We start from the raw sequence: 130,854 nt of genomic DNA on the forward strand, positions 1-130,854 counted from the left end.
AATTAGTCCAGCAGACGGCTTCTGCTTTGCTGCACCAGCTCTGCAGGAAACAGGGGAGCACAGAAAGCCAGATGCTAACTTAACTTACCTTGCCTGTGACAGATTATTTGAAATATTTCAGGAAGAAGAACGGATGAGGATCAGGTATCACATTATCGAACTCTGATTGTTGCAGAAAAGTGTGTTACACCTTGGTGTTACAGCTCAGTTGTGACAGCAACCTGGTTCTCAGCGAGAGATCAAGCAGCACTCGGAGAGTTAGAGAACTCAGGTTCATTACTCCAGCAACCCAAAAGAAGTTAACACTCCAAGCTCTAGACCCCGTTTGCAGGCTTACACAGGCTTTTATAGGCTGCCAGTTTACACTTCGCAACATCATATGCAAATAAGGTATAACAAAAGTTGACTAATTAGGAACAAGCTTTGTAGAAATGGACCAATCAGGAGGGAGAGAAATAACCAATCAGGAGTGAGCACCATGCAAATGGAGTACTACAAGTGGACCAATCAGAAGTTAGAGAAATGGACCAATCAGGAGTGAAGGAAATAACCAATCAGGAGTGAGCTCAGGGAACCAATAGAATTTTAGGGGTATGTTCCGCTTTCCTAGAAGTAAGCCGTTTCAGAGGCAAGAAGTGAGATAGAGCTTCTGGGTCAGGGAACCGGATGGTGCTGGCAGGAGAGTAGTGGCCTGCCTGGGGGTCCTGCCGGTCTTTTTTTATGGGGCTTCCCACCTCATGATGAAGTACCATGATATTTCAGGCAGTGTGAGAGAGAGAGAGGGGTCATCTCAGCCTTAGTCATCCCTGTACCACCTTCATGGTTTTTTGTGTACCTTTTATTGTAGTTTTTACTTAATATTTATCTTTGAATCTACTAAACTGATACTTTAATCTCACCCTAAGCAATAGCACCCATGAATTCAGGAGTTTGATATGCCAGCTGTTTTTTCCTATCTGTAGAAAAATAATCTACTGTAGCTATAGAAAAGTAATCCATTGTAAAATAAATATTGGAAGTCTGTTGAAATTAAAAAATGTGTTCTCATACCTCCCAAACTTATCTCAGGTACTTCCAGTGGTAGATGAGCCACGCCCTGGGACACACCAGAGGAGAAACGAGCCTGGATCTCACAGGGCGGCAGGAGAGTGTCAGCCACGGTGGGATTTGAGGGATTTTCCAATGTGTCCTTTAAAAGAGTCATATTTACATACGTGCATTACTATAGTACCATAATTGTAATTGACCCCCCTACCAAATTAATCGAATCAGCAAACACTTGTATATTGACTCATCTTTGTAACTGGATAATGGAAGTAGGACAGCTGGGCTTTCTTCTGCCTCAAGTATGAGTTACTTTCTTAGTAGCAATTTTGTTTCAGGTTGAATACCTTTCCTTTTGAGCTCCTCCCTTCTAAATCTTGTGAGTAAATGGGAATTAGGGAGCTCTGCAGAGATAAAGTGCTACTTTCACAGGATGTAGAATCACTAACATATGCAGATCTAGAAAAAAAAATTAGGCTTTGGAAAACCAAAATAATCACAAAGTAGGGACTAAACTTGGGCACCATTCCTGTTCCTGTTTTAAAGCTTCTTCTGGTAAAACTGAGTCTTTAAAACAAACGTGGCTTTTCCCCACTGGAGGAGTGCTGGGCCTGCAGCTCTGTGGCAAGACTCAGGCTCAGGTCTCTATTCCACAGGATGGGGTTTATTAAAGCTGTCAAAAATAAAACCTACTTCAAGAAGAACCAAGTGAAATTTAGAAGATGAGACGGTAAAACTGATTACTATGCTCAGAAACGACTGGTGATTCAAGATAAAAATGAGTACAACACACCCAAATCCAGGAGGATAGTTTGTGTAACCAACTATCATTTGTCGGATTGCTTATGTCCGTATAGAAGGAGATATGAGAGTTTGTGCAGCTTATGCTCACAAACCCCCAACATATGGTGTGAAGGTTGGCCTGACAACGTATGCTGCAGCATATTGTTCTGGCCTGCTGCTAGCCCACAGGCTTCTCAATAGGTTTGGTGTGGACAAGATTTATGAAGGCCGGGTGGAGGTGACTGGAGATGAATACAATGTGGAAAGCACCGATGGTCAACCCGGTGCCTTTGGCTGCCATTTGGATGCAGGGCTTGCCAGAAATAGTACTGGAAATAAAGTTTTGGGGGCACTGAAGAGAGCTGTAGATGGAGGCTTGTCTATCCCTCCCAGTACCAGATGATTCCCTGGTTATGATTCAGAAAGCAAAGAATTCAGTGCTGAGGTGCACCACAAGCCCACCATGGGCAAAACAACTTACATGCATTACCTGATTGAAGAACATGAGGATGCTTTCAAGAAACAGTTTTCTCACATAAAGAACAACGTAACTCTAGACATGATGGAGGAGATGTACAAGAAAGCTCTTGCAATACAAGACAATCCAGTCTACAAGAAGCCTGAGAAAGAAGTTTAAAAGGAGAGGTGGAACAGTCCCAAAATGTCACTTGCCCAGAAGAAAGATAGAGTAGCCCAGAAGAAAGCACACACCCTTTGAGTTCAGGAATGGGCTGATGAGAGTTAATAAGCCAAACCATCATTTTCTATGCTGATTTTTCGGATAAAGACAGAAATAAACTTATTGGCCAAGCAGCCAAAAAATAAAAATAAAATAAAATAAACGTGTGTACTGATACCAATAGTGCAGCATTTGTAATACCCTTTAGAAGCAATGCTGGCAGTTGTAATAAATTCTGTATTTTAGGGTTAGTACTTATTCAGTTTACCAAGAGCCAGTAAAAGAAAGCTTTGTTCATAAATATCAGCAAATGTTGTGACCTGAGGGAAGACTATATTTCAAAGTGGGCTGAGAGTTTCACTGGGAACCCCTGTGGAGTGAGACTGCTGATCGACAGGGGGAGAGATCCCATCAGAAAGGGGCTGGAAAGAGAATATCTGTGTTTTCTCTTCCTACTGGGCATGAGGGGAGAAGGAGGAGGAAGAAGACCTCTGCTGTAAGGACTGGAAAATAAGGTTGGTGGTGTTTTGTTATGGCACAACTGAAGAGGAGAAGACACAAGAGAAAAAAATCGGAAAAAAAATTTCCTGCAAGTTCAAGGAAAAGAAACCTTTTTCATCAGCAATAAAAGAAGGACAGGAAGAGTAACCAGGTATTAACTGTAGATCTGGACAGTGTTAGAGCTGAGTTCTAGGACTTCAAAACCGAGGCTAGTTCAGAGAGGTTTGTAAAGACACTTAAAAAACAAAAATCAGGCATCAGAAGCAGAAAGAATACACAACATTCTTCCCAGAGATGCTGCATTTAGTCAGCCAGTAATGCTGATTCATGGCTTCAGGGTGATGGGTTGGCAGGATGAGGGCATTGTGAGACAGGCAAGGCCATCATCACAAAGCCAGAGACCAAAGACAAGGGCTGAGAAGTCAGACATTGGTGTGAGGTCAATGTTACCTCTTTGAGAATGGAGATTGGAGGATTATAGGAGTGGCTGTTTTTGTAGCTTGGGTCATAGCAGCCCTTAGATGATGGTAAAAGAAGGGAAATTGGAAATCTTAAGGATTTAAAACAATTCTTGTGAACTGTTATGGTAGAAACAGAGGCTACAAGGCAGAATAGATAAGGAGAAAGATGCTTTCCCCACGACCTCCAGAGGACTCAGAGAAATTAGAAGGCAAGTGGGGTTTCCATAGAAATTTGAAGCTTTTTTTCTTCTAATTTTAGGGTAAACTTAAAAGAGCCCCTCTATTGATAGCTGGACTACATTCGGTAAACTGAAGACAATGAAGATGAAGTATAGACATTGTAGCCTCCAGGGGCCCCTTCCCCCTTCTCTTCCTCAAAGTGGTCACAGGAACATGCAATGTGACAAGTTGGTGGTGTGATAGAAAGCTCCTTAAAAGCACAATAAGCACAATTCAGCAGTCATGTGCTTGGTGAGTTTGGTGAAGAAAGAACTGTGTCAGGATGACTATGTATGTGGGTAGGCAAGGTCCAAGAAAGTGTATCCTGGCATTATTTGTGTTAATAAATTGCTGGAAAAACCCAAATGTCCATCAGCAAAAGAGAGGTTAAATAGTTTACAATACATTCATGCAATGGAATACTATGCAGCTGTTAAAAAGGATCAGATCTTTGTATCAGAGTTTGGCCAGGACATCAGAGGATGTCCTGTGTATTCCATGACTGGTTCAGGATGGGCACATAGCCTGATCAGAGCCAGTGAGGCTGTGGGAATTTTCTTGGGAACCCTGGGAATCTTTATTCTTCACTGAATCTCATAGAAGATGTAGAATCTGGAACTGCTACAGGAATGTTCTCAGATGAAAAGGGAACCTTACAAGAATTCTAACTGGTACTGAGACCTTAGTGAGGACAGTTACAGAGGAATGAGGAGTGGGAGGCAAATTGGAACAGGTGGAAGAGTGAGGTGAGACTGGGCAGGGGAAGGGCAGTGGTCAAGAGAAGCCAACATTTAGAGATGTGTGGCTGTTGCAGGGAGTAGAGAGGTAGAGCAGTGGCTGGAAGGTGAGATGGAGAGCATTTTGCATGTGTTCCCCCTCTCCCCCCCGCCCAGCAAGGAGATGCTACCATGTGTGCGACATTTATAGGAGACTCAGGGGAGGGGGAGAGTGGTAACGGGTGGTGTCGCATAGCATGTGTAAAGGGCTGGCCTTGGAGTGCAGAAGAGAATGACCAATGTCCTCTTGATGGCTTCTAATTCTCTGTGAAGTGTGAGGAGGGGTCATTTCTTCGTAGAGAAGCCAGATCAGGCGACAGCAGAGAAGATATAGAATAGCTTAGGTGGGAACAGGTGCAGAGCCCCCAGAGGAGCTGGATGGATTTCTGGGCAGTGTGGCTGAGATCGCAGGGCATGACTTCACAGGGCAGCTTTCTGTAGCAGCACTGCGTGCTGCAGGCATGCTGATCACAGGAGATGGCCTCCCAGGGTTTCACGTTGACCAGGCAAATGCCTGGAGGAAGGGAGTGTGGAGAAGTTTCAGTTACACATCTTCAAGAGTGACTGAGGAGAGGGTGAGGGTGGTTTATAGCTCAGTGGTAGAGTGTGTGCTTAGCATGCATGAGGTCCTATGTTCAACCCCCAGTACCTCCACTAACAACAACAACAACAACAAAAGAATAAAACTAAATTTAAGACATAAATACAATGAAAAAAATAATGAGTGATTGATGGTGGTGAGATCAAGAAGCATGTGAAGTTAGGAGGTTCCCCAATCATTTGAGGATAGCTCTCTCCTCCCTTATAGAGTTTCATTCTCCTCTCCCTTTGGCAGCTTTTACCCATTTCTCTCTCAGGTTTGGCTTGTTAGAAGTTGCTTGGCCAGTTAGAAACCTGGAACCTCTGCCCAGTTCTGCCCCCACTGGTGAGCTGCCGAAGGTGGTACTTTCTGCCAGTAAAGTGGGTTTTTTTCTTTCTGTTTGGATGAGATTCAGTCCTCTGTCAAACATTATAAAAACTGGTCTGCAGGGCAGAAGGCATTTTCAGAGCAGTTGAGAATCCTGTCTCAATCTCTGGTTTTGATGAAAAAAAAAAGAGCACCTAAGACCTGAAGAAACGTGCATGCAGTACTGGTCGAGGGACTCACTGGAAGGGACTTACGGAAACACTGCTTATGAAGCGTTCAGTCCTCGTGGCTCCTACTGTTGCATATATTCAGTAACAACAAACTCATCACCTACTCTCCTTTGAAATGTGAATAGGTTATGTCCTCTGTTTTCAGGACCTACATGGTGGGGAGGAAGGAGAGGGGAATGAATCACTAAGATATTTCAAAGAGTGAGCTAACCAACTCTATTAAATTAAAACTGTTCATGCTTTCATCTCAGCATCTTAACTTCTTACCAGACACTCTCACAATGTAAAGATATATGCTCTAGAATGTCCTGCTGAAGGATTGTTGGCACATAATAAGGGGTATGGTTGAGTAAATTAAGCAATGGACACATAAGGAAATACTACATGGCCTTTGAAAACAGCGAGGTAGGTCTATAAGTACTGACAACGAAGATTCGTCAAGACATTCTGTTAAGTGACAAGATGCAAAATAGTATCACAGCAGGGATAATGATATGACTATTAGAATGTGTATAAAGAATAAAAATTGAAGAAATGTACACAAAAATGTTAAAGACATTATTGGGAAAGTGGAGTATAATTTTCATTTTATGTTTTTCTATGTAATTTGATTTCTCTATAGTGAACAAACATTGTTTTTGCTTAATAATGGAACTATTGAACACAGTTTCTCTGCTAAGCATGTTACATTCATTCATTATTGGCTTACACAATCACTAGGTGGTGGATATTACCTATTCTATAGATAAGAAGATTAGAAAAGTTAACCAGCCCAAGTTCACCAGGTTAGTAAAGATTTTTTATCTAAAGAGATAGGCTTTTCAAAAGCTATGTAATGAAGTGAATAAATACAGCCTTCCCAGGCTCAGCTTCTCTCTATTTAGAAGGTCACTTCTGGCTATTTTGGCTCTCTTTCATTTCCTCTGGGAAGTTATTCTCGTGACTCCATTAACCTTACTCTGTAGCATTTTGATGTGCTCACTGCAGTGCCTTTGCCTAGGTGTTACCATTTGCACTTGTGTATGAGTCTATTTTTGTTCATCTGCATCTTTGATGATGAGCTCCTTGACAGACTTGACTCCTTGGAACTTCCATGAGGGCCTGTTTCCAAACCTGTTCAGTAGGTCTTAGGACTGAGTCCTCAGTGTAACATTTGCATTCGGTCAGTCCTTAATATTGCTGACCAACATTTCCAATGAATCAAGCAATTTTTTTCTTATGCAGGACTATATGTTTTCTCCACTGAATTATGTAAATGTCCCTCAGTCGAGTAGCTTCTGAATTAATAGATAATTCCAGTATAGTCATGTCTTCTCTTGATTTTTTTTCCCTCTTGATGTAGAAGAGATGTGAGTCATACAGAGTCACTAGAAGGCTTCTGAATGGAAAAGCTTGACAACCTTTGTGTTAAACATACTAGTGGCAGAGAATTCCTCTATTTCTCTGCTTCAATGCTGACAGGACTAAATGCTGTTTACATTATAAAGGACTAAAGAAACAAGACTAGACTTCCAGCTACTTGATGACATGTGGCTGAGAAAAGAGCTTCAAGGTAACTGGTTATCATATTGATTCCAGATTACCTTCTTTGGTTTAAGTAGAGAGACAAACACATACCCTTACCCAAACGAGTGAATCAAATATAATTTTCATCTTGCTTCACAAATACCTGACTGTGTACCTTTAACACCTTTATTAACAGCAAAAATAACATTGTCTACATCCACAGCCAGCTGTTCTTTTGAGTAGTTTTACTCCTTGTACCTCAGCACTTGAATGACAAACTTTATCAGAGTGGAATATTTAATTCAAAAGACTTGCATACAATTTGACTCACAGTGATACATACAATTGATTCACAGTGATCACTTTAGAAATCTAAAACCTACTTGATAATACACAATTTAGGGTGAGAAAGAAGGCATTCCTTTTTTTTTTTAAATTAAATCTTTAAAAATTTGTAAATTTATTTCAAGTACACAGAATAGAAAATAATACAATGAAGTAACTATGCACTCAGGTGGGTTCCACAGTGTAATGGTCAGCACTCTGGACTCTGAATAACTATGCACTCATCACCCACTCTATCAAAATTTATTATTGTCATATTGAGTTTAAACTTAAAAAAAAAAGCCACATATATAAAGCCCCCGTATGTGCCTCCTAAATCTCATTAATTTTTTCCCCTTCCTACATAAACTCTATTCTGAATTTGGTGTTTATTATTCTCATGTTGTTATTCCTTTGCTCTATTTATAAATCCATAAACAATATGTAACATTGTTTGGTACTTTCAGTGGTGTATCACACACATCATCCTGCACCTGCGCTGTTTCGGCTGTTTATACATATAATTTGAGTTGTTGTACAGATTATATCCCATTATACCAAAGTGTATCTGTTATCCTGTGGATGGACTTCTGGTTGTTTTCAATGTTTTGCTACTACAAACAGTACTATTTACAGTTTTATACCTGTCTCCTCTTTCCACCTGTATGTATGTAGTTCTTCATATGTTCATGTGCATACAATCATCTGGTAAATCTTGTTAAAATGCAGACTCAGACTCGGTAGGTTTGGGATAGGGCCTGAGATTCTGCATTTGTGTTAAGTTCCCAGATGGTGCTGATGCTGGTGGTCCTAGGACCACACTTAGAGGAGTAAGGGTCTTGCAGAGGAATGAAACTTCTGGGTTGTAGAGGATGTGCGTCTTCAATGTTACTTGATATAGCCAAACTGCTCTTTGAAGTGCTTATACCAACCGACACTCCTATCAAAAAACAACTCACAAGTCTTTACAATATTACATCTTTATTAACACCTGTTATTATAAGACTTAATTTTTGCCAATTCAATGGGCATGAAGTGGTGTTTCTTATTAATTTGCATTTGATGAGTATTATTGAAGCTGGACCTCTTGAGTTTCTTCTGCAATAATTCTTAACATAAGCTAATATTATGGCAAAGAAAAGGTCTTTATTTGTTTCATACTTTAAAGCATCCTTCTTAAAAGACTCCCTCACATTCTTAAGGCTTTTAATTGTTCTTTTTTAAAAGTGCTAAAGACAAAAGTAGAAAGGCAGAACCTGAAAGAATGGGGCTGGAAGGGAGTAAAGAGAAGCAAATACCATCAACTCAGCTGGAAGAATGTCATAGGCTATTTTGTACACTTTTCTCTGACTGAGGGTACGAGAAAAGGAATTGGAAGCTTATGGAGGGAGAGAGGGATAAGAGGTCTGTATCTTCTGAATAATTCATTTATCTTAAATCTTGGGTAATGAATTTCACTAAAGAAAATAATCTTGCTAAAATTAAGGCTTTGCCATCTAAAAACATTATGCTCCATCCCACTAATTACATGCCTATAAAGAAAAATAGAGATACATGTATTGCAAAAGTAATGCATGTGTATTGTAGAAAATGGTGATAACCAAAAAGAAAAAAATTCATAATCTAACTTAGCATAGGGTTAAAAGCATGGGCCTCTAAATCTTGTGTTTGAATTCCAATTTAACCATTTTCTGGGTGAGCACTCTTGAATAGGTCATTTAATATCTTTATATTAACATCCCTATCTATCTATCTATCTATCTATCTATCTATCTATCTATCTGCTTTCTCTCTTAGAAAATGAGGATTATAATAATATCACCTAGATCATAGGGGTGTGAGGATTAAATTAGCTAATAGATGTAAAGTACTTAGGACATCGGTTGACACCTAGGAAAAACTCATTAAACTAGAGCTACTCAAGGTGAGAGCAAGTTGGTAGAACAGGGAGCCCTCAACACTCCTTCCATCATGGAGACACGGATTTAACAGCAATACATGGACCAATTGCCTATGTGAAAAACCTAGAACCCAGTTAAGAGGTTCCTGTGCTCCAGGCAAGGAGCCAACCACATGAAAGCCTGGTAGGAAACTTTGTGGCATTCTCTCTCACCAGAGCCCCTCCACCGGCACAATGTGGAGCAATTAGAACACCTAATTCTCATAGAGTAGAATGCACGTCTAACATCCTGACTTTTAGCTGGCCTGCCCAAGGGACCGATTTCTATCTTGCCGGAATCCAGCATTGACAAGAACCAGGAGCTAGGTTGGGAGCTTGGCCTCTAAGAACAAAAGTGATCAAGTACCAGAGTCTGCAGTAACACAGACAGACACTAGGTGGCGCATACCACAGCACCAGAGAGGCCACAGTATCACAGACAGACATCAGGGGGAGCTCCTGGATAGAAATAGGCAAAACATTTAGATTACACACAAGCCCAGAGAGGACACATTTCCTAGAAAAGGCTTGAGAGGTCTCCAGAATCTTTAGCAGGGCTGAATGGAGAATGTCTTCCCCAGTATGAAATCATACTGAAAAATCTGGGAGAGAGAGCTTATTTTTCAAATGCCAAAATTCTAACAGAAGATAACAAGACATACAAAGAAAGAAGGAAACACAGCCCATTTAAAGAAACAAACTAAATCTTCTAAAACTGATCCTAAAGGAATGAAGACATATGAGTCACCAGACAAAAAATTCAAAATAACCATCATAAGGATGCTCAATGATTCAAAAAAAAAAAGCACATATAGACAACTAAATGAAATCAGGAAAAGGATGCATGGGAAAAATGAGAATATCAACAAAGACAGAAACTATGAAGAAGAATCAAACAGAAATTCTGGAAATGAAAATAATAATTGAACTAAAAAATTCACTAGAGGGACTCAACATTGGACTTGATTAGCCAGGAATCAGTGAATTCAAAGATAGCACTTTCAAAATTACTGAGACAGAGGAGCAAAAAGAAAAAGAAAAAAAAAAAAAAACACTGAAGAAAATGAAGAAAGCATAAGGGACTTATGGGATACCATCAAGCAGAACAACATATACATTATGGAAGTCAAAGAAAAGAAAAGAAGGGGAAGAAAGGAAGAAAGAAAGGAGGAAGGAAGGAAGGAAGGAAGGAAGGGAGGAAGGGAGGAAGGAAAGAAAAGGAAAGAAAATAAAGGGGCAGAGACCCTATTTAAAGAAATATTGGCCCCAAACTTCCCAAATCTGAGAATGGAAATGGAAATACAAATTTATGAAGACTCAAAAACCTCCAACTAAGGATAAATCTAAAGAGAATTACACCAAGACACATCATAATCAAACTGTCAAAAGCAACAAAGAGAATCTTGAAAGCAGAAAGAGAAAGTGACTTGTCATGTACAAGGGAGCTCCTACTAAATTACCAGAAGATTTTTCAGCAGAAATCTTGCAGGCTAGAAGGGAGTGGGAGGATATATTCAAAGTACTGAAAGAAAAAAGTGCCAACCCAAAATACTACATCCAGCCAAACCATCCTTTAAAAACAAAGGAGAAATTAAGACTTTCCCAGATAACCAAAAGCTGAGGGAATCTATTGCCACTAGACCTACCTTGTGAGAAATGCTGATGGGCTCTTTCCCTCAGGGCAGGTAGCAGAGGTGGCAGCTATTGCAGCCAAGGCCAAGATTAAGGCTTGAGCCCTTTAGGCAAGAAGAAGGAGGAGTTGCCATGATGACCTGAAGGTGGAGCTCTCCCAGCCACATGTCTCCAAAGTGATAGGTTGTGCAGCATCCAAACTCTCTAAGATCTGAGTTGTTTGCAAATCCATCGCCTGTGTTCTCACCACCATTAGCCAGACTCAGAAAGAGAACCTCAGGAAATTCTACAAGGGCAAGAAGCACAAGCCCCCAGAATTGCAGCCCAAGAAAATATGTGCTTTCCACTGCCAGCTCAACAAGCATAAGGGGAACCTGAAGGCCAAGAAGCAGCATTGGAAGGAATGGTTGTGCCCACTGTGGAAGCATGTGGTCAAGGCCTGAGCACCGTGGTGTCAAGAAAAAACAAACTGGCTGAAAAAAAAAAATACTGAAAGGAGTCCTTCAAGTTAAAGCAGAAGGATGAGAAATGGCAACCAAAACCATACAAAAATATAAAACTCCTTGATAAAGGTAAATACATAGACAAATATAAAATTATGTAGTGCTGTAACATAGGTGCAGAAATCACTTTTAAATCTAATATAGAATTTTTAAAAACAAAAGAATAAAAAGTAGTTATAAATCTGTATTAATAAATATGCAATATTAAAAGAGGTAATTTGAGTCTCAGTAACATAAAGTGGGGGAGGCAGAGCTGTAAACGAATAGAGTTTTTATATGTGATTGAGGTTACATTGTTATCAGTTTAAAATATATTATTACAACTTAAGACATTTTATGTAATTACAGTGGTAATCGCAGAGAAATTATAGAATATACACAAAGTGAAATGAGAAGGGAATCAAAATATGCCACTACAAAAAAATCAGCAAAACACAAAGCAAGGCATCACGAAGAAAAGAGGGACAAAAATGTTATAAAATATACAGAAAACAATGAACAAAATGGGCCATAGGAAGTCCTTCCCTGTCAGTAATTTCTTTATATGTAAATGGATTACATGTACCCATTAAAAGACACCAATTGGCTGAATGGATAAAAAACAAGATCCAACAAATATGCTGTCTATAACAGACATTCAGTAGATCTAGAGACACACTGTGATTAGGCTACACACGGTATCTGTTCTCTTGCTCTCTGTACATCCCCTGCTTGACTAATGTCTGCTTCACCTAGACCTACTCACACAACTGACCTTCCTCATACTTGTCCCAGGTCCCTAGCTAATGGCTGTTCTAGCTTTAGATCAGAACTTCTTCACTACGATAGCTTGCCAAAGGGCGGTGAGGGTTGTGTCCCTCTGCTAGTTTCCTGGTAATGGATGAGCCAACCTGATGCCAATCCCCCATATAACTGCTAACCTCCCCCTGCTCCTGGGTAAAATAAACTTTAAGACAAAAACTATCATACAAGACAAAGAAGGGCATTGTATAACAGGGTCAATTCACCAATTATAATGTACACGCACCTCACCCTAGAACTCCCAAATATATGAAGCAAACTGACAAAACTGAAGGGAGAAATGGACAGCAACACAATAATAGTAGGATACTTCAATACTCCACTTTCAGTTATGAATAAATAACCAAACAGGTCAATAAGGAAATAGAAGACTAAAACAACACTGCAGAAAAACTGAACCTAATGGACACATATAGACACTTCACCAAACAGTAGCAGAATATGTATTATTCTCAAGTGCACATGCATTTTCTCCAGGGTAGACCACCAGTTAGGCCACAGAACAAGTCTTATCAAATTTAAGATTGAAATCATACAAACTATCTTCTTTGACCACAATGGAATGAAACTAGAAATCAACAGCAGAAGGAAAACCCACAAATATAAAGAAGTTAAACAACATACTCTTAAACAACCAATGGATCAAAGAAGAAATTACAAGGGAATTTGGAAAATATCTAGAAACAAATGAAAATATACAACATACCAAAACTTACGGGATATAGCAAAAGCAGTGATAAGAGGCATTTTATAGAGATAAATGCTTGCATTAAAAAAGAACCATCTCAATAACCTAACTTTATACCCGAGGAAATAGAAAAAGAACAAACTAAACCCAAGTTTAGAAGAATGGAAGAAACAATAAAGATCAGAGCAGAGGTAAATGAAATAGAGAACAGAGAAACAATAGAAAAAAGTCAATAAAACCAACTGAATATTTGTGTCCCCTCACCCAAATTTTTATGTTGAAGCCCTAACAACCAATGTGATGGTATTTGGAGGTGGGGTCTTTGGGAGATAATTAGGTATAAATTAGGTCATGAGTGCGGGAAGGATGGTTCAACATATGAAAATCAATCAATATAATACACAACATTAATAAAATGAAGGACAGAAACTACATGATCATCTCAACTAATGCAGAATAAGCATTTGACAAAACCAACACTCTTTCATGATAAAAGCGATTAAAAAAACCAAGAATACATGGAAACTACCTCAACATAATAAAACTCATATATGAAAAGCTCACAGCTAACATCATATTCAACCATGAAAGGCTGAAAGGTTTTCCTTTAAGATCAGGAACCAAGCAAAGATGCCCCCTCTCTTCACTACTTTTCAACATAGCACTGGAAGTCCTAGCTAGAGCAGTGAGACAAGAAAAGGAAATAAAAGGCACCCAAATTGGAAAGGGAGAAGTAAAATTATCTCTGATTGCAGATTGCATGATCTTATATGTAGGAAACTGACTTCACACACACACACACACGCCACAAAATCTGTTACAATTAATAATTTCAGCAAAGTAGCAGGATATAAAATCAACACACAAAAATCAGTTACATTTCTATACACTAAAAATGGCTAATGTGAAAAGGGAATTAAGAAAACAATCCCATTTACTACAGCATCAAAATGGACAAAATACATAGGAATAAACTTAATCAAATAGGTGAAAGACTATAAATCATTGCTAAAAGAAATACAAATAAATGGAGACACTGCACTTATGGTTTGGGACACTTATATTGGTAAAATGTGCATACTGCCCAAAGCAATGTACAGATTCAATACAATCCATATCAAAATCCCAGTGGCAGGTTTTTTTTTTGGCAGAAGTAGAAAAAAATCATAAAATTCATATGGAATTTCAAGGTACTCCAAATAGCCAAACCAATTTTGAAAAAGAAGAATAAAGATAGAGGCCTCACATTTCCTGATTCCAAAGTCTACTAGAGTGTAACACTAATTAAGACAGTATGGTACTGGCATAAAGACAGATAAATAGAATAGTCAAATCGTAGAAACATAAAGTAGTAATCTGATTGCCAAATACTGCAGAAAGGAGGGAGGGAGAAGTAATGTTCAGTGGGTATAGAGTTTCAGGGTGACAAGATGAAACAGTTTCAGATCTGTTGCATAATAATGAGAATGTTATGCTACTGAATGCTATACACTTAAAAATGGTTAAAATGGTAAATTTTAAGTTTTTTTTTTCTTTAACCACAATTAAAAGAAAAACCCATCTGAGCCATTATAAACTTTTAGGCTTTTTTCTCCCATGAATATACACTTTCCCCTCAAATTGGACCACACTGTGCATGCTATTTTATAAGAAGCTTTTGCTCATTGACTACAAAATGCAAACCTTTCCAAGTTATTCTCTATTCTTCTAGGTCATTTAGAAAGGCTGTTTAGTATTCCAATAAATGAATCTACCACAATTAATCAATTTCCTGTTGGACACTGGATTGAATTATTTTACTCTTATGAATACTGTATAGCTAAATCATGTCATGCATTTTAAATAGTTTTAGTATCAGTTTGTTTTCTCTCTCCCCTTCTAATCAGCTTTCAGCTGTTACATTTCTCCCATTTTAATCTGTGATCAAATAATCAAGCCAGTTAAATCCATTTACTTGTCATAAAACTTTATGTGCAATTCTGTCCCTTGCTCATTAACCACATTGTGTGTGTGTGTGCAAGCGTAGAAAACAGACTTCCAATGATTATACAGAAACTTGCAAATTGCATATTACTAAGTTGCCTAAATGCAGCTGGATGGGCTCATTTCCAAAATTTGCCTGAAGGATCTCATGAAATGCTTGGTAGAAAACATATTCCCAGGCCTAGCCCAATGGATATATTATTCTGGATATATTATTTAATCAGTACTTCAAATGATTCTTATAATCAGGCAAATTTAGAAACACTGGGCCCTTAACCTGCATCCTCAGAGCTTCCAGGACATTGGGAAATCTATTTGGGACCCAAGGGAGGCTGATAAGTCTGTAACCAATTGACAGGTAGCACAGGGTTCATTCCATCAGGGTAGGAGGACTCTAGGAGTCAACTGTAAGTTGAAAAAAACAACACTGGAAAGTCTTTAGAGCTTGACACCAAAGCAGGAACTTACCTCTACAAGGATGGTTTCAGACATACACACCTTGGGTAGATTCTATTCCAAATGCTGGGGTTCCAGAACTGAGAGTCATTCAGTTTTTCAAAAAGTGTGACAATCCAGGTCCCCTGAGGACTGAATCCTTTGCATTTACACTAAAATCATGTGGAGTGCTTATCTTTTATTAGCTAAAGATTTACTTTTCACTTAAAATAAGTTCAATACCAGATCTATGTTAGGTAACTCTTCTCGTAGTGCTGTGTGATTTTTGAGGCTTGAGAAAGCAGCACACAACTCTGACACATATGCCTCAGTTCATGACAGCTCTTTGATTACTTGGATCAATCAGATACACAAGATATTACTCCCTCAATCTAAGGACACAGGGAGATCCAAGCACATCTGAGAATTCTAATAGAAACTCTACAAACAGCTGGTGAACCCTGACCCCTCTACATACACTATTTATTCACATGAGATCACAATTTCTATTCCTGTTACTAGCCATCCACTTGATGGGATACCGTGAGGAATAAAAAGAATTACATAAAAATTAGGCCAAGATAAAAATCAGCGTAAGATAAAAATTAGCCTAAAATTGTTGAAGAAAACTCATATGGTCCATGAAACAGCCAAAACTGAGGGGAAAAATTATGAGGGAAAAATGCCTCCAAGTTCCTGAAAAAATCAATTTTTCACCCTTTAAAAAATTTTATTTCTCTCTTTAAGAGAATCATCTTCAACATGAAGGGAAGTCATGTTACTGATGTTTATTCAATAAGTTGGCTAAGTATTTCCCTACTGGCTCTAGAAATTGTCTCCTTCCTTAAAAAAATGTTTAAAGGTAAAACTTTAAAGGGTAAGACAGTAAAGTGATGTAGAGTGAGAAGCGTACTTTATTCAGTGCACACTGATAGTTTTTCCAGTTCCACTCATAATTACAGTTTAAAAAAATCTGTTCCTGAGTACTTTTTGTTCTATTTTACTTAAATAGTTAGGCTCAAGAAAAAAAATGTTACATTAATGTTATTGCTGAAAGTTTACATTTCTTGTAAATATATATGTGTATATACTTGTATATATACACATATATACTTATGTGTGTATATGTATGTATTTGTTCTTTCATATGAACCACTTGAAGCAATTTTAAAAGCTGTTCTTGTCTGTATTTAACAGTGCCCTTTTAAATATTTAGAAGTTCCACAGGTGGTGGCTTTAATGGAATTTTTCCCAGAGTAAATTTCTTGGATTGAAATTGTTCCAGTTCTTCTGCTGTTAGTTGATCCTTGGGTGTGAATAATACATTATCTGTTGTGGTGCTACCATTTGAGACTGGGAGGGAGGTGGATATGCTGCTATTTCCAAAAGTGTCACCGGATGACTTGGAAAAAGCAGTAAGAGAATGTGAGCCTGGACTACCAAAACCAGCCACAGAACTGCCACTTCCAAAGGCTGGGGCCACTGGAGCTCCAACAGGGCCTGCTGCCATGGAAGCTGGAAGTCCTGAAAATCCAGATGATCCAAAACCAGAAGCTGCAGGGCTTTTAAATGAAAATGAAGCAGCAGACGTGATTTCGGGTTTACCACGCCCAAAAGTTGGAGCAGAAGTTGTGATGGCAGAACTGGCAGAGGGTGCGGCTCCAAATGCCGGAGCACTCCCGAACACAGAAGGGCTTCCAGCAAGGGCAGTGGCAAATCCAGAGCTTGGTTTAAAACTAAAATTCTGAGCATTATCACTGCTATTATTATTCATTGGAAAACCTATAAAAACCAGAGAAAGAAAAAAAGAATCTATTAATGTCAGAAACTGTAGCCATATTACTATCTCCTCCCCTCTTTTTGTCTTATTTCTGCCATGTTTTGATGATGAGAAACTTGTTGGAAGGAAGAAGAGAAGACAAAAGTGAAAACAAGAAGCTACAACCACTAACTCCTGCTGTCCTACCTTTCTGCTACACTGATCTCATTTGCGCTGTAATTTACCTTTACTCAAGGAGGTAGCTCTTGAGAAACCCCAGGTATTAGGGAGTGAATCTTCACTTCCAGCTTGTCCCCCCATCTTACTGGAGCTGTCACTGAAGAACAATACTATGCTATTATACACAGGGACAAGAAAGTCCTTAAAGGTGCTGGTACCATAGTTATGTATTCCTATGAAACTCTTGAAAAACTATTCCTAAAATACTACTTCTAAAGCCTGAGCCATAGGGTCTTTCTAAGAACATGCCCACTTCTAGCCCTCATTTCACAAATGCTCAAAGAGCCAAATTCTTTTTTTTTTTTTTTTTGTTGCTGTTGTTGTTTTGTTTTGTTTTTGGCCCTTCAGTCACCTTTTCTAAATTTCAAAAACCAGAATTTTATAACTGACATAAACATTTCCATTGCATCAAAAACAACAAAATACCTAGAAATAAATTTAACCAAGGAGGTTACCTACACTCTGAAAAGTGTAAAACATTGATGAAGGAAACTGAAGATGATACAAAGAATTGGAAAGATATCTTGTGCTCTTGGATTAGAAGAATCAACATTATCAAAATGGTTGTACTACACAAAGCAATCTGCAGATCTAATGCAACCCCTGTCAAAATACTCATGACATTTTTCACAGAGCTAGAACAAACAATTCCAAAATACTTATGGAACCATAAAAGACCCTGAATTGCCAAAGAAATATTTTGTAGTCTTTTTTTCCTCTTTCTTCTTTTTGTTCTTTTTTCTTATGATTTGATGACTAGAGAAGTTCCTGTAATATTTGTTGTAAAGCTGGTTTGGTGGTGCTGAATTCTTTTAGCTTTTGTTTATCTGTGAAACTTTTGGTTTCTCCATCAAATCTGAATGAGAGCCTTGCTGGATAGATTATTCTTGGCTGTAAGTTTTTCCCTTTCATCTCTTTAAATATATCTCGCCACTCCCTTCTGTCCTGTAGAGTTTCTGCTGAAAAACCAGCTGATAGCCGTATGAGAGTTCCCTTGTATGTTATTTGTTGCTTTTCTCTTGCTAATTTTAATATTTTCTCCTTATCCTTAATTTTTGTCAGGCTGATTACTATGTGCCTTGGTGTGTTCCTCTCTGGGTTGATCCTGTGTGGAACTCTGTGCTCCCTGGACTTGGGTCACTGTTTCCTTTCCCAAGTTAGGGAAGTTTTCGGTTATTATCTCTTCAAAAATTTTCTCAAATTCCTTCTCTCTCTCTCTTCTCCTTCTGGGACCCCTATAATGTGAATATTTGAAGAGCCAAATTCTTTGAAGCTCTATTATGGAAGATGGTATAATTTGTAAGGATGATTTAAAATAGCACTTAACAAGCCTTCAGGCTTTATGATGTGAAACCCATAAAATCTTATTTTTCTAAATCAGTAAAGTCTTGCATTACTTTATCATTTACCTGGTGACCCAAATGTCACTGCTTGCCTACTGCCAAATCCAAATGCAGGTGCTGTTTGATTTACTCCATCCTTTACATCAGAGAGCTATTAAAAAAAAAAGTAGGCAAATGAATAATTCTCAAGTACCTTTTGTATACACTTTATAGCCAAAATCAATTTTTAAAATGTGCACTGAAAAATGTGAAGTTAACTGTTTAAAATAGAAAAATGCTCAAAAATGAATATGCATAGAAAAAAAAGGACAAACCTCAATGAGTTGAGTGATTGACTCATAAACTATGAGTAATTTTAATTTTATTTATGCTTTTTAAACATGTTCTACATTTCTTCAATGATCATATGCAAAGAAAAATACTTTTAAATAACACATTTTAGTGTCTACAGGTTGATCTGCATTTACCAAGAAACCTAGATATTAGGTAAGGGACCTTTAAAGGCTACCCAGTCTACTTACAGTAACGCCTAAACTGAAGTTGATTCACAATTACATTATTGAAAGCATACTACTAAAATCTATTAAACATTTCTTATTATTCCCTGAAAATGTTTTATGCTCTTACTATCTCCTGCTCTAGAAATGTCTTTCATCTCTGCTTACGGAAATCTTGATTTCCTTTTCAAGGAACTTTTCCCTTTCTCCTGACCACCAAGAAACCTTTCCTAATCAACCCAAGCAGATATGATTTCTCTCATTTGGAAGCCTCAATCACATTTTTTAAAAAATCAATTTTACTGAGGTATAGTTTACATTCAATAAAATGCATCTATTAAAAAAAACTATCTATCTATATTTCAATGAGTTTCGACAAACTTATACCCACCATAATCAAGATTTAGAATATTTCCATCACTCATAAAAGTTCCCTTATGTCCCTTTCCAGTCAACCCTCTCCCAAACCCTGGCCACAGAAAACCACTCATCTACTTTATATTAACTATATATGAGGTTTGTCTTCTCTAGAATTTCATATAAATGGAATCATATAGTATGTATCCTTTTTTTTTTTTTAATCTAGCTTCTCTCCCTCAGTTTAGTATTCATTAACAGGTATGTGGATAAACAAATTACATAAAATCTATATAATGGATTAAAAGTATAAAGAATGAACTACTCAGCATAAAGAACAAAATACTGATACATGCTAAGCCAGTTGTAGGTGGGCTGTCCAAGATCCTCACCTACAGAGGGGTCCCTAGGAAACTAGCAAAGAACATGGAGCTTCCAAGCTTTGAAGGAAGCTCTGAAGTTCTTTCCACTCAATTATCCATTCTACGTCAGCTCTCAGCAATGGTGATGTGGACCACTTCTCATCTAAGGACAGAATACTTCCAAGAAGTCCTACTAAATTCAAATGGCATTACAACAACTGAAAGATGGGAGAAATTAGCTTGCACAACAGTCTAGTTACTTACAAGCACATATTTAAGAAAGGAATAGGGTGTTAGGACTTTCATGAAGTCACTAAGTTTAGGCAGCTACTACTCTCATAACCTTTTTTCAGAAAGTAGAAAGAAAAACCACCTAGGAAACTGGAAATATTAAATTCTAAATGTAAATATCTTAGAGTAATGTTCTTAAGAACTTTTTATGGGGTAGAAAGATCAACTTTATTGACAGAGATAATGAATATGCTACAGTAGAAGCATGTATTATTGGATATCTCCTAAAGGCATTTCTGTATAAGGCAAGGAGCATATGGTAAGTGTCCTTTAGTCACAAAAGTAAGCATTAGTCTAAATGTGCATTCATATCATTTTTTTGAGGGAATTTCTTTCTAAATGCTGATAACCTGGAACACTTGAATTTACGTATTATTTTCTAATTTTCAAAACTAGTACCACCAAAGGTTAAAATTTCATCCTAGAAATAGTTTTAGAAAAGCATAATTATCTGCGCTTTTCTGACTGAGGAAGAGAGAGAAAGCAATTCCAGAACCTTGACTCCAAATGATAATATAGTTCTTGAGAATGTGTGCATTATAATTCTTGACAGAGAATTTTAGCTTTGCTTTCCAAATCCAAAATGAAAATTCTCAGCAAAAAGCAATAAATAAGACACCTCCCTGTAGAAAATTCTCCAGTACTTACTCACCAAAGCTATTTTAGTTGATGTATTTAGACTTTTCAGTTCATTTACCCTGTTCCTCCATTGATTTATTAACTGTTGGATGGAATTTAGCTGAAGAGAGAAAACAGAAAAATAATGAGTCATTACCGAGTATTTTTAAGTTACTTTCTCCAACAACAACTTCATGTCTTTACGTCCAAAGTCACAAGTTTTGTAAAACATTTTTATGGACCATAACTTGTAAAATTTGCATTGACCTACCCCTACTTGCCAAAGATATTCCAGCTGTGGTCCCCTCACCCTGTTCTCCAACTCCTTGTATCATCTAATTAAGATCACAAGTACCTGGCAGCATAAAGTTAGTTATATTTGGATAGGAGATGAACATGTGTACTAGTTGAAATGCCTGACACTGACTGTAGACAATAGAAAATATAGTTTATGTCATTTCCTTTAGGCACCAAACTTATACAAGCCCAGCTTTTTAATTTTTTTGATATTTGATATGTGAGAATGTTAATCTGTATAACAGACTGCATCTTATTTAACTTTGTTTTTCTAGCATTCATCATGGTGTCTGCACCTAAGATATGCTTCATAAATGTTTGTCAAATGATGAAAGGGTTTGATTTCTGGGACTGATTGCTGGATAATTGGTAATAAAAATAATGACATTCCTAGTTACTACAGTCAAAGTATACTATTTAGATAACCAACCAAATTTCAAAGAAACTAATTTAGAAAATAAAATAGCCCTGTTCTGAAAAAAATTATGGACCTCAACCATTTTGCCAACATACAAGAAAGCTACTGCAGAAAAGATAATAATTAATGACTAATCTGTTAGATAGATGAATAGGAAAGAAACTTACATAACTCTGTAAGTTATTGCTGGTTAAGAAGTTATGGTACTCAAGTCTCAACTCCTCTGGTGAAATGTCTGTAAAACCTGAAGTGAGGAATCAATTGGAATCTTTAAAAACCAAAACTTTTGATAGTAGAGTAAAACGAGAGGTGCTAGATAGGAAAATATGCTAATGGTGATCATTAGAAAAATTTCAAAGCCTACACTCTATTCAATAAAGTATAAAATTAGAATAAAATACAGTTGGTTAGTTAATCTTGAAGGAGGAAAATTTTCTAATGATAAATGGCATGGAAGGAATAAAGAAAATAAAAAGAAGGAGTTGACTACATATACTTTCAAACTTCTAAAAAAAGATATTCTGTATGTCAGAAACTAAAATAAACAAAAACTGAAAAGCAAATAGCCTGGCTGCCTTTCTGGACTTATGTCATATCACTCTTTCTCTCGTTTATTCTCCTCCAGCAATGCAGGCCTCACTAGTCCTCAAACATGCCAACCCTGTTATCCCCAGGGCCTTTGCACTAGCTACTGTATTGCCAGGAATATTTTCCCCCAAATCTTCTCTTCATTCAGGACTCAGCTCCTATTCTGCTTCCTCAGAATGGATAATCACTCCAGGTAAAGAAACACTGTCTGTGTGGTTTCTCCTCCTTTCAGCTGTTACTCATCTGAACCACGAAGACAGAAAATGATTTGAGTGACTATTTCCTCAGTTCTCTCAAGGGTGGTGCAAAAGCAGAATCATTTAAGCAGGAAAGGATAAGTTAACTCATTATAAGGGATGCCTATGGACAGTGATTCTCCAACTTTTTGGTCTCAGGATCCATTACACATTCTTAAAAATTATTAAGGATCCCAGAGCTTTTGCTTACATGGGTTACATATATTGGTATTTACCATATTTGAAATGATAACTGAAAATGTAGAAAGTACTAATTCACTTAAAAATAAGAAATCAATTATATATCAACATAAATGAGAAAACTATTTTCCAAAACAAAAAATAAAAATGGAGAGATATGAGGGGGGAGAGTATTGCTCAAGTGGTAGAGCCCATGCTTAGCATGCACGAGGTCCTAGGTTCAAACCCCCAGTATCTCCATAAAAAAATACTACTAATAATAAAATAATTAAATAAATAAACCTAATTACCTTGCCCCCCACTAAAAAAAAACCTAAAAAAAAAAAAAAACTTAGTGATATGAGCGGTATTGTTTTATGTTTGTAAACCTCTTTAATGTTCAGCTTAATAGAAGACTGCTGGATTATTGTATCTCCTTCTGCTATTCAATCTGCTTCAATCTGTTGCAATACATTGCCTGGTTGAAGTGTATGTAGAAAATCTTATCTCACACAGATGTGTAGCTGGGAAAGGATGACTTTTATGCCCTTTTCAGATAATTGTGGATATTCTTCTTTGATACTATACCAAAACCTGACAGGTGGTAGTTTCTTAAAGGTTAGTTATAATGTGAAGTCAAATCACATTAATAACTTTGTATACTTTTACATTAAATGCAGTGGTTTATCTTGCACTTAGAATGGATTTTTCAACTATTCATAATTTCGTAACATCATACATTGGTTATCTGGAAAACACTGGTTCACTGAGTTATCCAGAACCTCTAAATGCTGGCATATGTCATCTTACAATATCAAAAAATGCATATTTGTTAATGTTACTTTATGTATCCTTCTCATTTTGTCACATAGAATATTTAAAAGGTGTGTACTTAAAGATCAAAATTTAATAAAATTAGTAATTTTTAAATTTTTACCTCCTTATCAAAAACATTTTTAAGTGAAAATGGCATTAGGAAATTTTTTTATAGACTACGGTCTGCTAGTACAGTTTGTTGTCTCTGCCTCATCACTGCTTTTGCATCAACAGTGCAAATGTCAACACAGTAAAAATGGCAATTAATGTCTTAGTATTATTGTGAAAATACTTCTGAACTCCTACAGCCCCTAAAAGGATCTCAGGGATAGGGTTGCCAGATTTAGCAAATACTACTAATGTACGCCCAGTTAAACCCGAATTTCCAACATACAACAAATACTTTTTAGTATAAGTATGTCCCAAATGCTACATGGAATATTCATATATTAAAAATATTACTCATTGTTTATCTGAAATTTAACTGAGTGTCCCATATTTTATCTGGCAACCCTGCTTAGGAATCTACATTCCAAATTGAGAATCATTGCTTTAGGATGTAAGGCATTAGGTTCAATTCTGAATTGATGAAAAAAAAAGGCTTAATAATTAGTTTCTTTAGAAAAAATCACTATCTAAAATTATCTTATTTATTTCTATTACTTATTGCCTCTCTCCCAAGAACATAAACTTCTTAAGGGAGGGATCGTCTGTCTTACTCATCACTATTTCCTAAGCACTTTAAATAGGGTCTGGAACAAAAGAAATTCAGTAAGTATTTGTTGAATGATTAAGAGAATAAACAACTAAGGAGTGGTGGACACAAATGCTCACAGATAATGAGCAGGTAGAGCTGAGACAGATAGATATTCCAGAGTTCTCAGGGACTGAAAGGGCTCTCATCTTCTAGGTTCCTGTTGTTCTCTTAACAGGGTCCAGGACCAGCCAGAATGGGCTTAGAAAACTGTGGTGATCTAGCTTTCAGCCCAAAAAGGGCTATGGATAAAAGAAAATGGGAAGGAAAGGGGTATTCTAAAGAAATGCTATCTCCATAGCCCAGCTAAGGCTCCTTACCTTCAAATATTATCTTTAGGACACTTCTCAACAAGTTTTATAAAAAATAACTAACATTAGAAAAAAAGATAGGGAAGAAAGAGAACAGAATCAGGCAGCTAAGGGATTCTGAAGTTCTATCTACAGGGAACCAAGAAAGCAGAGCCTATTCTTGCACTTCAGTATTGAAAATGTGTGTGTGTGTGTGGGGGGGGTTGATTTTACTATTTTCTCAAGGGATCTATATATCTTAAAAGAATTGTATCTTCCAACCTTAATCTCTGAATTATGAAGTTCTGCTTTAAACAATGTCCAAAATCTCCTACTGTAGCTAAGTTTGTGGTTAATTTCTTTATTTGACATAGTCTTGGTTTTAGAAAATAACAACTGTAAAACATATTTAAAAACACACACAATTTCTCAATTACCTGAAATATTAGGTTTCTTCTTCACTGGTGAATAAGCAGAAAACATCCACTGTCCTGATGATTCCCAAACCTCCATATCTTTTACAATTCCTTCCCTGAATTAAAAAAAAAAAAGGCATAAGATCTTTTTTTTTCTTGTAAAAATTTGTAATTTACAATGATTGAAATTTTAAATTGTAGTAAATATATAATTTTAGATTTTTCCATTTTACTTTCTGAAGAATGTTCTTTAGAGCAGAAGCTTATAGAAATGAGCTACATTTCATGATTATAAATATTACAATATCAAAAAAATTAATAATTTTGGTTTTCTAGTACAAGGGAATGTTAACCAATACTTTTTTTTCATTTATTAAAAAAAAATTTTTTTTTAAAATGAAGGTCCTGGGGATTGAACCCAGGACCTCATGCATGCCAAGTATGTACTCTATGACTGAGCTATACCCACGCTCCACCAACACCTTTATTAAGTGAGAACTATCATAGCATACATATCTTGAACTAAAATACAGGAAAACACACAACACGAATTTTAATCTTTCTTTGTTCATTATCATAAAAGCAGTAAGTAATAAAGAATCACAAAATATTTAAAGATATTTTGTCTAATTCTCACATTTTGCAAAAAGGGAAACAAATCCATGTCCATATAGTTGATTTGTTGGCAAAGTCATGGATAGATTCAGCTCTAAATTAAATATATCCTCCCATTCTAGAATGGTAAAATTAATAAAATAAGAATAATAATTGATAATAAGATCATAATAATAAAATTTAGGATTTTTACAACAATCTTGAATATAGGAAGGAGGGTTTTGTTTATTTTTAAATTTCATTTATTTATTTTAACCAATTGTATATGGTACATGGCTCAAAATATTTACAACTAGTTCTAATTTGGTTATGGGCTATAAAAGACTAATAAGTATATTTAAGTTCTGTCCTAGGAGCTGGGAGCTGAGGAATAGTTACAGACAGCCAGGCACTGTTTTGGCACCAGTCATAAATTCTACCACGAATGTTCTCAATAAATTATAAGAAATCTACTCCACAATAATGAAGAAAATCAAATGAAATCAGTTTGCATGAGGCAATTGAAGTAAAAGTTTAAGAAAGAAAAAGAAAAGATGCTGTAAGTGAACTCCAAGATCACAAGTTACCTTAAATCACCTCATACTTTGTTAAGAACTCATAATTTGCATCAAATTTGAGCAGGGCTGCCCTATAAAGATATTCACAATACGGTGTTATCAACAGAAAAATGGGATAAGCATAATTAGCCCTAAGAGGGCACTGTATTGATATAGAAAGATGACATTTTTAAGTGAAATAAAGTCTATTACATTACATGCAAAATAGTGGTCATCTCTGATCATGGATGCTTTGTCTTCTTTTTACTTATTCTGATTTTTTAAATAATTAAAATAATAATAATATTACTTCTTTTTTAAAGAAAATATTGTAGGTACTGTTGAAAAAATAAGCAAATAGGTAGTAATTTTTCTGAAGGTTTTCACTTACAGAAGTTTCTTTTCATCTTTCTGCTCATCAGAGCTAGGTGAAGCAAATGGGTTCTGAGACAATCCAAACCCCCTGTTCCTGCTAGTTGAAGCTCCAGAATCAAAAGAACCAAAAGATGGCTTTTCTTGATCTCTGCTGCCCCTCCATGGTGCAGATTTGGAGAAACTGGATGGCTGGATAACATTGGAATATCTCTGGCTGGTGTTATTCCATCCACGTCTGTTACTACCTGAAGGAAACAAAATAAATAATTTTACTACCAACTCCCTTTTTAAATCTTGAAAATTTTCATTTTTTTATCTTATTATTTCCAGACATTATGCAAGATTCAACAAGCACTACAATTCCACTCATTATAAGTTACAAAACTCTTCATTTTCAATTCATATAGTTAAGTGTATTATCAACAAATCACAGAATGGTCTAACTTAACAAGACTGAGAGAACTGTAAATACATAGAAAAATGACATATTACAAAATTTAGCTGACATTAACTTATTAAGTAAACAACTGTTTGATATTGAAGTGGATAGATGACATGTATCCTCCTCAGTCATGAGTTCCTTCAGAATAAAAATCTGTATCTTTATCATTCTCTGCTTCCCAACTGGGCCATATATAGTAGTAAAATCTGAAAAGTGTACAATGTATTAAGGCGTTTGTTGAATATTAAAGATTAGTTTCTACCCTCTGTTCTTGAATAGATGCTTAAATCTATTTGACTCAGTCTTCCCTCTAAGAAAACAATATCTACTTACCTGCCTTTTATAAGATTATAGAGGTAATTTACATGTGAACAAAGTGCGTTGAGTTCCTCTATTATGAGCTGATTTCTAGGATTTTATAACCATCAAAATGAGCCAACGGGACTCTCTTCTATCTCTATATTTAAAAAAAATCTTATCACTTCAGCTATCTTATTTACTCGTCACTTCTTAGTTGGGACTGAGATAATGGACCTTGTTTCTGACTGAATTAGGAGATATGCCATCGAATATGCATATTAAAAAATGGAGTGATAGGAGATATATTCCTCTATAAAAAATTCATCTCCCAATTCTAAAACTACTTAACAAAACCAAAGAGAAATGGGAGAAGACTGCTAGACCAGATTCTTCAAGTCAGAGTTAATGATATTTTATTTTTCTAGCAAAATCCTTTGCAGGGATGATACAACTGAAGAAATTAATTCGATCCTTCCTATATAGAGTTCAGCCTTCATACGTATTAATTCCTTAAGCATTCATTTGTTTCTGGGTGCTAAATACACTGTTCACTTGATGAGTTTTATTTACACTTTTAAAATTCTTCAATCTATCCATCCAACATTTATTTTCTAATGACTACATTAGAGTGAGTCTCCACAAAATGTCAACTATTACGTATTGTTGCTCCTGGAAATACACTCACATTTATCAGATCCTGAGTCCTAACTTTGGGTTTCGAATATTTCACAAGACCAATTGGGAGTGATGCAAGAAAACTATCTTCCAGAAGAGGGATCAGACATGAAATCACAATGCAACACAAGGTTTAAGGGTCAGATGAATAGCCCTAAGGAGGAAAGTGAGGGGAGACGTGGTCAGTATCTTGTGATACCTTTAAGGACTAAGTTCCAATCCTAAGAGAACCTAACTATTAATCTCACTTCTAAAACCTTGCACTTACAGTTTCATGTCAGACCCCTCCTCTCCTCAAAGACAGTCTTTTTACACCATCCACAATTGGTTTAGTGAAAGAGTCCAAAAGCCTCGACAATGCTTTAGACCCAGGGAGCAGGTCAACGTAGCCTTCCACCCCCTTTCCCTTATAGCCCAGAGTTCTTAATTGGGCATCTCACTCTCCTGATCTTACCCAAATTTTTAAGTATGTGCATTTATCTGAGGTATGGCTCTGTAGCTTTTATTAGATTTTCAAAGGAGTTCATGACTTCCCCAAAGAGTCCTGATTCTGAGCCCAGTTGACTCTCTCCCCAGAAAAGTTTAGAAAAAATTCTATTCAAAGGGTAAGGGGAAAAAAACAAGTACCCAGACGGGTAGTAAACAAGAGAGGGATTTCGGTTGATCTACGCTAATTCTCCGAACCAATGTCACCCAAGGACAAGGTAGTTTTGATAGGTAATTCCGACTTAAAAAGTCACTGTTTTGAATTAGTACCCAGGACCAAGCCCCTGTCCTCACCCGCTCAACAAAATCCGACCGAGAGCCCAATACACGGATTACAAACGTCGGAGGGCGGAGCGGGGCGGGGCGAGGGGATGACGCGGGCATGTCCGCATCACCTGACTTGTGCGGCGGGGCGCGGTACCCAGCGGCGGGCCCCACCAGAGACGCCCGTTTCTCGCTGGCCGGTCCCGACGCAGGCCTTCCCCAGTTCCGCTAGTGTCGAAGGATTCAGGATAACGTCACCTGAGGGCTGCTGCTGCTGCTGCCGTCCTCCGCCCGCACCCCCGGCGCGGGGATGTTCGTTCCAGCACCGGTCTCCAAAGCGGCATCGGCCTTGAAGGAAGAACTGACAAATGGTCATTGCGACGACGTCGCGGACGGAGCGGTCTTCATTCGGCACCCTGAGCAAGCGGAGAGCCCAAAGCGAGCGTAGATCACGGATCCGCTACTGTGACGTCATCTTCTCGCGCCTGGGAAAGGTCCTTTCTCTCTTGTCCCGCCTCCAGTGCGATGCGAGGCGTGGGGTTTACCCAATAGGATTTGAAGAGAGCGGAGCCGTCCCTTACGCGCTGAGCGTGGCCTGGGAAGGCGGGATGCTTGAACGGTTACGTGGAGGAAGTGGCTCCTTGAACCGTTGTGCAGGTCCTCGGACTTCAAGGAAGGCTTGAGGTCCAAAACGAGAGGAAAGCTGGTCAGCCAAACCCACAACTTCAGCGAGGTCCTGAGAGGAAGATTAGCTGTGGTTTGAGGGACCTAGTTGTATTTTTTATTTGTAATTTCTGAGAGTGAAAATCTGCCCAGCCACTGCTCAGGATGGATTAACAGTGTCAGATGAAGCCAGTTGTAACGATAATAGGAAAGTTTCTTTTAAGGACAAACTGTAAATAAAAAGTATCATATCTCGTCTTTGTATGACTACTACATTCTTATACAATGAAACCTTCACTTCGTTGAAGTACACGTAAATGTTGCTGTTTGAAATTGTATCAGTAAGAATGAAACATCCTACTCTTTCCTGGAGGATTTAGGACACCTCGTGACAGAGAAGCAGCTTCGGTTTCTAACAGCTCACAGAACTGCAGATAAGGGGGTCCTGAAAAGAACGTTTCACGTTTTCTTAACTTTGTAGTTTTCAAGGAAACATGACCCTACATCCTCTTCTCACTCCAGATCTGATGTTAATGCCTTTTTACACATATCTACTTTGCTTGAAGACTATCAAAACTATTTCATTTAAATTTTACCTAAACTCCAACCACCTTCCCCACAAGTCCACTTTTCCTTTGTGTGGTGAGACACCCTACAGTTCCTCTGGTTTGCAGTCTCTTGTTGCACCATAAATCTGAGTGTTGGTGGTTTGGGATGACTGGCAGTTGTTCTTGCTCATAAACTTTGGCTTTTGAGGACAGTGGAATCCACAAGAGCACTGGGAATAACTGGTGCAACCTAGTTTATTATTTTTCTACTCAGTTGAATTCATTTATTTTAAAAACAACTTATGGTTGAGTTACAAGTGTATAAAGTACAAAGAACTTTACCGAACCATTTGACACAAGAACAGCATGCTATATAAAAGAATAACCATAAAAAGGAAGTGCTCTTGGAAACTAAACATGGATAGTGGAAACAAATTCAGCAGAGGATTGGAAGATAAAGTCAGGGAAACCCCCTACAAGAATTGAATAAACCACACCTTGAACCCCATTTTACAGCTTTGTTATCAGAAAGAGTCTTACAGCTCTGGAAAGTAAAAAAACTTTCTAGTTAGTAAGAATAACATTTCAGACAGTTTCCCAGTATAGATTTTTATTTTTATTCCTCCCAAAATAGTCTGAGTCACCTGGGAAGGAGGAAAATTAGGAAGATGAAGGTAGATTCAAGCTTTTAATCTTTTGGGCAAATATAGAAAGGGTGTTATTTAAAGGAACAATTTATCATATGTTGACTGATGCTACCCGTGAAATATCCTTTCATATTACCAAATTATTAAGACTTTATGAGAACTGTGTTTTGTGCCATCATGGAGTGGATTCAATTTTCTTAAGTTGTTGGTGTGTTACAAGTACTACCCTTAAAAAGCAAAATTTCCTTCAAGTATCTCCTTAATCCTGGCCTATGGAGCAAATCCAAAATATTTGCTGTTAACAGTATATGAAGCAAAAGGAATAGACTGCTGCTTTTAAAAATGGCTTATTTTCATGACTCAAAAGTTTCCATGACACTGTGTTAGGTTTTTGAAAGCTAGGTCATATAATTAGCTTTTTGATAGCAACAATTTTTTTCAAGATATTAAAATTTCATGTTCACATTGTGATTTTCAAAAGTATAAATTGCTGTGCTTGCTAGAATTTCATTGAGGATTTTTTGCATCTATGTTCATCAGTGATAATGGCCTGTAATTTTCTTTCTCTGTGATATCTTTGGTTTTGGTATCAGGGTGATGCTAGCCTCATATGAGTTTGGAAGTGTTCCTTCCTCTGCAATTTTCTGAAATAGTTTCAAAAGGATAGGTGTCAACTCTTCTCTAAATGTTTGGTAGAATTCACCTGTGAAGCCATCTGGTCCTGGAGTTTTGTTTGTTGGATTTTTAAATTACTGATTCAATTTCATTACAGGTAATTGATCTGTTCATATTTTCTATTTCTTCCTGGTTCAGTCTTGGGAAGTTGTACCTTTATAAGAATTTGTCCATTTCTTCTAGGTTGTCCTTCTTATTGGCATATAGCTGATTGTAATAGTTTCTTATGATCCTTAGTTATTTCTGTAGTGTTTGTTGCAATTTCTCCTTTTTCATTTCTGATTTTTATTGATTTGGGACTTTTTCTTTTTTTTTCTTGATGAGTATGACTAAAGGTTTATCAATTTTGTTTATCTTTTCAAAGAACCAGCTTTTAGTTTCATCGATCTTTTCTTTCTTCCTTTTTTTTTTTTTTTAACTCTTTATTTCATTTATTTCTGCTCTGATCTTTATGATTTCTTTCCTTCTACTAACTTTGGTTTTGTTTGTTCTTCTTTCTCTAGTTCCTTTAGGTGTAAGGTTAGGCTGTTTGAGATTTTTCTTGTTTCCTGAGGTACGCCTATTATCAATATAAACTTCCCTCTTAGAACTACTTTTGCTGCGTCCAATAGGTTTTGGATCATTGTGTTTTCATTTCATTTGTCTCTAGGTATTTGATTTCTTCAGTGATCCATTGGTTGTTAGCAGCATATTATTTAGCCTCCACATGTTTGTGGTTTTTGCAGTTTTTTTCCCCCTTGTAGTTGATTTCTAGTCTCATAGCATTGTGATTGGAAAAGATGCTTGATATGATTTCATTTTCCTTAAATTTACTGAGGCTTGTTTTGTAGCTGAGCATGTGATCATGTACATTTACTCATTATCCTGGCATCGACAATACTGAATATTTCCAAGGCAGAATATAGACACTAATTATGAATTACTATAATTATTAATACACACACTTCATTATAATCTACATAAAACCTGCCTACATATGGTGTGTTCTAGTCAGCTGATACAGTCTGAAGAAAATGGTAGTTTTTAAAAAAATACCTTAAACAATGTGGCATATTCCATATGGGAAATTACTATATTAATAAAACAAAACTGTAATATGATACAGATATTCTACCCTCCAAAAAATTAGACATACATTTTTTAATGGAGTGCAAAATGCTAAACCCAACATAAAAATGTCCACAATAGGCAAATATAGAGACAGAAAGATTAATGGTTTTACCTAGGGATGAGATGTTTGGGAGATACAACTGGATTGAATAATATCCACCCTAAAATTTATGTGGTCATCATGTGACCTTATCTGGAGATAGGGTCTTTGCAGATGTCATTGGTTAAGATAAGGATATACTGGATTGTGGGGAGGGTGGGCTAAATCCAGACTGTTGTCCTTATAACACCACCTTAAGACACAGAGAGACACACAGGGAAGAAGGTCATGTGAAGTCAGAGGCAGTAACTGAAGTGACATAGTTATCAGCCAAGAAACACCAATGACTGCCAGCAACCACCAGAAAAACTGGGAGAGGCACAGGCAATTTCTGCCTCAGAGCCTCCAGAAGGAAGCACTGCTGCCAACACCTTGATTTAGGACTTCTAGCCTCCTGAACTGTGAAAGAATAAATTTCTGTTGCTTTAAGCCACCAAGTTTGTGGTAATTTGTTACAGGAGCCATAGGAAACTCATACAGGGAAAATGGAGAAACCCCATAACTGCTAATGAGTATGGGGTTTCTTGTTGTGGCAAAGAAAGAGATCCAAAATTATGGTGATGGCTGCATAACTCTGTGAATATATTAAAGACCATTGAATTGTAGACTTGGTGAATTGTATGATATGTGAATTATATCTCAATAAAGCTGTTACATACATAAAAAACCCTACATAAATAGAAATACATCTATCATTATGCTTTTTGTAATTCTTTTTTCACTTAAACACTTCTAAGGTTTAACATTATAACATATAAAGAAAACAATGAAAATTCAAATAGAAACATTGCTTCACAAGTTTCAATAACAACTATTACCAAACACATATAAAATGAAGAATGAATAAAACTAAGCAGTCTATTTTAAGTTTAAAAATATTTAATATTATCAGATAAAAACATTGATGGCGACAGCTTTGCATGGCTATACATACATTCCATAATGTAAAAGGGCAAAACATTACTAGGAAAGAAATTAGTAGCTGGCTTTGTAAAAGACTTACTGACCACATAAAAGCAATTAATACAAGATGACAAATATATCACTCAATTATAAAACTTTTAGAGACAATGGGTCAAATATTTCTGATATATTCTGCTAAGGAAAAGAAATCATGTACCTTTTTAATCCATAAGAAGTTCAAAGTCAATACTGACATTGTGTGACTATCAGTGCTATTCTAGTGATCTAGAAATTTGCTATAAATAGCTTTATCTTTTACTAGATAATTATTCTTATTATGATTGGATTTAATTTAACAGGGAGCACTAAAGAGGCATAATCCTTTTTTAACCACTGGTTAAATACAAGTGATATAAATTAGTGGTGGGTGCTAAGCTTGGCATTTTGCATTAAAAAGATGGAATTATTTAATTGGATTGAATGTATTTTATGAGGAGTTGGGTACCTTTTTAATTCCCAAAATGTGTTTATGAAGTTTTGTGAGAGATATGCTTTTGCCTTGACTCACTCTGGCTTGCTTTTAAAATGGAATACATCTGGCACTAAATGGAACATATGAAGACAAGCTAAATTATGTGAGACTAAGCTGCTACATCAGAGTTGCATATTGTGACTTACAGTTCCTACTATTTCTTAGTGCTTGACTGAACAGAAGCAACAGACCTAACTACATAGCACTTCTATGATGTATGAAAATAGAATATAGAGCTAAGATGAGACTGCTTCAATGATGAGTCAATCTCTCATTCTGTCATAATCATAGTTACAAATGTGAAGTTTATTTAAGAATTCATATTTTCACCAAGTGTTTATAATTTTTCAAGTTTTCTTACTAGATATGTTCTTGGTTATGAGGCCAGCTGAAATATGGTCTTTGAATTGAGTAAGGAAGTCCATATAAAAGAAACATCTATTTTATAGGACTCTTTACTTGAAACTTCCTTTAAAAAAACAAAACACCAAATTAAAACTTTGTAACCAAACTCTTTGGAACAAAGTACTCATGGCCATGATTTTGAGTCTCCATTGGGTCTTGAAGTTCACTCATTTTTCATGTTTCAAGGGTTTCTTCATTTGCTCCACAAGTATCAACAACACAAATTAAACAACTCGTTACCGGAAAAGCTCGGACTTTGGAATTGGCGACCCATTTGTCTGTTTCAGTGTTATATTCAAGGATGTGTCCTAATCGACCCACACCTTGAAAACCAGCCAAGACATAAACTATAGAGCCAACTGCTGCACACTTCACTGTTACACCTTTCCATGGCATTGGTGAGACCATCTTCCATTCATTTAATTTAATATCATAATATTCCACATTGTCCAGACCACCTTCAAAAGAGTAAAACAACATGAACAACTATATGAACAATTCTAAGATCTCTTAGTTAATTCTTTGCATCTTTTCAACATTTTATTATGAAAAATTTCAAACATGTAGAAAAGTTATAAGAATTTTATAATGAATGCCCACATATCTACCATCTAAATTCTTATTCTTACTTTAACACAATAGAAATTTAACTTAATTTTTATTTGCTTTTTTTAGAATCATAAATATTTACATTTATTCTACAAAATCAGAACTGTTCTATCTGTTCTGGAAAAATTAAAAAGTAGACCTAACAGTGAATTTTCCTTCTGATTAAGTTTATAGTTTATAATTATTCCAATGTCCTTCTTTTTCCTTCTGCCATTTATCTTTCAGCAGTTTATAGAAAATAGCGATGGGCAGAGACAGAAGGGAATGAAGTCATTTCTCTGTTATTACGTAAGTAATGATTAAAGGTACTGACTAAAATGAGCTTTGTGGACTATCTACAGACAATCAAGATTCTACATTATTAAAAGCAATTATTTAAGATTCTTCAGTACAACATTATTTACGAAAAATACAAAGGTCAAATTTACTCATTTTAAAAAGTAATATTGATATTTTCATGAAACGCTTAAAAATGTTTAGGAAATTTTGCCATTCAGAGCCTGGATACAAGTCCTAAAAGTTAAATTTAAAAGTTTTAAAAGTTGTTTTGAAGTTCAATGTTTTGAAGAACTCAATAGTTCTTAAGCTAGTGTGGTTCCATTCTCCAAGGGGTATCTGGAAATGCTGCAGAAGCCATCTGACTGTCACATGACTGGTAGCCATTACCCCATTTCATGGACAGGAATGTTAAATGTTATCACAAGATTTCATAAAATGTTAGTTCCCAGAAGCTACAAAAATAAGTATAACAATGTATGGGATTAATGCTTAGATCTTAAGAAATGTTTCAATAATTTCAGATAAGAAAATAGTAGCAAATTCATTGGGAAAGTTGAACAGTGAATGAACATCACATACCTAAGCTATTCTGACCACCCACAGCAAATATCTTATCTTTTACAAATACGAGTCCATGATTCTTCCTGGCCTCAATCATTGGACACAGCTCAGTCCATCTAAAAAAAAAATTAGAGAAAGTTTTTATTGCACTTGTTTGTTCACAGGAAGTAAAAGGACTCATACTAATTTACAATGAAAGTCTATTTTCCCAATTAAATCACTCACATGTGTACTACGAACACACACACACACACACGCACACACACACACACGCACACCCACATCTGGAAGACTAGAAAACAAAAGTTTAACGATGGTTTTGAACAATTTATTATTTATAGGTGAAGTAAACAGGGATTTTATTCTTTTCAACTCTGAGAGGATAGAGAAATAGAGGATATCTGGAGACTATTAACATGTCTTTGGAAGAAATCCATTTCCTGTAGTTCACAGTAACTTGTAAAACAGTAACAAAAAAGAAGGGGAAGATATGTAAGAAAATATAAAGGACTAATATTGTCACATCTGGTAGTAATTAGTATTTACATATGTGTAAGTAAACACAAATTTATCCTGGGCATCTAGTGATCAGCACATTAGCATATCTGTTACTAGCCATACATCCATCTTTATACACTTAGAACTTTAGGCAGCTCTAGTAACAGAAGTACTATTAGCATTCTGTCACATTTAATTACTTATTAGCATGTTGTGTTCACAGGCATGATCATAATAAAGAAAGAGATTGAGAATATAAATGTGGACACAAATGTTGAAGGATACTAATTCACAGGTAGCAGCATGAGACACACAGAGAGTTTTGTTTAGTTATTTTTTTCTATGCGGTTCAATCTCTTCTTTTGCATATGCTCCCATACACACAAATGCCATCTGTGACTCTAAAGGTGGTACTGGCACACAGGCTTGTGTTCCTAACAGCTGATTTAAACCATAAGACTCCAAACAACAACAAAAGGGAAATTTGGCATAAGGGTAACTCTCCAGGTTATTTATGGCTCTTCTTTTAAATAATTTAATAAATTTAACTTTTCAAAACATAATTGGAGCATAATGATGAACTCTGAAACATTATGAACTCTTATGTTGTCTTCTATTGACCATTTTTTCATTTGTTTGAAAAATGGCCTAACAGTCTCATTTTCAGAGCATTCTGTTAAGGTGTGGTGGGCAATAGTCCTCCTGTTTTCCAGGATAAATGCACATGCTCCTCCAGGTAAAAAGATCAGCATACAGCTCGGAAGTGGGAAAGCCAGACTTGGGCTCCACTGCCTCTCCACACAGTGAGCTTCAAAGTGCATTAAACAGAGTATCTGACTTGGAAAAACTCAATATACATACCACTTTCTTCTCTAAATATGTCTGTGATATAAAATAACATCAAATTTTTATGTATATCTAAGCCTCCTTAAGGTTTAGAATTAAGGAAATTCCTCAAAACACTCTTCCTTCCTCCTGTAATTCACATGCAAAGTGTGCACTAGGTCCTTGCTCTCTCCAACCTGAAGTTCAGTATTTAGTAGCTTTTCTTAAAATTCCGACTGTAAAAGTATGTCATGTTGTTTCCATAGGTTTCATTTTTTTTTTAGCTTCCAATCTAATATTCCGGTTAAAAAGCACTTAAAAATTTTTCAAAAGTGAAAAGAAACAGTCTTACAAAAATAAGCTGGATGGATGTCACATATTAGAAAGGAAAACACAGTAATGTATAACATTTCTTATTTTGAAACTTGGATAATTATATTCATACTAGCTTTTCACCTAGGAAAATTTAAGGGTATTGAAGAGAATAGAGAATTCAAATTTAATACATAAGCTCAATATATCCTAAAGAAATGCTAAAGTTGTGCAAGTTTTAAAATATTCCATAACAATATATTCAACTAGTTTCAAAAAAAAATTGAGGTTGTACAATTCCTTTATTCCTGCTATTACTAGCAAGATTATACTGATTTACACTAATAGTGCCTGAATAAAGATCTCAAAATTTAGAAGCCTGAAGTTTATATGGTATGATCTACTTTGAGACTTTTTTAGAAATGAAATTATGCAGCAGAATGAATGAGATTTTCCAACTAGTATGCTATAATACTTTTTTGAGTATAGTGTTTGTAGGTGATAGAGACTCATACAGGATGGAGGACGGTTGGTATACACACCCCTCCTATAGTTTGAGGCTAGATGGGGTGGCTACCTAGCTGAATGGATGGAAGATCAGATGAGGACACAGGGTATCCCCAGTGTGCCCTGGCAAGTACAAAGATACATTTTTGAAAAGTAGTAAATTTGATGATCTCAAGAGATTTCCTAGTCTTAACACTCCAGCAAAGGTAAGTTTAAGATAAGCTTTTTTCCAATTCTATTCCTAACATGGATGACTAGCTGAGCAAAAAATGAGGGGAAAACAATCGTAACTGCATTTTTTGTTTGGGAAAGGAGTTACTGAGTATGCTTCCTTGAATCCCTTAAAAACAAGTGGGAAGCAAAAATAATTAACTACAAATGACAATAGTATTTTATAATTAAATCTTTACTCTTAATTAAAAAAAGCAAAAGCTGGAGTGGAAGACCTCTATGTTTTGTAGTCCGCTATATATCCTAAATACAAAATTTAAGCACAAGAGTTTTGGTGGAGCTCTTTGGCAAAACATTTAAGTTGAACATATTTACCTAATAACTTGTTCTGATAAAGGAAGAACAATCCTTTTAAACAAGAAGATGACTTTTCCTATTGAAGTTTTTTGGATGTTCCTGAGTATCAACAAAAGGTCTGACTAGGATATCGTTGTATTCATTTCCTCATTAGTTTAATGCCACTATACTTACCACCACCCCCACTGTTCCATGACTAGCACATTTCATTTGGCTACACTGAATGAGTTCCATCATGAATTACAAGGTCAGAAAAACTGGCTAACCATTTATTGCTTTAGTATTTTACTTCTTAAAATTTACTTCCCACTCAATTTAAGAATAATTTTATTTAATAAATATGAATCTAAACATACTTTGGTAAGCACAAACTCAAAAAAAGACATACCTAGGGGTATGATTCAGTAATGACATTAAGCAATATATATTTCTAATTAAAGGCAAATTTACTACTAATCATAAATTACTTTTTCCCTCCTCCCCTACATTTTCTGATCTCTCAAATAAAAAGATTTTATGAGTTTGATCAGACTTGTCTCATTTATAGGCATTTATTGCACAAGCAGAAACAGAAAGAGAGGGGCTCCCATAGGTATAAGGGTCAAGCCATTTCTCAATGTGTAGAGGGAGGGTCTGGGCTGTAAACATGCCCCTGACCCTCACACATTCAAAAGTGTATGTATATCCTCAATGTAAGAAAAAAAGTCTTCTGTTTGGTTCCTTCTGCCTTTTGACATCTTCCACCGAGCTTATAGAATAAAATCAACTGTGAAATGAGTTTGAAATTGATACATACGTTTCTGTGGCAGGATCATAAACTTCACAGGAATTCAGCACTCGCCCAGAAACATTGTTCCCTAAACTTCCACCACAAACATAGATCAGGCCGTTGGCTTCCACCATCCCGTGGCTGCAGCGCTGAGTCAGCATGCTGGGTTTTGTGTGCCAGCTTTCAGTTCTCGTATCATAGCACTCAAATAAATACAGAGCTGAGTTTCCTGTAAAAGAAAAGAACCCCATCATGCTTAACTTAGTGTGTGTGTGGGCTTAGAGTGAGCTGACTGTAGAGCTGAGTCATTTAATTACTGGAGGGAAGAATTTAGGTTTGCAGAGTTTTTTTTATGCTCAAATCAACAACAACAAAATGCAGAGTTAGTTTAACAAAAAGCTAACCGTGTTTGTACAGACCTTGGAAAATATTCAGAAAAGGATCTGCTGGAGAGACTTATTCATTGGTAATTAAACTTCAAAAAAAGAAATTGGTTTGATTTCAAAAGAAAAACTGAAGGAGCATTATGTGTATCTTCCAGCCCAGTTATGCATGATGAGAATTAACTAAAGAGGAAAAGCACAGCTATTTACAGACAGTGAATCCATATCTTAAATTATGAAAACTACTATCTGATAGTATTCTAAGCTTTATCATTTAATGTTCTATAACAGCCACTGTATCATTAACAAAACTATTCTTCCTGACTACTCTCAGTGGTTGTGTGGGTAGGGCCTGAAGTCATGCTGGTCCATTCACTCCAGGTATCACTGCATGCTTCTAGTGTACTTTGATTATACATTTTAATGCCAAAACATAAATTCATCCTGTTTTGCAGCTTCTACACATTATAGGAGCTCAATAAAGAGTTTTAGAAATGATACTATTTAGAAATTATGCTATTAAAGATCAAGTGTTCTTTTTCCTTCCCAAGAAAAAAGAAGTTAGAACTTTACCAAAGTTATTTCTCATCTAGACCTTTCCAATACTTAAAAACAACACCCTTATAATTCTCTATCGAGATCAAAGTCTATGAAGAGCAAAGTTCAATGAGTAACAAAAGGAATAAGTAATGGTTAGGACTAACAACTTCTTTTTAACTTTTTAAAACATTTCCAACTTAGTACATTCAGTTGGTTGACACTAGGGGAAAATATACAGTATATAGCAAAAATAAAAAGCCACTATTTAAGTAAAAAACTGACTTAGTAGAGCAAATGCTGAAGAAATGACATTATCTACTATACTCTCTACAAAAAGTATATCTATAAAATACTACCTATTATCTTTAGGATTTATTATATTTGAAATATGCTGTATTAGAATTACTGTGAAGATGCTTTTAAAGAGGGGGTAAGGTTACCCTTTTTCTAATTTAAAACTTTAATTGCTTTTTAAAAATTCACATAACATTAAGTTAACCATTAACTTTTTTTTTCAATTGAAGTATAGTCATTTTACAATGTTATATTAATTTCTGGTGTACAGCACAGTTAATTCAGTTTCATATTTTCATTATAGGCCATTACAAGGTATTGAATATAGTCCCCTGTGCTATATAGAGGACCTGTTGTTTACCTGTTTTATATATAATAGTTAGTATCTGCAAATCCCAAACTCCCAATTTATCCCCCACCCCTCCCTTTCCCTGCTGATAACCATAAGCTTGTTTTCTATGTCTGTGAGTCTGCTTCTGTTTTGTAAATATGTTCATTTGTATTTTAGATTCCACATTAAGTGATATCATATGGTATTTTTCTTTCTCCTTCTGGCTTACTTCACTTAGTATGACAATTTCTAGGTCCATCCATATTGTTGCAAATGGCATTATTATTATTATTATTATTATTATTATTATTATTATTTTATATTATATATATATTTTATTGACATATAGTCAGTTTACAATGTGTCAACTTCTGGTGTACAGCATAATGCTTCAGTCATACATAAAATATTTTATTTCATGTATTTTATTATTTTTATGGCTGAGTAGTATTCCACTGTATAAACATACCACAACTTCTTTATCCAGTCATCTGTTGATGGACATTTAGTTTGCTTCCATGTCTTGGCTATTGTAAATAGTGCTGCTAAGAACATTGAGGTACATATATTGAAAAAGTTCTCTCTTAAGTCACACTTTGAAAATCATAATCTTCCTTGTATTCATTTGACATCTAGTTGGGGGGCAGTATGTGAAAACTTAAATAAATACATGGACCAAAAGTAAAACATTCTTTGAGCTAATATAAAAGTCATCAATAAAATAAAATAAAATAAAATAAAAATCATCAAAGAAAATAAAAAGACTTAACATTTAAATTCCATACCTTAGGTTTACTTGGTCTTCCTAGTTTTTTTTTATAAAGCCCATTATTTAGCTAAAGAAATTACTCGAAAAGATGAAAGCATATAAAAGCTATTATGTGTCTAGTCTGCACCTAGAATATTCATTTAGAAAAATTATTCATTTAGAAAAAGACCACTAGTGGACTAACAAATTATCTATCAATGAGATAGGCTTTTATGCCCATACCCACACCCCATTCTGATTAATAAGCATAAGATACCACTACCAGTTAGCTCATTAAAAAGCTAAAGAAAAAAGCAAATGAAAAATATTATTCCTAATTTTTTCTGATACAGAGAAAGAAAAAATAATACAGATTGTAAAAGCTTGAATGTAGTAAAGAGGTCTTAAAAGGTCTGAGTAAGCCAAACTCTGAAATCTTTAAAGCAAATAATATTTCATATATAAAACAACTAATCCAGATGGCATCAATGAAACTAAAATCCCAATGGCATCAATGAAACCTTTGTCATGACAAAAAAAATGGACAATTAACATAATCTTGGACATTGGAGCAGTAAGGTAAAACTTCAGGGAAATGAGCTCTAAAATATGACATATATATTTAAAGTATGTCAAAAAGTATCTGGATAAATAACGCCAACTGCATTTTTAAATATGAAAGCCAAGTTACTTGGCTTTAAAGCACTTCCCCAAACACAAATACTGAAGAAGTCCTTACCAACTTCAGAACCTCCAGATGTATAAATTTTGCCTTCTGCAGCACAGGCAGCAAGGCTGTCTCGAGGTGTTGGAGGGCCCAGTTTGGAATACCAGCTATCCTTAACGACATTATAGCAGTCCATTCGTTTTATGGGGAAAAGCTGAGAGCCACCCAAAATGTATACTACATTGTCCCAAAAGACGCATGCTGCATCTCTTCGTTTTTCAAAGGGGCAGCGGATGTCTGTCCAGCTATAATCCTGTAACAGGAAAGGACAGGAAGCTTTCAGTAATGGAAAAATATAATTGGAAAGGATGAAGCAAAGACACAGTTGAGAACATTTAAAAAAAAAAACATAAGAATATGTTAATTTACTGGAGTACATATAAAAATGTTTGGCTGGAATCTATTATCTAATTTCAATCCTGTGTGATTTCTTCTGAATGTTGGTTAGTTGTGGCAGAACATGAGTGGAAGACAGTGACTGCTTTGGGTCTTTTCTGGCTCTAAAAGAAACTTGAATAGAACTGGGTGTATCACCCCCCTACTCAAGTCTTCCATTCCTTCCATCACTGAGGATAGCAATACAAGGAAATTTCAAAGTAAGTAGTTTTGTTAAAGAAAGCTTTTTTCCAAATGTAAATATCCCCACCCGCTCCCTGCCAGATGTACAAAGTGATATAAAGAATAAACAGATAATATGAAGCTTTAACTGCTGTTATCCTACTGACGTCTAAAGCCAGAAGACTTTGTAGACTTCTGTGAGGTAGTAATTTTCTGTAAATACTCAGTTGAGCCAGTAGAGTCAGTAAGACTCTTAAAGCTGTGCTATTTATTATGAAATACTTAAATAATCTGTTCTGAGTAGTCTGGAAACTCATTATTTTTCTTTCCATTGATAAGAAATGAGCACCGATCAGTACTTCACAGGAATGGCTGTCCACAGCACCACTCTGTTTCCTATGTTTGATAACATCCAACGACACTAGTGCCCCTCTTCTATGTAAATGTACAAGGGAATGCTCCCAAAATTAAAGCTCATTGGATCCCACCTTTGTAAAGCAAGGAAGCTACAGTGTTCCTGAAACTTTCTTGAAATAATTAGGGTCAGACAGAAATCCAAACAATTCACAATCTCACCAAGCAAAAGCAGTGTGTGTGATTATTAATGGGGATTCCCCTTTGGGAAAATTTGACGTCTACTGTGCTAGTGCCCAGGATTTCAGGTATTCATCAAATTAGACCAAAGCAACACAAGAACATAAGGAATGGCCTCTTAGGAAAAAGAAGAGACCCTGGTGTAGAACAACTTGCTTCCTAGTGATGATAAACACTCTACTTTCTAGGTGACCAGAAAAAGAGCCTCAATCCCCTTTCTTACTCTCATATTAGGATCTATGAGTGGCCCTGGGTTACTCAGCAGTATGTTTACTGGTAGGCAAACAAAACTGCAGGGTGACAGAACATCTTCCTGAAGCTTCAGTTTTACTCAGTGGATCTGACAAAGTGAGAAAAACTTGTTTTCTTAGGGAAACAGCATACTACAGAATGAAAAAAGTAAGAGATAAAACACTACAGGGAGCATTCCTTCAAAAGTAAACTATTTTCTTATGTATTCTGAAAATCTACGCATAATTCCTACCTGACCAAGTTCATTAGAAGAGAAATACAATTTCATTAATAAGACACATTAGCTCAGTGAATCTCAAGTCTTGCACTCTCATACCCAATTTATTTGATATTATTAGAAAGCAATATGTAAACTTTATCTTACTTTCTAAAGATATCTTTAAGAAAATTATCTTCCCATGCTCTTCCTTAGTTAAGTTTAGGGTGAGAAAGTTGGTCAGATATTCTTTAAAATGGTCTCCAAGACCTGCTACTCTTCAAATTAAAAAGAACCGCTCATGTAGGAGCTGGGATTTATAAAACAAAATATTTCTTTTAGCTAGATGAGCTTAAACACTTAGACACTAGGAAAAGAGGTTCCAAAGAAGGAAGTAACCCCAAGTTTGGTTAACGGAATAATTCTAACTTTCTACCACCACTCAGGGGTCTGATAGGGAATGGGTGACCATATGTCATAAAAAGCCTGGCTATGCTTCATATTAAAGAATTAAAATAAATTGCTCTCTTGTAACTATAAGCCCAAGGGGAAAATGTTTAGCCTGTGTATATGCAGCACATATATGTCTGTGTACGTGTGTGTGTGTTCGTGTGCATGTGACAGAGGAATAGGTACATGCTTCTATCTCTTTGCAATTTGGGCTCTAATTTCTCTAGAAATCCTCACATTTTTAATTTTCCAACTCTCCCAATACTGTCATTAGTCACTGTACACATTAAACACTATGCTTGATAAATGTTAGCTATATATAATATACTGCCTAAATCTTCTAGGCAGATAAGTGAAATAATCTTTATTTGCAAGAATTTCTACCTAGAATGCAAAATAGACTTCATTTCAGATAAAATATAATGTTTCACATTTGGGCTCATTAAATATACCTGTCAGGTGTCAAATGTGCCTGTGTTTGAACATATCTGGCTTTGGTCTTATGTATGTAGAGGAGGAGGCGAGCTTACGATATACATTATTTTTTCTGTTGTGTACTTGGGCAGATCTCCCTCGGAAATCTACCCAATTCCCTCATCTACTCCTCATCCAAAGTAGAATGCTGAGAATGTGATTAAATCTTTGCCCTTTAATAACTTATTTTATTGCCTAGGAGATGTGTGTAATTGGAGCAGCAAGCAGAGAGGGGAAAAAAACAGATGGGAAGTCAAGCTTGTCAGCTCAGTGGGTATGAACACCAGGTCTTATACTCTAGTGATGGAACCACTTCCAACCTGGGGCCTGCAGGTGGAGGGAGGATTACTTATGGCTCCCTGCAATCCTAGGCTACAGGGCAAGCTAGAGCGACATGGAGCTTTCATGTTAGCAACAGGTGGATAAATAGTACCAGAGACACAGTGTATGAGTGTGGACAGGAAATTGTTACCCTAAAAATATAATTTAATTCAGTTAAGTTTTATTGAGTATCTATTCCAGGCAAAGTTCTATGTTTAGCTGCGAAGAAAATATGAAAACGGGAAAACTGGAAAGCCTGGAAAAGATACAAAAGGATTTTTAAAGTTTTGACACATCATCCACATATGCATCCACACATACAAATGCAGGCACACCCAAGTATATAAAGTCCTGTCTCTCCTGGTCCTAGTCAGCATTTCTTGCCTCTGCCATGATACACCACATTCTAGACTTTTTCAAGCTCAAGACTCCTTTCATTTTTGTAGCTTCCGTGATTTCCTTTTTCTGAATCCCTGCCAATTGGATTCTGGACCTGATGACTGAGCACTCCATTACACCCTGTCTCGTGTGATTTTCCGGCTGTATTGCACTGCTATCAGAAGTGAAAGGCTTCTTGAGTTGAGGGGCTGTAATTTTTTCTCTAAATGTCTCAAGGCAGAAACATCAGCTGCTATTTTCCTTGAGTAAGGATTGATTTTATATAATCTGTATTCTGAAAACATATGAATCCTCAAATAACAAAACACTACAGATGTAGATTTTAATAATCAAGACAACCAAAATGCAAAAAGAAAAAAGTAATTTTTATTTTAAGACTTGAGAAAACTTTATTTTGCATCATTTGGAGAAGAAATCAAGCAAAACTAAGGGAAACACAGTCTTTGAAAAAAAGGAAAACAAAATTAACAAAATGGTAAAACCTAAAATTTCTTGCAGAAACATCAAGGAGTCAATCTAATCTGAGTTCAAGATTACCAAATTATATGGTGACAATGTATATAGAAAGCAAGTGTACCGGGTGAGGGTATAGCTCAGTGATAGAGTGCATGCTTAGCATGCACCAGGTCCTGGGTTCAATCCCTAGTACCTCCTCTAAAAATAAATAAACCTAATTACCTTCCCCCTACCCTGGCCAAAATAAAATAAATAGCACAATAATAAATAAAAATATTTAAAAAAAAAAAAGAAAGAAAGTTTACACTAGAAGCCAGAACATTCCTAGAAGTAGTTTCATGAAAAATATATTGAAACACTTTTGGCTTCACTCATTCCACAAAGTCACAAAGAATATAGCTCTAAGGAGCTGGGAAACTTGAGCCCTGAGCTAGGCTCTGTTTGGAGGAGCTGTGAGTCTCATGTAAGTCACTGAACCTCTCAGGGATGTTAGTTTCCTTATCTGTAAAATAAAAAGACTGAAGCAGATGATCTTAGGGTCCTCACTATCTAAAACTCTAAAACCCAATGATCTTAGGGTCCAAATGATTTAGAATGTATCACTAAACAAACTATTATTAATTTATTCATTGTTGAGTATGTCCCGTTACAGGAACTATGCTGAAATATCTTTAAAAAATTATCTTATTTAATCTCTTCAATAACCCTATGAGGTAATATCCTCATTTAACAGGTTAAAAAAACAAAAACAAAAAACCTAAATCTTGGACATGTTAAGTACCCTGTCAAAGGTCACAGTGTTAGAAATTGGTGAATGCAAGATTTAAGTCTAAATCTATCAGATTCCAAAACTGTGCTTTTAAGCTTTACATGGCCCTGCTTCTGTAAAAATCTTCTGATATGGCCTTCTAGAAAGGACACTGGATTGAAAAGTGAAGATATCTGGGTTGTCGTTCCTACTGTGTTTCTAGTGAAGTGACTCTGAGCATTTGACTCGACAATGAAGGATCTCATAGCCTCATCCATAAAACCAGGATGTTGGCAGGATGGCCACTGAGGTCTTCACACGCCTCCACATCTTACTAATTATAAACACAATGCTTAGCCACTAAAACCACAGCTTCCCTGAAAACAGGGATTTTCCCATGTCTTTGTGTGGTATTAGGGCTTAGCATATTGAAGGGAACCACATTTGTAGAAAAGTACATCTCATCCAGCTAAGTAAGCCACCTTCATTTTTGAACTTTCAAAGGCAGATGGTGCACTTGGCTTCTAGTTTGGACCAGTTCCTCACCACAGCACTATCCCTAAATTACACGGACTCCAGTGAGCATCTTGTCACTATGGTTCCTGGTCCTGTGGTAGCTGCACCACAAGGAACAGAGAGACCTGAGACCAACCAACCAACAATACCCAGGGTTAGGAACTGGGCTCTCATCTACCTTTTTGGTAGATCTAAAAGAGCTTCCATTTTCATCCTTTGCTAGAACAATCCTTCTCCTAGGAATTTACCCTAAAGAAAAAACTGCACAGTGTACTAAGTTGGCACATACAAGGATATTTCACTGCAGGGGTATTTTAACAGGGGAAAACAGGAAATGGGCCAAATGCATATGAAGAAGACAGGTATTGTGCAAATTATGGTATATCCTTAGCATTAAGTAAATGATAGCATATCCTTATGAAGGAATACTCTGCAGCCCTTCAAAAGAATGGTATTTTGACTGACATGAAAATACCTTCTTAATAGAAGTGCTGGGAGAGTTTTAAAAGTTTTTGCAAAATGGCATGTATAGCATGATGTCATATATATAAAATGAGGGGAGGGAATGATGTTCACTAACTACTGATGCCTGTCTTTTATATTGGGAACACTTTGGCTTTCTCCTTTATGTCTTGCTATACTTGAATTTTCTACAATAAGCATGTATTATTTTTTTTAAAACAGAAAAAGTAAACATAACAACCAAGCAAGCAGTACCAAAAGTATGGTACAAGGAAAACAAATTCTCACATCAGATGCTTGTAACTGTGCTAAATGTTTTCACAGAAATATGAAATTAATTTAAGGCTTTAAGAATTTAAAAACTTAAATAGCTATTATACTATGGCGGTGAATTTCAACTACAGGATGGATTAGAAACCATCTCTGCCTTCCTTCCAAATAGCACACTATTAGGGTGCTCTAGTTTTTCAGAAGTAAACATTTGATTCAGCCAAGTAATTTCACAGGTTGTACCCATTTTGAAATGTACTCATTTTCAACAGGGTCACACAAATAATTCTGTAAGCATATGAACCTCCTAAAGTCCAAAAAGGGATTTAATATCTGCCATTAGGAGAAAATACCCTTGTAACTTAAGTACTTCATAAAACACAGCATCACAGTCAGAAAAAAAGGTTTCCACAGTTTGGGGGGTGGGGGTGGGCAGAGCACGACTGTACTATATTATAAGCTGTTAGATGAAAGTAGGAACAAAGAACATATAAATGGGCATTTCTCAGCTGTTGATGATTAGTTAAAATTAGCAAAGAGTCTGAAGTGAGACCAGAGAACAGCCCAAAGGGAATACTAAGAATCACAGCTTTCTTATAAAGTCACAGAATGTTCTTCCCCTCCACTCTCCACCATATCATCGAAACACAGAACTCAGACCTACTCAGAAATTTAAGTGAAATGAAACTCAGTACAAAAGTGAAACCTGATATGAACATTATGTTCAACAACAGCCCCTGTCTTTTCAGTAGAAAATAAATGAAATAGTAGGGAAGTAGCTCTGTGCTAGCACCCTGCCAGTGGCCTCAGTAACAAGCTTTGCCTGTAGAATTTTGACGTGTAATTTTTAACCTTGGCACAGGAAAGCATATTATGCTTGAAATGAATTATCTCAAATCTTAAAATGCAGTAACATACTCATTTAATAAAATGTTCTCACCGATGGGATAAACATCTGCTCTGTCTCAGATGTGCAGAGTATAGGAGATAACGCAGATGGCCAAGAGGTTAGGAAGAGTTAGGAAAGGGGAAGAGAAAAACAAAATGAAGAAGATGTGTAAGCCTTTTTACATTTAAATATGGGAAAATTAGAAAAATCTTACGGATGGCAGGGACAAAGGGACTGAGTGAATAAAGATCAAAGAAAAGAAAAAGAGGGAGTCAAATGAGCATAACTGATCCCTAAGAAGATTTAAATATTTTGTTAACAGACCAGAAAACTGAAGTTTAGAAAGGCTGGCTTGCCTAAACTTATATACCTAGACTTGAAATGCTCTTTCTACAAAACAGCTGCTTCCTTTAAAAAGGGAGGGAGGAAGAAAGGAAAGAAGGAAAGGGGGAAAAAGGGCTCACAAAAGAAAAAAGATCAATGGTTTAGTCCTTCAGTTCTTCCACCCATACCTAAACTCTTCTTTTAAAGCACAAAGCTAGACTCCATTCACTTAAATAATCCTTTGAAAGCTTTCTATGAACATTTTAATAATCATACTTAAACCAAAAAGATACATTCATACTTAGGATTCAATATATTTTTATCTTTCTCTTTCTTCCTGTCTAAATTCTTTCATTAAGTTTCCCTCAAGAAAACCTCCGTGAAGCTTCAATGGGCAATTCCAACCCAGGGAAATCTCTGCAGACCACCAAGGCCACTGTTACCCCACACCAGGACTTCTGGTCACGGTCAGCGGCCACCTCACCGACCTCAGCCCCTGTGCTCTCTAACTGCTTCAAGCACGTGTACATCTCACACACTTTGAGTTTGAGGGACGGGACCGTAATATATGGGTCTTTCATAATCCCTGCTGCCCAATCCACAAATTTCAAATTCTAGGTGAACTGTGATACAGGTAATATATGACAAAATATTATTTGTTTAAGCTACACTTTACAGCCAGCTAACTGTACAATTTGCTGTTGTACAATGTGCTGTTGTTTATAACAGCTAAGGATAGTCATCTCTTACACTAATCATGAATTTTCAAAGAAAATCAGTTTAACATGTAAAGAACACGATTTAATACTTCTAGGATAACAGATCCTTCTTTGCCTCTGCATCATCATATGAACAATTATGAAAGGCAGCTGACAGTAATTTTCAAGTGACATGGTGCAGAGGAAATAGTGATAGTTTATTTCACTCTGTTGGTTACGCACAGCCTGACTCTTACCCCTCTAACCTGCATTCAGGTACACACTACCCTCTAGCTAGTTCCAGGATGACTAGAATCCTTTAAAACACCACCACACGGAGATACCATTCCTAGTCTCCTTATCCCTTCCCACCTACAGCCCTTGAACGAATACCTACAGCTTTATTTCTGCTCTCTTCTAGCTTTTTTAGGGGACTGATCTGCCAACTTATGGTAATTATGGCTGGCTGTAGCTAGCAGAGAGTCTGATGTCCTCCCTCTCATGGTGAGTCGTATTTTCACTGGGGCTTCTTGCACATGCAGTGAGTAATCACAAAAGGAAGCAGATCCCTGAAGGTCGGAACTTCAGGTGCTGTACCTATGTAGGGTACAAAGGCTGTGAGGCTGATTTTAGAAGAAAACTACAAAACAGTGTATTATGAGATGCTTGAAAAGAAAAAAAATGGAGTCTCTCAATAGTGCTATTTTGGAAGACATTCTAAGAAGGCACTCTACTGAGAATTTACCTCAGCTTGTGTTCCAATCTCTTCTACATGAATGTGAGGACCACGTGTCTAACCAAACTGCCTGCAAACAATCAGGCATGAAGAATACTTACTGTACACAAACTGCAAAGAACACTCATTTTTACCACCACACGCCCGTTGTACTGGTAACTAAGGAAGCTTAAGGGATACTCATGTTCACCCACATTTGCATTCCAGCAATGTCCTTGGGCACACAGCTATAGGTCCAATCCACCTGGGATAACTGCTGTCCGTTTGGGGTACTTTATTCTTATAGATGCTCCTGATCATTTTAGCAGTGCTCACCCTTTTACTTCATACACTGCTTTCAAAACACTCTTTTGCTGGTGGCCAACACTACTGGATGCACTTCTTATAAAGGCCTCATTAATTTGTTAATATAACACCATTTTCCTTTAAAGTCTACACTTCTTTTTAAATCATATGTGGGGGGAGGGTATAGCTCAGTGGTAGAGCACGTGCTTAGCATGCATGAGGTCCTGGGTTCAATCCCCAGTACCTCCATTAAAAAAAAGAAAAAACATATGCAAGGCATAACTGTCAATTTCCACCCTGATGACAGAGTAGAACTGTCTCCTTAGTGAAGGCCTGTTTAAGAGGGGAGGTGGCTATGATACTGAGAAAAGGCACTGTGATACCTTTAATAAACACACAACAGGGAAATGTTTTGAGTTGAAGGTAACTTCATTTCTTTTGATTTAGAGCCTATCTAAATTTAAATCCAGTCCTATAAAACCAACTGACAAAACTGTCTGTGAAATATTACATAAAGTTAAACGGGTTCATTCATCTTCACAAACTTGAGTACACATGCTGGGCCAGACACCAAACTCAGTGATGAGTCTACTTCAGAGTTCTGAGTAAGAAAAGGAATGCAAGGTAAACCTTTTGAACCTGATGGTTCCATGTAATATGGCACCATATGGTTTTCTGCCTTTGTGATTTACAGGATCTGGCCCTCACCCTGCTGGTCTTACCCCTTGTTAGTTTTTGGCAGGGAATATGCAGAATCCCCTTTGCTCAAGGGCATAGTCTCCTATTTCTCCACCCTATGAGAGTGGTCATCCAAGACCTTTACAAAGTTCTAAGCTCTCAAAGCTCATCATTTCACTGACAGGAAGAGTCCAAATAAACTGGGTCAATTAAGTCAATTTTTATTTAGGCACCAGTATCATAAGACATTCCCATGCTACAATTTTAGAATACTAATACTAAGAGAATAGACCACTGGACTCAGATAAATAACTCTTCTAGTAATCATTAAGCGCTTGAAAACTTTAAAAACAGTCCAGGTAGGGAAAGGGAGACTCAGCAGGCTTCATGGAAGGACCATGACAAGAACCATATCATTTCAATTCAGTACAGCAACCTGAGATTTCTTTATCTACAACTTTACTTGTCTACTAGAAAAAAATGTTGAGATCTTATTATTTTGAGTCAGCAATTGATACAAATATTTATCTCCTCTCACCAGTAATATCCGAGTATCTGAAGATAATAGTTTGTAGCAAAACTGGCTTAATTCTAGATAATTCGATTAATACTGCTTAAACTGTCCTCTCTGAAGGAGATCAATTCAATGAAAATGACCATTTGGGGCTGGTCTAGGACACACACAAGTGGGTCTGATTTAATGACAGTTAAAACCATTTTAACAGCTCTGAGAATATTAACCTTAAGAATTGTAAAACAATTCCTATGCAGTACTTCTTATTAGGCAGTCCACTTGAATAATGAAATAATGTTCACTTCAGGAGAGTCAAGGTAAATAGTAATTTAAAATGAAATCAGCCCCCTAATTGTTTTAATATTAGAAATAATAAAGACTAACCAACTTATATTAAAATACTATATACAAATAATAGTACATAGTGAAAAATTTTCAAGATGAAGGTTTTAGCATAAATAAAAGAGAGGCTGGTACTTCTAATAGAAACATTTAATTAATACTGTAATGAGATTCTAATGGTGTTAGATTTAGGAAATAATATTGATGGAATGAGAATATTTTGATTGGTAGTTACTTTCTCAATTGTTTAATTTCTTCTACTAGAAGTCTAAAAACTTGTGGCTGAGTATACAAAAGAGCATTAAGTATGGGCCATTTATGAGAGCAGAGTAAGACATCAAATGAGAATTCTGAAGTTACAGTCTCACTTCCAGGCTCGTGTAGAATATGCATCTCTTTTCAACTGTCCAATTTAAAAAAAAAAGAAATCAAGGAAAGTGTTAGAACTACAGATCAAAATCAAAGTGCTAGTAGTCATTCCACATTTGCCTTATTCTAGAAACAAGCTGTCTCCCAAATGAAAGTAGAATTCTCTTTGTCCCTCTGTACTTCAAAACAGAATCTACTTTAAGGTAAAATATTTTCTACCAAAATATAGTTCAATTACTTTTTAATTGTCAAGGTCAACACCATAACTAGGTTCTGGGAAACGAGGGGTATAACTATTATTGACACCTGAAAGCTATAGTTCATAGCTTTACAATTTAAACTCCCATGATTTCAGTTTTTGCTTGGAAAATGGTATTTATAAATTTCCTGCTCTTGACTCAAAAGGATCCTGAAAAATTAAAAAACACTGAAATTAAATAGCCACTGAAATATCAATGGTCTTAACCTTACCTTGTGTGAAATAGGTGTACAGGTGTATCAGCCTTTTAAGCACACTTAACATTGTGCTTATTGGATTGTATTCTACAGGCCACGAAGCCTCAAGGCACCAGTCTGACATCAAGGCCTCTTGACTCTGTGCCATATTCCCAGCTGCAGGAGCCCTGATCTATTGCGCCTTCCCAGAGGCTGTCATGCACAGGCCTCCTATATTGATGTCTATCATACTCATCAGTTCTGTCTTGGTAAGACAAGTGCTTGACAGGGGAGGAGTTATCCTGGAGTACAGCGTTGGTCACTTCCAAGTCCCTAGATGTCCACAGGTCTGCAGCAGGAGTTGGCAAACAATGGCCTGCAGGCTAAATGCAACCCACTACCTGTCTCTGTAAACAAAGTGTGACTGGAATATAGCCATGACCACTTGTTTATGTCCTATATTCATAGCTGCTTTCCTGCCACAGCATCAGGGTTGAGCAGTTATGGCAGAGACTGTGTAACTTAAAAAGCTGAAAAAAATTATTATTTGGGCTTTTACAGAAAAGATTCGGCAAGCCCATGTTGGTATAATCCCTTCGGAATGAAGGATAGCTTGCTGTCTCAAGCATCTTCTAACATTTTACAGATGACACATATCCTGTATTTGGGTGTCCTACATTTATACTTTTATTGGGTAAGTCAAAAAGCTGCCAGTTGTGAGTAAGACCTAGAGCAGGAGAAAGCTTTCTAAGTGGGACAGGGTACATAGCATGGCTCCGCTGCTAAGGCTGTCCTGTGATCATGCGGCATCAGGGTGCTGACTGAAATGCTGCACATAGCTTGAGGGATATCCCAACATGATCACAGTGCACACCCCTGGGATTCTGGAGCAAGGCCAGCCTACTTTAAGCAGGTATCATTTTTTTCAGTAAATAGTTCCTGGCTAGCCACTAGGTTCTGACAGAGAGCCAATGTCTGACACCAAGGTAAACCAGGTGACTGTATCATTAACCCATTTTCCACAGCTTTACCTGACGTATCAAATCATAAACAGCATGCTTTCAACCAATGATCTAGTATGTAAACATAAGACTGGGCTTGTGGAAGTCCCATAGGCACAGAATACCCAAATAGGCTAATCACCACCTTACTCAGTGGGCCTTCTCCCTCAACCTGGGTTGGGTCATCATGGAGGTGGTCCCTATACATCAGCTGACAAATTTGAGAGAACTGAGCCTGGCTCATGTGTGATGGAACTAGCCCAAAGTGGACGGCTTAAGCACTCTAGTCCCTTCAGAAATGGTGTTGAAGGAAAATACAGAAGAAACATTTTCTGGTTTGGCAGAATTTCAAGCAGTTCCTTTTACTGTCCATTATACCTTTCAGGAGGGAAAAGCTCAAGGCAGTTTTTATCAATTCTTGGATAGTGGCTAATGGTTTACTCAGATGGACAGACTTGAAATAAGCAAGAATGGAAGACTGCTCACAAGGAGATTTGTTTGAGGAAGGATAATGTGGATGGCCCTCCAGAAAGGACACAAATTTGTATCCTATATGAATTCTTACCAGAGTACTCACAACTGCAGCAAAGTCTCTTAATAATCTTGTGAGCAGGACTGCCTCAATGTCTTCCCTCCCCAATCTGATGCTTGCTCATTGGGCTTGTGAGTGACCACAATGGCAGTGATAGATATGCATATAGTAACTGCATAAGTCAGTGGCTTTAAGAGCTAATGGACTTTCCTTCCCTAATGTCAATGTGGCTTTCCACTACTGGCCAGCACTCATTTTGTTAGCAATACTGACCAATCCTGTTATCATACCTTGAGGGAACTAGTTGGTTACCTAATACCAGGCTAACTACACTGGGATCCTTCCATTGTTCAAGGGACAAATCTCTGCCCTCATTTGAATTGATACTTATTCTGCTTTTAGATTGGCCTTTGCCATCTTTGCACTCCTGACAATACCACCATACATGCTTTTATAAATGTTTTCATAAATACACTCTTGACAATACCACCATACACTACACAGAAAGCTTCCACGGACTCACTTCTCAGAGAAAGGCATGTCAGAAGTATTCTGATTTCAACAGGATGCTCTGGACTCATCAGGTTATCTATCATCAACAAAAACTGGGCCAACAAAATGATCAAAGAGACCACTACATGCTGAGATTCAACATCATTCATGGGTAACACCTTGCAAGGTTGGGGTGCTATCTTTCAGGATTATGGTATGTGCTCTACCTTAGCATTACATGTAGTAACAGCAAAATATGGTATTATCTTTCCCATAACCAAAAAACACAGGTCGAAGAAACAAGGGGTAGACATATGAGTGGACTTTCTCATAATCTAACAATCTGTTTTTTTAAAATTGCGAGACCTATGACTCAAGCTCTGCTGCCCAATTAGGCATAACACAAAATGAAAAACACATTAAAACTGGTGATCATTTCCAGATGGTTAGATTAAAGGTAATTTTACACTTTGTGATGGTCTAGATTTCCAAATTTTCCAGAATGACTATGTATTATTTTATATTAAAACATAAGTTCTAAACAACCCCCTGACACACACACAAATAGCTCCAGAAGCATATTTTCATTGAAAATGGCACATAAGGAATGCGAGGAATTGCAATGAATGAAACTGAGAAAAGATGGAAGAACTTGTTTTCCATGTTCCTTGATAGTGGTTACTAGGCAGCACTCCAGAGCAATTATGGAAACATGTGAAATCTGACTGAGCCTCAGTTTCCTTACTTGTAAAATGAGGGTGATACTGAGGGATCTCGTAAGGTCTCTGAAAGAACACCACAAACTGTAACATCTCTAATATGAGTTATTATTACAGGTGGTAGGTACGTGTCTATGTGCTCAGAACTTTTAAAAACAGAAACAGGAATAAAAATTAGTTACCTTTGGGTTAAAATATCTACAAGACTGTGGTTGGGAGCCTCCAAACAGGGCTATGCGGTAGTCGTGTTTCTTTCTTCTGGGCCTTGTGCCTTCTACCAACTCTTCTCGATCCTCTGGAGACAGGAGATGATACCTCATTCCACCTGGAGAAAAATACATGGCAACTCTTTAAGAACTTCAGCACTTTAATCCTTTGAAAGGAAATATCCAAACAAAATAGTGTTTTTATTTCTGTAACTGTTTTTCTATCATCCTTCTATAGCATCTAAGGAAAGAGTGAGGGGGAAGAGGCAGGAGAAATGTGTAATAATTGGAGAACTAACCAAGCTATTATTCTCAGCAATCACCATTATGCTAAGATTGCTCCCACGCACTCACTAAGTACCAGTGAATCATCTGGCTTTTCAAGCAACAACTTCCATAATAATTACTGGAATGCAGATCTCCTAACCCAGTGGTTCTTGATCTTAATTGTACATTATAATCACCCAGGAAATCTCATAAACTATCTATACCTAGGCCTTATCACAGAGCAGTTAAATCAAAATCTCTGGTGGTAGGACTGAAGCACTGGTATTGCTACTTAACATGTAGTTCAAAGACCAGCAGTTTTAGCATCTGGGAGTTTCACAGAAATACTGAATCCCAGAACCTACCCTAGACCCACTGAATCATAATCTGCATATTTAACAAAACCCTAAGGTAACTCAGATGCACATAAAATTTTGAGAAGTACTTAACTGCCTTAGATGATTCTGAAATGCAAGGAGGATTCAGAACTATTGTGATCTAACATGACCCTTTTCCTTCAGCAATTCCTTAATTTTGTCAAGGACTACTCAACAATTAAAAAATTTTAAGATATATTTTCAAATCAGTGTGCGAAAGGTGGATTGCTAAATAAATGATGTTAGACAATAATATGGAAAAAATATTTGTATCCATACCTCATATTTTACTCTAAGGTAATTCCAAATCAATACAATATTTAAATATGAAAAAAAACTTCATTAAAAAAAAAAAACCTCATAGATGTACTAAAAGAGAAAGTTAAAAAAAGAAGGCCCAGAATGAGGACGCCTAAGACAAAAAACACCATGAAAAGAAGCCCTGAAAAAAAAAATTCAGAACTACATAAAATTTTAAGTATTTCATGGCAAAAAGAAAAAGTAAAAAGATAATGACAAAATAGGAAAATATTTATAAATCATATAAAAGACAAATATAAGGAAACATTTTACTAATTACTAAGATTAAGACCAGCAACTAACAGAAAATTAAGTATCTAAACACAGTTCACAGAAAAAGAACTAACTACAAACAACTCTTAAACATACGAAAAGATGCTCAAGTGCTCTAGTTAGAGAAATACAAATGAAAATCATGCTTTCTCACTTATTACACTGCACAAGATCAAACTGTCTGGAACACAGGGTATGACAAAGGAAACAGTACCTTTCTACATCTCTGGTAGGGGTGTGGACAGGTACAAATTGTCTGGAGGGCAACACAGTGTGACCCGAGAAAATTACAAATGTACACACCCTTTAGCCAGTAATTCCCTTTCTAGGAGTTTATCCACCTAACATTCACTGTCAGGGGAAGTTGTTAAAAATTATGGTATATCCACAGAATTAACTATTATACATGGTTGTTAAGAAGAATGAGGAAGCGTAATATGTACACATGGAATGAGCTCCAGGAAATAACGTAGAATAAAAAAAGTAAGACGTAAAAGAGTATGCACTGTGTGATGTATTTTAAAATTTATATCTTTATTCATTTTTATACATAATTTATACAAGCATGTCAGTAAATGACCGTGTATGCAGAGACTCAAGACTACCTTGGAAGGATATGCAAGATAATAACGGTTAACTCCAGTGAGGCTTACATTTCACCTTTTACACTTTTTGAATTATGTATGATATGCAGTATTATTGATAAAAAAATAAAATAATGTAAGCAATTCTCAACACATGCAAAAAACACTTCTGTTCATGAGGCTGTGTTGGACCCTTACCAGAGGGATACAGAGAGAACACAGGTTTGGAGAACAGGTTGTGAGTGAATGATAATCACTATCAATACTCTTAGCACTTCCTTCCATTTCAGAGTTTGAGTAGAAGCACTTTGCATGAGAACATCTAGAAACCTCAGCAGCCAAGGCTTGGGTGAATGCTTAGGTCAGGGGTCAGCAACCTTTCTCTCTAAAGGGCCAGACAGCCAATATTTTAGGCTTTGCAGGTCACACACAGTTTCTGTAATATATTCCTCATTTGTTTGTTTGTTTTAAACAATCCTTTACAAATGTAAAAACCACTTTTAGCTCCAGGCTGGCTTTGGTCTGTGGAGTATAGTTTGTGACCCCTCTCTGTCCCCTCCCACTCTAGGTCTAGTTTAGTACAGTGGTCCTTAAACTGTAGTTCCCTGACCAGCAGCAGCAGCACCACCTAGAAACCTGTTAGAAATCCAAATTACTGCACACTACCCGAGAACAGATCTTCTGTGGGGTCTGAGAGCCACTGCTTTAGGAGGGTTCTGCACAGGGCACAGTGTACGTGGAATCTACGAACACAGTAATTCCCAATGAGAGAAGACAGCTAGCAGGAAAGGAGAGGAACAGGAGGGAACTGTCCCAGGCAACAGGCCACTGAGTAGTGGCTGACTGTGGCCAACTGTGTTGACCCCCAGAGGAAGCAAAAACTGGCTCTTTTACTCATAAGCTTTCTCTCTCTAAGGACACGGCTGGGGACAGACACTCTGGCCCTCTTCCCTTAGGAGCGCCTTGCTCCTTAGGCTGATTCCTTTGGGAGTTACTCCTTTGAGAGTCAAGTATTGTCATTTGCAAATTTTGAATAAGAACTTGGCCTGGCCCCTTGTGGAGGCTTTGACTGTGTTCTTCATTTCTATTTTATGACTTGTTTTCTTTTAGTTGTAAATTATTTTAGTTTAATTTTTAGTCTATATGCTTATCTTTTTGTTTTTCTTCCACTCTCAAAAGGCAATCCTAAGACAGATGGTAGGAAGGTTAACTGATGATCTGAAAAAGGGAGGCCTTCTTTCTTCCCCTGAGCTCTGCCCAGACTTCCAAGCCTTGAAGAGTCTCAGCTGCTTGTGCCTAGTCAAGGAATATTAGAACTCCCTGTTCTTTATTAGAAGAAAAACAAAAGGTGGGCATGGAACATAACAAATAACAAAGATTTCTGCTCAAGAGCCTGATCCCTATACTTTGCTGGACTTCTGGAATAATTCTGCTCTCCTGTTTCCATATCAGTAAGAACTAAACACTATACTTCACAGAGACCAGCTAATTATCTTCAACACCTCAAATCCTGCATGAAGAAATAGGTATAGCTCTCTACCCAATGAAAGCAGAAATGTAACACACAGTTTGCGAATAAAACAAAAAATCTGTTACTAACATGTATGAAATCCAAAAGATGAAAGTCCTAATCTAAAGGCATCTTCTTGGTCCTTCATCTCCCTGTACTTAGAGAAACTAGTGGCGACCTATGCTCCACTTCTTAAAACCCTTTACACGTTGGTTTTCAAAACACCAGCCTTTGGTTCAAGTAGCTTAGTGAATTCTCCTTTCTTGGTTCTTTTCCTCCTACCACCCCTTAAACGCAAGAATTCACAGGGATATGTCCTTAATTCATACCCTCTTCTTTTTCCCTTGACACCTTAACTGGATTCAAATACTCCTACTAGTCTTTAAAAATTTTTTTTATTTCCATTTAACCAAAAGGTGTGATACCATATACTGTTTTATGCTTTCGCCACTCATGAAAAATTTGTGTATTATTAGATATTCATTAAAATATTTTTATTAAATATATAAATATAGGGCATTCCATTGTGTGGATATATCATAATGCTTTTTCAATCCAGGGTACAGTATTGGGTCAACTTACTTAAAACCACAACAATATTATTAAGTAGTAGCTGGGTGACAAGTCTAACAGAAATTTTACTTAACTTTCAAATTAAGGAGCAAGTGATAGTATTTAATAATCAGGACACTTAAGCTTAGTACCGTTCTTGAGAAGGACATCTTAGGCAAAAGTGAAAGTGCTCATTTCTCTTTTATTTATTTATTTATCCTTAACTTTGTGCCTGAAACCAGCTACACTTCAAATGAAAGGTGCAGCTGAAGTACCAAAAGCAAGTTAAGAGTTAAAAGTAGATTTCTAAATTCATTCTAGGGAGGCTTTCTTGCTCATCACATATTAATTGAAATCTATACTGCAATCCCACGTGTGGATACTGCCCTGTCGTTTCTGGTTTGATCAAGATGAATGGGAATCCAAGAAGAGCCTAAGAGAGCTAGCAGGAGTGTACCTCTCTCAGCATATCAGTTATTACACTACACAGTTCATGCCTGTTTAAAGAACAAGCTAAACTTCTACTTACAACAGTGTAACAGCTGAGATTTTCAGAAATAACTTCCTATTACAAAATTACTGTAGCGCTGGAAAGAATAAAACAAACATTCTTTTAAATGTACAGCTAAAAGCAGAGGGCCAAAAATGAAGAGGGGACTAAACACCAGAATGGCAAGCATTAAGAGAGCTTGGAGCTTACTCTGAGGGCTTCTGATAATACTAGAAACCTAGAAATTGATATTATTGGCTGTATGAGGGAAAGAAGATTAGGTCTCAAATTAGCACAAGTGTTGGGATAGAGAGCTCTCCCTAAAGCTGGATCACTTGGATTGGTTACACTTTTAATGAAGATAGGCTAAAAGAACCACCTGATGGCAAAGGGAAAGACCATAATCTGTCTATTTCAGTTTCACCCCAAGGTAGAGGTAAAGTCTCCTTCCTTTGAGAATGTATAATGACACCTGTGCCCTTGTACAGGTTTGAGGTTTGAATTTACCCACCTGCAAATCTAGAAAGCCATAAACTGAGAAAAATTTAAAGCAGTCCTGGACTGTTGTGCCCCAAAGGCATTTGGAAAAAGCAAGCACTATTCAACTCTTGAGGAAAACAGGGAAGACCCACAGGAATACAACCCAGACCTCCCAGGACTCCTGGAGATTGAGTTCAATCAAACATAAACTCAAAGTCCAAAATTACAAAATATATGAGGAATTAAGTCAACGAACAAATAGCAGCATTTGGTCTTCAGAGACTTCAGATATTGATATTGTCAAACAGAGAACATAAAATAACTATATTTTAAATGTTTCCAGAAATAAAAACTGAAAACATCAGCAAGGAAAAAAGATAATAAAAAATGACTAGCTGCTTGGGGAAAAATGAAATATTTAATTAATATTCAAAACGCAAAAGATGAGTTTAACAATGGATTAGAAAAGAAACAGATAAAAGAAGAAAAGAAAATAGATAAAATACGGATTTGAAGAAACTATCCCAAATGCAACACAAAGAGACAAAGACGAACGAAAAGCTTAGAAATCATTGAGGGAAAATTTGACAACTTTTCTAATTAAAATTCCTGAAGGAGTGGCACGATTTGAAGAGAAAATGGCTGAGAACTTTCCAAACTTGATGAAAAACACAGATTCCCCAGACTCATTCCCCAGGAAACTAAACAAATACCAAGCAGGACAAACACAAAGAAACAAATGCACAGACACATTTGATACTAAACAACAAAAGCAAAGAAAAGCTCTTTTAAAAAGCCACAGAAAAAAATTCAGGTTATCTACAAAGAATGACAACTAGACTGACAACAGACATCAATAGCAATGATGAAGTCAGGGTGAAATATCTTCAAAGTATTGAGATCAAATATATTCTAGAATTATATGTCCAGTTCACCTTTCATTTAAGAATAGGGTTTTTAAAAAAAAAGACATTTTCAGATAACCAAAACAGTTTAAAATCAATAGATACTGTAAATGTATGAACTTTGAAAAGGATGCTCATTAGGAATATGGAAAAAAATCTCAGTAAAAAGGTCTAAGATACAAGAAGAAATGGTGGGCAAAGAAATTGGCAAACATGGATAAATCTAAACACTCACTGTATTAAAAAAAAAAAAAAGTCCTATTTGAAAAGTTAAAGAAGGAACATAAAATGCAGAACAACAAAAATACATTTAGACATAAACTGGTGTCCTAAGATTGTTGTTTCCTTTAGAAGGAGAGTAAAAAAATATTAATGCCTAAGGTACATATGTTAAAAAATAAAGGACAACCATTAAAATAACTTAATAGAGTACAAAACTTCTCAAACAGAGGGAAACCATGGATTTAAAAAATCTCAATCCAAGAGAAGAGAGAAGCAGAGAAAAATTATGATGAACAAAAAGCACAAAATAAGATGTTAGAAATAAAGATACAATGGTATTTACAATAAATTTAAACTATTCACCAGTTAAAAGATAGAAAGGATTAAAAAAAAACAAACAAACAAGCTATATGCTGTTTTCAAGAGATCCACCTAAAATATAAGGACACATGGTGTTTGAAAAGAAATGAGTGGATAAAGATAAACCAGGCAAACATTAACCAGATAAAAGGTGGTTTAGTTATATTAACATCTGACAAAACAGACAAAGGCAACAATCACTATTAGGGAAAAAGAAGATCACTACAGATAAAAGATTATATCCCTAAAAAAAAAAACAACAGAAATCAACTGAAGAAGTTTTAAAAAGTGATCAATAATGACTAACAAAAGGAAAAAGATAACAATTCACAATAGCAATGACAAAAATACCTTTAAAATTTTTTTAAAGAAATGGAGAAATTATAAAAAGAAAATTACTAATTCTCTAGGGACACATGACAATTTAAAACAATAAAAATAAACAATAATTATAAGTAAGGCACTTGAATGAATTGGAAGAGAAACTGATTGTGTATAAATATTTAGGAATTTAGTTTCAAATCAGTGGGAAAGATGAATTATTCAATAATGACATTGGGTCATCTTGTCAGACATTTAGATAAGATCAGGTGTGTTCAGGGTGGTAGACCCTCTTGTCAGACATTTAGAAGGGAAAAAAACTAAGTTCTTATTTTTTCTGTGTAGCGTGAAATTATTTCAGTTAGATATTAAGATTTAGGAGTTAAAGAAAAGAAAGAAAAGAAGAAATCCATAAATGCACAAATGGAAAATTTAGGGGAAAAAAATCATCTTAGAACAGAGAAGAGCCTTCCAACCATATCCTTGAAGTCATACATTAAGGAAAAAACTTATTAAGATTTATCAATATAAAAACAATTTGAGATTAGATTTGCCATTTTAAGATCTTTCCCTCCCTCTTTTCTTGAAAGCCACTATAGAAGAAAAAAAAAAAAAAAAAACAGAAAAACAAGAAACAAACACAAATTCTGCTTTGATAATACTAGATGATCTATAACCCTAAAACACAGTTAATGAAGACAGCTAGTAGATAGAGAGGATGTTAAATGGCTGTGGAAGGAGACACCAATGAGAAGCAAATTATCCTGCAGAACCCTGGAATGATACCAAGTACCCCAGAAGTGGGGTGGGAATGAAAACAAGAGAACTCTAAAATTCTAAATAAACAACTGAACTGCCAGGCCTCCTTTCCCTACTGCAGTCAGATACCTGCCAGGCCTCCCCGACCATAAGAGATAGAAGAGTTGGTCTTTGGAGATACTGAATCAGAGATGTTCTAGACTCAGGGAATCACACAGAGAAGGAATTCAGACTGAAAACAGGAATTAAGTAAGCCTTCAAATCAAAATGTTCCCTCACCCAGCTCCCAAATGCCTCTACTCAGCTACCTGAGAAAATATCTACAGACACTGGCATCTGGGGTCCCCACCTTAAAAACTGTCTGCTACATGGATTATCCTACAGTTTAGTCTAAGAACTGAGAAGACCACTCACATATACAGCCTGATCTATTGGTTTTAATAATAATGCTCTCATAAACAAGATTCACAGATGAAATCAAACATTTTTTAAAAAACTCCCAATAAAAACAAAAACAGAAAAAAAAATGAAGGCAACACAGAAAATGCAGGAAGATAAGAAAACATTAAAGGAACTATAATGCTACTTTAGAATAATATTACAGCCATGAAATAAGAAATTAGAGAATAAAAGCTCACAGAAATAAAAAAATAATTAGCTGAAATAAAAGCGTTCAAAGACAAATTAATGCCATCTCCCAGAAAACAGAACAAAGAGGCAAAGATGGGTCACAAGAGAAACAAAGAAAGATTAGAGACTCCATACCTAAAGAACCACCATATCAATAATAAAGAACTGAGAAATCTGCGGCTGAAAAGATAATGACGAACATAACTTAAAAGAAAAAGGTACATACCAAGGTACGTTATTGTGAACTTTCAAAACATCAGAGATTAAAAGAAAAAAAAAGATTTTAAATGCTTACAGGGAGGAATAATAAATAAACTAGCTTCAGATTCCTCAAAAGTTAATACTGGACACTAATAAATAATGGAGCAATGTCTTCAAAATTCTAACTGAAAACGATTTTCAACATAATTCTATACCCAGTTTAACTATTCTTCAACAATTTATGATAAAATAAAGATAAGAGATTGGCAAGTCTCCAAGTATTTACTGATTATATATACTCTTTCTCAGGAACCCTTTTAAGGATACATTCAATCAAGTAGAAATAAGGAAAGGAAAGACCTGGGGTTGAGGAAGACAGTGAATCTAACTCAGGAGAGGAGTGAAAGGACATCCCAGGATGGCAGAGAAGGGAAGCCCCAGGACAAGAACCGTGCCTTAGGCCTAAGGAGCAGACAGTCCATATTGGAAAGGCAGAAGGAAGGCTCTATGAACGCTGTTTCCAAGAAATAAAAGCAACAGAATATTCAACTGTACTGACAATTTTACTAAGTGGCATTTTGCAGAGGGTTTCGAACTTAGCCTGCAAGTCAAGAAAAACTAAGTAAATGAGAAAATGTGGCAAAAAATGTTGTGCTCCAGGCACAACAAACAAACAAAACAAAACAAAACAAACAAAACTTGTTCTTTAATTAAGAAAATGTGATCACAGCACAGTATTTGGCTAAATTATTTATAAAAGGAAACATAAAAAAAGTTATTGTACACACATGCATGAAAGTTATCATACAAAGAGACAAAGCATAAGTAATTTTTACCTTCTATCACACACGTCCCTATAAAATAAGGGCTGGGGCTAAGTTCCCTTTAAATAGACAGCTGAGAACCCCAACAGATTAATTATCTGGAAGAGCAAAGTCTTGAGTGTTTCTCCCTGGCTACTGAGTATGATCCATTTTAAAAGGGTTTAAGCCCATGAGAAACTGGCCACATGATCAGGTTATAAATGGATATTAAGACAACTTACTTATCACCATCTTAAGGCATTCAGGATTGTCTTGAATAAGTGGTTCAGCTTGTACTGTTTTACTTAAGAAATTCTTTGATATAAGAGGAAACCTGACTTTAGCAAGGATGTCAACCATAAATGGCTGGCGATTAGGTTCATCATATTTCAACCACCTGACTGCAGCATCATAAACCTAAGGGGAGAAAAACAGCATAGTAAAGTTCTTAGACGGCAGCAACACTTCCAGTTACCCATGTTTACTATCACTTTGAAGGGGGAGAATCTCAGGAAGACACAACGGCTTACTCCCAGTATCTTAGACAGATTTTTGCTTTCATCCCCAAACTTCACAATGGTTTACACAATAGTCTCCTGATTCCTCTAGGTAATATGCTTCTAGAACTAATCACTGTTACATAATGTAATAACAAGGAAGATACTGAATCTTTTTTTAAACGAAATTTAACTTCCTTTTTGAAAGGAGATATGATGCACATCTCTACTAAAAAAAAAAAAAAATCTACTGGTCTATGATAGTTTCAATATATGCTCATACGGTACCAGGAAAACAGCTTCATTTCTTAAGAGGCCTTCCATCCCAAGAGATTTCAAGCTTATCTATGATTTTACTTCAACCAAATAGTCCTGAATTGTGAATTGATAGACTAATCTGCTTTCAAGAAACTTGGTGGTATAAAAATTCCATATTTAAAAAATAAATTACAGGCTATTTATATAAGTGCTTTCCAAAATAATACTGTAGCATTCATTTAACTGCACCAAACAAGTTCAAGTTTACAAAAATAATTTGATTTATAAATTATTAGTTTAAACACACTAAAAACAAACCTACTATTTCATATCATACACATCTACTACACATGTATGAGCTAGTTATTTTGGGCTGGTGTTAATAAGGCCTAAGTCTGATCTCCTAAGAGTTAGTTAATTTTTTATGAGAATTGGTCTATTTTTTTAAATAAACTTTTTATTTATTTTATTTTGGAATAGTTTTAGGTTTACAGAAAAGTTGCAAAGATAGTGCCATTTCCATACATACTGCACCCAGCTGTTGAAACATTATGTTAGTATGAAACTCTTAGCATAAGTAGTGAACCAACATTGATACATTATTATTAACTGAGGTCTATACTTAAAAAAAATTATTTAGTTTTTAGCTAATGTCTTTTTCTATTCCACAATCCCCATAAAAAAATACGTTACATTTAGTCATTATGTCACCTTAGGCTCTTCTAAACTATGACAGTTTCTCAGACCTTCCTTGTTTTTGATGACTTTGACAGCCTTGAGTTCTGATCAGGTATTCTGTAGACTATCCCTCAATTTGGGTGTGTCTGATGTTTTTCTTATGATTAGACTGGGGTTATAGTTTTTTGGGAGGAAGACCACAGAGGCGACATGCCATCCTCATTACATTGTATCAGCGGTATATGCTATCAACATGGTATCACTGATGATACTGAACTGTAGGTAGTACTCATCAGGTTTGTCAGGTTTCTTCAGTCTAAAATTACTTATTCTTCCCTTTCTAAGCTGCATATGAGTCAGTCAATTTTGATTACATGGCTGAGTTTCTTCCTTATGCCTAGTCGGGTCCTCCAGGTCTAACCTGTCAACTTACAAACTAATACATTGGTCTGTGAAGAGACTAGACAAAAGATATGTCTCAGTGCAAACCTTTCATCTCTAGAACAAAAGTAACTCAAAGCATATGATTTTACAGTACTTCTATTAGCTTCCTATTGCTGTTGTAACATATTACAAACATACAGTCTTAAAATACAGAGGATACGGGACTGAAAACCGGGATTAAGTGAATGAGTGAATGTCTGCATATCAAAATGTTACCCCATCCAGCTCCCAAATGCCTGCACCCAGCTTAGCTTACACCTCTGACAGTTTATTGCAGAGGGTTTCGAACTTAGCCTGCAAGTCAAGAAAAACTAAGTAAATGAGAAAATGTGGCAAAAAATGTTGTGGAGGACAGTTCTGGAGGTCAGAGTCCAAAATGGGTCACACACTGGGTAAAAAGCAATGTGTCAGCAAGACTGCTTGAAGGATCTGGAGGAGAAACCATTTCTTTGCGTTTTCCAACATCTAGAAGCCACCTGCACTTCTTGGTTTATGGCCCCTTCCTCTATCTTCAAAGCCAGCAAGGGCCAGCCAAGTCTACCTCACCTCGCATCATTCTGACACTGACTCTTTTGTGTCCGTCTTCCACACTTAAGGACCCTATGATTACACTGAGCCCACCCAATGTCTCAAGATCCCAAAACACATCTGCCAGGACCCATTTGCCATGTAAGGTAACATATTCACAGGTTCCAGGGATTAGGATGTGGACATATTTGGGGGAGGCACCATTCTGCCTATCCAATCAACTTATCTCTATCAAGTGGCCTATCTCTCAAACAGCCAGCCCTTACAAGCACCCAAGACTTATTTTTCCTACGAAACAGACTTCAGAATACTCTGTTTAGTTTAAAGAATGTATTCTCTCCTAATAGGATTCTCTTCCTTGTCAGTTATCCAAATATAATGCTTAAGAAATCAACAGGGACATTTTCACTAAGAAAACTTTTAGAAGGCAATTTAGTTACCTGATCCTCTGCTCTCACAGTCAGAGTGTCCTGGTTGAGGAGATGTGTAACTCGCTTGACATCAAGTTGTAAAAATTCATCAGTTTTGTAAACCTCAGTAAAATGCTGATGAATAAAGTCATCTGCAGTTGCTTTCAATTCAGGACAGTCTAGACACTCTGCTAGCACACTTATACCTAAACACAGAAAGAAAATAAATGAATAAAGAATCACCTAAAAAAATTTACACTGAAGATGAAACATGGAAAATGAGATAATATATTTCATGAATCTGGATCCTTTTCTATTCCATTGATTTGTCTGTTCTTACACCAATACTCTGCCATTTATGTGTGGCTGATTTTGATAGTTTGTAGGACAACCCCTTCAATGCTTTTTCAAACTCTTCTTGGCTACTGGTATAACATTTTCTCTTGCAAATAAATTTTAAAAGAAGCTTATAACATTCTCCTTTTTAAAAACCCTGACATGATTTCAACTGGGATTGCTGAAGTTTTTGGATTACTTTGGGAACAGATGGCTGTCCTGCAACATGGAGGAGCTCAACACTTAGAAACACAACACAGATGTCCACTTACGTAGATGTTTTGTGATCTTCAATGAAATTAACAATTTTCTTCATAGAAACCCTACACATTTTCCATTCAGCTGTTTTATTTTTTGTTTGGGAAGGAAGTTCCCCCCAACTAAATGATTATTAATGTTCTGTATCAGGAGTCTGCAAAGTACTGTCCATGGGCCAAATCCAGCCCACACCTAGTTGTAGCATCAGCAGCTAAGAATGTTTTTCATTTTTAAAGGGTTGTGGGAAAAGGCAGGGAGAGGGAGAAAAAAAAGGGGGGGGGGAGGGAAAAGAGAAGAGGAAGGAGAGGGAGAAGAAGAAAGAGGACCAAATGTGACACGTGGCCCACAAAGTCTAAAATAGTTGCTATCTGGCCCTTATGGAAAAAGTTTGCCAACCCCTCTCCTAAATACAATCATTGAAATGGTATATGATATCATATGCTCTTGTGGCAGAGCCTCCCTTCAAAGTCATCAGTTAAGTTTTTCTCAGTTCATTACCTTTGATTTTCCATGTTTCAACTTTGTTGTCTTCAAATAATGAGTGTTGATGCTTTTATATTTATACCACTAAGGTTCTCGTAACTGATGCCTGCTAATGAATGTATCAGAGTAGTTGCCATTTTCTGAATGTACTGACCGATGCCATGGCATGCTACGTGCTCCCTGCTCCCGGTGAGCAGCCTGTGACATCTGCACATTTATACTCCCATCAGGGAGATAATATTTTCACCAAGAACCAGTATTTGTTTATGAGCTAATTTTGGGGAGTTGAATTTGTTGTAATTATGCAACCTAGTTAAATGTCTTGCAGATCAATAAAATATGAATGTGAAAAGAAAATAGCGGCTTCTATAAAAACTAATTTTAAAAGTTTAAGATAGATGTGAAAACAGCTCAAATTAGGCATGATCAAGGCAAGTGATAAAATCTGGGAAAACACTGCAAAATTCTAGAGGGATTCTGTAATCAGACAGTCTTGCTCAATTCATTTTAAGGAAATTAAATATAAAAAATATACATGAGTGCTCTACAATGGAATTTGACACAACATTGTAAAATGACTATAACTCAATAAAAAATGTTAAAAAATAATAATGTAAAAAACATATATACATGATATATTATTGGTATGATTTAGGTAAGACAGACAATGGATCAGTATTCAAATAATAGACATGGCCTTACAGTCAAAGATTAGTATTTCTATATACTACATTAAGGTAACACCTTTAAACAAGATAATATCTTGTTTAACCACTCACTGCTTTAATGAAATTTTAAATTAGCCTACCAACTGCTATTCTGATAAACTTTTACTGTTAACTTTATTTTTTCTTTTTTAACCCATTAGGAATGGATACTGAAAACACAAAAGTGCCTTCAGCATCTGCTGCTATGATTTAAGTATGTTTTCCTCTATAGCTTGTTAGTATAGTAAAGTCTGTTAGATTTTTTAACACTGAATCATTGTGGCATTTCTGAAGTAAATCCTTACTCCCTGTCCTAAATACACAAAAATTAATTATTGAGGCTATTTTATATTTTGGAAAATGTCGATATAGTATTTAATGGCTTGTTTCTGCACAGGTTAATATGCACCTCCCTAACCTTCTCTTAAAATATATTACTAGAAAATTTTGTGGTGGACCATGTCTTTACGATTAAATGAGGATCCAGCAATCCCACTCCTAGGCATATATCTGGAGAAAACTATAATTTGATAAGACAGATGTACCCCAATGTTCATAGCAGCACTATTTATAATAGCCAAGACATGGAAGCAATAAGTGTCCACCAACAAATAAATGGATAAAGAAGATGTAGTCATTGTAAATTGACTAAACTTCAATTAAATACAAGAATTTTTAAAAATGATACAGTACATATATACAATGGAATATTACTCAGCCATAAAAAGAATGAAATAATGCCATTTGTAGCAACATGAATGGACCTAGAGATTATCATACTAAGTGAAGTAAGTCAGACAGAGAAAGACAAATATTATATGCTATCACTTACATGTGGAATCTAAAAAAAAATTAAAACTTTATTTACAAACCAGAAAAAGACTCACAGACACAGAAAGCAAACTATGGTTACCAAAGGGGGAAGGGGGGGGGTGCAGGATAAATTAGCAGTTTGGGATTAACAGATACACACTATTATATATAAAATAGGTAAACAACAAGGACTTACTGTACAGCACAGGGTACTATATTAAACTACCTGTAATAAGCTATAATGGAAAAGAATCTGAAAATAAGTCTACAAATGTATGTATATATATATAACTGAATCACTTTGCTGTACACCTGAAACTAACATTGTAAATCAACTACACTTCAATAAAAAATAAGATTAAAAAGTAAAAAAGTATCATTAAAATTTTTCAATCACACACACAAAAAGATTAAATGAGGGTACTTATAACCATGCTTTTTTTTTTCTTTATTAAAACATGCATTAAAGGTTTTTTGTTTTGTTTTGTTTTTTTAAATAGCAATCTGATTTCTTACCAAGGCAATTTGAAGCATCAACTTGTTCTTTCAAAAAATCCACACACATTTTCTTCACAGGTTCAATCTGGTACTGGTTTGCTGCATCTAACAAAGACTGAACATTGTTGCTATTCACAGAAATTCTGTAAATAAGTTAAAGTGAATATTAATTTCCTACAATGTTTTTAATTATTTAAATAATGCTACGGTAGGATGCACCCTACTAGCCCCTGAAATTAAACAAAAAATTAAACTCTTCAGTCCTTGAATTAATATGGCATAGAAACCCCACCCCACCCTCACCCGCCACCACCCTTGCAGTTTCTCATTCTGAAGAATCTGGAGCACACCGATTTGTTATGTAAGCACACCAACTGCTTTGCCATGGCAGATCTCAATCTTACTACTCCACAACAGAAATGATCCTCCTTAACTCACCTGGCAGTATAAGCGAATTCTACAAGTTGTTCAATAATGTCAGGTTCAGCATCTTTGAGTTCCACTTCAAAGGACTTTGATTCAAGCATGTTGGCTGATAGGAAGAGAAGTAAGATAAATGGCATGAGTTTAACTGAGGAACCAGATATTCCCTAGGCTGTGTTAAATGTTGGAGAAATAAAACAGGACAGAGGCCTCTCTGAAAGAAAATACCCCAGAAAGCCCAGCATTCCTATAACAAATGCAAATTAATTCTCCATAATTAAGATGTGCCTAAAATCAAAATAATCTAATAAACTAGTGAATTAGTGGACTTCTTAAAAAAAAAAAAGTCCAAGTGAACAGAGACACAAAACTAGATTTAGTATTTCCCCAACTCCTAAAGTAATTTAGTAATATTCTTTTAAGTTGCTATGAGCAAAATGCCTCTGGTGTAGCTGGAACAAACGTACAAGAACAATGACCATTATATACATAGTCAGCTTTAGCTAGCAAAGCTCTCTCTCATCCTTCCCCTAGACCCTGGTAGGCAGCCGGAGCACTAAAGAGATCACCTGGGATATGTACGCTGTATAACCCGACCAAGCTCATATACGGTATTAAGTAGAGGAACCAGGACTTGGACCCAGTTCTCAACTTCAAATCTAGGGTTCTTTCTAGTATATGTTATATTTCATTTTTCATCTTTATTTAGTTTAACTTGCTAGATAAAATGCCATAAGGTTTATCTTCTCCTTTGCCTTTCCACTCGAGGTTAAGGGGAAAACCATGGGTATTCAAGTGGAGGCTATACCTCCACTGATAAAGACAGTCTGGTCTCTAGAACTAACAAAAGAACAGTTTTCCTTTGATTAATTATCAATCACCATGATCACTTTTCAACCTCTTCACTGTAGCCTTGAGTGCTTTTAAAACTAGGAAAGATGGCATATTTTCAATCAGACCTCACCTAATTCTCAGAAAAAATACGATTTATCTTAAGATACTTACTTGTGAACATTAGGTTAAAAAAATGACTGGCTGCAGCAAGGACAACACGATGAGCAGGTATTTTTCTTTCCTGGACCATAAGGATCACATCACACAATGTCTTCTAATCAAGAGAGAAATAAATAAAATTAAAAGAGGCTCATTGGGCCTGGCTTAACAAACATATAAAACAGGTGCTTGCCATTTTGTCTCTATTTTCTATTTAAATCCAGTCTTTCCCCAGCATAGAATTTGTTTATAATAAAGACTTATTTAGGAAGGACTTACAGAGTTGCTGTCATGAGTTTGCTGTATCAAATTTTGGCACTGAGCTTCCCAATAGTCAAGGGGAAAAAAAAGACCTTTATAATCAGAAAAGAAATAGTCTACTAATCTTTTAAGGAAGCCAAATTCCTTTTCTGACACAAATCCCAAGATGTCTCATAGTGAGACTTTATGGGGACATTAAATGACATAAAGACAATGTCCTTGATGGTTTTTCAAACAACTGTCCTTGATAAAATGCACAGTACATGTGGCATTTCCCAAGAAAGTTGCCTTCATAGATCTAAGGATACAGAAATAACTCAGAATGTACAGAGCAGATGAACCAAATGTTCACTCAGCACTCTTTCCTTAAATAACACTTCTCTAAAATGCACTTCTGATAGGATCTGGATAGCAGCCACTTTTAAATTGTGTCTTCTGAGCAAGGCCAAAATGTGTCACTCTAGGTTGCTGAAAGAAGGCAGATATAGATTAAATACTTAAAATCTTGGGAAAATGTAATATTTCAAAAAGTTTAAGGTTTACTGGAACCCTTAAAGATGAATTTCAAGGAAAAAGAAATGTCCTTTTTAGCAAATAAAATTTCAATTTCTTAATGAAGTTAAAGATATAATGTACAGGTTAGGCTCAGAGAAAATTATGTAAAGTACTCTCCCAAGCACTGGGAATATGAGGCAAATAATATTTTCAGAGTAAAAAAATCTATCACTCACAAATCTACATAATGACTCAGCAGCTCAGAGGATATGGCATTTTGCAAATTTTAGACATTTTACTGAAACTGATGGAGTTTCTAGTTGATAAATCACTGCTATTTCCTACCCTATTACTCCATGAATAAAAATCCAGATAAGATGGTAATGCTTAGAATGAGAAAAGAAATGGTCCTCAATTAGTGGGCTAAGAGATGAACAAAATTTCACTTTTACAGCTTATTCGAATATTTTTAATAAAGTCTATATTGTTTATAAATTACATGCAGATTATAGTTAAAGCTAACTGGTATTCCAATAGTGTCTTGAAACTTTAAATTTTTATTCCCTTTTATTTGGGGAGGGGGTACAGAATAGGGATGGCTCTCAGGTGATTTTGCCACACCAAAAAAATATCACGTAGCAAAACCAAGCCAGCTACATGGTTATTACCCAAAATAAGTTGATCAAGTTGCTTACAAGAAAGAGAAAAAGAAAGGCAGAGGGAGGGAAGGAAGGAAGGAAAAAAGGAGAGAGGGAAAGAAAAAGAATACTGACAGTATAGCAAGCAAATGAGACAGGGAGGGATCTATGGTCGCTGATGGGATGTTCCAGAAAATGTAAAACGAAACTGAAATGTAGCAAAAAACCTTTTCAGGGCATACTCAGCAATAGGAAATATTAGTCTAGTGAATTTACAGGCACTGAAGGAAGTTAGAGAAATCAAAGACATCTCTGAATAACAATAGTCTTAGTCTAAGATTAATCTCTAGCTGGATATTAGTGTTGTGGAGGCGGGGTGGTGGGAGGAGGTGAAATGGGAGCAATCTTTTGTATCTAATTAGCGCATTTATTTCTCTGTACTAAAATAGATTAATGGGTCCTATTCAAGAAATGAGACTGATCTAAAGGGAGAGGTCTCTCCTAACAATCCCCTAGGGAAGAGGTGTATCCAGAGACAGGAAATGGGAAGAGACAGAGACTCAGGTAAATTGGGCACTATGAGAAGTAACCAGTCCCTAGGTGAACTGAAGAGAAACTTAAAACAAAAACTACCTTTTGAACAAAACATGTTCACCAGATTAAACAAACCAAAAAAATCTTGCAATTTCTGTTATGTCCTCCCATATTTGTTATATCTTTGTACTTATTTTCAACTTTTCAATATTTAGTCTCTTATAAGCAGCATAGATTTCTGTGTAAATTAGTCTGAATTTCTCACCATCTAAGATTATTTTTAGTAGGGTTTAGTTGAATCTCTCCCATTTGTTACTGATAACTTATGTTTCATCTTACATGTGCCATCTTTTTAAGTGCTATTTATTATGCTTCCTTGCTGTCTTCATTTTTTTTTTTAATTGTCAGCTACTATTTTGGTCACATTTTCTTTGCACTTTTTTCTTCCTGTAGGGACTTACTTATAGATTTGTCAAGTATTTGCAAACTGAATCCAGCAGGGTAGAATTGTCCTAGGAATGCAAGGAGGGTTCAAGAACAATAATTCTATTAATGTAATTCATCATATTGACAGGTTAAAAGAGAAACTTCTCATGTAGAAAAACTTCAATATATGGTAAAAGGGTATTTGATAAAATTAAAAATTCATTTCCTGAGATTCTTTAATAAAGAAAGTGATATGTCCGTTGAATGAAGGTCATTTATCAGAAGCCAACAGCAAACACATTTAATAGTGAAACAGGAGAGGCATTCTCATTCAAGTTTGAAACAAACTTGTTTGTCACTACTATTATTCAACATTGTTCTGGAATTTTTAAACAAATCAGTAAGAAAACAAAGATAAATCAACTTAACACTTGCAGAACTGATATGAAAAGTCAGTAAGACAGCTAGACAAATCAGATAAATATGAAAAAGCAATTAGCTAAACAATATGTAATAAACCATTACAAAACACAAATAAGAAGAAAATCCCAGTCATAGCAGCAACAAAATAAATGTTGAGAAATAAACCAAAGAAATGTGAGTAAGCTACATTAATGGGAATATGGTATACGATAAAGACACTACCTCAAATATGTATAAGAAGGTGGAGCACAAATGATATTTAAGGCAGTGAAACTATTTTGTATGATACTCTCTAACAGTGGATACACGTCTCTATACATTTGTCAAAATCCATAGAATGTACAACATAAAGAGTGAACCCTAGTGTAAACTATGGTAATAATAATGTAACAATAGTGGCTCATCCACTGTAACAAATGTACCGCTTAGGGAAAATGTTAATAACGGGGGAAAACTGTATGGGGGGAGTTAAGGGGGTAAATGAAAACTCTACACTTTCTGTTCAATTTTTCTGTAAAACTAAAACTGCTCAAAAAATTTAATTGTAAGTGTGATGAGATGATAACTGAAAAAAATGGTATTGGGATAACTGTTACCAATTTATGGGAAAAAAACAGATTTCTCTCTCAAAGTAGTCTCTCTTCCTCTGGGTAAGGAAAGGACTGGAAAGGAAGTTTCAGTTCTTTCCTCTATTCATCACTTGGGGAAGAATGATTTTAGGATGGGCAAGAGTGTGGCAGAGGTCACTGACCACACAGACCTGGGCCTCCTGGCTCTGTCTTCTTCTATCAGTCTGGCCCCAAAGTGGAACATAATTCATTGGGACAGGCTTGCTCCTATTATGGCAGGACAGGACTATTCCTATTCCTCAGCTGCTCTGCCTCAGTTGGGGTGGATGAGTCCTTAGTTAAAAGGAGAAAGAAAGAGGAAGCCAATTTTATGCTCAGGTTAAAGCCATGTTCTCCCATTTGTCAGCACCTTTAATTAACCTGTCTCCTTTGTCTACTTCTCAAATATTTAGAACAAGAAGTGGAAGAGGGCCCCTCAAATCTGTATTCATAGACACTCATAGAATTCAAACATAGGGAAACTAAACAGTGCTGCTTTAGTGCTTGCAATTATTAGGGACTTTTCTGGGAAGAGCCCTTAGGTTTGAAACACTCACCTCAGAACAGACAAGCATTTTAGGCAAGTGTTGGTGGAATGACTTTTTTGCTCTATGTATTTGCTAGACAAGCCTGCAAAAGGCAGCTAGGTTCCTGTAAGCTCCACAGCATTGTATCAGGTTCTAGCTTTCAACAACATGTGCTGGTATAAGTAGAAGGCATGCAAGCAGCTGTCCCAAATTCTATTCTTCATTATATCCCAAGGAGAGCACTGAGGAATGACTAACCTTTGGATTTATGTAGCTTGTCAACAAGGTTCTGCAATCAGTCCCTCCCAGCGTGATTTCAAGTTGACCCTGGGTTAAATTCCCAGGGCAGACTGCAGATTCAACTATAGTTGGGTGGTGGATTTAAATCACTGAAAAAATAAAGGGAAATGGAGCCCTTATTATATAGGAGTAAATCACCTTCTTGGATTGAGATACTAGAAAAGTCTCAATGCCACAATAAACCCAAAGGCTAAGAGAAAAAATTTAAAGGCCTCTTTAGAAATCCTGTTTGTTCAGAAAAGCAAGAAAAACAGCACTGAACTTAAACACATGTATGATATCACAATAAGGCAAGTGGGAAAGTGAAAGAAAAGCAAAGGAAGACATTTAGATTAATAAAGGAAAAAGGGAAACATATGACAAGTTAGGCCAAACAACTTTGAAAGGGAAAGGAGATAAACTTTGATATAATTGCTCTTTAAGGGATATTAGGGGGGGAAAGGTGTTATTCTTGTTATTTATTAAAGGAAGGTGATATGGATCAAGGAGATATAATGAAGGAAGAGAAGAAAGAATTCAGAAGCAGGCTAAAACGTTTCCCTCAGAAAGAAGCTCTATCTAGGAAGCTACCTATTAAAGCTAAAGGTAAGAAATCAAACACATAATTAAAGGATTGCCCTCAAAGACTGAAATAGTTATAATAGGTGATCACAGTAAGTTCAAATAGATTTGAAAGGGAAAAGGAAGATCAGCAATAGAGTATTTCGTGCATTATTAAGTAATCTGCAAGGTGACCTGGCGGGAAGGCAGGAACGGTACATGCTCAGAGGGACATATCTGGGAAGTTAGTGGAGATAAGACTCTAAGGGAGAGTACTAGGTCACATTAAGGGAAGCCAAGTAACTCATAGTCCAGGCCTACGTTAGACACTGGGTTCCCCATAATTGGAATTACCTCAGGGTGAAAAGGGTTGGCAGTAACTGAATCAATCCTGAACACACAGACTTCTTATCTTCCACTATGGCAAGGTCTATGGTCTTTGAAAGGCACCAGTAGAAGGACGTTAGCCAAACAAACATCTGGGCCCAAAATGAAAAGGAAGTGGAAGAGAGGCGTCTGATCTAAGCAATTTGAGCTCTACAGGATAGGAGAGTATTCAACTTAAACAAGTTAACAACTCAATTGGGGCTGCCTGATAGGAACAAAGGCACACAAAGACACAGCCCATTTTTGACACAAAAAGGGTAACAGGAAGTATCTGCCACCACCAAGGCCTGGAAAACAAATAATGAAGAAAGGCAAGGTTTTGAGGAGGACACTAAAGGACGACAGGCCTTAGAGGAATCTGTTAAAGATCACTATTCAGCTGAGACAAATGGAAAGGGAAAAAAGAAAAGGATCCTTCACAAGGCAGAATGAATATATATAAGGAATTTCACAGCAGGATAGGCTTGTAATGAGGACACACAGGTGCAGAACAACCAGGAGGATCACAGCTGTAGAGAATGCAAGGCCACAAACTGTGCTCTGCACAACTGCCTATTACATATGTGGATCATGCTTCTTCCAAAAGGGAGGGAAGACTGTCACTAGACAAAACAATCGTTTCGGCACTGGGTAGCCAGGATCACAAGGTTCAAAAAAGAAATGAAAGTTGAGGTATTAAAAAAAGGAGAAAATAAGAAAATTAAGCTTTAAATATGCAAGATGAACAACAGGGGGAAAAGGGAACCTCTAGGAGACCCAGAGCAGAGAAATCTCTCTGACAAATTTCTAACATTTTGCTCAAGAAAAAAGTGTGTCCTCTCCCAATGAAGTATTATGCGTAGATGAAATTCCTTCCCTATAGGGTAAACACAATGCCCCATTAGCCTCTTGATAAGTGATTCCTCCCAGCCAAGTTTAGTCTTAGAGTCTATCAGTTACAGGCAGCTGACACAGACTGGCAACCTGTCAAAAACAAAAGCCAAAGTTTTCTTTGAAAATCCTGTTCCCCCAGAAGCCCAAGTTTCTGTTCTGCTTTTGGTGGGAAGCAATAATGTGGGTTAGGACTGCATAATAATGTGTCAACATTTGTTCTATTTACTGTAGAGACAGGAGATATGCTTGTATCTTTTCAGATTCGTGGGGGTGAGAGTGGGGGTGATGCTGTGCTAATCTTAAAAGTCTTAGAGACCCTTCAACATACTAAAAACATGTGACACCAACTACCTTGAAACTGGATAAATTTAGCTCTGGAGGTACCAAATTAACTTCATCTATTCCAGTGAAAGACAGCCTACACTGCAGCTGCTGAAGAAGTTGCCCTGATTCGGCCCAAACACTAAGGCGAATGCAGCAGAGCAAGAAACCAGAGACAGCAGACTTCTGCATTTCAATTGCTTTACTTTTAATTTACAGGGAGATAACAGATGTGAAAATTTAACAAGAGGGTTCATAACTGACAAATTTGGGGGATTTTCTGTTGCTAGATGGAGTGCTTCAAATTGTCGTTCAGTTCACTGCATACAGCCTACAGAGCTATGAATGACATCTTGGCTGAGAAAAATTTGAGATGAGAAATGGAAGTGAACTTCCAGTCTAGAGTTAACTTAATAGATATCTACCCATTTCAAAGCTTTCTGGAGTAAAAACTTAAATAACCTCCTAAACTGGTCTTCAGAGGACACACAAAAGAACAGTTATTGATAGAGGATGCTTCATCCAGCATTTTAGATAGAACAAAGCACTCCCTGTGCCAGTAAGAAAACAGAAAACCCAAGACAAAGCAAACCTGGGAATACGAACTCACAGTACTTTGCCCAGCTAACCTCTGTTAGGAGTTGGGGTGGGGATTTGGTGCCCGAAATTTACCATTCAGCCCTCTGAGATTCTTAACTCAGGGAGTTTATATAGAGATCAATAGTCAAGTGAGACATAATAAGACACCCTATTAACAAGTGGGCAAGTACTTAGTAACCCCGCATATGCACTGCTTCTCTAGGAAAATAAGATTGGAAGATGAGGCTTTGCTTGAGAAGCCCACGTAGGCCTTTCTACTCACCCTTGCATCCCCAATAACATCTAAATTCTGGAATTTGCATATTCATATGTCTTGCAAGGAAAAAAAAAAAAGATGGCTGGGTCCAAGTCCAGCATATAGAATCCACTGTAAGACACACATTACCTGTCCTGCTTAGCAGATAGAGGACCTTAAGCAGAAATACGTGATTCTCAACAGAGTAATCTCACCATTAATAAAACAGCAATGTCTAACTTAATTTTTTAAAGCAACTGCTCTGTCATTTGGCAAAATTAGGAAGAGAGAGATAAGTTCAAGATACCTCATGCCTTTACTTTGAGTGAAGAGAAGGTCACAAATGCTCTCTTCTAATTCTCTTAGCCCCTTTGCGCTGTTTCCAACACCACACATAGAAAGACAGACAATTTAATCTCTTTTCAAGGAAAAGCCTTAGATCAGTCGTTTTCAAACTTTTTCCTTTAAGCAGCAGAATCCATTTTCAAATAATCTGATTTCATTTTATTTATAGACAGAATGGTTTTTCTGTAGCCAGAACTAGTCTGGCAACCAAGGCATGGAAGAGGATCCCCTCATTAATATGTTTAATGATTCATTTATAAAAATTTTGTTTCTGACCTCAGCAATTAGTCTCCCTGGAGGTGGGTTCTGCTAGTTTAGATATTTGGGGGCTCAAAAGAAGAATGATTTAATCAACTGACAATATCTCCATAGAACTGAAAGTTAAGACCGTGACCTGGCCATTGTGGCCTCCTCCCACCACTGGGTATAGAGCAAAAGTTATTACATTTGGCTAGGTGTCTGACTGTGCCATCAAGAAAAAAATTTTGCTGTTCTCCATGAGGCAGAAGATGGCTGGAACTCAGGGGATCCCCTTGGGTACCTTCTGGTTGTTGGGAGAGACAGTCCTCTATGGGTCTCTTGAGTTCCTGCATATCCAAGAATGCAATGGCCTACCACTTTTTACCCAGGCCACTGTTTCTCAGAGTTTTCTTGGCAGCAAGTGATCATAATGGATGAGATAATGTCTCCCCTCCAGGATAAAGAGTAAGCTTGCCTACGGCCTCTATAAAAATGACAGATTCCTTATACTCAGTGTTCATTCCTTAGCTACAACACAAACCCACTAAGTGTATAACATCCATCTGGGCCCCACTACATCACCCTTATAATACTTATGGGGCAAGGGGAACTGATGCTACGCTCACAATGCTGTACTGTGAATAATCAAGTTTCTGACCTAAGAGTTTCATGTCTTCTGCCAGCATCCGTTAAACAGCAACAGGCTAACTAATTAGCTTTTAAGTAGCATAAAATCAAATTCCAGACCCAAAAACTGTACTGCCAAATCTAGTGGTAAGTGTTAATAAAGTAACCCTATACAGACAAGAACAAAGGCTCAAGATACACAGGAATAAAAGATTACGTTACTCCATGAGATAAAGAACCTTAAGGGTTTGGCTAAAGACAAAGAATAGGAACAGGCAGTGAAGTAAGAAGTCATAAATATTTATTCATTCAGCAATGAATAAATAATAATAAACAATGAATGTGGCTTCTACTTTAATTTTCATCTTTGCTCTTCTATTTACATAAGTTTTAACTAGTATCCTTTCCCCTCCATGATTATATAAAGAATCTATTATTAACATACAGCCTGTAGGATTGTAAAATGACTATAGAAGGAAAGGATATCACACCAAATGATCTTGGGGTTAGATACGGTAAGTGAAAAAACTTGACTGATGAGAAATATATATATTTATAGGAATTGGAATAAGAGCATGCATGTTTGTATTGAACATCCAATTTCCTCTGCCTATTAGAACACCAAACTCTCATATCTAGAAAAAAACCCTTATTATGAACTATCTTGATGAGAGGGCAATTCTCAGAGCCTGCCTCTTGTTATGGAAGCCTAAAGTCAGATAATTCTTCTATTCACTCTTTAGCAGAGATCTAACTGGCAAACAATCCTAGGCCAGCCCATGAGACACCTACTTTCAGAATTTTGACACTTGAGTTAAAGACAAAAAGACTGGAGGGCTGGGTGGATGTGGAGATGAGATACACATTTTTATGGCAGCACCAGTAAATGTCAAGACTGCTCCTGCACTGTAGCCTTGACTGCAGGGTTTCTGTAGCCTGGTTACCAAAGAATCCCTGGTTCCTGCTTGTTTTCCATGCCTGCTCATTTTCTGGCCAGTGGTAGATGCTATAAAAGCTCCCAAAATCCTTGCAATAAATTATTTTTACTTAAGACAGAATAGGTTTCTGTTGCTGGTAACCAAGAATTCCAACAGATTCACTGTGATAATAACAATATAAACAATATTACACAATAATAATAAATAAATAATAAAAACACAAACAATACAAACTTACACAATTAGTAGACAGAGCAGAATTCAACCCCAGATCTGTTTGATTCCAAAGTTCATGTTATTTCCTCTAAAGCACGCTACTTACTAAAGCGATGAGCGACTAAAGACATTACTAAAAAGTTTTTTTTTTAACATTTTTTATTGATTTATAATCATTTTACAATGTTGTGTCAAATTCCAGTGTTCAGCACAATTTTTCAGTTATACATGAACATATATATATATTCATTGTCACATGTTTTCTCTGTGAGCTACCATAAGACCTTGTGTATATTTCCCTGTGCTATACAGTATAATCTTGTTTATCTATTCTACAATTTTGAAATCCTGTCTATCCCTTCCCACCCTCCGCCCCCTTGGCAACCACAAGTTTGTATTCTGTCTATGAGTCTGTTTCTGTTTTGTATTTATGCTTTGTTTGTTTTTAGATTCCACATATGAGCGATCTCATATGGTATTTTTCTTTCTCTTTCTGGCTTACTTCACTTAGAATGACATTCTCCAGGAGCATCCATGTTACTGCAAATGGCGTTATGTTGTCAGTTTTTATGGCTGAGCAGTATTCCATTGTATAAATATACCACCTCTTTATCCAGTCATCTGTTGATGGACATTTGGGCTGTTTCCATGTCTTGGCTATTGTAAATAGTGCTGCTATGAACATTGGGGTGCAGGTGTCATCCTGAAGTAGGGTTCCTTCTGGATATATGCCCAGGAGCGAGATTCCTGGGTCATATGTTAAGTCTATTCCTAGTCTTTTGAGGAATCTCCATACTGTTTTCCACACTGGCTGCACCAAACTGCATTCCCACCAGCAGTGTAGGAGTGTTCCCTTTTCTCCACAGCCTCTCCAGCATTTGTCATTTATGGATTTTTGAATGATGGCCATTCTGACTGGTGTGAGGTGATACCTCACTGTAGTTTTGATTTGCATTTCTCTGATAATTAGTGATATTGAGCATTTTTTCATGTGCCTATTGATCATTTGTATGTCTTCCTTGGAGAATTGCTTGTTTAGGTCTTTTGCCCATTTTTGGATTGGGTTGTACAAGTTTTATAGAAGACACAAAACCATTTTCCAGTAAGCTAACCTGAAATAAGATGGCATATTCTTAAGACTGTCTCTCTTAAATGTTAATTAATCAACCCCAGTTTGACAGCTCAACAGGGTGTAACTAAATTATATGCTGTATTATTAGGTACCAGAATATATGTCAGCTATTTCACTGATATGAATTTTTGTAGTAGATGCCAATTGGAGTAACTACCTGACTTACAACTCCTCCTTCTTGGAAAATGGCCTCAATACATAAAATGGGCCTTTCAAGATCATGTTTGTACTGCATGGCCCTCCTCTGCTTAGCACAGATAATTTATTCAAAGAATTAACATTTAATCAAAACTGTGTCTATCAGATTCCCTGTCTTCAGGATTTGAAATTCTAGAAGAGAAACAGACTGTGAGTAGCCTAAGCTGATGTGCAGTGAAGGCAGTGTCCTCGAAAAAGGCTAGAGGCCTTTACCCTGATTATTAAATCTCCCAAATCTTTTCTCTTCTCAAAAGGGAATTTTAACACAATCACGTCTTCCTTTAAGATGTGCCTCTGTACTCTTCCATTCAACACACATGTGGTGTCATGATGACAGTATGCACTAGTCATATTACTGAAGTTTAGCAGAAGAACATTAATCCCATCCCGGAAACCTTGGGCCACACAGGCGGCACCAACCTCTCCACGTACATGTACTCACCACTCTGTCCCTACTTTGTCTTCTACAATTTGCTTTTTTTCTCCAGCATTCCATTAAAATGTTACTTGCCAAAACCACCGATTTTCAAATCCATCAGACATTTTATCTTTTTTGACCTCCTGTACCATTTGGTACTCCTGACTGTCTCTTCTTCTTTGTAACTTATACCTTGGTTTTGGTGATATTATTCCCTGCTTTCTTCCTCCCACTCCTTAACTTCCAATGCATTTTTCTTCCTACTCTTTAAAATGTTGATGCTCCCCGAGTTTCATCCAATGTCCACGTCTTATTGTGCCCTCATCCTCTGGGTGTTATCAACCATACCTATGACATCAACTATTAACAAATCTCTGAGCACCTATGTGGTACATGTTGGCAACACAGCTGAATAAGCCAAACACAATTCTGGCCCTCAAAGGGCTTAGCGCCTAATAGCAAAGACACACATTAAACTAAAAAATGTTTATTGCTTTTACAGAGTCAATAAATGCATGAAGGAATGGAATAGAGTACTGTAAGAGTATATGCAATAGAGGGCTTAGGCATAATCTAGGGTAGTCAGGGAGGAAGTGGCTTTTACAGTAAGAACTGAAGCATGAGTAGGAAGGGAAGAGTGACAGTGGTAGGTAGAAGAACATGATGCAGACAGATGGCTGGAGTGAAATGGCTAAGAGAAAAGTGGTAGGAGATCTTACTGGAGAAGGAGGTTGGGACCAGATCAGACACAGCTTTGAAGGCCAGGTTAAGGATAAATATTCACCGTAAGTTCATGATAATTAACCTCAAAAATCACAGCCAGCCATCACACCATTCCTATTCTTCACAAAAACTGCTTTTTTTCAACCTCCAGCTTCATCCTCCTTTATTTTAGCAGATTGTCTCATCTCCTACTTTCCAGAGAAAACAAAAGCCTCTGTAAAGAAACTCCTTCATTCTCTTGATTCCAAACACACCCACCCACACACCTACCAACTCTTTCCTCCTTCCCACTCGTTTGGAAGAGGAACTGTCCTCTCCCCATATGAGACTGATCACCTTTAATTAGGATTTCATCTCAGGAATCATCTATCAACTACTCATTTTGTCTCACATATTTTCAACCTTTCCACCTGAAATGAACACTTCCCACTAGTTTTTAAACATACATGTACCTCCCATTTAAACAAACAAAACCAAAAGCCTTCAAATGATTCCTTCACTCTCTTCAGGGCCAAATTTCTCAAATAAGCTGTCTCAATTTTCTCATACTCCACTCATGCTAATCTGACTTCCATCTCTGTCTCCCCATCAAGACAACTCTCACTACAGTCAATCAACTCCTCTTTGTTGCTACTTCCTAGAAGCACTCTTTTAGTTCTAATCTTACTCTGCCTTCTCTTAGGCTTCAAAACTTGCCGTCTTCCTTCTGAAACAATTTCTTCTCTGATTCTCAAAACTCTCCTTTTCCTCCTACTCTTTAGCCATTCCTTTTTTTTTTTTTGTCTCCTTTACAGGCTCATTCCTGACCTAGACTTTATCCTAGACTTTTCTCTCCACAGCTTCAATAAAGAAGTTCTATTTGCAGATAATTCAAAAATTTACACTTTTAACCCACAACTCTCCAGACCTGTCAACTCATCATATACCTCAGTGTCTCATGGGCAGTGCAAACTAAACACATGTAAAACAAATTATAATCCTTTCCTCAAAGCCTTGATCCATTTCCAGTATCTCCTCTCTCAGTGAATAGTGTCATCATCCACCTAAGTTATGCATTCTAGAGCCCCAGAGGTCATAAATGACACCCTGTACTGAACCCCTCAGCATCCAATCAACTACTACCATTACAACAGCAACAAAAATAGCCAACATTTATTGAGAACTTACTCATTAGCAGGACCTGTTTTAAGTTATCTTAATTAGTTGTCACAACCACATATGATTGTTACTATCTTCACCAAGTCCTGGTGATCTGACCTCCTAAATCTCAAATATATCATCTTTTCTTCATTGATATTGCTGTTGCTGCTATCACCTCAGTGCAGGGGAGCATCTCACAGGGCTACTGCAACAACTTCCTGTCTGGTCGGCCGGCAACCACTCTGAGAGCTCTCTAACTCACTCACCACAGAGTAGTTACATCTTTTTCAAAAGAAAAACAGATAATACCTATTCTTCCTCTCACACACACATATTTGAAAGGGTTTTAGAATAAAGGCACCCCCCCACCAAATTGATTTATAAGGCTATACGTGGGCACATCTCTAGCTACTTCTCCAGTTTCATCTTGCACCATCTACTCCCTGTGTTCTGTGCTCTAGTCACATGGTCTTTTACCAATCTCTTATACCTGCCATTCTATGGTAAGTAGGTCTCCAACTCAGGGCCTCTGCCTATGTTGTTCCTTCTGCCTAAGAGGCTCTTTCTTAAGGTGCCTAGTTTAAACACCTACTCTTATTTCAGCTGTCAGTTCAATTACCACTCCCTTAGGGAAATCTTCCTGATGGTCAGGTCATCCATCTGTAGCGCTCTTTGTATCATGTTCTTCTCAATAATACCACTGTCACAATTTTACATTTTTGTATGTGACTGCTTGACTAAAATCTCATTCTCCTACTAGACTATAAACTGCATGAGGACAAGGACTGTTGGATTTTGCTCATATTGCCAACTCCAGAATGCAGCAAAATGCCTAGCAGCATACAGTGGGTTCTCAACAAGTATTCATCTGAATGGATGAATTAGAAAACCAAACTGAAATAAATAAACAGTGAGCAAAAAGGGGCAATGAATCTACCCACTTTTTGGTTTTAACAAGGGGGAGAGAGGTATTATTTACAGGTGAATATTGAGACTAGGAATGATTGGATTGGTTTGTTGGTTGGTTTAAAAGCTGGAGAGGTTAAAACATGCTTAAATGCTGATGGCTAGAATCCAGCAGAGAACGAAGAAGTTAAAGATGCTCAAAAAAGACAGAATAACCAACTTTGTAACTTTTCTGACCAGGCTAGTACTGAGGGAGAGTCAAAGCCCAGGTGAAAGTACTAGCTTTACAAGGAAAAAAGGCAGCTTCTCCATTGTAGTAGAATAAAAAGGGGAAAAAGAAAGTGCCAAAATAGTTTTATAGATTTGGCAGTGGAAAGTTAAAAGTTAGATAGTTTCAAACTAATGACTTTTATTTGTTTGTGATATCAAAAAAGGAAAGATCTACTGAAAGTGACAATACAGAGAAAGGACTCAGGTTAGAGAAAAATAGTAAAATAAATGGAAAGTAGGATTGCTCACCAGTAGTACTGCCAGCCCAGTTGAAGTAAGGACTCACCTGGCAGAGGACTGCCCAGTAATGAGATATTCTCCAGCTGTGCTTGGAAGCCTTGCACAATGAAGGTGAATATCATCAATGCTTTCTGTCCAACAGATGTGAAAAAAGGACAGAGGGCCAAGAAAACTCGGGACATTGTAAAGAGAATGAAGAGAGATGATATCTCCTAAGCTGGACAGACAAAGAAAAAAAAAAAAAGACAGAAGACAGTTAAGAATAGGAAGGTCTGACTAATAGGAGTTGTCAATGGGAGTTGTTATGAAAATTAGATGAGACAAAGCATGTAAAACACTTTGCTGAATGGCTGGTAGAGAACAAGTGCTCAAGAAGTGTTTCTACTATTAAGGATTTAATGCAGAAGGTTTATTCACAAGAGATCCTAAAGATTAATCACGTAGTAATTTACAGTGTTGGAGAGGTGAGTGAGCATACAGAAGCTGAGTCATTTTAGTTAGTGAGTGAGCCCAGGTGACTACCTAGCATCCAATCCTCAAAGCAGGTTTGTGGTTCTCCTGCATAATTCCCAGTTATGCTTTAATTCATTTAACCTGAGGAAACTGTAAATTATAATGGTACTCAGGAAGGTCTCAAAATCTCTCAATTGTTAAGGGTCTTCTGGATTTCATTAACACAATAGCAACAGCATTGGATACATGCAGTAGTCACTATGACCCTGCCCTGCTTTGTAGAGCCCCATTCTAGTGTTAACAGGTAATAACATTATTCTAAAATGAATCAAAAGGTGCTGACCCTAATTAAATAAGATGCCACTATGCACCCATTTGGATGGCTAACATTGCAAAGATTGACAATATCAAGTGTTGGCAAGGATGTAGAGCAAACGCCTTTCTCATACAGAGCTGGTGGAAGTATAAACAGGCACAACTTCAGAAATTGTACAACACTATCTACTAAAGCTGAATGTAGACTAACCTATGACACAACAACTCCACTCTCGGGTATTTCCCAATAGAAATGCATCCATGTGCACATCAATAGGTATGTACAGGGGGTGGAGGGAATAGCTCAAGTGGTAGAGTGCATACTTAGCATGCATGAGGTCCTAGGTTCAATCCCCAGTACCTCCTCTAAAAAATAAACAAGTAAACCTAATTACTTTCACCCCCCAACCCAAAAAATTAAAAATTAAAAAAAAAGGCATGTACAAAAATGTTCAAATTACTACTATTTTTAATAGTCTCAAATAACCCAAATGACCATAATGACAGAATGGATAAATTGTGGTGTATTCATATAATGGGATACTACATACAATGAGGATGGATTAAAGTGATACACAATATAGATAAATCTCACAAACAAAATGCTGGCTTTAAGAAACCAAGACACAAGAGTATATACTGTATGATTCCAAGTATATATAAGTTCAAAAACAGGAAAAACTAATCTATGGTGAGAGAAGTTAGAATAGTGGTTACCTTTGAGTGCAGTTACTGAGAAGGGCGTAAGGTAAGGTCTTCTGGCGTATTAGTTTTACTTTCCTCGGTGATGGTGTGTTCATTTTATAATAATTCATTTAGCTACCCTCTTACAATTTGTATCCTTTTACATGAGTCCTATACTTCATTGGAAAGTTTACTTAAAAACAAAAGGCTAGAAATGACTGAAAGGATGATGGAGCAAAAGGCTCTTCCTCAGGAAGCTGAGGCTGCTGGCTCTGCAGAAATCCCTTTCACCACTAAGTATAGGATTGACTTCAATGCTCCAGAGGGATGAAATGACCTAAATCATATTTTCTAAGATTACAGAACTAATTAATGGCAGAGTAGGAATTGGGATTCAGGAATTCTAATTTCACAGTGCTCTTAAATTCTTGTAGGAATGTTTCTGGGTGCGTATAGAGGAGCTCTTGTCATCCAGGTTCTCATTATCCTGACCCCCAAACCAATGAGGTAATAAGGGGAAGCACAAAAATTATAATAACACAAAAATTCACCATGGCACAAGAACACTTTTAAAATTGGTCTTCAAACTGTCCTCCTCTGGCTCAAACCAGCTTCTATTTCTGCCATTACCCATCAACTGTCCTTGTCAGTCCTTGGTGAGTCTCTCCTGTGTCACGATGTTACACAGAACAAAACAAGTATAATGTGAATCAACTGCAAAGTGAAACTGCGCATCTTACATAGGATGCAGGATTCCATTAAGTTGGGTAAAGAGCTACTGAAGAACTGTCTCAATAACAAGCAAAGCCATTGACAAAAGGAGAATCTGGCAGATTAAGTTCAGTTAACCACTGTGGCTGAGATCCCTGATGGCTCACCCAGCATCCATTTTCCCCTTCGTACTCAGTAACAGAATCCTGATATTTCAGTAACTGTGTTTCTATTTTAACAATAAATAAATAGATGCTAATATTGTTTAAAGCTAAGTCTAAGAAATGGGTATGAATCAATTTTTAAACCCAAAAAAGCTAAACACACAGTCTTAGACAATCCCCTCCTCCTGTAGTATACATTTGATGCTGCAACCTAATTGCACCTATCGACATAAGGAATGAGGCAATGGTTTGCAGTGCTATAGTCTGCAGATGTAAACACATATCTGGGGGAGTGGGAGGGTTGTTGGAAACAAATTTGGGCACTGGTGAACTGTGCTCAGTTTCCTTTTAGAGGCAGACACTAGTTAAATACACTAGTAATTTTAAGTCAGTGGTGTTGTAAATATAAAAAAAGTTCACATGAAAGGAACATGAATGTATCTATGAAAATAAATACATGAAAATAAGTTACATAAAATACTGAATTCAGGCATTCACAACTACTTCAGCACAAAGGCTGGGAAAGATCTATAGGCACTCCCAGAAATATCTGCTGCATTCAGGCACAATGTCAGGAGATGGAGAACAAAGATCCCAGCAGTCAGTTTGCTTAAAGAAAGCAGAAGTTAGTATCTTCATAAAAATCTTAAATTCCTCTGCCGTTGTCCATATTTCTATCAGAACCACTAGACGAGCAAACTAGATTTTGCAGTTACTTATCCTAACATCCTGCTTTTGTCTGGAAAAAACAGAACCTCAGTCACAAAACTGAAACATTCCCACAAATCTCCTTGGATGTTCAGAAATAAAGCTTACAGAATCAAAAAATAAACAAAAAACCCAAGTGACTCTCCTATGCTTATTGGTATAAGATGTTATGAAATTTAAAAACAAAAAAACCTCTCTGGTCTACATTATCTGACGCTGAAAATCCATTCTTTTCATAACCCACCTTTCGCCGACGTGCTGAAGTCTCTCACTAACGCGCCACTCATCAAAGACAGAACAAAGAACTCCTCTTAGTAACAGAGGCGCACAATGCCCTTAAAAGACGGCACGGTATTTAGCCATGACTGTTTCTGCTCTAAATTAACACGTACTGGAGGATTTGTCTTCCACCAGCTCCAACCGGGTAACACAGAAGGGGCGCGAGGATCCTTATTTAAGAGTAGCTCATTTCAGGCCAGCAATGCTTCTCCCTTCCTCGGGGGCTTCGGTTTGGGCTGTGCCAATGGGCTTCTTCGCACAAGATCTCATGACACCTTAAAACGACTGGCCAATGGAGGGATCCTCCTCTCACAAAGAGATAACTAGGGCACAGCTGTTACACAACCGATCCCCGACGGCGAATGCCAGCCCGAGGAGTCCCCCAGGAGTCTGACTTGGGAGCCACAGCCTCGGCGGGCGACGAGGCACTTTTGCTCCAGAACTGTTTAACGCGACCCTCTGCGACCAGCGGCTTCGCCGGCGTGTGAAAATGGAAAGATGGGCGAGGACAGAGGAGGAAGGGGGTCGCGATCCACAGGGCGCGGGTTTCGGCCCCGCGTCCCGGACCTCCCCACCCCCTCCCCCAGCCGGCAGTCACTCCCGAAGAGGCAGTACCTGTTTCCGCATGTTATTCATGACGCCCATGAAACCCGCCAGCAATTTAGCTTCTTCTCGAGCAGCAAGTTTCTTCTCGGTCTTCTTCTTGCTGCTCTTCTCCACCCCGGAGGCTGCCATCCTCCGTCAGCGCGGCTCACGCCCTGGGCTCGCCGGGCCGGGCGAGGGGTTGCAGGCTCCCGGCACGCTGGGGCTTCTGTTTAGCAAACGCCGAGGCCGGGACTGCGACTGCAGCGCCACACTCCGAAACGGGCGGGCGGAGGCGGCGCGGCCACTGCAGAAGGACGAGGCCCAGCGGCCCCTCAGAGGCTCGCGGGCAGGCGACGTCCAGCGCTCGGCGGCGTCTCCCGCAGACCCGAGGCCTGGAGGAGGAGCCTGAGCACTTCGCTCAAGGGGGCGGGGGCGCTATGAAGCGAGCAGGGGGCGGGGCTCAGCGTCGGCCGCGCGCCTCCGGGTTCCGAGCTCTGCCCGGCTAGGGCGCTGCTGCCCTGTTGGGTGTCGTACACCCTCCCAGTGCAGGCTGTTTGGATTTGGAGCTGATCCAAGGTCGCGCGTGCCCTTTCCTCTGCTGAAGACAGATTTTACAAACTTCGATTACGTGGCGAGAATATCTTTTTTTGGGTAATTGGGTGGTAGAACACATTAAAGTGTCTCCCACAAGTGTAAGCGCCATAGGAGCAGGGTTGGTAATTTCTTCGCCGCTCTATCGGAGACTGGCATATTGTAGGCTCTCAATAAATATTTATTAAAGACGGAAAGACTATCACATACTACAAGTGAAAGGTTTATTACATGGAGTAAAAGATTTATTTGCTTGGGCTTCATCAAGCAAGAACACACAGTCCCTATTAGTGTCTCCTTAATGTGGGATGCCTGCCTGCTTAGGCTGGTTTATCCTTTAATGTTTGAAACTGAGATCAGGTGTCAGCTCCAGAAATTTTCAGTTAGGCTTCCCCAGGTGTTCTACAGGAACGCGAAACTCAGTCACAAAACTCCTCAGCATCTTTTTTTTTTTTTTTTTAAAGCTATAATAACCTATTTTCTCTAGTGTATGGTAAGATTATTTAAAATTATATATTATTTTACATTCTGAAAACAACATATCCCTTTAATTTTCTACCTAGATCTATATAGGAATATATAGAGACATATTTTAAGTAAAGTAATTTATACTCTTGGTGCATTATGCTTTCTCTGGATAAGAGCAAAATAATATAGTATAACTCAAATGAAAGAGCAAGTGGCATACAAGTCTTCATATTTATGAAAGAATAAGACGTTTCTGCCTCTGTGTGCTTTTTACCTTTTTTTTTTTAATCTAAAGTTTCTCAGATATTCTATTTTAACTGCTTGAGCAGATAGCTAGATAATGAGCAGAGAAAAGGGGCACTGGCCAAATGGCAGGAAACCATACATTTTGTGAACAATGAAGAGGGGGTCTTTGGGCAGACCAAGAAAAGCAGGAACCTCCAGACTGATAAGAAATAACACATTTTGGGTTGACAAATATCCTGGAGGCAGACAAAGAAAGGGAGGAAAGGGCAGAAATCTCTGACATTCAAACCTTTTGCTTATTATGCCCTTATTACAAGAAAATTAGCCTTGCAGATAATACGCATCATGCACCAACACCATGACACTTCAGATCAAGACTAAATAAGGACAAAAATCCCTCCTCCCCTCAGGAAGGTGGAGCTGGCATGAAAATCAGGAAATATGACCCCAAACACTTCCCTCCCCAATGAATATTATGTCTATTCATTTTTTCACACTGTAAAACCAGCTTGCCAAAGAAAATCAGCACAGCTACTCACTTGAGTCTGCTCACTCTCCCCTTGAGAGCATACTATCACTTAATAAATCACTTTACTTTCTTGAACTCCATGTCTCATCTCTGAATTTTTCCTGCCATGGGACAGGAACCTACTCTCAGGGAACATAACTAGTCAATTCAGTCATCCCTCAGTATTTGCCAGAGGTTGGTTCCAGGACCTGCTGGTGTTACCAAAATCCAGGGATGCTCAAGTCTCATGATGGTCCCTCTATATCGAAGTTCTGCATCAGGGGATTCAACCAATAGTGGATTGTGTAGTACTGCATGAATTTATTGAAAGAAAAAATCCATGTATAAGTGGTCCTGACCAGTGTTGTTTAAAGGTCAACTGTAATTTGGGGTTTTAGAGTGGACCCTTGCAATAGGAACCATTTATTCCTAATGAAATGAGAAATGAAGAAAATTTTGTTTACTTTATTAAATGACCTAGGACACTGAAAAATAAGAGTATATTTAAACATTCTTTAATTGAAAGGAAGTGGAAACCTGTCTTCTAATTCTAAGGGACACAGTAAGGATCCATGATGCAAAGGCAGAAATGTAGGTGATGAGACTGAGTGCTATAGGCAAAGAAATAAGGAAGGGCATACTTCTTACCTGATGTTGCTATAGTCCTTTCACATATTGCAGAATATAGAACACCAAGGTTATGGAAGAGCCGTAGGATTCAGAGTCTAAGGAGAATACACAGATTACATAGTACAGAGGTTACACACAAGATTTTGCCCTGATGCAGTCAAGTATGTCACTCTCTAGTTGTTTAACCTTGGACAACTTGCTTAACTTCTCTTGTGTCTCAGTCTATCTATAAAAATAGAACCTACCACAGAACTGTTAAAATGCTTAGATTGGTGCCAGCACAAGACAAACAGTATTACTTTCCTGAGTTAATAATATTACCTATCATTATTTAATCCAGCATTTCCCAAAATGTGTTCCTCAGAATACTGGTGCTATGAATCATTTCCCCACCCTCCCCCCCGGAATAGGATCCCTGGGACTACAACTTTGGAAAGTAAGCAACATATCATTCTTGGAGAAAATTCCAAATATATTTGCATATTAAGTGTTTGGAGAAGATTTGCTATACATACTGCCTGAGCCTAATCAACTTTGCTGTAGTGTACTGCCTTTTGAGATTTCTTAACATCTCTAAATATTGGAAGACTTCCTTTGTTCCTTTTGTGAAGGTGACTGATAAATGGAGGGATCATTCACCTGGCAGGGAAAGTCCCAATAGACAAAGGAAGTTGGCTACAAGTTCGGAGACACTGGGATCACTTTTTTAAAAAAGAGCATTAAATCTGGATTATGACAGGGGAACCCTAGGTTTTGGAAACCTTTGTCAATATGACAGGCAAAAGAGCATTTTTGGATGTTAGTTTTTAAATTGCAAATAAGATTGAACATCTTTTCATGTTTATTAGCCATTTGTGTCTTTTTTCATGAACTGTCTGTATTGCCTATGTCCTTTGTTCATTTTTCATTTGTTTTTGTTTTTGTTTTGCTTATTGGTTTGTAAGCATTCTTTGTTGAGGTGGGTTTCAGGCAAATTGAGTTTAAGATAACGTGTGTAAAATATCCAGTAAGTCGTTAAAGATGCGGGATGAGGTCTCCAAGAAAAGAATACAAATGAGCAAAAGTAGATTACTGATTCAGAGCTCAAGGAGGAAAAGAATCCAGCAGAGGCAAAAAAGAAGTATTTAGAGTGACCTGGAAAAACATGTCCTCATATGATCCTTACCAGTCATACTTTCTTTTATTGTACAATTTAGCGTGGCATGCATGACTGAAGAAAGTCTAGTCTTTTTTGAGTTTTCCTCTCCAAGTATATCCAAGAAGCCCCAGGGGTGCTGATTCATGTCCAAATGTTTGTCCTTCTAGCTATTATTTTTTTCTATGCAAATGCAAACCTCAGTGTGCCCCCTTGAGGCTAGAGCATTCCAGAGTTGCCCTGCAGCTGTAACTCCAGAATGTCCTGCCAATGTAGTGTTGACTAAAATGCCTGGTCCACTGCCTTCTGAAACTCGAGCAGTCTGAAGACACTGACCATAAACCTACAATTGTATTAACTTTGGCTTTACATAAGATTGTGAGATACATTTAGTTCCTAAGCAAATGTGTGAGCAATTATCAAAGTAATTGGAATACAGTCTGAAGCTGTGTCTTGGGTCAGCTATCTACCCTAGATGTCTTCTTCTCGTCCTGGCCTGGTAGCTTTTTCTCCATTTGAGCATTGTTTTAAGGTGCAGCAGTCCTCTCTATAGACCAGTCCAGTGCAGGGGCTCTTTCTAAGTGGAAATTAATCCAAGAGTCAACTTCCTTCAGTTTCACTGTGCATGAGCTAGTTAAGAGTACCTGATAAAGGGTTCTTCCATCTAGGTTGGAGATAGTTCTTTAAATCATGTCTGTTCCAGTATATATAATCCCCTGGTTGCAGGTCATGGGACATCTGAACTTCATCCAAGGATAGATTCCTGAGCTTCAGAAATGAACCTAGCCAGAAAGAGAAAGAAAAATGCCATATGATATGCTTATATGTGGAATCTAAAAAAAAGGACACAAATGAACTTACCTACAAAAAAGAAACAGAATCACAGACATAGAGAACAAACTTATGGATATAAGGGGGTAAAGGGAGTGGGAAGGGATAAACTGGGAATTTGAAAATTGCACTTCTTGAGGAATGCTGGAAATGTTAGCTATCTTAATTGTGGTAGTGGTTTCATTGGTGTATATATCTATCAAAATTCATCAAATTCTACATTTGAAATGTGTGTAGTTTACTGTACAGGAAACATACCACAATAAAGGTGTTTTAATATATATATATATATATATATATATATATATAGTATAGCTCAAGTAGTAGAATGCATGCTTAGCACGCATGAGGTCCTGGGTTCAATCCCCAGTACTTCCTCTAAGAATAAATAAATAAATAAGTAAACCTAATTACCTCACCCCACCAAAAAAAGAAGAAAAAGAAAAAAAGAAAAAATATATATAAAGAAACCAACCTAGAGTGTCCTTTAGTAATTGAATTAAACTTTGCAATAATATAACAACAAGGAATGGTCTGGGAAGTAAGTCTTAGTAAATACAGACCTCAATTAACAAAACTAGAATTTAATATCCACTGAAACATAATCTTTTTCTTTCTATAATTATTCTCATTTTAAATCAAATATAACCAAACAAAGATTAACTGATTTTATAGGCTCTTTTAAGTTACCTGTGTTGGAATTCTTTAGAAGGAATCTCAGACTGAATTCCTGAAAAGCCTCTCATGGCCAAGTAAGTCATATCAAGGACCTGTAATAGATTTTGCTTTACAGATTTAGGTGAATGCTTCCCTTTCTGAGGTCCCCAAAATACCTTGAGATTTTTGCACTGGTTAGGAGGTGGCCTTCCTAATTTACCTGCTAAAGTTGCTGGAAACCTAAGAGTTTCCAGCCTCTGGAGCGACCAGAGCCTCTGGAGCATGTTTCAATTCTGCTTTCAAAGGTATGGTTTACCAGACTACTATAAGTTAATTAGCTTGAGAAGGATTTCTTTATATCTGGAGAACACAGATTAAATTTCAGTAATATTTCAGACAAAACCAAAAATTATAACCATGTTCATCAGTTTACTCAATCCATGTTACTAATCCTTTTTTGTTAACACTTTCATGAAATCAGAGTTTCCATCAGACTTTTAAAATTTCTTACCCAGTTCAGTGTTATAATATGAAATTTATCAGAAACTTGTCAAAAGGTCGTTTCTAGTAAGCCAGAAAGAGAAAGAAAGAAAGAAAGAAAGAAAGAAAGAAAGAAAGAAAGAAAGAAAGAAAGAAAGAAAGAAAGAAACCCATATGATATCACTCGTATGTGAAATCTTAAAAAGAAAAAAGAAAAAACAGGACACTAATGAACTCACCTACAAAAGAAACAAACTTGCAGACATAGTAAACAATCTTATGGTTACTGGGGAAAGGGGGTGGGAAGGGACAAATTTAGGAGTTTGAGATTTGCAAGTGTTAACCACTATATATAAGAATAGATAAAAATCAGATTTCTTCTGTATGGCACAGGGAACTATATTCAATCTCTTATAATAACATTTAATGAAAAGAAATGTGAAAATGAATATATGTATATATATGTATAACTGAAACGTGCTGTACACCAGAAATCGATGCATTATAACTGACTATACTTTATTTAAAAAAAGAAAGTCCTTTCTATAAATCTTCCTAAAGAGAAAGCATTTTCCAAAGGCATCAGAGTAAAACAATAACTGTCTATACATGACAAAAGGCTTAAAAACATGGTTAAACACCTGGTTACATTGTAATTGATAAAGAAACCTGGTTACAATAACGAGAATTATGACTGGTTACATTCAGACATACCAGACTTTTAGAAACTTTTAGAAAGGAAAGAAGGAAGGGTAGAAGAAGCCAGAGCTGTGTTCTTACAGACGTCTCTTGCCACACCAGATGCCCAGTCATTATAAAACCTGCCCCTGGGCACCTGAAAGAGGGGTGCAAACTCAATCAGAACAGAATTACCAGAATAGAACAAGTTCTTTTCCCACCAGGGGGAAAGATCAGACCCCTGGTTCCTCGGCTCAGCAAGGACCTTCACCTGATGTCCTGCATCCAGGATCCTGAGAAAAAAGGCAAGGGGGAGCAAAGGAGAGTGATGAAAGAGTCTCCAGAGATCAGAGCTTTTGGGAAGAGACAAGGAGGAAATACAGAGGAGTGGCAGAACTATGAAGATCTAGAAGAGAGCAAATAAAGCAGCCAGTGCTTACCTAGTTGGGTATCCACAATCAGCATGTTGCATTGGAGGAAATGAACAGGATGAGATAGAATCCTAGAGGTGGCTGCACTATTCAATTCTGCTGCAAAATCCAATTCTGGGGAACCCAAAGCAAAGCAGCATCCACAAATATTCCTTCATGGTTGCCATTTGTTAGCGGATAGAGGGACCCTTAAATTAGGAAGCCCATCAAAGTGTGGGTTCTTGCCACTGGCTGTGAAAGAATTCACACAGCAGAGGCAGAGGGACAAAGTTAACAGTCATTTTATTGCTCAGAAGGGGAAATGGAAGGAAAGTGCTTGAGCAGGGAGAAGGGAAGAAAAGCACTTGAGTGAGAAAGAGGTGATGAGAGGGGAGCCCTCAGCCAAGATGGGTGGTTGGGATAGCTCTGGCCCAGGTCGGGCTGAAATAGGAGGGGAGAGGGCAGGGCACAACCACTGAAGGAATGACACAATAATTGAGGACAGGACAAACTGGTTAGAACCATGATGGCAGAAGTAGACCTTGAGCCTCGAGGCACACACACAGGTGCCGTGACAGTTCCTAGGCTGACCATAAAAGGTCAAAAAGTAGGCAGTATTGGGTGTTTCTGGAAATCCTTGCCCCTTCCCCAAAGTAGTTGGAATAATCCTCCTACTCATTAGCATATAAAATTACCAAGCCCATAAAACCTAACTTCTCTGCACCTCGAGGTCACTCTCTCTTGCATTCTGAGATGGCCCAAATTCTGTCTATGGAGTGTGTATCTCCTAAGCCATTTACTTTAAACTAAATACTCCACATCTCTTGGTGTCTCTCCCTCTCACCTTTCTGAGATGGCCCACATTCTGCCTGTGGGGTGTGTATCTCCTAAGCCATTTTCTCTCTAAGTGAGACAGACCACACTGCGTCTATGGAGTATGTATCTCTCTAAATAAACTTGAACTCTTTCCTGCACAAGGCAAGAAACTATTCTCCCACAACAGGGCCACATGGACTTTTATGAGAGGCTTCCACCACAGAAAGAGTAGAAAACTAACAAGATGGCTCTTGGGTTGTTGAGGCCTGTACTTCTAGTTAAACTGAGCTTTAAGACTAAAAGGCTCCTCTCTCTGTGCAGTCTTTTCTTAGAATAAATTAATAATTTTTTTTACCCTAGAGGTCTTGAAAGAAGGTCATGGACCAAACCTTCTAAATTCCTCCATAACAACAGCAAGTTCTTATCAAGATGAGAATGTAACACCCTGTAAAATACCCTGATTGTTCTCACCTTTCTGTTCCATCCAGTTTTTCTATAAAACCTCAAGACCCCAACCCCAAGATGGGCTCTCAGTCTTTAAGGCATTAGCCTGCTGTGACTCCCTTTGCCTGGGAAAGTAATAAAGCTGTTCTTTTCTATCCTCCCAAAACTCGGCCTCCGACTCTCAATTCAGCTATCCGGGTACAGAGGCTGGTTTTTCAGCAACACCATCATGTCTTCATTCTGGGTGTGATGGAGCCAATCAGTCCTTGTAGGAGTTTTTCAGTCCTTGTGTGGATTTTTCTGGTTGTTGTCACAACAATCGTCAACTGTCATGGTGCTGGTGGGTGTGTCATGTAGCATGCTAATACACTACAATGAGTGTCCACCGGAAGTCAAACCCTCCTCCATCTTGGATTGAATTTTAACCAGTTCTTGTTTCTTCTCTGCAGCTGCCTCCTGAGACTTAGATAAGAGTAATTGGTTTCTGGTCAAGGGAGGGGTAGGGGTATGATCCTGGGGGCAAGAGCCTTGGTAACAAAAAGGAAATTTGCTTTTAACCAGAACGCAGTCTGGTGGACCCAGAATCCTCCCCCCCAGAAAAAACTATTTCCAAAGATTCTGTTCAGCCTAGTTTTAAAGGGAAATGAAGGAATAATCTCAGTTAGTCATTGAGGTAGGTGCGCAGAGTCCTTGCCGTCCCCCAGTGCCTACAGTCTTGTCCTAATCAACTGCCTGAGCCTGCTCTTCTATGACTCAGGGAGGCGGGGGGGGGGGGGCTTCAGCTTTTCTATAAATAAGAGGCAAGTATTGGGGGTGGGGGAGCCATAAAGTCCTGTTCCCTTTCAGTACCTTATACATATTTCTTGAAATTTTCAGATGCTAAAAACCACCACCAAATGAAAGAAACTGACTACTTGATGATCATGAACACATAAGCCCCAGACCTTCTGGAACCTCAGGGTTGATAGTATTGACTGCCCTTTACCTCAACATCATCCAATCAGAAAATGTGCACAAGCTTATCACATACCCTGCCAATCCCTTACCTGGCCTTTAAATATGCTTTGCTAACCCCCTTTGGAAAGTTTGGGGTTTTCTTGGGCCTAAGCCACTTGGTCCTCCTGATGCAGGAAAAATGGACATTGGGTGTGAGAAGGGCTGTGTCCCAGGCCTCGGATGAGCCCCTGGGACATGCCCCACCAAGTGTAGATCCTTGGCTTTGCACAGGAAAGAATTCAAGAGACAGCCACAGTTGTGCAAAGGCAGATTTATTTAGAGAGATACATACTTCATACAGCGTAAGCTGTTTCAAAAGGTTAGAGGAAAGGCCACAAGGTGTGAGGGTTGGGTGCTCAGATTAGAGTAAAAGTAGGTACACACTCCATTGACAGAGTGTGGGTCACCTCTGAAGAGGAGGGAGAGAGAGATGTCAGCGGCTGCGAAGTGCTGTGTTGCCAGTTTTTATGGGCTCGGTAGCTTCATATGCTAGTAAGAGGAAGGACCAGTCTAAGTAGCCTGAGGAAGGGGCTGGGATTCCCAGGAAGTTGGCCATTTCCCACTCTTTGACCTTCCATGGCTAGAGTGGGGCTGTCATGGCGCCTGTGGGCATATTATTCGCCATGCTAATATATTACAATTAGCATATAATGAAGCTCAACGTCTTCTGGAAGTCAAATCTCCCACTGTCTTGAGCCTCAAGGCCTACTGGGGGTTGAATCTTTCACTATTCTGGTGTTAATTGCTGTGTTATTTCTTAAGTGGCTGTGTCCTGCCCTTTTCCTGTCTCACTCCTGCCTTGGCCCTGCAATAAACCTTTGTCTGGTCCAGATTCTGACATTTTAATTTGTTTGGTCTCAAGCTGTGTTGGGCACACAAATTTCAGTTCAGTATCACTTCTTTATCCCATAAGTATCCCATGCCCCTCACTTTAGGGAAGGCAGATCTGAGACGTTCTCCAGTCTCCTTGCTTGGCTGCTTTGTGAATAAACTCTCTACTACAAATGGCAAAAGAAGATACATCAAATATAACCCAATCTTACTGCATTCCAAGGTTTATAATTCAGACAAGTACTTTCCTGGGGTCCAAGCATGCCTCCAGTGGCTGTGTGACTTAGGATTCACTTTTCCTAGCTGATTGCTTCACCTATCTATCCCCATTCTTGTGATGAATTATCTCCTAGGGAATCCTGTACTTTCTTGAGGTTGGGCCACCCCAAGTCCATTGAAAAATTTTGATTCATTTGAACTTGAAAGGGAAAGAGACAAGTTATCAATTCCAGTCCTCCTAAGAGAACCATCAGATGTTGAGGGCTTTGACCAACACACCCCCTTTCAACAGCAGTAGATCTGTTTGGGGGTGGGAGGGTGCTATCCACAAGTCCTGTTGCATCACAAAAGCACCTTCTCTTACTCTCTCAATTGGGCAAAGTTAACCTGAAATGTTGAATTCCCAGCAGAACTGGACTTTCTATGATGTTAATGAAGCTTAAGTGTCACTTGCCCAGGGCCCCTTCCAAGTTACAGGGAGGACCTCACAATGTATTCACATAGATTTTTATAAAGTTTGTAAAAGTAAGAAATTTCTGTATTCTTTTTCTTTTTTCTATCTATCTTTTTTTTTTTTTGGAGGGGGGAGGTAATTAGGTTTTTTATTTATTTTTAATGGAGATATTGGGGATTGCACCTAGGACTTCATGCATGCTAAACACACACTCTATCACTGAGCTATACACCCCTGTGCCCCGCTGTATTCTTTTTCTTAAAGAAGTTCTCTCTGCCCAACTATATAAACTTTAGGTTTAAAAAAAAACATGGTCCCATCCCTGATCTCAGGCAAAACTTTGTGAAACCATTTTATTGTTTTAACTTGTCGACTGAAACAAATTGCACAACCTAAAATTTGAGAATTATGTTTTATTCAGTGGACCTCCTAAGGACTTCAAGCCCAGGAGGCAGCCTCGCAGGTAGCTCCGAGAGACTAATCCGAAGAGGTTAGGGAGGAGCCAGGATACATAGGAGTTTGTGACAAAAACCAGGTATTCAGAACATCAAAAGATAATTTGAGAAAACCAGACATCTCAAATTAAGGAAGTTAGTGCTTTTGTCTGTATGGGAGAATGGTAGTCTGGGCTCACTGAAATCATTCTTTTAATATGCACCTTAGCTATCTACGGCCAGTATCCTTTTCTTTCCCATCCTGAGTCCCCTCAGGGTGCACAGTTGGAGGTGGCTGCTGTGGCTGAGGGCTTGGCAGTTTGTCTCCATCCTGAGTTTCCGCTCACCATCTGGATAGGGTTGGGGAGGGAGGGTGGCTGTAGGGGCTGAGAGTTTGATGGCCGAATCATCCTTTGTTTGCTGGTATGACAGGCAACATTTTTCATTTACAAAATTTTAAGAGGCAGAGTGGCATAAAAGAATCAAGCCAACCTGTTTCCCTTCCTGTTTTCATTTCTTATTAGCTGTGTAATTCTAGGCATGTTACCTAACCTCTCTGAACCTGAGGTTCCTCAGTTGGAAAACGGAGATAATAATCCATGTCTTGCAGGTTAATTGTGGGAATTAAAGTACCTAGTATGGTATTTGACACATGGTAGGTAATCAGAAAGCATTGTGTCATGTTGTGGTTATTATTATTATTACTTTGTTAACTGCAAAAAGATCTTTCTTGGAGGAGTGGTAACTTACTTCTGATATTTTCTGCGTATCTATTTATTCTCACTTCTCACCTAGACCTGATCAAAAGAGCCTTGAGCATGAAAGTGTTAGAGCAGGCAGATAGCTAGATATAAGCGGAGGAGGGGGAACGCGGACCAAATGGCGGGAGTTGGGCGGAAAGGAGGGGCACAGGCCAAATGCAGGAAGCCGCACATCGTGTAAGCAGCAGGGATCCTTGGGCAGAGAAAGAAAAGCAGGAAACTTGGAGCTGATAAGGGATCAGGCTTTTTGGGGCCTGGAGAGGAACAAGGAGAGGTGTGAAAGGGCGGGAATTTCTAGTGTCCGAGTGTAATCTTTTGCTCATTATGCTCTCATTTCAATAAAATTAGCCTTGCAGATTAGAAGTACCCATCATGCACCAACGCCATGACACTTCCGATCCAGACTAAATGAGGACAGAAGTCCCTCCTCCCTTTGGATGGGATGATAATCAGGGAATATGACCTCAGGCCCTTCCCTCCCCAGTGAGTATCCCGCCCATTCATTTTTGCACCCTCTGTGGCTAACTTGCCAAGGAAGCTCAGGGCAGCTGCTCACCTGAGCCTGCCCACTCTCCCCTGAAAGTGTACTATCCATTCTTTAATAAACCCTCACTTTAACTTTTTAACCACTACGTCTTGTCTCTGAATTCTTTCTGGGACGGGACAAGAACCTGGAATACCAGTTGCATCTATCAGCAACAAAAGAAGCCTGAATGGCTTTCTGCTTTGAACTCTTAACTGAGTAATTCAATTGCCAAGGACAATTTTCTTCTTTCATATCTCAATTTGAGGATTTCTGGGTGACAATTTTTGGGCCACCTGATGTCCTTCAAAATCCAAGGACCCCCATTTCTGGGTTCTCAGATGTCTGCCTGTGATTCCTCAACAGATAAAGTAAATTCTTTACTGAGTGTGTTTGCCCTAAAAAACTTAATAGCCCTAGGTAATGCCTAAGCTCACAATAGCTCAAACTGGCTTATTTCAGACTCCTTATCAGAGCCATAAACCCCATCATCCTTCACAGATCTTAAACCTCCTACCTCACCTATAACCAATCAGAGACTTGTGCACAAGCTGATCAGGCACCTTGTGACCCTATCTTACTAAAGATCCCAATAACTGGCCCTCGGCGCTCATGCAGGCACCCTTCGCCAGTGTGGCCTGCTGTTGTCTATGGCAGTGTACCCCTAATAAACTCTTTGTCTATTCTCATACTTTATCTCTGGTAAATTCTTTTACCAACCCATGTGCCACCGTGTCACCAACCGGCTACCCCACTATGTCCCACAACAACTATGAAAGTGTATCCCCCTAAAACCAAGTTCACCTGCCAAGTTTATGATGAGCCTCTCAGTCCAAAACTTTATTTCCCTTCTTGTCTCACACCTGTTCCCCTCAAGATTGAGGAATATGAAACAAAAGCGGGGGGTGGGGTGGGGTGGGGTGGGGGTTGTTGAGGGGACAGGGGTAGGGGAGGAAAAAAAGAAAGGGGGGATTGAAACCAAGCAGGACTTTTGGGGGCCCTTCTGGGTACAAAAGCCCCCTCTATAACCCCTGTTTTTTTTTTTATCTGTTTGTTTTTATTTTGGTGAGGGGCAGTTTATAATAAATAATTTGGTTTATTTATTCTTGGTATAGGTACTGGGGATCAAACCTGTTGCTGGTGGATCCAACCAGTGTTTCAGGTTCTTGTCCCGTCCCAGAAAGAATTCAGAGACAAGATTTAGAGGTTAAAAAAGTAAAGTGAGGATTTATTAAAGGATGGATAGTACACCCTCAAATGGAGAGCAGGCAGGCTCAGGTGAGCGGCTGCCCTGAGTTTCCTTGGCAAGTTAGTTATACAGGGTGAAATAATGAATGGGCAGAATATTCATTGAGGAGGGAAGGGCTTGGGGTCTTACTCCTTGATTATCATCCCAACTCCACCTTCCCAAAGGGAGGAGGGATTTTTGTCCTTACTTAGTCTAGATCGGAAGTGTCATGGCATTGGTGTATGATGGGTACTTCTGATCTGCAAGACTAATTTTATTGAAATGAGGGCATAATAAGCAAAATGTTTCTGCCTTTTTTGACCTGTCTTTGCTGGTCTCCAGGCCAAAAGGTGTGGCCCCTTATCAGCCCAAAGATTCCTGCTTTTCTTTCTCTGCCCAGGGACCCCCTGGTGCTTACATGATGTATGTTTTCCTGCATTTGGCTTGTGCCCCTCCTTTCTGCCCAATTCCTGCCATTTGGTCTGTGTCCCCCTTTCTCTGCTCATATCTAGCTATCTGCCTGCTCTAACAAACCCAGGACCTCATGCATGATTAACCATGTGCTATACCACTTGAGCTATACCATGCCCTCTCCCCATTTCTTGATTGTAGAAAAAGGATTTAGTCTCCTAGGTCTTCCCTGAATTCCAAAGAGCAGGCACAAGCAGTTACTAATTAAGGGAGTGAGGGAATGCAGAAACAAAGAAAAGCAGTTAAACAAGAAAAGTGATGGCAATAGTTCAGTGATAAAACAGAGCCCTAGTTCCTTCTCAAGGGATACACATAACCATCTGACACACATCTCTGAGTTGTTCTGCAAGAACTAAGACCCCCAACCCAGGTGGATGAGGGTGGTTAGTGCTGGCAGATCCCAGATTGGCTGGAACCAGAAGGTTGATGATTAAGATTCCTGAAACATTGCAGAAGAAAGTCATTCACCTACAGCCCTCACCCCAAATGTTACCTTTAATAACCTTCCCTGCAAGTCATCGAGGAGTTTGGGTCTTTTGAGCATGAGCCACTCATACTGCTTGCTGGGCACCCTGCAAATAAACCCTGCACTTTCCTTCACCATAACCTGGAGTCTGTGAATTGGCTTTGCTGCATGGCAGGCTAGCAGACTCAAGTTCGGTTCAGTAACAACCAGCTTGTCTTGATTTTCCCAATGTTATATTACAAAATTAATTCATATCCAGGCAAGAAGGCTAGAAAATGTCTTTCCAAACCATTCACTTTTGGTATAAATCTCAAAAGGAAAATTTGATAGTAGAAGTATAATATAAAGCATCAACATTCTTTCAAATGAGATAGAAAAGGGACAGGGTGGTGGTCTTCAGGCGATATGCCAACATGTTAGTTCAAGTACTATGACTAGAAATGTTGTGGGTTTTTTCTTTCCTCTTCTAATTAAAGTGTCAAACATATTTAGTCTTCCAAACTCATGTGAGTCTTAAGTGGGAGGAAAAAAAAATGTATAATTTAGTCACATCCTCGGTTTAAAAGATATGAACTATATACATAGGCGCTTTGGTGAAAAAGACTTAGGAATGAATGACAATATCTCAAATACCCTCAAGGAATTATTTGGAACAGATAATTCAAGATATCAGAGGAAACCCAAGGAGATTTGTACATTTCATATAATTGCCTGATTGACTGTTTTGCCCGGAGGTCATACACTAATTCTCTGTAACTGTAGATTGTATTTAGTGAAGACAATATGACAACGAATCCTTCTATGAAAGGATTTCCGTCCAAGGCATTTCATTCTGCCTCAGAATTCAGGTCAAGTTGGTTGGAGAAAGCATATGCTTTTTCTGAATTCCTTCCCATTGAGCTTTGTTGACATGAAAGAAATAGAATGCCAAATGTTTCTCCAGCAAACATAGAATCAGTAGAGAATTGCAGTTTGGGGCCTGCAATCATGGTGAGCCGCGTGCAAGTCCCTGCCTGCCAAAGGAAGGAGAAGGCTTTTATGGAGAGGAAAAAGTAGTGCAGAGGGCTATAGTAAACAACCCAAGTTATGGCTTTTCACTGGCTGAGTTCCTGCCAGAAAAGAAGAGGAATTTTTCTTCTTCCTGTTGGGTTCTATCATTGCAGGCATGAGAGCTGCCCAGTCTGGTCTCCTTACTTTATTTAATTGAGTTTTCTATTTATTTATTTATTTATTTATTTATTTATTTATTTATTTATTTATTTATTTATTTATTTTACAGCTTCAACATCTTTGTCTAGCTTATTTTGAATATCCCTCTGCAGCCCTTGTCTCTCAGTGCAGCCGGCGTCACCATTTTAAGGACAGTTGTGTTCTCCTGTGCTTGTATTTCTCTTCATTCTTCCTCATTGCCCTCTCCTCTATCCCACAAACACACACATCAGAGTGAGCCTGTAGAGTCAATGGGAAGTCTACTCCCCCACTCACTTCTCACTGAGAACTTACAGACCAGCCTTTCTAGGTAACTCTTTCCAGCTTCTCTAAGCTTCTTTTTTATTCTCTTCCCCTCCACATTTCCACTTACCTTTCCCCATACTCCACAAGTGTTTCCAACAATAGACAAAGCAAACAGAAAAATTACAGTGATTTTTCTAAATCCCCAAATATGTTGAGCACAATTTCCAAGTATTCCATTGCTGTACCAACACCCAAATCTGTTGGGAAAATTTTTCATAAATGTGAGGAAATGGTTCAAAAAGACAGCCTTTGACATAGAAAGATAGCAGAATATATTGAAAATACATAGAAAAACTATCTGGAAGCCAAATTATAAACCAAGTCACTAACAGTGCTTTTATATAGGGGATAGAGATATTTGAACAAAAATAAAAGGAAAAAACTATTCTCTCCTCATTTAGTAAGTTGTCTAATTAAAAAAAGAATTATTCTCATAGCCCCTCACCAGAGGCTCTTTTTATTTATTTATTTTTAAATGGAGGTACTGGGGATTGAACCTAGGACCTTGTACATGCTAAGCATGTGCTCTACCACTGAGCTATACCTACCCCACAACATAGGCTTTTCTTATTTTAAGTTTTGCCACTTATTTTAGGGAAACAAATAAAGAGTAACAGAAATAGCAAATATTGTAAATCAACTCTATTTCAATAAAAACATTTTATATATGTAAAATACATATATATAAGGAAAGAGCAAATATAAGGAAGTTACAAATACTACAAGATTCTTTAAGAAAAGTCCCCTGGGCCCATTTCTTTTGGTACAGAGCTTTGATATTTTATTACAGTCAGTTGGTTACATTGATGTATCTAAAAATCCAGGTCAGATCCTTCACAGTGGCAGTCAGCTGATAAGAGGCTGGGCAGGAGAGGTCTGGGGAGCTGCTGTAAGCTAAGAATCTCTCTCTCTTGGTCACAAGCACAGAGCCATCGAAGCTATCAAGAAAGCATACTCTAGGGTGGATGTTAAGATGGTGCCCTCCTTCTGTGGACAGGGTAGGAGCTAAGAGGAAAGTGACATTAATGAGGTACCTGTGAACTTTTGACAGTCTTTGAAGGGCAGGCAAGTATCTCAGATAATGTATGGAAAAATACAGAGCTTTGAAAGCAAAATTCTTGAACAAAGTTATTTGTTAGAATGTATCTAATTTTTATTAGTGAGGGAATCTGTAATTAGACAGTTAGACAAAAGAGCTGGCTTCCTTAAATGCTTTCACACACATACATACAAATGTGTATACAGTTAGTAAAAGAAAAACTTTTAATTGAGATATGAAACTGGGAAACATTCTACAGGGCAATAAAATCATAACATCTTCTGGGTTAATTTCTCTAAAGGCTATAAAATCATAACACCTTATCAAATCCTTCAGGTAACCTCCAACTTTATAGGGCGGTGGCACCGTTTGCCCTTTTATCAGTTGTGGGTTGTTAGTCAAATATACTTTGAAAACAAAGTTAATGGAGTCAGATGAGGGTAAATCAGGACTGCCTGATTTCACTCTGCCTTCCCACTGGAGAGTCTCCTTCCAGTATTAACTTCGAAAGTTCTCAAAATATATTTTTGTAAGGGGAGCCAGTGTTTTCTTATACCACCATGGCTAGAATTGTGTATAATTGTGTCTAAAGTAGGAATAAAGGCTCCAGGAGGCATGTCTAGGGATTCAACCCATGATCTTCAGTATTTGGAATGTGTGAAATTGGTTTTGATGGCTCAGAAACCCCTATTACCCACCAGCTAATTCCTCACTGAGTTCTCTTTAGGCAAAGTGACTGTTCATTTCTAGCTTCCTTCACAACCAATGCTACTTCTCTTAAATATGAGAGTCAGAGAGCTGCTTGTAAATCCAGGACCAAGAAGAATTTTGGTGGCAGGGATTTATGTTTCCTCTTACCTTTGTACCCTTAGTCCTAATAACATAGGGCCTGGCATGTAGTAGACATTGAGTAAATGAAATAAGCATATATAAACTTAACTAGCCTGTAAGTACGTCTTGCCCATAAACTTTATCTGGGACTGGAATAATGAGATTGATTAAATGGAGTTTGGGAATTGCCTGTTCATATTTCAGTATCTTTTCAGAAAGTAGGACAATCAGGTTTCCTGTTAACCTCACCCTTATACCTTTGATCATGGAAGATCTTTCGTACATTTCTTCATCCTCCTCCACTTGCAAGGCTAAGTACCCTGAATTTTGTCTCTTATAAGTGCTTCAGAGAGATAGTAACTTATATGTTTCCCCAAATTTGGTTCATTTGTGACTTTTAAAAGATAGCTTCTCTTCTTTGGGGGCAATATTAACTTCTCAGAGATCAGAAATGAACAGAGCACTTTTTGGCTCCATACTCACTTGTCATTAACTGCTACCTGCTTCAGACAAGCAGGGAGGAAGTCGTTTGCAAGACTGAATTACAATAATACTAGTTGACAGATCCTATAGTATTCCCACAAAGTGTATAAAAATCATTCAAATATATTCTTTACCTGGTAACTTGCGTTGTAGTTTTAGGAAGGATCTTACTGTAATACAACAGCATTTAACTATTTTGTGTACACATTCTTGTGTGTGTGTGTATGTGTGTGTGAGACAGAGAGAGAGAGAAAAATGAGCTAGCTTAACTGTTGATTTGATCGTCTTCGAGAAACAATCTAGATTTTTAGAGAAAGGGTGGCCCCAGTCTCAAGAGCTCTGTGATAAGGCACAACGGATCCATGGGGTAAGAGCTGTACTCTGTCTCTGCCATCTGTCTGCCTTACAAGGGGACTGAGAGGATGCCTGTACCCTCTAACTCAGATGAGGCTGTATTCAATGCTTAAATCCAAGAATCTGACATTAGTTATGGTTTCAGTCCTCTGGGTCGGGCAGGATGCAGTTTGTTCCAAAGAAAACTGCAACTGAGGGAAGGAAACTCAGTGGGGAATTAACTTGTAGGATGAAAACTCTTTAGAATCAAGTGAAAGTGATCACAGTCAAAGTGAAAAACCTGACAGTGGAAAAAAAATGTATTTTCTGCTTTAAAGGAAGCTCCAGGGGATTACAAACCACAGTCACTGTGTCCTTGGCGAACCTTGACTTCTCTGTCACTTCCAAGGGAGAGGTTAAAATGAATACTTTACTTCATCTAATTTGGGAACCTAGTTTGAACCCAGAGGAATGGAGATTGTCTGAGATAGAATATTTGATTTCTTGTTCATGGTTCATATCTTGTCCTCATTCTGTCTCTAAAGTGATTTTCCCAAATCTTTGTGGTTTCCCACCCTCTTCCCTTCTCTGGTCATACGTAAATAACTATCCAAACAAGATTAGAGTAAGGGAATAAGTTAGAATTAAGATACAAACCTTTGTTCTGCAACTCTCTCCCCACCCCCCAGCCTTCTTTGCATCTGGAAACCTATGTCTCTGTGATTTTCTAGGGGTTTAGCATGTTTTCTTTGCCAGAAGCATGGTAGAAAGTCTCAGAGGCCAGTAAAACCCCAGCCTATAAGAAAAATAGGATATAGCAGTTCAATATACTTGGGAAAATCAGTATGAACTCAAGACTTCAGCAAGACATGTATTTTCCAGCTCTGTGACTTCAAGGCATTGGATCATTGGAGCAGCAGTAGCATTCACTCACTGTCAACTCTCATGTGTACTTATAGTCCCCATATTTGGGTCTTTGATACTTTTATCCACTAGAAGAGCCTAGATTTCCTTGACTAGAGCAGTTTCCAAGATTAGAGATAGGAAAAAAGCTGAGATGGGTCAGGAAATATCCTTCTATTGCCAGAAAACAAAGATTTTTAAAAATACATTAGTCAGTACTGAGAAGGGATAGGTGTCAAATTAAAAGCGTTCCCATTGGCTAAATTTTGAAAAATTAAGAATCAAATGATTATTTTTATTTTTTAAGTTCATAATAATACTCAAAAGGAAAAAGTTAAAGTATAAGAAGAAAGGTGGATATAAGACAAAAGAGGGGTGAAGATGAATAGACTTGTTCAATTTTTACTTATTAATGATATTAAATAGTAAATAAGGCAGTAGATAGTTTTTTCTTTTCAGTTTACATGTTTTGCTAAAGGATACTTTTAAAAAGAGGTCATGATTTATATATGTCTCTCTTATGTTGATATAAAATAAATCCATGTGACTCATTAATTAATGAGGTAACCAGCCCTATATTACCACTTAGTCAAAGATAACCCGTTCAATTAAAAAAGAAAGGAGAATTCAAAGAACCACATATATAAATATGTGTGTATATATATATATATACGTATATACAGACAATAAGAAACGCTGAAATGAATTTACAAACAGATGAAAACAGGCCTATCCACAGGCAGTAATAAGCTGCATTCAACAGTTATTTGCATTTCTATGGATAAGAATCCTCTGTACTATTATTAGTTCACTACAACTTTACAGAGTTATAAAATAGTTTCTAGTGAAGGAAGAATACGGTTTTCTTCTACCTTTCTAAGTTCTCAGCTGGAGCTACTGTAACAAAAGACAGATTCCCAAAGGAAAAACATACAAATTTGTGACATGGGAGACTTCATAAGAAAATGAAGACCTACAGTGGTTATATTCTGAGTGTTTTGTTTTGTTTTGCTTTAATACATTAATTTTATTGCTGTTGTTGTGTTTGCCTTGTTGATGTAAATTCAGGACTAATCAGATGTTTGAGTGTTTTAATACCAGGTTTGATGAAGAGTAGAGCATAGTAGAAAAATGTGATGGAACAAAAAAAGGGTGTGAGCTAAGCATAGAAAACCGGGATAAACTGTGAGGCTTCTTTGTTCAGATTCCTCTCAGAGCCTTGGAGATAAGGCTGTTCCTTTCCTCCAGCTATAGGGAGGGCACCCCTCACATGAGGGTTTTATAAGTTGCTTCAGAGTAAGGTCAGAAAGTCCTTCTTACACACAGAGTTTCTTAAATTTCTTCAGCTTAGTATATTCAATATGCCAAAGTGCCATATTTTGGGTAGTGTGTCCTGAATCCCATCCATGAACCCTGGAAAATTGTGTTAGGATAGCTAATAATTTTTTTTCCAATGTCAAAATCTTTCACAATTTTTCCTCACAGTCTGTTTATAAAGTATATAAATGCACTTATTTCTATGTCTGTATACAGGAAAGAATATACACAGGGAAAAACATAAGAAGTAAATATTTTTCCAAGAAAGAGAAAAACTGATCAACACCAGCGACCACATGAAATAACCAGGAGAATGGAGGTTTGACAATTATTCAGCACACAATAGCCATGCAGGAAGATAATGTATTACATGAAAATGAAAGAGCCAGTTATTCCACAGAAGAGAATTGGCCACATAGGCTCCATCCCTAACCATCCAGGAGGAGACATCTTTACATCCTTGCTATGCAAAGTATGGTTCAAGGACTAGCATCATTAGCATCTTTTAGGAGCATGCCAGAAATGCAGAATCTTAGGTCCTATTCCAAACCTACTAAACCAAAGTCTGTATTTTAACAAGATTCGCAGGTAATTTAAATGTACCTTAAAGTCTGCAAAACCCTGATCCAGATATTCTGCAAATTATAATACTCATGAAACAGAAGTCTTCAACTAAACCTTTAGACTGGAGTATTATGTCAGAGCGATAAGCTATTTAGTTATATACTACCAGACAAAGAAAACTTGAAAGAACGTATCATTTTGTAGAGAGAAACTATGTCTCAAAATATTAAACTCTATAGGAAAGGCAATTAATTAACAGTAAAAGTGAGTTTTAACTGTAATAGAGGTTTAATTTAATAACCAGTGGTTTGGGATAGAATCAATTTGAGCTATGTGACTGGATTCCAAATCCAATTGAGAATGCAATCATTTCTCTACCCAAGCCCTTCAGTGCTAGTAATCAGTAAAGTATTGTGTGGTGTCTGTTTTGTCTTTTTTGTAAGTTGTTTAAAACATTTATAAGAACCTGATATGTTAATTTGTGATTCTAAGTAATTATTTAGAGCATATAATTAAATAAGTTTATAATCAATGTATGAATATCTGGGAAATTTTGACTTGTTAAATCTGATTTGGTTTATCAGGAGTATGAATGTTGTATGAATAATCATGATAGTGTTGACTGTTTAGTATTAAAGAAATGCTAATTGCTTAATGCATCAGTCAGGTTTCTGTTGCAATATTTATGTATAAAATGCAACCCCCAAATGACTTATTTCATGTTCGTAGGTGGGCTGGTGAGGTGCTCCTACAGACTGTGCATTGAGTTTGGGTTCCATGTGTGTCCACTGTGGGACCAGTGGCTACTCAAGGATCTTCTCGAAGCAGGTGGCAGAAGGGGAAGAGAAGAGAGTGGAAACAACTGACTACCTTAATTCCTTGGCTCAAAACTGGTAGGCTCTCTTTTCCATTCACATTTCATTGTCTAAAGCAAGTCACACGGCCAAGGCTAACATCAAAGAGGTAAGGGAGAATGTTCTACCTGCAGTGAACCGTGGTGAAAGAGCAGAGGGAAGGGAGAATTACAAGCAAATAATGTAATCTATTACACTTCGTACATCCATGAGATTAAAATACTGGATATTAACCAAAGCACAAATAGTAATGATCTTTCTCTATGCACAAAAGCCTCTCATAAATAAAAACCTTTATAGCAAAGTTCTGAGTGATAAAATGTGGGAATAATGTTGAGGTCACATCATTATTTGATCTGAATGTTTCTGTAGCAAGATTGCACAATTACTCATGACACAGAAATTTAGAAGAGATTTTATTTCTTTATTTTGTCTATTTTGTATTTGGTCTTGTGACCTGGTAGTAGTGGGAAAGAACAAAACAGAGCAAAACTGACTTGATTTGATCTGGTCTCAGTGTACTCTGATCCAGTCATTTAAGCTACCTCATTAGGTAATTCTCAGGTTCCTAGAATTCCCACATTTTCACTTCTCACTGCCCTCTTATCTGAAAGTACTCAGGGCAAGGGTATGGTTTATTGTATTCTTATGGTATGGAGTAGGGAGAGGGGTGTATATGGCTTTGTCCTGGTTCTTGATTGTGTCCTGGTCACTTCCTCCAAGTTTTGGCTACAGATTTCAGAGGCTGCTAAAGTTTTTTTTTTTTTCTTTCTGGTTCACCTTTCACCTTTCCTTGTTGACTTGGCCCTCCTTCAGCTCTCTCTAGCTGCAGACCCTTCTGAGTCTCTCCCTCAACCAGCCCCTGACCAGGCTGTCCATCCTAAATACTTCCACTGTGGGACCTTCTCTCCCCTTGCCACAACAGGTCCCATGGCAAGCATCTGGTTGCCAACTTTGTGTCCATGTTACATGGGTACCAATATAGGCTTTGTGGTACAAATTCAGTTCTCTCTCTCTCATTTTCTCTCTCTTTCTCTCAAGGAGGAACCTCAGCACTCCAGTCTTCTAATCATGCTGGGGTATCACATGTTGAGGTGAAAGCACTCAGTGTAGCTCTCCCAGAATCCCACGTGGTCAAGATGACCACCTTGAAGTATGAGTTCCTTACTGTCCACCTTTCCCTTCCTCTGATCCCTTTTTTCCTTCTCACCTTCCTCCAGAACACAAGCTGGAAGGTCTTCCTTTTACTTCTCCTCTATCACATCCTCTTTCTACCCACCTACAGAGTAGGAAGTTTCTTGGCATAGTGTTTAGGCAAAAGAGGAAAAGCTCTGGGATTTGGTTGGCCAAGTCTAGCTCCTAACATGTTAAGTGGGAGCCAAAGAGATGTAGAAAATAAATCTCTTTCACCTTGACTCTTTCTCATTGTAGAATTCTAGTTTACATGTCAGAAGCTGACTGTTACTTCTTTCACTCCTAATTACCACCCTCCCCGCAACAGGTGCCTAAATGGGTGCTTTTAGCTCTTTAAAGAGAAAGTCATGACTAGAAAAAACAAAAGAGAAAAGCATGTGAATTTTTCAAAGTTCAGCTGCTGTTATACTGACACTTTGTTGAGTAATATTTCAGAAAATCAGATTTGTTTCTACTGTTTGGTCTATTATCTTCTTGGGCAATGCGGTGGAGAGCAACCTAGGACCCACATGGCATGCAGGTTGACATTCACCTGTATGTATGTGTGTGTTTTGGGGCTTTAGGGAGAATTATCTTAAAATAGGGAAGAAAAATAAGTCATCTGCAAATTACTTACCATTATAGGCTAAGCAACAGGAATCTTTGTCATACTTATCACCTACCCTTAATCTCTGATTAAAAGAAGGCTCATTTGCATGGTCATGGTTCCTGTGCCCTCTGTGGTCAGACTGTAAGATACACAACTTGAAGACAATGAGCTACTGCACTGTGGCGTTCAGCATCTCAGAAGGAGATACCACCTCTTCTCTTGATTGAAAACCACCTGGGAAGATTAGAAGCACTATTCTAATAGGAGCTATAACTCACAGGATTAATACTGTTCCTGCTCTTCAAGGCTTTTAAGAACTGGAAACCACTTCATAAATACTCCTATCCAAATTAGAGTTTTGTAGAGCCTCCTAGAGGTGATTTCAAACCAATTCCCAGCTCCGTCAGGGCTTGCTAAGATCTGGGAGATGAACTGATTCCTCCAATGGAGAAATGCCACATCTGAGACATCTATTCTATTACTGTGCTGGCACCTGCGGTTAGCAGAGATACCTTGATAACAAAATGTGTTGATAGCATCTTGCCCTGTGGAGTGGTACTTTGAGAGTTATACCTTCTCAGTAGAATACTATCTCCCTCATATATCTCCCTGGCCCTTTAAAAATCCTTTTAAAACTTGGGGAAAAAATCGTTTTAAAACTTGGAATCACTGATATAAACTTTATGGGAAAATCCAGACTCTCAGATTGATTATCTAGTCAAGAAGAGAGCTGTAAATATTTTAGAACCATTCTGGTCAAAGGAATAAAGAGCAACCCAGGGACCACGATTGTATTGCTCACTGTTCTCTGTGATATGAGGTCAGTTGCCATGAGCACGAGGCAAGTGAGGCTAAAGCTGTGTGTTCAGATCTCCAGAGTACAGTTGTCTTGACTCTATTTCATGACCTTAAGTGAGCATCCCAAACCCAAGCTGCTCCTGGTCATAAGGAAAACAAACAAGTGGCTGGAACGAGGTCTCAAAGCTCAGATCTTACTGATCTCTTAGACAGACAGAGCCTCTCCACTTCTGTGAACCTAGGGGACTCTAACTGTAGAAGAGTATCAGGATTTTCAGTTTTTGCCGTAAACCTTGTCAAATCCAACCACCATTTACAGCTCACCAAAGGTAGATATTTTGTTATACCTGGGAAAATGTCCCTGCTGACCCTCGATCCTGGGCACCAAATTTGAATAGATTCAAAGATGCCTGGAGCTCAAGAAGAACCTCAAGAAGATTTAATATTTTTTATGTATAAAACAGTGATCTTCCTCAACTACATGGGGGATGGGCACTGCCCCTGGAAGGGGTATTTAAGAGTCTCTGAGAGAAGATATTAATTTTTAAAGTTTATTTAATATTATAATATACTTTAGGAACTGGATATTAAATGAACTTTTCCTGTTATTTCAAAGTTTCCAGAAGAGCTCTGGAAGGGAGGAAGAATTTTCCTCTACTTTTCTGGGTTCTTGTGGCTAGTTTATTAATTAAATTGACATAAGACAGATTAATAGGAGGTAAACAAATTTAATCACACATGTATGGGAGCTCCACAAACACAATGAGAGGCTCCCCAATAGTCAGACAATGGAGGATTAGAAGCCATTGTGAGCTAAGTAAAAGGGGGTAGGGATCTGGGGCTTCAAAGGGAAGGAAAATAATTCACAGGAAGATGCAAAGAGCAAATGTTTGGTAAACAAAAGTTTGCCTTGCCTTGCAAGGACAATGGGACACAGAGAGCACTTTGAACAGGCCCTGCCATGCTCTCCGCCAGCCCACCACACCTAGCCCATATTCTTGGTAGTTATTTCTGGTGATAGCTCTCTTCCTGGACAAGGCCTTCTATCTAAATTCTTTTAGGTGGAGGAGGTGGATGTAAAAAGCTCTTCCTAAATCTTTTGAACCTTCATTGTCTTTAACTCAAAATAATTCATGAGCCAAAGTGACACATTTTGGGTGTTTTGTTCTGAACCCCTTTAGTTTCAAAGGCCAAAAATAATGCAGTAGGTACTAATAACTCTCACACCTTAAAGAAAAGGTGGGGCTACCTCAGGATTGGGCCCATTCTGCTACCATCGCCCATGACCCTCTCTCAGACTCTCTCAGAAGATAGGAGGCATTCAAGTCTGAAAGAGACTTGGGAAGAGGGCAGCAGGCTGTGCATCTCTTCTTCTCACCTCCAAGCAAGGCGGATGCAGAAGGGAGAGACTTCACCTTCATCAGAAGCTGGTGCAATAGGCTTCAGTGAAGCTATTTGGAGAACTTGGTACATGTCCCCAGGGCTGGAGGGACACAAAGACTAACACTGGACTCACATCTGCAAAGTCTGAAGTTGAGGGGTTGCAGCTGGGTCTGACAGGGTAGAAAGTGCTTCAGCAGGTCAAGAACATGGGCATATTCCCCCTGGGCTAGGGTGGACCCTGCACCAACTCCCTGTGAGATCTTGGGTAAGCCACTATATCTGATTTCTCTGAAGGTCCGCTACAGATAGACTTTCTACTCTCTTCCTCCTGGCTCCTTGCCCTGGGAGGCTAGCCTGGTCGAACTGCATCAGTGTGCTAATAGATAGATTTTAAGAATGTGACCTGTTATAATACTATGTCTACAACATTACCCCTTCCCCTATAATCGTTTATTCCTATTTTGACAAGTCTAAAGGTAACAGATGACTTATTAAAATCAGGTTCATGCTGCTTTGAGTATAACAAGTCAGATTCCTCTACCTTAAAGATAACTGGATCTCAGTATAGCATCTCAAATTACTGTCTGGACCAAGGAGTCCCACAATAAAAACATTTAGTACTGAAAGAAGGGGGGAATGTTAGTAGAGGTGATAACAGTTTGCCACTAGGTATTTTATCCTCTGAATTTCTCAGCAAAGGAATCTGGATACTGAGTAGGAGGCAAAGCTTATGTCCAGTTGCTACTGCTGCTTGTCATGAATACCTTGAAGCAGAGGAGCTGCTGCTGTGGTGCTTTTGGATAATCCCCCAAGTCCCAATTCCTTCTACCAAAATCACTCCTTCCTATCTTCAATTGATATATGAGATTATGTGATTTTTTTAGGGCCCTGTCCTTGGCCAGATGGTAGAGAAGAGGGACATCTGACAAATCAATTCACCCAAGAGTCTTAGCAGCCTCCATAACTGCTGTTTACAGCAACCAGAAAGAACTGCAACTTACAAAGTAAGATAAATGCAACTGTAACAAGAGTCTGGGCTGGTAGACATGTTGGAGTAGGAGACTCTAAGGCCTCTCACATCTCACGTGGTCTGCTCTTTCCATCAGAAAGTTCCCAGAGGCCCTGGTGGACTGGACTTCAGTACATGTACCAATTTACGCCCCGAGCAAGCTAAGTGCAATGTAGGACTCCAGTCGGGGTGCAGAGATTCACTTCCTTTGGTTTTATGTCTTCATCTGAGTCAGGGTCTTTTCCTTTGACACACACCAAGCACAGTTTACCACATCAAAATGGTATCTTTTAATCTGAATAATATGAACAGTTATGGCTATGATCTTATCTTACAGTTACTTACTTTCTGTTAGCTATGGTGAGGGCTGCTCAGTGATAAAGGTAGCAAGTTGTTATTTTGTAATATTTTTATTATAACAGACCAAGCTCCAAATAACTCAGGCCAAAAGGCAAAGAGCTGTCTTGAATTTCCTCAAGCCATGGTCCGAAAGTCCACTTCCCTTTGAACATTACAGAGATGGCCTAAAACTATTTCCACTTTGGTAAGCAACAGGGGTTTGGATGATGACTTATAAGAATCATGATTTGCTGGACTGCCATTCTGCTTTCTGGGCTAAAATGGTAATCAATTTTAAAGCCTAAGACTTTGTACAATGCAACTGACAGGCCAAAAGCAATTTTTGATTTCTTTCACAAGGATTCAGGGAGTAGAACTGCCTACCACACCATTAAACATTTCTTGGCAGCGGCTTGCCCCATGTGCCTGAGAGCTCTTGGCAGAAGCTGTAATAGAATCATCCTTCTTCCTCTATCACCCCAGCAATTCACAGTTGATCTATAGTGCTTTCTGAAAAGGGCAATTCTCAGTCCTAAGGGACATCAGAATGAAAAGCACATCAAATGAAGTGTTTAATTTCATCAACCCAAAGATTAAGTAAAAAGTCTTTTTCTCCATAGGGCTTATACTAACAAAACAGCCTTCTGTTGGAGAGACTTGATTACATGAGCACTTGTAAAATAAACTTCTGGCATAGATTATGTGTCATTTAAAATTGTAGCCGAGAAATACATTAGAAGGTAAGCCTGTTCAATTGATTCCTTATGGGACCACATGCATTTTTTTTTTTTACTGTAATAAATAGATCCTATAATATAACTCATTATAATAGAAATTTATTTCTTTTTATTTTTCAAATTAATAGACTATTTTTAGAGCAGTTTTAGGTTCACAGAAAAATCAAGCAGGTAGTACAAAGTTGCTATGTACCTCCTCCTCCCCTGACCCTCACTGCCTCCCCTGTTCCTCCTATTATTAACATCTTGCATTAGTGTGGTACATTTGTTACAAATGATGGGCCAATATTGATCCATTATTATTGACTAAAGTTCACAGTTTACATTAGGGTTCACTCTTTGTGTTGCATTCTATGGGTTTGAGCAAATGTTTAATGAATGACACATCCACCATTACAGTATTGTACAGAATAGTTTCACTGCCCTAAGATCACTGGTTTCCATCTGTTTATCCCTTCCTCTTTCTGATTCCGGGCAACCACTGAACTTTTTCCATCTTCATAGTTTTGCCTTTGCCAAAATGTCATATAGTTGACACTAGACAGTGTGTAGCCTCTTCAGACTGGCTTCTTTCACTTAGCAATATGCATTTGTAGGAGAGCAAAATTTGCCATCCCAAAATGTTTCTTTGGCTTGTGGATTATTTCAGGCTGAAAACAATCAAGGTCTGAAAGACTCGGGAAGAAACTCTCCTCCTTAGCTGCCTAAAGAATTTGAAGGGCCTGTTCCTGGAATAGAGCTATCACCGGAGATATATGCGAAGAATATGGGCTAGGTGTGGTGAGGAAACTTGGCAGGGCCTGAAGATCAGAGTCCATTCTGTGTCCCACTACCTCTGAGGGACCCAGCAAACATTTGTTTACCAAACATTTGCTTTTCCAACTGTAAATTGCCTTCCTTCCCTTTGAAGTCCCTAACCACTACTCTCCACATCCTCTTTTGTCTTTAGCTGAAGATGATATTGAAGGTGAGGGATCCAGCCATTTTGGGCAGTTAGTTTTCCTGGGTCTTTCCCATGCATACTTGTTATTAAATTTTGTTTGATTTTCTCTTGTTAATCTGTTTCATGTCAATTTAATTCTTAGACCAGCCAGAAGAATCTAGAAGAGTAGAGGAAAATTTCTTCCTCTCCTATAGATTTGAGATTCATTCATGACTTAACAGTTCATTTGTATTGCTGAATAACATTTCATTATAGGGATATAGAATAATTTGTGTATCCATTCACTCACTAAAGGACATCTTTGTTGCTTTCAAGTTTTGGCAATTATGAATCAAACTGCTATAAAAACTTATATGCAGATTTTTGTGTGGACATAAGTTTTCAACCCATTTGGGTAAATACCAAAGAGCATGAGTGCTTGGTCATACATACAGTATGTTTAGTTTTATAAGGAACTGCAAAACTGTCTTCCAAAGTGACTGTAACTTTACATTCTTACCAACAATGAATGAGAATTCCTTTTGCTTCACATACTTGCTAGCATTTGGTGTGGCTAAAGTTTTGAATTTTAGCCATTCTTTTTAAAAAATTAAAAAGAAATTTTATTGGAGTATAATTGACTTACAATGTTGTGTTAGTTTCTGGTGTATAGCATAGTGATTCAGTTGTACACATATATATTCTTTTTTGTCATAGGTTACTACAAGATATTGAATATAGTTCCCTGTGCTATACAGTAGGAACTTGCTGTTTATCTATTTATATTTAGTATTTTGTATCTGCTAATCCCAAATTCCAATTTATCCTTCCCCACCTTCCCCTTTGGTAACCATAAGTTTGTTTTCTATGTCTGTGAGTCTGTTTCTGTTTTGTAAATAAGTTCATTTGTATCAATTTTTAGGTTCACGTTTAAGCATTGTCATATGATATTTCTATTTTTCTGTCTGACTTACTTCACTTAGAGTGACAATCTCCAGGTCCATCCACGTTGTTACAAATGGCATTTTATTCTTTTTTATGGCTGAGTAGTATTCCATTGTATATATAACACATCTTCTTTACCCAGTCATCTGTCGATAGATATTTAGGTTACTTCTATTTCTTGGCTATTGTAAACAGTGCTGCTGTGAACATTGGGGTGCATGTATCTTTTTGAATTAAAGTTTTCTCCAGATATATGCCTAAGAGTGGGACGGTTAGATCACATGGTAAATCTGTTTTTAGTTTTTTAAGGAATCTCCGTACTGTTTTCCATAGTGGATTTTAGCCATTCTAATTGGTATATAGTGATATCTCATTGTTGTTTTAATTTGTCCACATGCACTTTTTTAAATTAAAAAAATTTTTTAGTGGGGGGGGAGGTAATTAGGTTTATTTATTTACTTATTTTTAGAGGAGGTACTGGAGCTTGAACCCAGGATCTCGTGCATGCCAAGCATGCACTCTACTGCTTGATCTATCCCCTCCCCCCCCGTCTACATGCATTTTGAAGTGTCTTAAAACATATTGCTCCATCCTGATCTGAGGTTCTTAACCTGGAGTTGACAGATGGAATTTAGGATCTTCGTGAATCAACCACAAAAAAATTTTTTAATGTAAAATACTTTACAGTATTGTTCAGATTCGATGCTGTTTAAAAGGTTAGACTACAGTCAATCACAGTCATGATCATCCAACACAGCTGTGGAGCATCTTTAATGTGACAAGCACAATATTAGACACTGAGATTCAAAGCTCAAAAACATGTGATCTCTGTTCTTAAGAAATTCAAGCTGGTGTAACTCATGTTATCAGCCAGTTATCTTAGAGGAGGACTCAAATACCACTGTGTCATATGGACGATTACCTCTGGGTGCTCAGCCCTGCTTGTGCCAGTAGATGTCATTGTAGTGCAGGCCAGCTAACTGATTAGCTTGCTCCAAGACAAGGAATTCAGAAATATCTATTTTTGGTCTTGATGTACATACATATTAAAAAGACATCATGTAGAACGGTGGTTACTTTGAAAGTTAAAGGAAAAAAGTTTCTTTTGTACAGCACAGGGAATTATGTTCAATATCTTGTAATAATCTTTAACAGATAATATATGAAAATGAATATATGTATGTATGTGCATGACAAAACAACATAGTAAATGACTGTAACTCAATTAAAACACACACACACAAGTTATCTAATAAATACTGACTTCTTTAATATGTCAATAACACTGACAACACAATAATTGCAAAACAGACAATTCCATTAAAATATGGACAAAATATTTGAACAGACATTTCATAAAACAAGATACAGATGGCAAATAAACACTGGAAAGGTCATTAGTCATTAGGGAAATGTAAATTAGAACCACAAAGAGATGTCATTACAAACCTCTTAGTGCTGGTGAGGATGCTGTGCCACTGGAACTTTCACATATTGCGGATTAAGATATTTTCTTTTCTTTTTCTTTTTTTAAATAGAGGTACTGGGGATTGAACCAAGGACCTTGTGCATGCTAAGCATGCACTCTACCACTGAGCTATATTCACCCTGGCTCCCCCTTCACCCTCATTGTGGGTAAGATGTGAAATGGTGCAGCCACTTTGAAAAAAAGTGTGACAGTTTCTTATAAAGTTAAACATATGCTTATTACATGACCTAACTCAACTTGTTGGCTTTTACTCAAAGGAAATAAAAACATATGTCCACACAAAGACTTGTACATAAATGTTTACAGAAGATTTATCAATAATCACCAAAAAAAACTTCAAACAACACAAATGCTCATTAACTCTTGAAGGGATGAGTAAACTACAGTACATCCATACTGTATACACACATACTGTGGTACATTCCATACAATGAAATTCCATTTGATGGAATGCTACATAGCAACAAAAGGGACAAATCTCAAATGCATTATGCTAATTGAAAGGAGTCAGACTTGCCAGGCCACATGCTGTTCCAATTTATATGACACTCTGGTAAGGTTAAAACCATAGGGACAGCCATAGGCTGGGGAATGACCACAAAGGAACACCTGGGAAATCATGGGGGTGGTAGAAATGTATTCGATCTTAAGTTGTGGTGGTGGTTATATGACTGGATGGATTTGTCAGAATTCATAAAATTATACATCTAAAAAGGTGAATTTGTAAATCATATTCCAACATCTGATTTTTTTAAATGTCCATCAAGTAAGAGAAAGATTTTTAGTAAAAGTCAAAAAATTGGCTATCTTGTGCTGGCAGTAAGTCCAGGATTCAAGCTTGAAATTTGATTTAGAAGAAATCCAGAAGCCCATATAAACATTTGCATATTCAAACATTTGGATCAGTGAGGTCTCAGGGTGTATAACTTAGGAATATTGAAGGCCTCAGGTATGTATTATAAAGTACAAGAGTCTAATAAGAATCTATTTTTCACAAAAGAAACTATGAGCATCCAAGGGAGGAGGTTGGTAATTCTGCCTAGAGGCTCAGGCCAAGTCTAGCAGAGATAATGATGTTACCTCTTAAGCAGCTTCTTGAAGGATGAGCCAAAGATAAAATTGAAGAGGATGGCATTCTAGCAGAAAGAACAACCTAATGTACTTAAGACTTGAGAGGGTGAGGTGCATTCTAGGAAAGATAGGTATTTCAATTAAAAAAAAAGAAAGAAAGAAAGGGACAACCCCAAATACTGGTAAACATATAGAGCAATAGGAACTCTCATTCATTGTTGGCAGGCATGGAAGATGGTACAGCCATTCCAGAAGACAGTTTGCAGTTTTTAACAAAATTAAATATACTCTTACCATAAAATTTTTAAAAATGCTATTTTGCCAGCATCCTGGAATTTGATTTGAATAAAGAAGAAACTCTAGATAGAGAAACCAGTTTGATGATTGCTGCGGAAATTTAATTGTGGGATGCTAAGGACTCGGCCTAATGCAGTGACAGTGGAAGTATAGATTAAGGGACACTTTCAAAAGATGTTTGAGAGATGAAACTGATGGACTTGGGAATCAGTTGAACATGTGAGGGAGAGGAGTTTTAAGGGAGAAAAGGCAATTGAGTATATCCACCAGAATTTTGGTTTGAGTAGCTGAATGGTGAAGTTATAAATAGAAGGAGCAAATTACAAACACAATTGTCTAATAATTTTTCACATAGGCAATCTATGTGAATTAAATGCACATAATTAAATACACAAAATTAAATGAAGTACTAGTTTAAATTAGAGCATGATGTCAATTAAAAAAAAAATTCTGGATCCTATTCTCCTCTTCCCAGTCAAGGACATACATCTTTTCTCCTTCTCATTTAAATACTGAAACAGAAGGGAATCTGAGACCTTACAAACCATGTCCAATTTATCCCCAGACTATTTCACTAGTGATACAATGGTTACCTTAGAAATGAGATAAACAGAAAGTTGTTTCCTTTTGTGTTTCGGATAATTGTCTTGTTGCCTAGGAAAATAAGTTCTAATCTCAGGCTCTCTGTCAAAGGGTACCATTTTCTTCATGTTAGTTCACTTCATTCTGCATTGAGACTTCCACTGAAATCTCAAAACATGTTGTTCCAAGTTTCTTTGAAATGCCTATGTCTTCAAAACTTTGTACAATGATAACATCGTTACTGAATGTCTACCAGATGTCAGGCACTGTGCTAGGGGCTTTAGAGATATTGCTTCCTTTAATTCTTAATATCCTTATGAGGTACAAGTCAATTATTTTAAAGATGAAAAAGAAGATCCATGAGTTTACGAATCTTGCCCCCAAACCCCTAACTGGTTAGTGAAAAGAACCAATATTTGCACTCTTGTCTACCTGGCTCCCAAGCTCTTGAAATGTCCATTATGTTATACTAATTAAGTCTACATATAGAAAAGCAAACTTTTTTTAGTTGTTTTTTCTTTTTCTTTTCTTTTTTTTTTTTGAGGGGAGAGGTAATTAGGTTTATTCATTCATTCATTTTTTTAGAGGTGGTACTGGCATTGAACCCAGGACCTCGTGCATGCTAAGCATGTGCTCTACCATTTCAGCTATACCCTCCCCTCTAGAAAAGCAAAATTTTCTAACAGAAAAATTTTAAACATAAACAAAATGCTAGGGGATGGTATAATGAACTTTCATTTACTCTTCACCTAGCTTCTCTAGCTGTTAATTCAAAGCCCAACTTGTTTCATCTTTACTCACCTACTCTTTCTCCTTTCCCATCCTCTACCACTGAATTATTTTGTAGCAAATCCCAGACATCATGTCATTTCATCTGTATTTTTGTACATAGCTTTAAAAGACAAATATTCCAAAACAACAACAAAAATTTAACCACAATACCATTATTAAACCAGAAAAAGTAGGTAATAAATCATTTTAAATAAATTCTTTAACATCTTCAAATATACAGTGTTCATATTTTCATATTTCCCTTATTGTCTTATACATTCTTTTAAACAGTGAATTGTTTAAATTAGGATGACTGGAACTAAATTTTACCTGAGGTATGTTATTTAAATTAGTTAAAATACCACCTCATTGTGGTCTGTCATCACATACACAAACATAGGAGCTAGAAGGAACTCAGTGGTAAATTGTAAATGACCTACTGAATTGGTAAATGACCTATCAGTCTTTCTCTCTTCTTCTTACTGAGATATACTTGACACATAATATTATATTAGTTTCAGGTGTACAATATAGTGATTTCATATTTGTATATATTGAAAATGATCACCACAATAAGTCTAGTTAACATCCATCACTGCACATAGCTAAAAGTTTTTTTCTGGTGATGAGAACTTCTGAGATCTACTTTCTTAGCAACTTTCAAATATACAATACGGTATTATTAACTATAGTCACCATGCTGTATGTTACATTCCCAAGACTGACTTATTTTATAACTTGAAGTTTTTATCTTTTGATCCCTTTACCTATTTTTGATATAGACCAGGACAGACATGGCTGGAAGTCAATCCCATTGCTAATTCGTGTGAAATGAATCATCACTTTCACAAACTTAACCAATGTAAAAAGTTTCACAATGTTTGACCACCTAGGACAAATCAGATTATCTTGGTTTCCTTTGCTAACTGCTTCCGAAACAAGAGGAAGAATTAAGTAAGTGCAGAATTTGAATGTATATCTTCTACCAGAGAAAATGTCACATAATAAAAAATGTAAGAGCTATACAGATTTCGTTTCTACACAATATCTAGTAATGCCCACATATCAGAATTTGCTTCTTGGTGCTCAGGTTTTTGATGTTTGTCTCTAGTGCTCCCACCCTCTGTCCTTATTCCTCAGCTCCCTTGTGGCTGGGGTCTGTGTTTCCTATGTCTTCCTAGAGACCCCTACTGAAGCACTTACTTAGGCCTGATCTGACCCCAGTTTCACCTATTCTCTAAAACTGCCTGTCTTTTACCTCACCCTCCAACCAAACTCCTTTCTTCAAGAACAAGCATATGTAGTGGAAAAGCTGTGGTCTTTGAGGGGAGGGTATAGCCCAGCGGTAGAGCATGTGCTTATTAGCATGCATGAGGTCCTGTGTTCAATTCCCGGTCCCTGTATTAAAATAAATAAATAAGTAATCTTAATTACCTCCCTCCACTGAAAAAAGAAAAAAAAATTTTCAGCTCATACAAGTTACATTCTTTCATTTGACTACCTAAAAAAAAAGAATAAATAAGTTAAATAACCAAAAAAACCTGTGGGCTTTGGAATCAGACAGGCATGGAGTAGAAGCCCATCTCCACCGTTCTGTGACCTTGGCCAAGTCAATTAACTTCTCTAAGCACTGGCTTTGAGATTAACCACTGGGTTCTTGGCAGGCACAGAACTGCTATGGACCCTATAGCTTTAGGGTAGCACCGTCAACCAAGCTCTCTTTTGTATGATGAATCAAAAAGATTATTCCAAGGTCCCAAGCCTTAAAAGGGTTCTCAGTGGATACAAAGACTAGTGGTAGAGACTCAGAGGTGACCAGAGAGAGGACACTCTGTCAACCAGGCTTTCTATGTTTTGTTTTATTTTGTTTTTAACAAAGACCAAGACTCATATGCCATCTGCCCACAACTATTTTCCCAAACCACCAAAGCAGAGTGCGCAGAACCACCCTCCCTAACTCCACACACCCCGTTCAGGCCATATATTGCCCATTTATGACGACCAATCCTTTTTCAGGTCCCTTGGGATATTCCCTGATTTTGAGGCAGCGGGACAGCAGGGAGGGGGCACTGTGGTATTGTTGATGTCATTCCACCACCCATAAGAAAAGGCCCTGCTTAGAACTGTTCATACCAGGAAATGGAGAACAATCTTCTAAATATCCAGTTATTAGTGTTTCATAGCATGGCCATGGGCAAGCGGATGTTGGTCCAGGACTGCCTGGGTGGAGTTGCTTGTTGAATGATTCAGCAGACTGTTCTGGAGCCCTTTCTGTCACATTTGAGACAAGTCTTCTTCTAGCAGCCACTAAGTGAGACAACTAAGTGTCTGAGAGGCAGATTTACAATGGTTCTCTGGGAAGCCCTGGGGTTCTGATGATGATGGAGAAGGGGTAGGAGAGCAGAAGGGGCTTGGAGCCTTCCCCTTTTGTTCTGTATGTTCTGCTTTCTCCAGTCTTATTTGTTGAGTCTCGAAGGAATAAATCATTTGGAAAAAGAACAAAGAACTTTGCTACTACTACTACAATTACTACTACTACTACTACTACTACTACTACTACTACACACACACACACACACACACACAAACGGGCAAACCATTCTCTAGGATACTCTGCTCAAGGAGAAGTTAATGAGGGATCATGGCGAGAGGGAACAGGCACAACTTTGAGCTTGTCTGTACTCTTTGAGACTACATTGCTAGTAGGAGGTGTTCCCAGTGAAGTTAAGAAAACATGTGTGTTCAGGGGGAGGATATAGCTCAAGTGGTAGAGCATATGCTTAGCATGCAGTGAGGTCCTGGGTTCAGTACCTCCTTTAAAAACAAACAAACAAACAAACCTAATTACCTCCCCCCGTACCAAAAAAAGAAAAAAAACCCTCAAAAAAAAAAAAAAAGAAAGAAAATATATGTGTTCATGTTCATTTGTGGTTGGTAGACCCTTTTGGATGGGTGATTCTTTAGGTTTTGGGGGGGGAAGAAGGGGTAATTAGGCTTATTCATTTAATTATTTTTAAAATGGAGGTACTGGGGATTGAACCCAGGACCTCATGGATGCTGAGCATGCGCTCTACTGCTAATATTACATACATAATACTACATACCCTCCCCCTCCCTGATGAGTGGTTCTTAACTCTGCTTGCACATTGTAATCATCTGAGGAGCTGTTAAAAAAATACTAGTGCCTGGCTTTTACCCCAAAGAGTCTCAAGATCCTTGTTTGTTAACCCAGCTCTGGTGTCTAATAATTAAAAACATATATCCATACTGTAACATTAGAACACTTATATATTATATAAATATATATATATAAAATAAATGTATGTTATATATAAAAATTTTTATATACATATAAAAATTTAATGAGGAAACTTGGCACAATGATAGAGTAGAATTATTAAGAATGACTACCAATAATGGCATTTTTGGATATTTTCTCAATTTTATATTCTCTTCTACTCATGAAGACACAAGATAAATGGCCATAGGCTTCCCCAACATTGTGTTAGATAAAAAGAGGCCATAAAACAGCTTTTATCATTTTGTGTTTTCTATATCAACCAGAGGGATGATAACATACATTCATCTTCATGATCTATTGCTGCCTCCTGGTTACAATAAAGGACATTTTAGAGAGTTATTCTCTGGATGAATTATCTGATGTCAAACACCTGCTTCAAAATGTAATTCTAAGGGGTATTGGTCATGGCCTTGGAAAACACAAGGCCATAAATGTCCACTCTGCCTGAATAATGTTGCAAGAAATGTATTAAGTATTAAACAACTTCAGAAGCCATCTAATATAAATTTACTCCAAAAGTTTCTGTTATTCTTCAAGATGGCAAAATTAAACAGCCTACAACTAACCATAACATTAAAATTTAAAGCAAACATCAGAACTTCTTACTTTTCAAGTATTTGAAAGGGCTGTGTATTTTAATTCTACTACTTCTCTTTATTAAAAACAATGTGATGACAGAGGCACAAAAAATTGTCAATTAAACAGTTCTCTAAACCCCATGGGAGTGAATCATGAAATATTTACTGTACACGCCCTTCTGAGCTCATAGGGTAAAATTCTCTCCCTGATGTAGCAGTCTTTTCCTGGGAGCCATGGCCTTTGTTGTCCTGAGCCAAATAACTTTCCCCAAACTCTGTCTGCGGGTGCTGTTACCCCGCCATCAGAGGGGGGCCTGTGAAAGGAAAGACTAGCCTCCTTACCTTACCGGGGCTGTTCTCTTTTGAGATTAACACAGGTTAAGAGGAATACTTCAGAAATTTGCAAAAAATCTTCCAAATTCAAACGTAGACCCGCACAGCCCACTTGAGAAAACTGTTGGAAGAGATTGTTAGAAGAGCGTGGATATGGGGGAACTGAAAGAAGGTCCAGGGTTCTCAGCCTGGACATGGTCTTCTCTCTGGGCTCTTTTATCTAGAAAAGTTTTAGCCAAGAAAGCACAGGCAGAATTTTTCCATTCTTGGTGCTACTTAATAAGGAAATATTGGGGAAAATTAATAAATAAATGTTCTAAAATAGTTTTCACTCATTCAGCAAATAACATTTCCCACAAGGTAACAAGCAGGGGATGCAATGAACATTTATTGAATACCTATTATAGTCCAGGCAATGTGCAAAGCATTTTAGATGTATTATCTCCCTTAATTCTTACAAATGCTGTGCCAAATGTTATTTTACAGATTGAAAATTAAAGTTTCAGAGACGTTACATAACTTTCCCAAAATCATAGATCAGGAGAGTGCTGAATCCAAGAGTCAAACGTAGCTTGAATTAGAAGTCCAACCTGAGTCTTTCCTAAAAAGCAGAATGAGCTGAACCATGAGAAATCAAATGAATTACAGAATCATGAAGAGTTAATTTGCTGGAGGTCAGGTAGAGTGGGCCAGTACACATAGAGTAGTGGCTTAGCAAATGGACTGTGGGGTCAGAGAGACCTGAATCTCACAGTCTTCACTCAGCAGCCTACTGAATTTGGGCAAGTTATACATTTCATGGGGACTATTCTCAGTATTAAATGATAGCATACTAAGTAAAATCCTTGGTGAAGTATGATGCATTGTAAGTGCTCAGTAAATGCTGGCTACAATTGTTTTTCTTTTCAAGAATTTAAAGACTCTCTGTTTCAACACCCTTACAGAAGTAAAAGCTGGGGTTCAGAACATCTAAGTGAATTTCTCAAGGACATTGGGTTAATCAATGACAAAAAAAGAATTGGACCTCAGCTCTTTTGGGTCCTGATAGTCTCACTATCTTTCCAGGACACAGTACATTCATCAGAGGATTTTGAGAGTTTTTGAAATAGTCATTTTAATGATGATCATGTTTTGCAACCCTGCGGAACAAAATATTTGAAACCAGTGCTATTCTTGAAAAATCCAGGGTGTGAACACTGTTAGTATCTCAACAGGCATATCTTCCTCTTCCTCCCTTCTAACATAACCTCGATTTGTCCCAGGTGTCCACCCCTTCCCACCTCCAGGAATGGATTCTGTTTAGTCCAAAGCAGAGATCCTCAAACTTTAGAATACATGGCACATTTGTTAAAACTCATATTGCTGGACTCCACCCCAGCATTTCTGATTCGGCAAAGCTGGAGTGAGGCCTGAGAATTTGCATTTCTAATAGGTTTTCAGCTTCTCAACTGCTGATCTAGGGACTGCACTTTGAGCATCATTGATTTAGGACAGTGCCATTCTGTTCTGGGAATGGGCAAGTGTAGTAAGTTGGCCCAATCAGACTAAAGACAAAGGTGCATATTCCTTGGTTGGAAGATTTACTCTCTCCTGTTGCAGAGGAA

At 37.6% G+C, this 130,854-nt stretch overlaps 2 protein-coding genes and 1 pseudogene across 6 annotated transcripts; 1 reads left to right on the forward strand and 2 right to left on the reverse strand.

Moving 5' to 3' along the window:
* Positions 1-1,625: 1,625 nt before the first annotated feature.
* On the forward strand, positions 1,626-2,616 carry LOC102513802 (annotated as a pseudogene).
* Positions 2,617-16,576: 13,960 nt separating this feature from the next.
* On the reverse strand, positions 16,577-29,041 carry NUP42 (nucleoporin 42). 4 transcript variants are annotated; one of them, XM_006179198.3, is made up of 7 exons: positions 28,825-29,041; positions 26,416-26,644; positions 24,895-24,989; positions 21,761-21,837; positions 20,913-20,999; positions 18,820-18,904; positions 16,577-17,193 (listed from the first exon to the last, which is right to left on the reverse strand). In XM_006179198.3, the coding sequence occupies exons 1-7, from the start codon at positions 28,940-28,942 to the stop codon at positions 16,616-16,618; spliced, it is 1,269 nt and encodes a 422-aa protein (XP_006179260.2). In that variant the 5' UTR covers positions 28,943-29,041; the 3' UTR covers positions 16,577-16,615. The 4 variants fall into 4 exon arrangements, with proteins under 4 accessions (XP_006179260.2, XP_032339749.1, XP_032339751.1 ...); XM_032483858.1 differs by lacking the exon at positions 28,825-29,041 and adding an exon at positions 28,698-28,815; XM_032483860.1 differs by lacking the exon at positions 28,825-29,041 and adding an exon at positions 28,597-28,669.
* A 4,129-nt stretch (positions 29,042-33,170) lies between these two features.
* KLHL7 (kelch like family member 7) lies at positions 33,171-91,200 on the reverse strand. Of its 2 annotated transcripts, XM_006179201.3 has the most exons (12): positions 90,827-91,200; positions 76,507-76,637; positions 72,349-72,451; positions 71,359-71,452; positions 70,939-71,063; positions 67,856-68,031; positions 65,253-65,427; positions 55,953-56,095; positions 42,073-42,313; positions 39,065-39,266; positions 35,617-35,714; positions 33,171-34,607 (listed from the first exon to the last, which is right to left on the reverse strand). In XM_006179201.3, exons 3-12 carry the CDS (start codon positions 72,425-72,427, stop codon positions 34,324-34,326), a joined length of 1,617 nt encoding a protein of 538 aa, XP_006179263.1. In that variant the 5' UTR covers positions 72,428-72,451; positions 76,507-76,637; positions 90,827-91,200; the 3' UTR covers positions 33,171-34,323. The 2 variants fall into 2 exon arrangements, with proteins under 2 accessions (XP_006179263.1, XP_006179261.1); XM_006179199.2 differs by lacking the exon at positions 76,507-76,637.
* Positions 91,201-130,854: the final 39,654 nt, after the last annotated feature.

The sequence above is a fragment of the Camelus ferus genome, chromosome 7, assembly GCF_009834535.1.
Source record: "Camelus ferus isolate YT-003-E chromosome 7, BCGSAC_Cfer_1.0, whole genome shotgun sequence".
NCBI lineage: Eukaryota > Metazoa > Chordata > Mammalia > Artiodactyla > Camelidae > Camelus > Camelus ferus.

Coding starts and splice junctions, on each gene's coding strand:
- KLHL7 (XM_006179199.2), bottom strand. CDS start 90,946: ATGGCAGCCTCCGGGGTGGAGAAGAGCAGCAAGAAGAAGACCGAGAAG. Junction 68,032..70,938: donor TGATGCTTCAAATTGCCTTG/GTAAGAAATCAG, acceptor TTCTGTGTTTAG/GTATAAGTGTGCTAGCAGAG. Junction 42,314..55,952: donor GTAGATATTTTAACCCAAAG/GTAACTAATTTT, acceptor TTCCTGTTACAG/GATTATAGCTGGACAGACAT.
- NUP42 (XM_006179198.3), bottom strand. CDS start 28,942: ATGACCATTTGTCAGTTCTTCCTTCAAGGCCGATGCCGCTTTGGAGAC. Junction 26,645..28,824: donor GCAGCAGCAGCAGCCCTCAG/GTGACGTTATCC, acceptor TGTTTCCTTCAG/GTAGTAACAGACGTGGATGG. Junction 21,000..21,760: donor GCAATAACTTACAGAGTTAT/GTAAGTTTCTTT, acceptor TTCTCTCTTCAG/CTAAATTCCATCCAACAGTT.